This window comes from Seriola aureovittata, chromosome 1 (genome assembly GCF_021018895.1).
Source record: "Seriola aureovittata isolate HTS-2021-v1 ecotype China chromosome 1, ASM2101889v1, whole genome shotgun sequence".
Lineage (NCBI taxonomy): Eukaryota > Metazoa > Chordata > Actinopteri > Carangiformes > Carangidae > Seriola > Seriola aureovittata.
In genome coordinates, this window is record NC_079364.1 from 24,853,473 (window position 1) to 24,997,651 (window position 144,179).

Consider the following 144,179-nt stretch of genomic DNA (forward strand, 5'->3'; position numbering starts at 1 on the left):
GAAACAACTAAGGTTGAAACTGATACCATTCAACCTAATTAGGAAGATTTAGAAATTCAGACGTTTAGAGCTTCTGTATTTTAGTCATTTAGTTTAAACCTTCATCCAGGGTGACCCGCAAAAATTATGTTGAACAATTATATTCAGCATTTTGAATCTATTGATCTGAGTTAAGTGCAGTATTGAACAAGCTCCCTATTACATATTATTTGTTGAAAAAGTGCTTCACAGAAAAGATTATTAATTTCATTACTCGTTACATTACTTTCCTAATTCAGCACAGCTCCATCAAAGCTTGTCAAAACATCTCCAGAAACCATGTCCCATCTTCTATATTTAACATGAGAAGAAATAGCAAATGAGATATTGTCTCATAAACAAACCGTCAATAAAACTACTGGTTAGACAGGAGTTACAGAAAAAAGTCATCACATCATTGTTGTCCAGCACAGTTAATGTGAGCTGGAATCAGTGGGCGATTAGCTTATATTTGCCTGCTCTGAACATCAGATGTACACCTACTAGTACCTCTAAAGCTCACTCATTAACATTTATCTGTGTCTTTAAATTAATCTCATTTGCTTTGGAGTGAGGAAGGGCATTTCTCCCTGCTCAGATTATTTATGCTAAAATAGGCTAATTGCCTTCTGGCTCTAGCTTCATACAGAGTGGTACCAATCTTCTCATCTAATCATTTTCCAAAAAAAATGACAAACTATTCCTTTCAGGCCACCCATTAGTTGGTTACATTTGAGAATGATGGATGACAAGAGTACTAATTTTCTTTACATCAATTTAACAATTTAGTAACGGCTAATATCTGAACATTTGATCAACTGGCAACACAAAAACTTGATATAATGCTACAGGTAAATAATTTTAAACTGACCCTTCATGTTGCCATTGATCTCTTATAGTGTGAGTAGGTGAAAGGCAATGGAAAAGCCACATAATTTAAATCAGGATAAATTTCAAGCTATCAACAGCATAGTACACAGGCAAGACAGGATCATTTGACATTGCTTGATGGAAAGATGATTGAGAACATTACTCTTTAAAATTAGTATTTCTTCCCATCTTAACCACTAATAGAGGATGACAGTGATCTAATCCAGCGTCCTGATCAGGCTAATAAACACTAGAATCCAGTTAGTAATGAGGTCTCTCAAAAACACCATGATACCAGACTGAGTGATCTGCCCTCAGCTTTAGTTTGTATAAATGACCTAAATGCAAAAATGTAGAATAAAATGTGCACATCTCATCATGTTGAATGCAATTATTCTTAAAAAACTATTCACAGCCCAGCAGAGAGTGGATAACTACAAGTATAGCTCTCTTCACATCTAGCCAAACCTCAGAGACCATTTTTGCGTGGAAACAGACAAAGCCTGGTCATTGTCATGTTGTTCTGCTTGTTTTGGGGTTGAAGCAAAATTAGTTGCAACTGAGTTTGAGGTCCCAAGACAGCATGCTCCCACGATGTTTGAGCCACCATTTGTCATTATACAATTTGTCGGTACTGTTTTCAACAAACAGGAAGTCCCTTAAAACTAGCAGAGGGCCTGGCAAGGATGTGTTTCCTCCGACATGCTCATAGAAGAGAACTGATGGGATTGGACAGATTCAAGATGGTGCGGTTATATCTGGCGGCTGGGACTTTTCCCTCCCAGTTTTTCTGAGCAATGAGCCAGTACACTTAGACAGCCTGCCAGCCTTTATAGCGCGTGAGAGATCTATCCCACAAAAAACATTGCCATTCTTGTACTCTTTTTGCCTCTGGTTTTTCTCCTGAAACACAAGCACCCATGCGTTCCAATAACTGAAGCAGCATTTTGGTTTGCACTCCAAGATTTCCATTACTTCCCCTCCCAGTCTTCCAGTGGTTCCAGCTGGTGTTGTTGGATTGCATATTGCAGCATGATCCTTAGGGAAGGCATTGTTATGGAAGTTGGGTCTGCTGCACTAGAATCTATTCTAACTCCATTCAACAGCCTCCCTGTCTTAACACCACAGCTGTCAGCAATGTCACTACATGATGAGCCGTGACACCGCCGAATCTAGCAACGCTTTGTCACCCTGATACACTTAAGCATTGGTTACAGAGCTCCGGCTCGGCAAAGACATGCTGTCAAGTAAGGAAAGACCATTATCTGCAATAGACACAAAAGTACAGGGGATCCCTGCAGACATAGAGATGATTAAGGGCTAAGTGTCATTCTTCCTGTCTTGGCGTATTTTTTTAAGCGCTCTATCTCTTACTGTCCTTTTTACCGTGTGCCTTAGACTTATAGCGCTATCCCTCATGCTTGCTCTGAAGGGACATAGACCCTGACAACCATGCTGGGGTACTATCCTGAAGTATTGGCCTTGCTCATAGACCAGTTCTCCTTCGCAACAACTGAAGAGGGACAAAATATGAGAGTAAATTAATGTGAGGATTTAAATATGTGGAAGGCTATCAGTGATGAGCACAAGGACAGCTAAATGTGAGCAGGATTTGCAGTGATGGGAAAGTATTTCTGGAATGCATACACAAGAATCAGACTCCTGGTTCTGTGGGCCAAAATAATGTAGCTAAACCTCGTTGACATTTCTGGCTGTTGGTGTCTAATTTCCCAAATGACTATACTACTTGCATGCCACTAAAACTGCAAGATTTAGAGGTGTGATTCCCACTGGGGCCAGTCACACTCAACACTCAAAGTACTGTAGGGCAATCTGAATAAAAGTGTCTAATTTTCATGTATTTTTTTATATACTTTAAGTTTATCCAAGTTAGGATTACAATCTGGATACACACAGTTTCAGCAATCACACCTAGAAAACACTTAGTACTATAAACTGCAATTATCAATGGCTTTCATAAGAAACCTCAATGGTAGTTAAAGCAATAGTTAATAACTCTGTCACATCTATCTGGCAAATACACAGCCAGAAGCTGGTTAACTTAACTTAGCATAAAGACTGGAAAGTTGCAGAAATAGCTAGCCTTGCTGAGTTTGTAGGTAACGAAATACACTAAAGACTTACTAAACTTAGACTACAGGAGCTCGACTTAACCCCCGATCTCCATTTTGTTTACATCTGCTTCCTTGTTGGATCATGTTAGATTAGATCACGTGAGTAAGCAGTCTGACCCCAGACTAACTAGCTGCACCTTTAATGCTCACTAATTAACAAGCTATATTTTGTTTGTTTAAAAGAGCTATTTGTAAGTTTTGCTATTGCTACACAGCCAGCGTTAGCAATAACAGCTGTTTACTTACCAGTCTAGAAGAAACATTGTGAACTCTGCATCAAACTTTATTCCTTTACTGTCACCAGTAGTGGAAAGAAAGCCAATGTTGACTTTTGCCTCTATCACGTCTTTTCTTCTACTGAACTTAGCGGGCTCACTGTATCCTCCAATCTGCCCTGAAAACGTAGAGCTGCTTAGAGGTTGTATTATAACTTCTTGTCTTCTAAACGTTATGATGGCTGAAGCCCTTGTCAAGCGACAATCACCACCACTGCTCCTGGCAAGAGGTCACGTTCGGCGGCAGAGAAAACTTACAAATAGCCTCCTTAAGCTGTATAAAAGTTAGAGTGTAACTGAAGTAACTTCCTGGAGTCTCCACTTGTTGCCCAGCAACTGCTCTCAGCCAAAAAATACTGCAGTCTGCAGCACCGAACACTCTGTAAAATGGGCAGTTATAGTTTTACAATTTTTGTACAGAATAAATAAACAATATATGTATAATTTGTTAATTCATGAGCTTCAGAGCTGCTGTATTTGGTTACATTAAGAAAAACACTGGCTAGCTGTTTCACTGTTTCCAGTCTTTGTGCTAAGCTAAGCTAACCAGCTGCTCATGGTAGCCTATTTTATTTACAGCCACCAGAGGGTAACAACCTTCTCCTCCATTTCTCCACCATAAAGCAAACAAATGTTTTCCCCAAATGTTGAACTATTTAGTGAGAGTTACAATTTGCATAACTTGTTAATTTTGCCTTACCCAGTTTTTGCAGCAAGTTTTGTGCCCTGAATGTGAAATCTCTCAATAACAAGCCTGCATCCAGCCTCTAGGCTACCATGAACCCATCTAACAGCCTGAAGAGAGACAGACAGAAAATCAGGCTCCAATTTTATCACTCAGCATTTGTAAGAATCAGATCTGAGATACAGCAGTATCAATAAAGATCTCATTTCCAGTCTCACTCGAACAACTGCGCCTCTTTCAACCTACACTGTGGGTATCAATTGTGAACTGAATAATGAAAAGCAATTATGTTGCTAAACAAAGCCATGGCGCTAATAGGCTTTTGTTTTATTTTTATCCACAAAATGAAAATAGATTCTGCGGCTGTGTGTGGTTTTCTTTTTTGAGATCCTGTGGGTCATGCTCAGGACACACTCCTCCTAACACCAGTCTGCCTACAGCGTTAGTGTGATGGAGGTTCCAATCCAGTTGAATTAGACAGCAAGTCAGTATAAATGCGGGGGACAGTGGCAGACAATCTGGCTCAAACGAGGAAGAAACAGAAGTCGGCTGCTTAGACTGTGTCTTGATTAATTATTCAAGAACCAGATTCTCTATCCAATGACCCCGTTAAAGAAGCACAAATTATTTAGTAAGCTGCCACATCAGTGCTTGGTGTGAGGACATGAAGCATGGGCTCTCACTGAGGTATCATAGGAAGCATGTGAACCTCCGCTCAGGCTGCTTGCTGCCTGACACACGGCCTCATGGGTATTGATGGCTGTATCAGGGTACAGGAGTACGGTTTCTCTCACCGGTCACCCATCTAGCCTGTCTGCCGGGCCTGATAAGGAGGGTAAAATGTACGCCCTTGTTACCAACAGTGAATCATTCAGATGCAACAAATGAAGAGTGTCCTTCCAAAATCAGATACCTACCATGTTTGAAAATGACACCAACACCTTCAGATCACCTGATTGCACAGGGTTTAAAGAAATCTTCGTACTTCTTACAAGACATGAAGCAGCACCAGAGCTTGATGGGCAACATGGTAACATTTTTGCAGATCAGGTCCTCTATGAAATGAAACATGGAATATATTTAAGTACTTCTCCATAAGCAAGTATGACTAAAACTGGGCCCTTCTCCGGGTAACTGTCCTTTTTGGTTTCACCTACTCATATATCTGTAATGTACAACAATGAAACATGTTGATGTGTTTATGCTGCAGTGTCACCAAGACAAACTCTTGCACTTGGTGACATACAGTGAAATGAGACAACCATGTCTGACAGCGTGACTGTCACCCTGTTATTTTTGTTGCTCTTAAAAAAGCTATATACTTTCCACAGCCTCTCAAAATGTGTTATAATTTCAGAGCATGCCAGAGTGTGTGTGGGAGCAAGTGAGGGGGGGGGTGGGGGGGTGGATGAAGAGAGAGGGGACAGACTGTTTGCACACACATATGCAGGTGTATGTGTTTCTATACTGTGTATGTGATAGGGAGTTAGCCTTGATCTTGTTAGGGGTGATTGGGGTCTCTGTGGGACCTCACACACTGGGTTGTGGGTGTAATTGCCCCTGGCAGGCCGGCCTGTAACCATGTGGAGACTTAGGGAAGAGGAATGGGGTGGAGAGTACGGGGCCTTTGTTTGTGGCAGCCGCCACATGTCTGCCTGTGTGGCAGTGCTGAGCTCCCGGGTGTGGAGGCTTGGCTTCAGGGAGATGATTGTTATAGCACTGGTGTTGGCTTTAAAAATGCCTTTTTAATGGGAATGCATTTCACAGGCAAGAGCAGGGAGATCTGGGAAGCCAACATCACAGCGACGGGGTACAGAAGTTCAGCATGTGCTTGTGTCTGGAGATGGTTCATCAGTGGAAACAGCCTGCCATCTGCTGCTGAACCAAAGAATAGCAGACAGGCTCTTGTGTTTTTCAGAGGTTTGCTCTTCTGACACAAATGTTTTTTTTATGACAGACATATAAAATATGCATGTTAAAAAAATCCGGAAATGATAACACCTAAAATTATCCTAATCCCAAATGCACATATATTCACACACAGTAACATCTTTTATAGTTAAAATTCTTTTGGAGGTTATTATAATTGGGTCAAATCAACTTCACCGACCTCTTTTCCATAAATTCTTCCTTACTTATTTTCTTTCCACATTTATAATGCTACATGTAAACAAACATGATGCATATGTCATCAGTCGTGTAACTGTGGTTGTAAAGTAGCTTAATTAAAGATCCATTCAATACATGACCTTTTCCACTTACCTCAAGCACTTTCAACGCTTTTCCTTAATGAAGAAATGAATTATGCAGTAACCTAGGCTCAGCCAACAAAAGGCATTTGCTGCCTAAAGTGTTTGCCTAAATAGCAGTGAAGAGCAGGCCTACCTTTTAAGTGGATAAGGTACCTCTGTTCGGCTTGCGGTAAGTGTCTAGTTTAATTTAATTCAATAATCCTGATAAATGAAATAAATCCCTTTTGGGACATCCATTCCTTGAGTAGTGAGATAATATAAAATGAGGTTCACAGAGAAAAAATTAGGACATTATGGTTGATTGAGCTTTTACAAAAAGCAGAAATATTAATACAGAGATATTCTTTATGTTTATAATTTTGCAATAATGAATGAAGGCATCCATGTGGAAAACAATCAGCGCTCAAAATGGATGACAGTGATTGTGAGGCTTAGTGAAAGAATGCATTAGCATTTTCACACACTCCCAATGCAAATTGTTTCACTTAAACTTTTTAAATACCATTTTGTGTTCTGACTTAATTTTAATAAGTTTGCAGATAAGGAAGCATAAGCATGGACTTCAAAGGCAGATCGTGAGTCTCTGCAACACATTTATTCACTATTTGGTTCATGAGAGGAAATTGAAAAGAATGAAAGAACATGATCTTCTCTGAGAAATAATACATTTTGTGCTGAATTGAGATTATTTAAATATAATAAAAATATCCATATCAAACATTAATTTGAATTCAATATATATGCTTGTATAATTGAATGCACTACTCTGCACAAATTAAAATGGGTCTTTCTGCAAACTGGCGCTGCTTATATTGAAAATGTTTTACTTATACCCATGCAATTCTGCAGGGCTGAAACCTATTTAATAAATACATTTTGCACTGTATATATATTTGTTCTATTAAATGTCCAAATAAGTTTGTTTGTGTGTGACTCAGCTAAATGGCCACTGATTTTTAGACCCAGCTCATTCATATGAACATAAGTAGTTCTTCAGAACTTGTTTACTTTAATAAAAACTATGCCCTGTATTTTGATATAACAAATACAGGGCGAGTTTAAGTATTAATGGGCCTAAAGCTGTTAACACAGCACCATCAAATCTTATCTTAAGATCATTTTGTAAACGTCAGGACTTCAATTCATTAACTGTGTTCTAGTCAATGATCTCACTCTAAATAATGGACCTACTGTAAGTCTAATTCTGCTGTACCTGTGTATTACCAGACTAAGCCGTTTTATTTAACCACCCCCCTTCCTCCACAGACTTATCACTTGTTTCCTGCAACTGCAGCCTCTTGTAAGTCAAATTGATTGAGTCGTCCTTGAACATCTGTTGTTCAGCCAAGCCTCAAAGGTAATCCTGCTAATGGCCCTCTAAGCTATCCACATAAACACACACATAAATAAAAATGTTTCCAAAGAGATTTGGTCATTGACTTGCTGCTAATCAATTCTGCAGCCACATCTGTTGATGAAGGTTTGGGAAGTACAGAGCAAGATATATGTAGCGATCAATGCCTGGCACTAGGCTGGCTGGGCAATGAGTGACAGTCACAGCTCCACCGGGAGTCAACATTTACACACAGATGGACCGGGCCCGTCGGATGTCTTGGCAAAAGGCTGCTGTACACACATAAACACACACACACACTCAACAGTGAAACACTGACCGACAGAATGTTGTCCATCAACGACACAAGAGGGAAAATTACGGGCTTGTGTGAAGCCGAGTCAATAAAGTGAAGAAGTGGCATTCCATAATTTGAGCTGCTATGCTCTGGTGGAGACTGATATGACTACTGTTGGATGAATGCCACTTCAGAGAGCCAGTGTTTCAAGATTTTAGGGAAAAAAAGGGGAAAAAAGGCTTTTCAAATTTCTGACCATGAACATTTTTTACATTTTGTCACTGACTTAAAATAACTTTTGGGCTTTCTTACTATATCCACAGGATGTCCACCTTCAGTTTACCAAGAAGATAAATGACCATATCCAAAAGTGAGCAGCATTACGCTTAATGCTAAGCAAAGGCTGAACTCACACATTCACTACAATAAGAGCATCAAAAAGTTGCACTGTTAATCATCACAACCCCATCCTGCATTGGGAGCATTATGCTTGTGAGGTGTTGTCACGTGGAGAATGACAATCACATTGTTGCTGTTTTATTTCATCAAAATACTGTCCAGTTAGACTGAAGTAGCCAACAGCATGGCTTTTCTACTTTTGAACAAAGACAAACACAAGAGGACTGAAACATACCTGCTGCCTTCTCAACACGATACACATGGGAAGACGGTCGGAAATTCTCCTGAAACACCTGAGCTTACAGCAAGAGAAATATCTGCATATGACAGACCAAGCTGAGCTTTTTTGGATCACTCCTGCTGCCAAGCAATATTCATAAATTTAATTTCCAATCTGCTCTCCCTTTATTAGTTTGGGTGTTATTAAATGAGATTGCTTCATCTTAATATAATATATTTCCAGGGCCTGCGAATGTGGCTAGGAGCTGATATTCAAATTCAATAACATGGCCTGTACTTAGTGCATGGCACTAATAAATGTCAATGTATGATGCATATGAAGATGGGGCTCAGCGTGGAAGTCGCGGTGGGCAATAATAATGCTGTGAATGTCCTTCAGAGGTGAGACATACCCCTCTCCACCCTTGCACTCCACTGCTCATATGCCTGAAGAAGCCCAGGTGACCTACATACAGAGGCAGGATGCGAGTGCTGAAGAGAGGAGAGGCGGATGTTCATATTTCCCTGTGTGTTATTAACTAGACTCGACAAATCCCTGAAGAATGTATACACTAGCTTTGATACTGTGCGTCACAGAGGAGACTATGTAAATCACGACTATGTGACTGACCTTTAACCTGTCTGTTGGACACTGGAGGAGACAGTTCTGCTGGATCCATCTTTGAACAGACATCTGTACTGTTTGGTGTAAGAGAGAGATGAACAAATGACCAAGGAGCTACAGTACATAGTAGTAGATTGATTGCAGTGTCTCACCTCTTGGCCTCTGCAGGGTTAAAACTTGACGCCTCTTGCTTTTTCCTATTTTATCGCTGGAACCTGACAACTGCTCTTGCAAAGGTTGCAGCTTAGGAAGCTTAGCTGCAGCAATGAGTGACCTTTACTTTTATTATGAATATTTCTATTTCATCATTATTATAGAATGAAATCCATGCATATGATCAGCACAATGGATTTCTTTTTCATTAGTTGTGTAAAATGCCAGTCAGTGAATAGAGGGGCAGCCGGGGCTGCTTGCCAGATTACCCCCCCGGCTCCTCCACTGGAGGGATCTGACAATTGGAATTAATATGCGTGGAGCTTTCCCTCTCCATTTGTTGGCTGAGGTTTTCCAGGCAACTTTATCAGGGGTAACATTATCGAGAGCTTTGCCGAGAGCTTCTTCATCATGCTCACATCTGAGCCTGCCCAACACTTGTCACTGTCAATCACAAGGTGATAATACACAGATGATTCTCTCATTTGGTTTAATAAAATCTCCAGGCTTATTTGAACTGCAGTCATTACAGCAAATAATTGCTGCATTGAGGTTTTGGCCAGGCCATCGCCTCAGGGATAAGGAAAGACTATTGCTATATGAAAGATTTGCCTGATGTTTTTTTAACCTTTACTCCCTAGTTGTTCATATTTCTAAAATGAATATTACATTTGAATCTAGAGTTGGCTTTCTTTATTCAAACTAACATTGTTATTATATATTATCTGGACATGGAGTCATCTGTTTTCACTTTTTTATGTCTGTGCTGTCAAGACAGGTTTCACCAGGGGCTGCCAATTGTAATGCTTAACTGTCATTTTAACCAAATTGTAGATCTGTATCTGTGCGCCTAAAATTCTCTGAAGGAATGGACTGACAGAAGGGGACATATTTCATCTTCAATTTGAATTCTGGTGCCAGCCAAATGTGTGCAGCTGTACAATGCTGCTGAAACCACAAGATATGAATCTTTCAGAGAGGAACAATCAGACAATAAAATATATCATTACATCATTAATCTACATGGCAAAAATAAAAAAAGAATCTGATGCTGATATGATGCTCTAATGTGTGCACTGGAGTTGCTGTAGCGTGACTCACAGCTTCACTACGGTCACTGGGAAAACTGTCTCAGCACTTGTCAGCACAGATGGATTTCATTAATTTTTACTAATCATATATACATATCAGGCTTAGATACAGAATGTTCTTTGACTCCCTCCAAAACATCAAATTACTTGATAGAAAATTTCACTTTTAAAATTTAAAACTTAAAAGGAAAATCCAGCTCCAACGGTCACATATTCAATTAGTTAATCCAATCTCCCCACTTTAATTACATTCATTAGTATATTTGTTTGACCAAACAAGGTCACAATAGTTGACTAAATAAAGAATCAATGGCAAAGACAAAAAACTCATTATGAAAGCAGTGGTGTGGATATTTGCACCCTTGTTTGTGTCAGACAGTTTATCTCAATGTCGATGAAGGTAAAGCAGGCATAAACTTATTTGTTTTGAGGTGGTCTTTGATTTGTATGAGTCAAAAGAATGATGATGACCTTGCGTTGTTGGCTGCCCCAATAAAGAAGCAGGACACTAATTACCTTTGTCAGTGAAGTGTACTTGGGACAATATACAATCAGATAACAATAATGGAGTCAATAATTTGTATTTACTCTGAAACTTGGACAAAGTCATTTCTCCCAATTAATGCAATCACTGATGCATTAAATGAGTTTTTTTTTTCTCACCCAGAAAAATAATTAGGTGTAATTGTTTGGAAATCAATCAATCAAACAGAATGAACTGCCAATGAAGCGTGGTCAAAACTAAAGAAATGTGTGACACAGATGGCTTGGATGAGCCTTACCCTCAAGGGACTTTTGCTGTGCAGTACACCGAAACATTGAAATTAAGGCAATGGAAAAGTGCGTATCATGATTATCAAAAGTGCCTTCAAATACTTATAGTATTATAGTATATAGTATAAATCCAGCTCCTAAACTTTCTACACAAGAAGGTTAACATTAGATCCTTTGGCCCCACAGGTTTAACATGAAGTGTGTTTAATAACGTTTATTCAACCTTTACAGGTGATAAAAGGTGAGATATTTCAAACATTATATATTCACCATATCAGAGAAGGTTTTTAAAAGGAATGGGTTAATAAAAAATTTTGACAGTTTATTAGTTTTCAAACAGGGTTACGGTTAGGGTCAGATACACAGACTTTAAATTAGGCAACAACTTGATAGATGACAGGACGATCGTCAATAATAATCCCTCTTCACTATACACACACCCTTTAAGATGCCATAGTAGGAAACATACAGGTGTGATCAATGTAACAGTAATATGCGCATTCCATTTCAATTAGCCTGTTCCAAGGCACTTATATTTTGCATGCTGGTTCGCTCACTTATTAAGCATTCCAGTGAATGACTTCGTGGAAATGAGCCATTTCTTGTAAAATCACGATAGGACAGGGCCCTGTTAATAAAACTCTTATTTTATTCGTGAAACAGCGACAGGGCCGCTCTACTTAACTTTGTTTGACAGCAAAGTACAATTCCCTCAGCTACTTTTTTTCTCAGTACACTTTCTCTTTTACGTGACGGAAGCACCAGCAAATCAACTGCGAGGAGGTTTATCCCTTCGACCAATGAGAATCCGTACTCATACATTGAAACGCCCCTCATTAAGTTAGATTGAACTCCAGTTTCTGTGTCTGTCAAATTATTTAGCTAGCCAACGTTAGCTAGTTAGCCAGGATGACACCCAAAGGAATGGCGAGCAGCAGATACCAGTTTCCCTAAAAATTACAACGGGACACACGTTAACACCTCTGTTAAAGGGACATTTATAAGAACTCTAGCAAATACGGTGAGTCACACCACTAAGCTTGCTAACGTGCAAACGCTAAAATTAAAGGGATAATCATGTTGTTAGCAACACCAAAGGTAGCTTCTTAAGCTAATGCTATAGATGTCATATATTGAGTAAAAGAAGCAGGTGACACAGCGTCAGTGTGTGAACATTAATAGTAACTATTCTTACGCCTCGAGAGATTATATGGTCATATTTCCAACAGCCGGCTAAAATTACATCGGTTTTAACTACTTAACGTAGGTCCATAACGTTTGCTAAGTTAGCACTGTAACCAAGGGCTTCTGCGAATGACACGATAACTCGATATCTTGTCAGAAATACCACGACACTAGGAGCTAATTTTACTGAAATGAAAACACAGGTCCCTACTATCACCTTACAACATCCCGCATCGGCTAGACAATAGACTTTTTAAGTGACGACAACAACACAACAGCTAACGTTAGCATATTCCATTAAAAGGCTAAGTTAGCATGAAGCTAAACTACCCAAAATGCTCCCTCGTTATAGATAATTTTGGAAACTAACTAGCTGTTAACTTTTCACGCTTTGTTCTCTGTCAGCTTAATATTAAGATATTTTGATGAAGACTTTGAAGTTGCAACGATAAATAGCTATAGTCTAGTGTTGGCTAGATGGCATTAGCCCATCATTGGGTGCTTGATTGTACGTATGCTTACAAGTTGTTGATATGAACGTTCATTTGTTTCACGTGTGTTTTTTCTATCATAGCAGCGGATGGCCTGGACAGCAGTTGTCGTGAGACCTTCATAGAAAAGAAGAACACCCATCTGAACCTCTGAATGAGTAATGAACTTAAACCCCTTCTGGAGCATGTCTGCCAATACAAGTCGCAAGGTAAACACATTGAATTGCAACGTGCTGGCTACAGTAGAACTGAAAGGTTAGTCAGCATCCATTAAGCCCTGGGTGGGAGAGCATATGATATCAACCTTGAGATTGTGCACAAATACATCTAGGTCTGTGGAAGACTTTCCCTGAAATCTAATGCACATGGCAGTCATGTGCTTTATAGCACCGAACATGAGATCCTTTTGAAGTTCTTACTGTCCAATATTGGGGCTTAACATGTATATGACATGCCATAAACATTTAGCTTCATTTAAAAAAAACAAACAAAAAAAAAACAAAAGAAAAGGCAGTTGTGCTCACTGTTTTTAATTGTCCACCAAATTTAAACAGTTGTTAAGTAGTATGGTTAGGGTTAGGGAAGACCATATGTGGGCTGACTTTATTGGCAGAAGTAAGGATTCTTCAATGGTCTTGTAGCATTACGTGTAATGTTGTATGTTTGCTGAAATACCAGGGAAGTTGTGTGACTTATACCACAGAGTTGTAATTTTCTCTGCCAAAGAATCGGGTCAGTCTGTAAAAATGAAGATTGATTTGTCTGTGCTCATTAATCACAACTTTGTATTTGTACACATTTTCCTTGAATTCTCTAACTGGAATTGTTTATATTATAATATTTTGAAACAGAAACATTTTGAAAACATTCTGTAGTCAAGTCTGACTTCAGTGAATATACAGGCTAGGTCTGTTGTATTAACCTACTATTCACTGCTAGCATTCCTGGCATACTTGTAGAAGTCATCAACAGCATTCGTTGTGGTTTCCTGACACATTCCTGGCATCATCCTGCTGTGTGCTCAATGTGTACAGTGACAGTGTACTACAACTATTCTCATCATTCTCAGCAGCATCAGTAAGATAAAATGGTAACTGTACTTGAGGGAGCATGCTATTGTCTAGACACTGCTTCCTGATGGCAGGATTACTGCAAACCAGAACGGCAGTGCGACCTGAGAGGTTGGTCACGGCACACGATCACTACCTTGGCCAATTGCTCTCCTCTAGTGTGCCTAAAGGCTCATAAACAGTATCCCTCTCTCTAATATGACTGTCAAGACCTTCTTTCTATCTGCTTTTTCAAATAGCTTGAAATATTTACAGCTGATGTGTGAGATTTCTGTTACATTTCTCATACAAAACAGCAGAGACCTGACAACGAGGAACAGAGCGGGCACGGCGAGCAGAGGGCCAGCCCAGCCCGGCTGTCCTTTGGCAAAAAGCAGCTTCCGCCCATTCCTAAGAATGCAGCCCCCATTACCAAGCCTGTGTCACTGGGGACTCCAGCCCAGTCAGCCAATGGCACACATGCCTCCTATGGCCCGTTTTACCTGGAGTACTCTTTGCTGGCTGAGTTGTAAGTACTGGTCCAGTATGAGAAATCAAAGTCCAGTTGGTTTGGTTTTATTCCCCTGGCATTTTTCATGTTGTGTTATATGTTTATACTTTTAAAAATATGTTTATAGCATTTTCCTGTAAAACCAATATGCACAGTTGGTATCAGATTGGGTAAATTAAAATATCCCTTTACTGTAATTTATCCAAGAATAAAACATGCTGCATATATGTTTTCCTCCCTTTTTGTATTGATGTAACATATTGCCATGTGACCTGCAGCACACTAGTGATTAAGCAGAAACTCCCGGGAATTTATCTCCAACCATCCTACAAGTCGGCCCTAAGTAAGGACCCTCTCATGTACAAGCAGTTAATGTTTTACATTTGCATTAATCAAATGCCTACTATTGAAATGTTTAAATGTGAAGAATTTTATCTAAGATTTGAGCATTTTGTAAAGTGCAACATTGAATGAAATGCTTTATACAAAAAATAATTTTGCAAGCAAGTAAAGATTCTGACATATCATGTGTCCCTCTGTTTAGTGTGGTTTGGGGTCATATTCATCAGACATGGCTTGTACCAGGATGGAGTCTTCAAATTCACTGTGTATATTCCAGATAACTATCCGGATGGAGAGTGTCCTGTGAGTATTGTAATTTTGAAATGATTATTGGACTGTTTATTTAGTAGCTCTCCTGTCACCCAATCATGCAGTGTCTCTTGTTTATGGTCAGGGGTTTGTACGGTCATTGGCAACATAAAAAGACCTTGAAATTATTCTTTTTTTTTTTTTTTTTTTTTTTTTACAAGTCTGCAATTGTCTAGAAGAATTATGCATATTTTAAAATGTCTGGAACTGTCATGTAGGGTAATTCAAACTGTGATAATGGAAACTAAGCTTTGTGTTATAAAATACTGTTGAGGAAAAAAGTAGGAAAACCTTCAAACAAAAATTTCTTTCTTGTGCTTCATTTCAGAAATTAGTATTTGACATCCCAGTCTTCCATCCTCTTGTTGACCCTGTGTCTGGAGAGCTTGATGTCAGAAGAGCTTTCACGAAATGGAGGTCCGTTCTCTGCTTTTATGCTTGTGGAATTTACTCTTCCATTTTCTTCAAAGTGTGGTTTTCAGTTGCAAAAAATGCAAAGTAAAAACTAAATTATTATTTTTCATGCACCCTGAGCAAGTCCTGGCTGGTTGTTTCCCCATGGACTGTTTACTTGGCTGGACATTTGTCTGAAAGACTGTTTTCAAGAACAATGGAAAAATATTCAGTTTCAGTGTTTTAAATCGGTGACACCTGATTTACACCTGATTTACACCTGATCTTTTAAGTAGTGCTCAAGAAACACACCATGTTCCTGGCAAAAAGGTTTATTAATATTGCCAATCCCCTATGTTGTGTTCATTTAGACGAAATCACAACCACATCTGGCAAGTCCTGATGTATGCACGAACAATTTTCTACAAGATCAATACCACAGAACCACTCAACCCAGAGGCTGCTGTGCTGTAAGTGTCTTATCATCCTTTTTCGTTGTTTTTATCCTAATCTAAGAGTAAGAGTTTTTTTTTTTTTTTTTTTTTTTTTTTTTTTTTTACAGTCTGCACACAAACTTGTATTAACATGAATGCCATTTGATTATACAGGCCAGTAGTTCATTTTATCTTTGTCCATTACTATATATTTGTATATATTATTTTAACGCTAAAGAGAATCAAAATGCAAATCAAGACCTAATAACTTGGTCTTTTATCTGCTGATGTGACTGAGTGGGGGGAAAAAAATAGTGTGAAATCAGCATCTGGAAAGTATGTTACAAATGACCAACACTTACTGTATAATGTTTTACAAATTGTAAATTAGAACATGGAGTATTTCTTTGAAATACGGCTTCCTAAAGCAGGCGTTTTGACTTGTAACAGGAACTGCACAGGTGTAGCTAATACCACTAATGATCTCTTGTCTCCATTTTAAAGTATCCATGAGCCACCATACACAATAATAGGACATGAGAACTGGCCCTAAAAAATTTGAATTCAGCCATTATTAATGTTATCAATTGTGCCTGTGCTTTTTTTGCTACAGGTTAATGTGTCTGCTGTGAAAGCTGTGAAAAAGGCCTATTATTAATTCATTATGCAGTTGGACATGATTTTAGTAAAGGACAGAAAAGTTCAATGGAAAAAAGAACAATTCTTTTAGTTATTGGTTTGCCATTGAAACATTACTATTTACTATTATTCCTTTCAGATATGAAAAGGATGTGCAGTTGTTCAAAAGCAAAGTGGTGGACAGTGTGAAACTATGCAACAGTCATCTTTTTGACCAGCCCAAGATAGAGGATCCATACGCAATAAGGTTGGTAACCTGTCTCCATTTTTAACATTCCACAAACCTCAACACTAAAAAGAAAACACACCTTGTAATTCTGTGTGTATGTCCATATGTATGTGTGATGAAACTCTGAAGGGTAAAAAGATGATAATGTCTTTGACACTCACTTTGCCACTCTTATCTATTGGTTGCAGTTTTTCTCCATGGAACCCAGCTGTTCATGAGGAAGCAAAAGAACGGATGTTCACATACAAAGTAAGTTTTACAAACCACAAAAGTTTAATGTATTGTACTCAGACTGTAAGTGAGCAGTAGAGTTTAGTCTACTGCAGTTCTCCTCCCAGATTAAAACCCAAAGGGCTTGGTTAAGGTAGCATGAGTTATGAGTACCTTGATTGTTTGACCTCTTCCTCTTATGTAACTGCTAATTTGCTTTGTTGCCCTAGAGACGGCCTGACGATCACCACAAGGGAATGCAGGTTTCAGGGCTGTCTTGGGTGAAGCCTGGATCGACACAGCCCTTCAGCAAAGATGACAGTCCTCCCCAGAGCTGAACCTGCACTGTTGCGGCAGTGGCCACTAGAGGGAGGCACAAGCATTGGATGCCATGCCACTGGCAGGCCTCAGCTGTTTATGTGAACTGGATCCTTGAAACAGTTGGGAGAACTTAATATTAAATCTCCACGTTATTGCTCGGCTTTAAAAGCTTTGTAGGCATCTCCTCAAACAGCTTTAGAATAAGAAACAAAGTTTGTATCATATGTAAATCGAAGATGACAAATGGTTGTCTCGGCAACATCATTTAGGCTGTGATGCAATCAAAGAGCTTTCTCATTTAGATTTTTGGATCCATTCACATGTTGGGCTAGATGATAGCATACTGTCCCAAAAGGAGCTGAAAAGTATGAGCAAAGCAATTTGCCTTCATACGGTGAGTATAGTGGAACTACATGATCTGTACCACTTGCTGAAACTGGCTCAGGACTGTTTGTCAGACTTGGAATATTGTCAGTCACAGCTGTGTGAATGAAACATCCTAATTACCACCCCTCCCAACACCCAATTAGGCTGACATGATTTGTTTTATATTTGTTTCTTATTGGACATTGATTTCTTTTTAATTCTACTGTCTGTCTTCTATTGTCTTACATAGTCCCTAATATATATATATATATATATATATATATATATATATATATATATATATATATATATATATATATATATATATATATAAAGCAGAGCAGGCAAGTACAGTTTTAAATGAGATGCTAAATAAGTTCATTTATTTTAATGTCCGATTTTAAATCATTTGAATGTTTTATGTACCTTTGGCTATTGGTTATTAAAGGTTTGATGTGTAAATAATGGATGCTGTGCTAAGGTTTGGCTTTAGAAAACATGTCTACATCACTGCTTGGATTTTCTAAGTGAATGTTTAGGTTTACTTTCTTTCCAAATGTTATTTAAGCACCCTTACAAATCTTTACTTCGCAAGTCAAAGAAGTTACTGCAGGATTCCTAAATAGGGCTAAAAAAAATCATGTATTTTCATAAGCTTTAGTTATTAACTAGTTTCTGAGCAGCACAAAATGGAGATTAATTCAGCTACGAGAATGCCCCTGTTCTGTTGTACCAGACCAAAGTCACTTTATGTGCAACATCTTGACCTGTAGTGGGCTCTGGATTAATTGATAGTAATATTGCCCAGCTACTTTCAATATCATTACAGCAAGGATGAGGGAGAAGTGTGACATTTTTAAAAGGTGTGGGAACCTCAACTTATAACCTCTATATTATAATGGCTGATATGGTGCTGAAACCTGTTAGATCTATTTATAGCTGCTGTGAAAGGCAGGGATGTAATACAATCTCATTGTACTTCACACACTGCCATTTGGGCTGTCTGCATCTTCAAACATGAGTTTTTATGTGTTCTATATGGAACCATTCCTGCTCTGGTTTGTGAAAGAAATTGCTGCATAGATGATGAGATATAAATGCTTTTCTCTGAAATCAATAAAATGATAAAAGTCAAGCTATACATTGTATTCTTGTTTTTGAACTTGGTTTGCCATAAATGGTTTTACTGATTTGAAATACCAGTAATCCATGAAGCAAAGCACAATATTATGTAAAGGCCTTTCAGAAAAATAGTGGACTTGGTGTAAATTTTCATGTCTGTTTTTGAATATCTTTTTAATGATTGCTCTGTCAACAAGTGTCCACAAGCGTGATGCTAGACACTTAAGCAGTTGATTCAAATCTGCTTTTAATTATTATCAAGTTAGACCTGTAGGTGGAAATGAAGTGTCAGTCAACAAAAGGGTATGCTGGTAGCCAATAGTTATGCTCACTTAGGTTCCATATTATCCTACACAGACAACATCACAGAAAGATATTACATCTCAATCACTGGCTTATTTTCTATTATAGGAATATAAATTAATTGCGAATAGAGGGACATACCCTGAAGAGCCCTTGCATGGTACCTAGGGTCAATGACATAATTGGGACATTATAGTTTTATTATACACTTATTGAATAGATGTAGTACTTAGTACTTACACCAAAGTTTCTTACTACACTGAGGCTTTAATGTTGTCACTCACTTGTAAATCATTTTGGATAAAAGCATCTGCCAAATGAACAAATGTAAATGTATTATTCATGTGTGCCATAAGAGATTAAAAATGTCATAAATTTTTGTCTCTGACTGAGAGCAGTATATAGGACGATAGTTATGTAGTCCAAAATGGAATATCGTAATTTAAAGGCAGTATGTCCTTGAATCAGCCACCAGAGGTCGGTATGTACCCACAGTGAGGAATAGCACTCCCACTCATATCACGTTTGCATTGAGAAGAGACTCCGCTCCATGTGCTAAAGTAAAACCTCTCCGGATTGGCTCTGGCTTGAACGCGGCCATCTTATGCACTCTGTCAACATAGGGACTTTACAAATGAATACACGATTTAACCAGAAGCTTTCCGGCACTGAGTGGGGGCGACACTGTACCGAAAGTACTGATACAGTGACAACCGGTGTTTTATCTTGCACTGAAATGTGACATTGTGGCAAATTGTTAGTGGTCCAATCACAGAGGAGGTCACTAATATGCAAATGTGGTGTTATCACAGTCACGTCAGCACCAGCGGTAGAGCCGCTGTGCCGTGGTCGCCAGCAGGAGTACAACTAACAACACAGTCACAACTTCGCCGATAACACTCTCTCTACATTGACGCCCGGAGTTGCGCTTTAGGGTTCTTTTCAGGTAAGAAATAACACGTCTTTTGATGATTTTGAGGGATGATTTACACTCGAGGGGTTCCGTTTCATTGAGGATAGGAGCTGTCAAATTTCTGACAGTCAGTCAGTAAGGCTCGCCTCAGCTGTCTGATGACACACCGCCTTGCTGAGTGTGTATCTTCCCGGTTTATAGAAGACTTATCCTGCCATACTTGTTCGTATTTGTTTCCCGTAATTTGGCATATAAAAAAGCAAATGCCATCGTACTTTCTAACAGTTTGCCGGCTAAATGAAAACGTGCGCGACTCCAAAGTAGTCCTCCGTGGTTCTCGGCCATGGTGGTCCTGAACTGACAGCGACCGGCCGGGTTCAGTCAGCACCGTACTTGAATGTGGACGCGGTAACTGTTGGCAGTGCCAATACGTCCACTAATACGTCAGAAATGAAAACGAAAGTCGGTCGAGAAGAACGGAGTAGTCGTATTAACATGGACACCATCACTGTCGACCTCTCCATCCATCTCCGGCCTCTTCCCCCTCCTCCACCTCGTCCTCTTCTTCTTCAGTGAGGAAGCGTCACGACAGTGACGACACCTTTTGAATCCTGTGACTTCCAAAGTGGAGGTTTGGCTTGGGGCACATGTGACTTATCTCAATAACCCGGGGCTAACATTTTAAATTTAAACGCAAATGTCCCACGCGCATTCATTTTGTTGGCGAGTAGTTGTGCATTAAGTGGCGCAACACATTGCCGCCTCATCGGCTTATCAAACAGCGTGCTCGCAGGAGTTGAAGCCATTACATGGTGAAGATGAAAAGGATGCTGCTTACTTCAGTGGTGAGCCCGGGGTCTATTTCATCAAAGTAAGACTTCTTATCAAAAATGTGAAGACAAGACGGACGTGTTTCTCAGTTTTACATGGTACGATTGTAACCATGTAGCACCAGTTAAAACACTTTAAGAGTCTCCTACTAAATGAAATGCGCTTTCGGTCACAGCAACACTTGCTTACTTACGCCAACATGGCTAACTTTTCGCATTTTCGTCTACAGGTAATGTTTTAGCAAATTTATGTTTATTTTCGTTACTGCTGGTGGGTTTCGTGCTGTGTGGAGTGGCCATTTATGTGACATCAGTCCCAGCTGGCTTCAATGGCGACCTCCGGACACTTATGTGTACACAGTTCATGTTGATATCAGGCCCGAGTTGCACGTGCCTGGATGGTGCTTATAGCGTCACGATATTGAAGGAAACAGCTGGAAGTCGGCAGAGGCTGAGGGGTCTGGTGTGTGCTTTTGGACTACACAGGGGGGTTTGTTAGCAGGGGCTTGGCTAGCAGGCTCAGGAATATGCTGTATTGATTCAGAGCACATGGCAAATATGATATAATCGTGTATCATTTTTTAAACATATTACACTTTTACAGTTTACATATGGTAAATGCTGCATCACCACCAATTTACTGTTGTAAATCCAGCTTGAGTGGACTGTTTTCTTTACGTCAGCTTTCAACTTGTGTGCAGCTGTGCCTCAGACTTACTTTGAATGTCACCAACCAGAGAATATCTCTCAAATAAGTGTTGGAAATAATTTCAATCAAGACAAATTAGTTGAATTTTCATGACATACGTTTTTGTGTTCCCTAGATGAAAAGACAGAAATACATTGTCAGTTGCTTGGCACAAACCCCAAAAGTGTCAGCCCAAGTGATTATTGCAAGTAAGTATAAATATCTTCAGGAACCTGAGTACAGGGGAAAAAAAACTCTTTAGATAGGAAAGCCCTTTACTAGAGTTAGAGATGGTGTAATTATCACTTGATTATGATTGGTAGTTGTAATTTTCTATTGTTCTTAAATTGCTCAGATACTTGCCATTATGCACATTTTCCTCTAATGCACTATTGTGTGATTTCACATGCCTCCCATTTTGCTTGTTGACAGAGTGTGAGTGAAATCATCATTATGTTGCCTGTGAATATGGGCAAGCAGGAATGCCACATTGTAGGGCAGTCACATGATTCCCTAATAAACAGGATAGTAAACAAAGCATTGGGGTGAACGTGAAACTGGAAGCACAACCTTAACTGAAAACAGGAATGGTTTCATGCCTGTGTGGACAGATTTTTATTGGGACCTGTTGGTGGTGATTGTCAGGGAGAGTGATAATGAGTATAGTACATACCTGTTTGCATGACAGTGAGCTATAGCAGGAACTGGGTGCAGCGATGTTACAGCGTTCTACTTCTCTTTACTCAGTTTATGATTTAAGTTTGGTTGAGGCTTCATGTTTTTAATAACTTAAATTACTTTACTACATTAGGGATGAAGCACTGGAAATAAAACTTAATGCTGCAAATTAATTAATGTCAGGTGTGAACTAAGTGTCAAGCACAGTGCTTTGTCCCTGGTCCTTAGAGAATTTCTGGCCATCACTAAAAATGAGTTAGTGTAAATGATTAGATTAAAATAAAGAGAATATATTCTCAAAAGTCTAATAACACCTTAGCTCATGTAGAAAAGGCATGTGCTCTTTGACTTATTAGATATGTGATATGACATACCACAGGTTTGAAAAGAGACTCAAAAGCATTAATTATTTCACATGCTGTAGACTGCATGAATCTACTCACAACCTGCGAATCAACCACAGTATAACGGGTATGGAAACAGGACACCATGTTGACTCAGTGGTCAGCAGAAGGTTCTGGGATCTAACCTGCCAACACCTACTGGGGCCTTGGTGGGTTTCTTTTTGTGTCAGCCCTATGATTGACTGGCAACCTGTCCAGGATGTACCCTGCCCCTCACCCAATGTCAGCTGTGATAGGCTCCAGCCCCCGAAAACCTCACAAAGATAAACAGGTGTAGATAATGACTGAATGGAAATGAAAACAATGGAACCAATAGTGATACAGATGGATAATATTGGTGTATTTGTTTGGTATGGGCCAAACAGGCTACAGGCCGAATTTAATGATTACATTAATAACTTACTCTAAATTTTGAAAAGTTGGCAATTAGAATCATGTAGTCTCAATAACCTGCCCTTACCCACGAATCACATTTTAGTGTAACAGCTAAAGCATGGTGCTTATGTTTGTTAAATATGACAATCCTGACAATGTTTGAAATTTCAAATTCAAATGAATTCAGACTGTACAAATACATTAATGGTGAACCTCAAGTTGGGATTTGAGGATGTTTAGCCACTTCCATGAATTGGCCACAAGAAGTACAACATTTCTGACCACGTGTGAATTTCATTACGTGCTTTCATTGTTAGTCGTCGTTGATTTATTTGGCCCATGACTCAAAATCACAAATGCAGGAGTTTAGGCTGCTGTAGTTTTGGATACAAACACCACAAGCAACACCTAGTGTAAGAAGGAGAATAATACATAAAAACCCCCCCAAAAAAACACTTTCTAAATGATGTATCAATAGTTATTTCAAATGTGCTATGATCAGTGAAAACAATTTAAGTAACCCTACAAGTTAGACTGAGACACCAGGGAAATGTCTATGCTTATTTGTGTTTCTGTGTGCCTGTGTGCACAGCAAGTCAGCATATAATGACTGACCTGGGTTAGCTGCTGTCATCTTCCGCTGGTCTGTGGTTGCAGAACACACACACATGCACACACACTCAAAGGGCCTCATCTGCCTCTGTCCCTAGCTGTTGAAATTCTATCAGCTGTCTGCACCTCCCACACATTCTGCAGTGGCAGGGCAGGCAGCTTCATTGGTTGTGGGGGTGGGGGGTTGAGGTGCGTTTGTGTGTATGTGTGTGTTAAAGGGGAAGGGGTACAGGAAGAGGCACCTGCTGGTGGCTGGCGGTTGGTTTGCACCAGCTGCTTTGCTACACACATGAAAGGCAGTGCTGATAGATAATTGACAGTACCAAATTTCTCCCAGACCCTTCTGACCTAACCATTACCTGCCTTTTGAAAGCTTTTTTTTTTTTTTTTGACACTGTGTGGAATTTAATGCAATTCTATCAACCAACAACTATGTATCACTGATGAAGAAATGGATGATAAAAAAAGATATGGTGTGAAAGAAGTACTTGATAAATTGTCATATCAGCACAGACTGATAATGATTCATTTGTGTGTTTGTGTGGTGGAGTTTCTACCGGATTACCCTAATGAGTAGCTTGAAGTGTGTTTGCAAACTGATCTTCTAATCTTTATTTAGATGATACATCATGTACTCTTCATCTTCTGATATTGATGTTGTATTTAAATTTTTTTTCTTTGTTTTTGGACAGGGACACAATATAATGGACATGCTGTAGCTCTGTAGAAAGTGAGGCTCATTGGGACCAGCTTGGATCCAGTGGCGTTCCAAAGGTTCCAGTTACCCTCAAGGCTCTGCCATGGACTTCTTTGACGATCCCAGCCTCTTTGTTGGAGGTTTGGAAGGACTGGATGAGGATGAGTTTCCCTCAGCACCATCACTTGTGGATGAGCTAAACCTCAGTGCTGACTTTGAACCCCTCCAAGTGGAGCCTTTAGGCCCAGGGAAGCACCAAGACATAATGCCACCAGTTTCTACCCAACAAGTCATGCCCACTTACAGTCAGCAGATAGATCACTACATTGGCATTAAAGCACAGAATCCTACGGGGCAGGCATTTTCTGGTCCTGGGGGCACAGGTGGTGTAGGCAGTGGCATGATGCCAGAGCAACATGGCCAGTACCACAATGCCGCCATGAGCCAAGTACCTCAGTCCAATGGTCTGTTCTGTAACAGTAGCAGTCCAATGTGGGGCAACCAAGACCAGAATGGGAACATGTACCACCCCATAGCTCAACAACAGCAGCAACATCAGCGACAACAGCTTTGTCATCAGCAACAGCCACTGCACAACCAGCAACTTCATGTCAGACAACAACAAATACAACAGCAACAACACCACCCCTGTCATCGTCAACAACAGGAGCAGCAGCACAGAATGCGGCAGCAGCAGCAGCAGCTACAACAACAGCAAAGTCATCAGCAACAGCTGTTAAACCAGCGCCAGCACCAACAAATTAACACGCAGACTATGTCCCTGCAGCAACAGCAACATCACAATTTTTCATTTCACCAGGGAGGTCAGAGCCAACAGCCAGTTCATCATAGTCAGCAGCGGGTTCAGCACCAACTAACTGTAGGAGGACCAAGGTTCCAATCAAGGGCTTTGCCAAGTAAGTCTTATTTAGATAGTCAGAATGCTTCTTTGAGTGGGACTTGCTTACAACCACATCAGCAGCAGCATGGTAGGTACCAGTTGACCAGGGGAGGCCAAGCCTTCTCTGGATCAGGGCCAGAAGACCCTAACCTGCCCTTCTCCATACATTCATCATCTATGGTTCACTCCCTGCCCACATGCTCAGTCAGTTCTGCCACTGCTTACCAACAAGCTCAGTACCCTGCTTACCCTGGAGAGCCAGAAATACCCAGTCTCAATCAGCAGTCTTTGTCCTCAGCCTCAGTATCTGGGCCCACCGCCATTGCACCCCTCACTTCCACAGTGCCTGAGCTCTCAGGGCCATTATGTCAGTTTCCATCCACCAGTGTTATGAGTCAGCAGCACACAAGGATCCCAGTTAGCCAGGCAGAAGAATGTCCTTTTCGGGCCCTACGTTGTTCCAGAGAAACCCAGGTAAACTGCAGGTCATCTGAGATGTTTGGTGAGTCTATGAGCTGCTACCCCAGCATGACCAGCCAGCTGCCTTCTGAGCAGCCCCAGAGCTGCGGGGCCATCAACACTAATGGATACCAGGCTTTGGGAGATAGTCTCCTGACATCAGACGCTCAGGATGGAGACTTGGAGGGACTACAGCCCCCTGACCTCCTCCCTGACCTACTGCCCCAGCTGGAGGCTGCTCTCAGCCAACAGGATGACTCCAACTGTTCCTGGGCCAATTCCAGCATGGAGGGGGGACATGAGCACAGGAAACCACCACCTGTTGATTACAAGGAAGAGAAGGTAATACATTGTTACAAAAAAGTATTTGCTTCATTTTTTGGTTTTTAGTATTGCACAAGCATGGCTGAATATTTTAGCCATACTGTAGCAGAGTAACCCCTTGAATGTAATATGCTCTTTGTCCTGAGATTCTAATTTATATGAACAGTGTGCATGCTGTCATTCACCCCTATTTCTACTCAGTTTAGAATACTTAGGAGAAGAGAGGGGAGTGAAGGTTAATAAGTTGACATTAATTGAAGAAATTAGATGTTATAAGTGCTTAATGTTTGCTGTACTAACTGAACATTTCTTTGCTGACATTAAGAGAATTTATATGTTTTTCCCAGTATATCATGGCAGAGAATTCAGTTTCTCATGTAATGTTTAACTAACTATCCCAGATAGAGCATGTGCTTGTCTAGTAGGAGACCTGCAATCAGTGGTGGAGTGGGGGAAGGTGGAGAGGCGGTACCTAGAGCCATTTGAAAGCCCTCTGAAAATGATAATGGTCTGTCCAGCCTGGCCTGCTCAGTGCGCTGACAGCAGGTCAGGACTGATTAGGCTAAGAGTGGCAGGAGTGTCTTCAGGACTTAGCTGTAAGCATACTTAGGGCTATATCAAGATGTGGGTCAGGGCAAGCCAGAGGCACTTGCACACTGCCTCAATAGTGTGGGGGAGGTTGCACGCTGTTGTGGTAGCTGCCACAGTCTTCTGTGTGTCTGTGTGTGTATGAGTGCATGTGCACGTGTGAGAGAGTGGGCGGGTGGAAAAGAGCGTGGTGAAGGAGAGTGGTAAGCACTTGAGGGAGGGGGAGGGGGTTTGGGAGATGGAGAAAGCAGTAGTTCATGGAAAAAGGAGGGAAAGAGACAGAGAGGAAGAGCATGAGAGTGAGAAAAGAAGCGAAGGGGGAGGTTGCGAGAATGCATTAGCTGGCTGTAACAGGCTTCAGGCGGTTCCTGGACCTCAGTTGGCTGGTAACTTAGCAGCATCCACACAGCCTCCTGGCCCACGAGTGACACATGACCAGCAGCCAAAGCAGCAGACGTTTCATCGTGTTCTGCACACTCACATCCATGTGTTGCTTTTTGGTAACATTTGTGTTATATTTCAGCATTGTTATTACAGAAACAATGTATGGTAAACATTTATTTGCAAGCAGCCGAAACAGATTATCTCAAACTAGACACATGCACATGTTAATAATTCACACTTTTCTTCCATTAAAGCATGTATGTTTTTCATGTTTTCATGACATTACATTCTCTTACCAACCCTTTTCTAGTGTGTCCAACAGATTATCGACAATTTTACAGTAATAGTTTGAAACCAAACCTATGCCCATGAGCCAAAACACAACCTGTGTGTTGATTACTGCCTCAACTTTCCCCCAACAGGCAGCAGGTGACAACAAAACTGGTGGTCTGCCTAAACCAGAGCTCATCCACACAGGCTATTTGCCCATCTGCAAAGGTCCTTGATTGAATTGGGCTGTGAACCACAGCCATACGCATGAGCCTCTCCCTGTCTGTGTCAACATCCAGCCCTGTGTTGATGCTTACAGGCTGACTGTGCTATTCATGTGCACTGATGTGTGAAGAGCCTGCTGATAGTGTGTTTGCTGAACAGGCAAGGCATCAGGGGATAGCTGCCCACTCTTCACTCCCCCACAGTGAATGTGGCTAATTAGGATTTCCAATGGTTGTAATGGTCAGCTGCAGCTGTGATGAGCACCCGGGGTTCAAGATTGAATAGTTGTCCCAGGTTGCTGTATTCAGAGGTTAAATTGAGTAAAAATAATGTCTCGGGCCCTGTTGCAATGGATCTAAATTCAAATGAACAGATGTGTGTAGAACTCTCGTCTGTCCCATTAATCATTTCATCATTTCATTTCACTGTTATGGGTTTTCTCTGAGGAAGTAGTTCAAGCTTGCAGGCATCAAGCACTCCAGTGAGACCCATCTGAGCTGCATGCCACTCTGAAATGCTTACGTGTACTCATGTGAGTCAGCAGTCAGTCTTTTTGCTGTGACTAGTTAGGAGCGCAAGACTGACATCTTTGAGATCTCTCTGCATGTTAAAGTGGCAAACAAAATGGTTGTGTGATATAGATCAGCCAGAAATAGATTTTCCATCTTCTCATTTCATCTTGATCGTAAATAGTTTCTCAATTGGATTTCCAGAAAATGTACTGTATTATATTGTACATATTGCAGTTGTTTAATTATGGTTGTGCATAGTGGGATTTCAACCTTGGACATCCAATTGTAGTTTTTTATACTCTTGATCTTAATGTGTCTGAATATGGATTTGATAGACCGACATATGGTTACAGATTAAACTATTTCCCAAAGGCAAGAAGGAAACTGGTTTTTGAGATTTGTGGGGCAACATCAGCACATTCAAAACACCCCTTCCTAGTGTAGTCAAACTGAAAGAGGGTGTCTGCCACCCTGATTTCAGTCCCACCCTTTGGCACCAAAAGAGCCATCATCAATTCGCCATCAATCTGTGTCCTTTCTGTGCACACACAAAACAGGGTCAGCAGGAGAAATCGAGAAACCAGAGAACATGTTTAGATGAACTTCAACCGCTGATTACACTAAAGTCCGTGTTATGCAGCTGGTCTACAGTTACACGTCTTTACAACTGCTTCCAGTTTTTTTGACATGAGTGTATTAGTGATTTGATTCTGCAGATAAGTAAATTTAAAAACAGACTAGTCCTGGAAAAATTAACAGTTGTCAGTTTTTCGTAGTTGCTGTTTAGTCTCTCTTGGAATCTCTCGTGGAATCAGGTTTTTACCATGGGATGCCATATCAGTCTCACTGCATTTTAATCTATTCTGGCAGATCCGTAGCCCTTATTTCATTGTCATGATACTTGAATACTTAATGATCAGCTTTGCAAATTTTTGCCCTGTTCCTTAACTCTGCTGCTTGTAATTTTCATCAGATGAAAGTCTGATGGCCTGGACTGCTGTAGCCACTGCAGGCCCCCTGGTACTGACACTGACCAGGTGCCTCCTCTGTGCCTGCCTACATCGCTGGCTTAGATTCATTATCTGACTGGGTGTCGCTGCTCACCCCTCTCTACCCTGCCATGGCCCCAGAGCTGTGTTGCCAGCAAGCAAGTTAGGGTATATGTGTGCTTGCTGCGTCAGTGTGACATGCTAGCTTTGTTGCTTCCTGACCTCTGTGAAGTTTATATAACTCCTAGCCAACCAGCCGAACAGACTGTGCAGGCAATGCCATAATCAGCCCTGAAACCTGACACCATGCATCACCCCAGCACTCACCCCACCACCCACCATGCCCCACACACAAACACGCACACACGCACATTTTGAACACACACACACACATCTCTGGGAAACCTGCTGCTTCTGTGGTCACATGGTGATAGGCTGTCTCATTCACACACTTTCCCTGATTACCTCCCCCAACATCTATACACAACACCCCCCCACCCCCACTCTTGCCCCCGCCCTCTCTTGCTCGCTCTGTCAAGTGTTCTATGTGTTTGCATCCGGCCTCATTTGCCTGTCTGTTTTGGAGGCCTGCCAGATAAGGGCGGGACAGAGGATAACTAAGGGTCAGAGGTAAACAGGAAGTCAGGCGGTCTTTGCTGTGGGCGGAAGGGGAGGGCTCTGTGGAGAAGGAGGAGGAGGCGGGGGAGGAGCTGAGAGAGGAGAGGAGAGGGAGGAGGGAGTTTTACTTGGATTGACTGTGTCAGGAGCATGTGGGAACGCTGCCAGCCCAAACTGCACAGTAGGTCTGAATTTAAAGTATGCTCTTTTATTCTGTTTGTCTTCCTTTCCTTCTTTCTCTTGCCTCCTTCTCTATGGATTAAATGGCTTTGAGTATTTTTCAGGGGTGATGGATGGGTGAGTGTTTGCTCAGTGGTCAAATGTGGAGGGTTTTTTTGTGTGTGTTTGTGACTGGAATGTGAGCTTTTTTGGTTGTGACGTTTGGCAGCCTCCTTGAACTTGTGTTAACCTTTGACTGGCAGAGAGGGGGAAGCTGGGAGCTTAGACAACCACAGTGTCTATGAGCAGACAAAGACCTGAGTTTGAGGAAGACCACATGAAAACCACTTGTAAATTAGCCACAGTGTAGGGTGCAAGAGAGGAAATTGGAAAGGCATGAAATGGTAATGACCTCTTTGCCCTTGTGTTTATAACTGGCACAGTGGTTGTGGTAGGAGGAAGAGACTGTCTGTGAGAATCGTGTAATAAAACATCTTAATATCAAATAAAGTTTGAATAAAACTAGCTATAGTAAGGCTAGTTAAAGTTAGTGGGACTCCATTAGGTCTGTCCTTCTGTTCCAGCTGATACATGGTTGTCTTTGCTACAGTTTGACTTTGACAGAAGTTAATGTCGGTCATGCTGTCCACAGAGACGACGGTTGGCTGACTGGTTACTGATTTGTAAGTTCAGCAAACAGGTTTGTGTCATTAGGAAGTCATTAGCTAGTTGCCATGGACTCCAGTGTTGTAAGATGAGACTTTGTTTATTGAGTGTTATGTGTGTATTTTACAACACATGATTTCTGTTGACAGGACAATTGACTCAATTCTTGACTTCAATTCACTGTTCATTTTTGAAGAAGAAAGTTCATTGGTGAAACTGATACACCATTAATCTATCATTACTCATTGTGTATTGAGACAAGCTACAGTATCGCCATACAGGTTCACAAAAAGGTAACTTCTAAATAAACAAGGATAAAAAAAATTATTTTGGTTGTAGAGGTTCAAAAATATTTTGTGGTTGACAAAATTTCTTGAATGGCATGTAAGGATATATTTTAATTTACCCAGTGCTTAAAAAGTAGTTTACAAATTTCTTTCTTGTGTTTTCCATTGTAAGATATTGCAAAAATGGTTCTCATACAGTCTCATACAGTGTTATAACCATCTTGGTATTCCTGATAATGTCCAGGTTTCCTTGACTTGGGGGAGTAAAATGTGGCTAGACTCCTAAACATTAGCAGTATTAGCACACACCACCAGCTTTACCAAAACCAGTGTAGTCCCTTTTACCTTGATTCAGCTTTTTACTATGCAAACATGTTTATAGTTCAAAGTGTCTCCACTTTGCTGTGTGGAAAATTATTCATACGAGTGAAAGATTTAGATGATTGTTTGAGATGGCAATTGTATGAAACTAATTTACCTTTGTACCCTTAGTGAGAAAGAACATGTAGTCGTTTTTGAAAGCCGACAGATTTTTTATGTTTTTCTTTTTAACCTAATTTTTTGCAAAATGAACAGTCACCTTAACAGGAAATAACAGGAAACTGATACAAGACTCTTTAGATGTAGATACAACAAATCAGATACAAACCAAAAGAATCCATAATATGCTCTGTGTCGCTATCAATTGTATATAATTGTTGGTTTAGCAGACAATTTTGAAACGCCTCATCTGTTTAGTGTCCAAACTGCCAGTCAAACTTACATTTTAATTGATGTATAACTGAAAAATGTCATTGTTTGAAATCAGCTTTAACAGCCTGGGTGTGATTTCAAAGATATAAAAAAAGAAAAAATAGTTTTTTGTGTTGAAAAAAAATGCATGCCCCTAAAACCTTTTAATGGTGTGCGACCGAATGGTTGTATTTTTCAAAATAAAATGGGTTCTATATTTTTGTACTTAAGGTGCAGTGCTGAAGTTGTGAAGTTTTAAAATGTATGGAAATACACTAAAATATAACTTTAAACAAATGCTGGCACAAACGTTATTCTTCTCACACCCACCGGCGGTTTTCTCTTCCTTCTCCTGCAATCATCCATTAACATGAAATGTTAGTGACCTAAATGGTTTCCTGGAGAACTGAGACTATAAGTATGGGTAAAAATGGTCAGTTTAAAAAAGAGAGACAGGTTTCTACAGTGCCATGTATATCTGCGGTTTGATACAGCCACTGGTCTTTTTGTCTTCATCCATTGACTTTTATTGACAGAAATTAACAGGATTATTTTCTGGTCATGCTTTTAAGTGCAGTTGCTTTGTGAACATTAACTTTTCTTTGTTTTTCATCAAGTCATATCCTTGTCATCACTTGCTGCTCTTTGTCTGCTCTCTCTCACAGCCAGGCAGTCACTCTGATTGTCACTACTTTTCATTTATTTTATCATATTTACAGCCACAATTGGATAAAATGCTGAAGATACTGAAACAATCCAGCCTGCCTCTGACAGCTTGCTTTTTAACATCAAACTGTCGTAGACTACAGTGTCTGATATAATCAAATTCTGACACTGAACTTTTCATAATAATCTAACTCCTTGCACATGTTTTGCCCATGTTTTTCAGCAAAATGGTAAAGCCTGCATAATCTGATTTCTGTTTCATCGATGCAGCTTTGCTTCAGAGTCACACAACTCAACCCTTGTGGATTTTCTGCATGTATTTGATCATATACTTATAAATGAATATACTTAAATGGTCGAGGTGATCCAGTAAATAATCTTCTCTTTTGTGGTGGAAGACAGTCTGTGTGCCTGGCCTTTACCATTCCAGCAGAGACTGACTCCACAGACACCTGCCTCGAACTAAGCAGGAGGTAGAATTCAGAGGAGGGAAAAAAATCCCTATACTTCATCAATTCCTGAAGGCTGCAGGTCGACTACACACCCGCTCTGTCTTGCTTGTGCGCGGATGTACGTAGCTGCCTCTGTGTGTGTTCCTCTTTACACAGGCATTGGCCCTACTCTCCCTTTGCACTGCTTCAATAATGAAGGAGTTGTAAAGGTCTGGCAGTAAGCCCCTTGCTGAATTCCCCTCTACCTCATCCCTCCCTCTCTGTCTCTGTCTAGCTCTCTCTCTCTTTCACATCCTGAGGGACCTCCTCTCAGCTCCACTCTTCGGTTTGCACCGATGTTCCCATTAATGAATGGCATCATCCGGCTTGTTTTGCACAGTTCAGCTTCACTTCACTGCCTGGTGCCTGACTTGCTGTGCCATCTCTGATTCAGAGAGCAACTCAGAACAACCACTGTTAAAAAACAGGCTTAAAGAAGAAGCTTCACAATTTTGTTTGTGATGCATCATGTAAAATACATGAAAACCTTTTGCGGTTCAATATGCAAATCATATTTCATTCCTCTGGGGAACATGAATTATACAGCACCTGCAAAACTGCCATTTCTTTGGAAGCCACCTGTGCTGCTTTCAAGTCCAAGTTACTGGAGCCTCACTTTAAAGGAACAAACAAATACTGTTGAATACGGTATCTTTTGATTTGTACAGATCTGTGGTTGTGGAGACCCCATAGTTATTTTAAAGGATAATTTCAGTTTATTACAACATGGAGCAGTTTATAAAATCATCATAATTTACTGGATTCTGGTTCAGCTTTAACTGACACTCAGGTAACAGCTGTCAGTGTGTGATAGCTGTACAGATTTTGCATTTGTATTAAGTGTGCTAATATTTTATCTAACCTAAAAGAGACCTGCTTTTTGAGTGTTAAAGTGTGTTTGGATAGGAAAGGATCCACAATGGCGCTGCTGGTATATAAAATCTGGGAGTCAGCTATTAATTGTGAAGGGTGTCCCTCTGTGGATGGATGGATGGCCTCTTGCTTTCACTTTGGCTCATGCTCGCTAGTGCATGCACACAGTGCTAGCCCTTAAAATATCATCTTAAATCTTGCTTAGCGACTGCCCTCTGAGAGGGCAGATGCCCTAGTTAGAATCACTGCCTGCTCTTCTCAGTTATTGGGCCTGATTGACACAGAGCCAATCTTAGATTATACTCTGTATTCTGCACAACTCTCAAACCCAAGTCAAAACTGTTAGTTGAAAATAAGATTTGAAAGGCCTCCACAAATTTAGTGAATGCCAGTTTTAGAAGGCTACCATTCATATATCTGATATTTTCTTCATATATCTGAAATTTTACACTTGAATTCAGTGATTTCATAAACACCACTTAGTGGCAGCACATATGGATTTGGCAGTTGAAATGGTCAGTAATATTCAGCAAAGGTGATGCTTCTGTTTGTTCACTTAGCAGCCAGTTGAGGAGAAGCAACAATTTGAAATGTTAACTCATGATACAAACTGGTTCTCAGGTGCTGAGTACACATTTTCATCATCTGGAAATCTGAGAAACATGATGAGTAACTTGTTAGCTCTACAGGTTTTGTACTGTCATTGACAGTATGTGAAATAACTTAAACAGTCCCAAATGCTGGTTAATATTAATATCACTGCTTGTCACATTATTGTGGGTTGTTCATACTCCAGTCAACTTCCCTTTTGTATTTTCAGGTGGCTTTCAGTGAAATTTAGAAAACTACTCTGGTATATTTTAATAAACTGATTCAGATATGACAGTCACCTCACAGAAAGATGATGGCAGACTGCTTTTCTCTTTACCTTGCATTCTTGCTGCCTGTCCTCACAGTCACCCCCTAGTGTTCAGATCTGTCCAAACCAGATTAGGACCAGGTCCAACATGCTGTTCCTATAACACTTCACATGGACCTGTTTGCACTCAAAAATCTTTTTATCAGCAGCAAGAGTGAATGTCTGTGCTGAACTTCAATTCAAGTCATTTAGCTGACTGCATAATAGTGAGCTAATAGGCTGTCTTTGTTAAAGGCTGTTGGAAGGGAGTTGCATGGGAATGCAAAAGGGCTACTGTAGCAACGCATGTCCCTGCTATAGCTGGACCAGAGAGTTAATTTTATCTAGTGCATTAATTGCTGTATTGGCTCAGAATTAACCTGGTGTAAAGATTAGTGTGAGTACACAGGCACACACACCCACACACAAGGAATTGAAAACTGCTAGCATTGTTGTATCGTCTGGGGCCAGTACAGTTATCAGACTTGACTAAACTTTGCGCAAACTGCTGACTAGGCACCTTTGAGCATGGCAGCAGGGGAGTAAATCCCCACTTGTGTGATAGTGGCCAACAATAGAGGATGGAGGGTAGCACCCCGGAGCAAAGTATTGTTTCTGTATGACTTTATATCCACCGTGATAAATAAATGTGAAGAAATTATAAAAACGCAATTTTTCTTACAATGATACTGCAGCTGAAGTGTTCACTCTTTGTACTGTGAGCTTGTGCTCCCCTGTTTCTCACTGCTTCTGTCTGGCTCAGTACGGCTGTCTGGTCACAGTAGAGCAGGCCAGACTGTAGTAACAACACTCTGTTAGAACACTGTTAGACTTCCAGCAGCTCCTCTAGAGGGCACCATGCTCAGCCTTGCTACTGTTACTCTCAGCCCTGAATAAAAGATCATTAATGCATGGTGCTGTATTTAATCGGTTGAGGAAGCATTGCTGTGCATCATGTCTCCTTTCATTTATCAACCCTGCTGCTGCCTCACACTCCAGTGTGGCTGCAAACTGGCCTGTAGCTGTAGGCCTAATTAGACAAGCCTAATCTTTTTTTTTTTTTTTTTTTTTTTTGGCAACTAAACTTAACAATCGGTTTCATTAATGAAGCCATAAGTAGGAGATCTGTGATGTTTTTATTTCTTTGAGAAACACTATGGACCAAGGCTATTTTCAGTGATCACAGAGAGAGAAGGAAGTATGGAAAGTGTAGCAAAGGTTCAGCTGAGTTTGGGGGTGAAAATGACATTGTTTATCAAGCATTGTTTTTGTTGGTTAGATATATTATTAGAGTTGTAGAAATTAGCTGTTTCTCATGTAAACACTTTGATCACAAATGTTTTGCTTCAGTACTGATTTTTTATATTGGATTGTTTGGGCCACTCATGCAAATATATCTGACAACATCTGAATATTTTATTTTCGTATTTAGAATTTCCACCTTTCAGGAGTCTGCATGGAACTGCATTTTATCATTTATATCCATTTTAAAGATTTCCTCCCAGAATAAATTACTTTGCTGATCAGTTGTTAATTTGTGAGTGTTACACTGTGTTGAAACAGCCTCTCAAGTGGTGGATGAGAGCACTATTGTGTTGAAAGACTTCTTATTATGCTACAACTGATGCCTCCGAGAAGATGGCGTCATTGTAGGAGATCTTAGTCAATTAATTAATTAGTAAAATGACCATGTGTTTCTGACGATTTTGATTATCAATTATGAAGGTTTGGATTTTTTTGTATCCCTTTCTTATCATTGTTAATTGAAACCACTTGGGATTATTAGTCACTGATCAAGCTGAAGAAGTCCAACTTCTGGTTGCCTATATGAATTACTGTTGACATTAGAAAAGCAAGCCCTGTATGTCAGATAATTCAAACTAAAATGTCATCAGCCAAAGAAAAGTAACAAGATTTGATAGAAAAAATTAATGAAACATCCATTATAGTTTCACATGACTTTGTGTGTATTTAATGGCTCGCTCAAGGATACTACAACAGGTTGGTGTGTGCGCTAATGTTCTAAAACTGGACAGATATTCCCTAACAACTATGTTGAACCACCAGTGCAAGCAGCATTATGTATATCAGGTATGTCATGTGATATCAAGTAGTATTTTTCACTTTTTTGCTAAGCATTTAAAAGTTGAAAGCTTAAATAACCAATAACCAGACCTGTGCATCATCTACAGTGGCATAAGAGCATACTAGATAAAAAAAAAAAACTTCATTTTTTTCAGCCAGTGCACCATGGATAATGTTGCCATTAACACTGGGTGACATTAGATTCCAGTTAGCTATGGATTTCATCTCTGTATGAGAGAAATAGCTTGCTGTGGACTCTGAAGCACCACTAGCCATCTTTTCATTTCCAGTCAGTGCATTGCTAGTTCTCAGCTCTCATTTCCCTAATGTTGAGTTAGTGGAGACTCTCACGGTGGTACAGGCAAGAAATGAGAGCAGTGGTGCACTAATACAGGCCCTTTGATGAGGAAGTAATGGAGTGTTCAGAGACAGACACCTGTGCCTCTGCAGCCACCCTACCTCTCCCCACACACACACACATTTTTTTTCACTTGCTTCCTTTCACCAGCTCTGCTGCTCCCCTCCCCTTCCTCTACTCCCCTCCCCTCCTCTTCCTATCCCCTCCCTCATCTGTCCTTAAAGGAAGCCACTCCCCTTCATACAGATCTGCCCGGCTTGTTTGCATATTAACCGTTTAGTTGCCAAGGAGCTGTGGCTTCATGCCATGTGACCGTTGAAGCATGTGCATGTTATTCTCTAGTGCTCTTCTCTTCCTTTGCTTCTCGTTTCTCACACAAACAAACATTTTTCTGTAGAAATAACGTTTTTTTCATTACTAACTGCCATTTATGGTAACTAAGTCTTTGACTAAATAACTAACTAGCTAAGATATTATTCAGACATTGTCACCTCTTGCCTGTTTTACCGATCAAATAGCCTGTTAACTATTGTAGTGATTTATCTACATTGTAGATGGCAATTGTTACATGATGTTTCCTTAAGCAAAATTAATTTTTCCACCTGAGCAGTGTAAAGGTCATTTTGTCTTGTTGCAAATGAAAGAGGTTGAATCATTATGTACATCTACACCAGATGCAGTAATGAAGGACACCATTTTGTTTTCATTTTGACTGTTTGTGACTGATATGTAGAGACTATTTTGAGACTATTTTAGTTAATTTGTTTTAAGAGTTTTAACACCCATTGCACTGTCGATGTGTGAGTAGTCAAAGCTCACCCCCAGGCCCCTGTACCCTGGTGGGCATTATCTGACGGTGGATTTTTGGAGAGGACGCTGTTGCTCAGCTCCCACTACGCATGTGGTCTGCTTTAAAGTCCAAACTCCAAGGCCTGTCCTGGCAGGTGGATCTGATGCCTGCTGCTGCACATACTTGGAAAGGACAGCCATTGTTATGCCTACACAGCAATCATCTGTGTTATTGTGGGAGATATAAAGCTGTAAAATGTAAAACTACAAAAACCACAGTGATAAAGTGAGACAATTTCCAGTACAACTGTCATTCTTGGGTGTAGGCAGTGCTCATTTCTCTGATGTTATAAGCCACAACCCCTACACACACATGCACACACCACATGCACATTTTGAGTAAGGCTGTCCACACCATTGAAGATGGTCAATTGCATAGAAGTTTTATTTAGGTTATTTGTACAACATACAATGTAAAGCCATATTGTGTTGTAGCCCATACACGTTCACTTTGGTTTCACATCATACTTGAATAAACTCATAACAAATAGTGTAGTTTGGTTTGGGGCTACAATTTGATAAGCTATACAAAAATAAGCAATACAAAATTACATTTTATGGGACATGTATGACCCAAAACCTCAAAGTCCTGTCTGGAGGTCAGGCTCTTTTCATAGAAGCACATGGAGAACATTTCATATTTACCCAATAACAGAGTGCCTTGGAGATATTTGCTTTTTAAGATTTTTGTTTTGCTTCTTAAGATATTGCGTCAGATCCCAGACGTTGTCTTGCTGTGTGTGTTGTGCTATATTTACTAATTTCTTTAAATAAACAGCCTGTAGTCAGCATTACCTGTCAGGAGACATATTGACACATTGTGTTCTAAAAAGTGTTAATCTTTTCAATTGAATTTGATCGTTACCTGTCCCAACTCAAAATGATGAATTCTAGCCCTATATTGATAAACACATCCACTGTGTTAGGACCACATGGTGTTAAAAGCATACTTCCAGTGCTAGTCCACAGGTAGGCCTATGTGGGTCTTAGTCCTGGTTGAACTGGCAATTCATAAATGCCTGTGTGTGTGTGTGTGTGTGTGTGTGCAGCTGTATGAAAAGTGAACAGGGTGTTTGAGAAGAAGCCTGTTCAGCTGTTTTCTCACAGTAAATAAAGATTTAAAAGCTGCTGGGGTAACTGTCAGTAACTCAGGCCTGGCCCAGTAGTGCAGTGCACTGTACCTGGCTCTAAGCCAGCCGTGTATCTCTGCATAATTCCCAATACCATGTGCCAGCCGATGCACATGGCCTCTGTATCCTGCTGACAGGAGTCCCCTGAAAGGCCAACTCGTTCCTCCAAGATCTGTTCTGGCGCACGGGAAGAGCTGCATGTGTTGGACACATCCCAGTTTCCCCTCTTGGAATTTGTTTTCCAGAAGTCATAGCTGGGTGACCAGGACTTGACCTCACAAGTGCTTGAATTCACCACTCTAGTCTAGTGCAGTGAAGGCTGCATGTGTCTGGTAGGGTTAGGGAGTAGAAAGTCTGCTATACGCTGCTGTGTTGATTTCTTCATGTCTTCAACTTTGTGAGCTGTTTGTATAAGGAATACATTTTTAGCCTTTGGGATTTTGTTTATCTGTTTGTTCATCTAGCTCTCTTGGATGATGCTGTTCCATAAATAAATCAGCACCTCACTGGCAGTAACCTACATGAGGACAAAAAAAGCTGCGATGTTGACAATCTTTGGTGTGGGAGAAATCCAGTACTTTGGGGGTTAAGTTGTGAAAGTTAATGTAATAACTGCTAGCACCATCTGCTGGCCTACTTCCTTACAAAGAGAGAGAGAGTGAGAGAGCGAGTGAGTGAGCGAGAGAGAGAGAGAGAAAAACGAGTCTGGGTTTTAACGACATCTCTAATATTCATGCTGATGCATTTTGCTGCTTTGTGCTTTCATTTTCCACCGCTCTGCCTGCCAGAATCTCGAGCTCGCCATACACGCCCCAGCCAGGGAGAGGGGAGGGCAGCGAGGGAGAACGAGGAAAAAGACAAGTGGGAAAAAGGAGGAAAAAACAACCGGCCAAACAAGCGAGCAAGCTAACACAAAAGCGTTTTTGTGTGTAATAAAAGGAGTAACCTACCTTATCCCAGCTGGTGAAGAAGACGAAGAGGAGCGCACAGAGGGAAACGGCAGAGCGTAAAGATCAAGAAAGAACGAGAAATAAGAGGGAGAAGGCTCAGAAAGTCATAGAGAGCGCACACGAAAGGCAGGCGGAAAGAGGAATCAATGAGAGGGGAGGAGAGAGGAGGCAGGGGAAGGCAACTCTGACACACACACAGAGAGTGAGGGAGACTTGGGTGAAGCCGGACGACAGCAAAGCAGCACGCAGCAGCAGAATGAGAGCTTCCTGGACTGCCACGCACCTCCTCTACCGCCCACAACGCTGCTCCCTCATCACCCTGTGAAGAGACAAACGAGGGTGAGAGAGAGAGAGCTCCCATGCGCTCCTCTTGAGCCCTGCCCGCTGGGGGAGGAGGAGACGAACAGCTCCAGCGCTCCACACTGCCTGAGGAGAAGAGCTGACCGGGGAGGAGGAGGGGAGGCAAACGAGGAGAGAGGGAGGGGAGGGGGGGACACACAGCTCAAGGAAGAGTGAGAGAAAACGACTGTTGAAAGGGAAAGAGTGAGTGTGTTTGTAAGAGAAAGCGTGAGCGAGCAACGGAGAGAGAAAAAACCCGGCGAAAGGGCAAGGCTTTTGTTAGCCGGTTGGAGAGGGGGAGGAAAGAGGAAGAAAAAAAAAACACCATGTCTACAGTGAAGAGGCCAAGAGGAAGGGTAAGTGAGCTGCTCTGAGAGCTGGGAGGGAGGAGGGACAAGGGGGAGGAGGAGGAGGGGCCGGCAGGAACTGAACAACCTCTTCTGCTACTGGCTCATGCTGCACTGCCGCCATCTTGAACTCATTGCTGCTTTTTTTTTTCCTCCCCTCCGTACTCATTTGCTTTGCTGTGTTAGACCTTACTAAGGCACACTAGATTTACAGTGTTTTCTTTTCCCCACCCCCACTGTCTATTCACTCCATAAAACGCTTTCCCATCCTCCTGTGAAACTCTCTGCAAGCTGCCCTGCGCTGTAGTTTATGTACAGTATATGGTGTGTGTGTGTGTGTGTGTGTGTGAGTGTGTGTGTCCTCCATGAGTTGAGCCTGTCAGTCACCAGAGAGCTCACTACATGTGGAAATGAGGGGGTGAGAGAGAGGGAAAGCTGGCCGGCCCGAATGGAGCTTATTCTACCTTTTCATGGGCTGTAATGGTCCCCACCGTTTTCATGGGACTACGTGCTGCTAGAGAGATTGAAATCACTGCAGTGCTGGCAGGCTGTAATTTCAGTTATTTATAGATGTATTACACAGCTGCAGTGCTCTCACTTTTGGTGCATTTTATCTTTTTTGTCCCTCTCGCTCTCTCTCTCTCACTCTCTCTCTCACACTCCCTTTCTCTGATAGACGCCTGTTTTAATTTTTTTTTCTTCCTCATGCTACCTCTTTCATGTGCCCTCATGTTCTTCCGCTCTTAAGCATTACTTTCAACCCCTCCCCCTCTTTCTTTTTCTTTTTCTTTTTTCTTTTACCATTAACATGAATGAGAACATTCTAGCATGATCCAGTAAATTTCTTCCTAATAGCCTCAGCAGCGTTGCACACGTGAAAATCATAATGCAGCTCTTGTGTGTGTGTGTGTGTGTGTGTGTGTGTGTGTGTGTGTGTGTGTGTGTGTGTGTTGTGTGTGTGTGTGTTTGTGTGTGTGTTTGTGTGTGTTTTCTCCCCTTCCTTCCAAATGAATTGCTGATTATTCAACTCCCTGCCCCCACTTTGTTGGTGAGGTTCAAGCTAATTCTCTTTATTTAGCTAGAAAAAAAAGCAACCAGCCGCGCCTGGGCCATGTAGGCATACGCAACACATTTTTAGATTAGGTCATCCATTTATGGGTTCCCTCTCCGCTGGGCTCAAGGCCCACCACAAGGCGCTTGTGTAGGCATAACCGCAGTCACGCCATCTATTATTCACATATTATCATGTATCAGGCAGGCTGGATTATTTATGTCTGCAAGGCTCACTGTAACCTGCTACACTGAGCCAGTGTTTACACTACCTTTTGAATAACCTGCTCCACCTAAAACAATTTAATTTGTATCAGGCTCAGATCAGAGTTTTCATGTCACATGGTTTCAGAGTTTCATACTCTTCTCCACCCGATCTAAATGAATTCTTGGAGGAAACACTGACCTTTCTCATGCTGAGGGTCTCCTGGTCGAGTTAGAAAGGAGGCTGAGAGTTGAAGTGAGCATCATGCAGAGCGAGACGGGTCCACTCCCCTCTCCTGGCATCTGAGATGGGGACATCAACAGGCTCTGCTGTCTAAGTGGCTCACACGGCCTTCACAAGGTTATGTTTTTCTGAATGAGCCAGTGATAGTTGCAGCGGTCACGTCGCAGTATCACAGTATATTTTATTTTCATAAATGGGTTGTTGTAGAATTTTATTTCTTTTAAGCCCACGTTTTGTATTTGATTATTATATTCACACTCTGCTTATTGTTCAGTGAAATGGAAGTGAAACAGTGAAGCGACGATTTGCTTGTTTGGTCACATGTTATCTGAGCAGTATGACACTGTAATGGCTTCATATGTTCATAGCAGCCATAAATAGTAATCTTGTTATTTATGGCAGTTTATTCTAACTTAATTACACGTTACAAAATGTAAAGACAGGTGAACACTAAAACACCAACCTTAGAAGTTGAATGCATTTAATGCAAAACCTGGCTTAAAGTAGCTTGGTGGTTGAAGTCTGTACCTGTACATGTGGCACCTTATTGGCTGAAAAATTATGACGGATTTTCTTTTGTTTGTTTGTTTTCCTTTTTTCGTGAAAGAATCTGCTAAACTTGTGTTCGAACAACATCGGCTCTCCTTTAAAGGTCAAATGTCAACTTTATATCATATTCTGTGTTGCTAGGTCCTTCTGTTGCACAGCGTCCAAGTATGAGTTTAAAATAAAATTTCTCCCTCTCTCTTAGCCCCGAAAGAACGCTAATGGTCCCGGTAGCCAGGTGCGGGTCCTCAGTCCCCCAGTGAAAAGCAGCTCATCGTCCTCCTCCTCTTCCTCATCGTCTTCGTCTTCATCCAGCTCCTCATCGGAGAAGAGGACGCCGCGGAGGACGCATCATCAGATGGATTCAACTCCACAGGACAAGCAGGAGAAGGCCAATAGGATAATATCAGAGGCTATTGCAAAGGCCCGGCAGCGTGGGGAGAAGAACATCCCCCGGGTCATGAGCCCCGAGAGCTTCCCCAGCTCTTCCTCACAGTACAAGGCCCACCGTGACCGCGAGCACAAAGGAAACAGAAAGGCACGGCCCAAAGAGAAGGCTTGTAGGAAAGCCTGCATTGTACCCTCCTCCAAGCCCAAGCAGAAAGCCAAGATTGGGTATGTAGTAACAACCATTACTGCTATCTGTAAACCATTGAAATGCACCATCAGCTGTTAAAAAATAATCCAGTAAGTAGAACTTTGGTCTCATTACTTTCAGTTCAGCCTGAGTCTAAACCACTGCCACACAAATGCATGTTACAGGTGCCTGAAGATCAATGTGATCTCTTAATGTGTTAAACAGACAAAAGATACAAAAGTCTTATATGACATCTCACATTTAAGAAGCTGTAACCAGCAAATGATAAAATTAGTTAATTGATCATCAAAATTAGAATTAATTACTTTGTGTACATCAAATAAATCATTTAGGCATTATTCACTGCTATTTTGTCAGTACTGGAAAAAAAAAAAGGTTTAATGGTTCGTAATTTTTCATTTACAGACACCTAGCGACAAATATATTAACTTTTTAAATGAACCTTAGCTGCTTTACAAAGAAGAGAGTTGCCAATACTACGCCATGAATGAGAGGCACACCTCTCTGCGCCTTCTCTGTTCAGTGAGTGGCAGAGTGGCAGAGCAGCAGTTTGTTACCCAGGCGAAGGCTGTGCGCTGTGTGAGAGACAAAATAATACGATATTCTCTTGCTTTTAACTTAAGATTTTTGCAGTGCAGAGCAGCAGCTTAGAAATGGCTTTGAAGGGACTGATGGTTAACATGTAGTCTTAATGGACCATGTTTCAGTCACTATTTCATACTTGATCCATTGTCTGACAACAGAAAAAGAAAAACATGTAAATAACAACAGCTTTGTTGGAAATTTGGCTGTATTAGAATACTTTATATGTGAACAAAGAGAATAGGAAAGAAGCAAACAGGTAAATGGCTGAAACCAGCTGACACTAGGCTAATGCGACGCAATTAATAATTAGCGTGTTACGTCATCTAATGACATTTAATGACTTTTTGAGTAGGCTTGAGCTACTTTCCATTGACAGTAGTTGTTTACAGCTGTTCCTCAACAGTTTTAAATGTGTCCTCAATTTTGCAAATTGACCATATACGGTTCAGCCATATACTAGGTGTTCATATAGTCTTGTTCTAGTTGATGTGCATAACCTAGGGCAAACTGATAAATGTCACAAAGTACCGGCCGAACAAGATATGCAGATATGCAGTGTTAACACAATGGTCTGTTTCACTTGCTCTGATTGAGGAGGAAAAAACTAACAAATAACATGAAACCTGATGTCATCGAGCCTCAGGGACTTAAAGGGATAGTTGAGATTCTTTGTGACATAAGATGGTATGGTGTTGGTGTTTTAAATGTTTATTTCAAGAGGTCACATTTGCTGCTGTTCATTTATGTCTGCCGAATCACTAGTTTAACTCTCTCCACATGACCTACAGATAGCACTATTTAAAAAGAAAAAAAAAAAAAAAAAATTGGGAACATCTCATGAGGAAAAATTTATTACGTTAAGAGTCCAAATTGGAGTCCATTGCGTTTGAGATGATACTCAGCTCGATTACTTGATGATTAAGATAATATTGTTAGGAGGATGCTCATCTTAACAGTGCACACATTTCAGTATGTGTGGATCGAATACTAACACTTGATGTCTGTACTTGCCTTGGACTTCCCCTCAAATTAGGAATGGTTGTCTCTATGAATATATAGTGTTACAACTTTTCTTTGTATTTGTGACTATATAGAGTATTTTATGATTTAGCCTGCTCATGTGCTGGTGGATTTTGCTGGTGCATTTTTACTAGCGTACATTTTCTGCCTGGGGTTGCCAAGATGGAAGCTCAAAGTTCAACAGAATTTACTGCATGCCATAACAATAAACCAGGCTCAGTCATCAGCATAGACATGGGAGGAGCAAACAAAGGCTGCATTTACATGTGAGACAGTACTGCCTAGTATATTCAGGCAAGTAGTGCTGATGTATAGATACCATAATCCGCCTCCCATCCCCCTGTTTAACTGCTATACGCAGTGTGCAGCTATAAGCCACACCCAACACAAGCTATTGAAATATCAGCTGGTGCAGATGTGAGGGCCGAGGCAGGGAGCTGAAGGAAAAGGGGAATGTTTAAATATGGAAATGTCAGCTTGTGCAACGGAGGGAAAAAACAAACAACTTATGGCATTAGTTTGAACCATCGTTGAGAACGCCTGTATTTTTGAGACCTAGTGTGAGAATGACTGACAATGGTCAACAATAATATCTGGCTGGCAGCTGCGTTGATTAATAATTAGATGAGCTAGGCAGAGGGAGAAAAGCTGTAGCAGATAATGGATTGTGTGTGTGTGTGTGTGTGTGTGTGTGTGTGTGAGTGTGAGTGTGTGTGTGTGATAATGACAAAGTTGTGGCAATGCTGATGTTTGGGAGAATAGTGAGTTGTTGGAGGCATCAGTCATGGTGATACAGTCCCAGCAGCTTTCCGGCTTTAGCTGGATGTACTTGTCTGGTGATGCTCACAGTAAGTCAGTTGCTTGGTCAACTAAAGGACTGCTGATCTGGTGGTGTTACTGAACAAGCTCCGTTTTTATCATGAAATTAAATAAACATTTGATCATGTAATTTAACTTTGCAGCAGAACACTTTTTAGATCAGGAAACTTAACTTGGTTATTCAGTGCAGACCATAGACTGTATATAAAAAGGTGCAGGCCCAGATCCTTTATCCTCCTAACTGCCTTGTATCCGTGGAGACACTTGATGAAACCATCAGCATTTAATCAAATGCAGTCAAAGACTTGTTAATCATGAAGAGCAGTTGACAAGTTGTCTGCAGTCCTTCATGCAAATGTGTCACTGGTAACGGTCTTTGTTGTTATGAGGTAATGAGCTGTGTAACCCATTTTTATTCAGTGTAACCATACTTGGCCTACATGCAAAAAAAGCATCAGATCAGGATGCATGCAGCATAGCCCGCTTATGTAGCCTAATATTGTTTCAGTCATCCTTTTATAACACTCATTGCATCATGTACTCCGGCCGTTTTAAAATGTCAGGTCAGATGACGAACTGGCACAATCTTAGACAAAATTCTATACAGGCCAAAACCTTTCATACTTCTTTGAAAGCTTTGTTTTCTTTTTAAAAAGCTTTTGTTTTTGTTTACTCTAAGTTTTTCAACACAGTTGAATGCTCTCAGTCTGTAGAGTTAGTGGTAGGCAAGACTTTTAGAGCTCAATTACTGGCCCCAATTTTACCATGACTATTATTTCAAGATCATTAGGAATATGCGCTGGCCTGCACAAAACAGGGCACCTCGCCATAGACAGTCTGTCCACATTATCTTGAATGAACCTCAGTCCAGTCAGAATTGTCTCAGCTATACCAAATATACTTGATTTTTGTCAAAAGAAATCAGAACAGATCTAAATGTCACCCTGTTCCTTGTCGTGCCTGAATGGTGTGATTCTAATTTTCTCTTGTTATATATGTGTGATGCAATCCTTTAGGATGTGGCCGCAGTCATCATTTACACTCGTAGCTCCTACTCCGTGCTCCCCTTCCTGTTTTAATTGAGAAAAGAAGTTCAGATATATAGGCCCTCGGTGCAAATGTGGCAATGACGTATAGTTCTGTCTGTATATGACAAGAGGCTTGTGGGAGTGTGTGAATATTTCATCTGAGGTGTGAAGATTCATAGCTGGCATGCTAATGGAGCATTTACTTTTCTACTAATTAGAAGTTGCACAATAGAGAGCAGACAATTTGGAGCAGATTTTCTGAAGAGCTGTACTTAGTGATGAAGATTGAGGTCTCACTAAGCAACATCAATTTGACTCGATGACCATGATGATGTGAAAAAATATTCCACTGGAATGTCCATTTCCCTTTCATTATGTTGTGCAGTAAATTATCAGTTATAACAAATTACATTTAACAAAAACCTACTTCTGTTTTGTCCTTTAAAGGACAGGGACATTTACTAAATCCAGTTTCACTAATGCTATATACACACCAAATGACCTTCACAGTCATACTGTTCACTCTACACAACTTGTTGTCTTGTAATTTGTAATCCTGAAATCGTTGTGGCTTGACCACTACATGATCTCCCACCAGGAGGAATTCCCCACGAGTCTGTCTGGTCTAACTATGATTGGTCACGAAAACACGCAGGACACAGGTGACATGGGAAATGACATGATACCTTGCACGAGGCAGGATTTTTTTTTTTCCCAAATTGATGCTGTACCACTCCTCCCCCGGGTTTCCCCTCTCCCTGTGTCTTGCGCTCTCATTAGCTGTAGCTCGTCACTGCACTCATTGCAAGTCACAACTGGGTCACAACACTTTTCACACTACTGGATTTGGACTCCTTGATAGGTCGAGTTATTTAGCCTGCTAGATATCTTTCAGGTGTCTGCATTGCATCGGCGAGTCTCTCAGAAGTGCCAATTTGCCTCTGATGTGTGGATTTTCTCAGCAATCTCCAAAAACTGTCGCTGTGTCTAAAATCAGGGCTACAATCGTGTAGTGATAACTTAGCATAAGGCAGTCAGGCAGGTCTGGGCCATGAATCATGAGAAGTCAGACTATGATCAGTCACAGGCTCATGGCACTGTAATGTAAATATAAAAACTGAAAACATAAACACTCCCATATTGGTCTGAACACCAGATGACCTGATTATACTCCCTCTTTTTCAACACTTTCTTTTTTGTTTAAACAGCTAAGATTATAAAGTTAAAACTTTAATAAAACAAAGTAAGCAGATGTACCATTTTAACAACAATAAAATAAAAATACAGTACAACAATAACTCCAGTAGGTAAAACTGAGCCGATTAGACACTCAAGTGCACACACCATTTATCAGTATGACATCTCACTCTGGGACTGAATACGTGTGGACACAAGACAGATAGGAGGAAGCACACAGGCCTATCAGAACAAACAGCTAGCTGTAATACAACACTGACTTAGTTGTAACAGGTGTAATATGGTAACACGTCTCATTTCAGCTCACCAGCTCTCCAAATGAGAGTAGCCGCTGTTGTGAATTTGTAATAATTCTAATGACAATTTGTAATGAGTCCAAAAAGATTTGAGCCAGTGTACTTGCATCAAGGCTATGAGAGTGCTGCAATGTTTTATTCTTCGAACGCTATCTTGGACTGCACCTCCATGTTCTGTTTACCTGTCAAGGCCCTTGCGTCACTTACTTCAGTACTGATGTCCGGGAGTAAACGCAAAGTTCACAAAATCTGTTGTCTGCTGTTGGCTTATACCTCACTGTATTTGGCTTGAACCACAAAATACAGTAAGACCTAGTGTTTGCTAGTCTGCATAAATGTAGCAGACATTTCCACATAGCTACAGTGAGAGATAGTTGTTCTGCTGCTAATGTGGGGTGATGGAGGCGTATCTAATGACAAGAAGCTCCAGTGAGAGATTCATACAGGAGGAGAGTCCTGTTCATAAGCATGCACCACCCAGGATCTCCCCATAAAATATTAATGCATCTCGGCTGCAGAGGTACTAACCTTCCGCTAAAGTCATTACTTCAGCCTCCACTCTGTCAAGGGTGTGTGCAGGCTTTTGTTCAGAAAGCCTGAGGTTATGTGTGTATTTGGAATTCAGTGTATGTTCACACTCCCATTGCATCTGACCGTTTTTAAGTAGGGAATACAGCATGAGATAAGACTATTATACTAATTGTCTGCGTGCATAAGCCTATGATTCTCTGTGACCACTATACTGGGTTTCTGTTAGTCAGTTCAATGTAATTGCGAGTGAGTGGCTTCTGCATTGCTTTGGTAGTTTACTCTTCATCATATGGAAAATCAGTCTGACTGATGAGAAACATGCATGAAAGCAGCTGATTAAAACGTGGATACACCAGGCGCTGTGACAGGTGGAGTAGCAACATGACACAAATCCAAGAAAAAATGTTATGTATTTATCACTGATCTTCTTTTTCTTGGCTATTAATGTGTTTAAATATCAAGTGATCTGTGTGCCTTTTAGGAAAATACAACTACTTAAGAAATATCATTACTATTAATTAAAGTCAGCTATTGTGGAATTACAGAAAACGTATTTAAAAGTCATTGAATTTGTGTTGACAACAAGCTTTATCATTAAATTGTCTATAATTTCTAAAGAAAACTTATCAAAGCTCAAAAATAAACTGCAAGAATATAATAGTCTAGTAATAATAGTCTTCAGACAAATAAAAACACATGAACATGGAAGCTGCTTCCCTATTCCTGCTGGAAGGGGAAATAACCCTGGGAATCACTCAACATCATCTGTTAAAGAAAGGATGTGAATGTCTCTCTACAGCTTCACATTCACTCATTTTCGTTTATGTAGTTTAACATCCCCTGTGCACAAAAATCATAATCATATGTGAAATATAGTGTTTATTTATATTTATTATATAGTAGATTATTATATGGTGGTTTGAAAACTATGAGATCTGTGCTATACTACAGGCCTTTTTCATAGCAGACTTTTTGACATAGTAGGAAACGCTAAGGTGTTACTACTCTTTATTAAATGAAACAAAGGCACTGGTAGATTTGAGGTTATTGTGTCTTAAAATATTTGCGAAGAAAACCTATGCTTGGGTGAGGCAAGGGTTATTTTACAGGCCAGGCTTGGCTGATCACAGCTCTCTGCAGGCTGGAATTAGCTTTTCTAGGCAGCCTACCTACTGAAAAATAACCTCATATAATCATCAGATGAAAGCGCTGTGCCGCTCATTCCCTTTTTTTTTTTTTTTTTTTTTTGTTTCTCCATCCCCCTCCTCCCTTTACATTTTTCCCCTAATATAAATTTGGTTCTTCCAGCTCGCTCAAAGCTGTGCATCCGATGTTTCCTGTGAGGAGGCATGTTCTAAATATGCTGATAGTACAAAGCAGCAGGGTAGCATGAAAATATCAAACAAAATGGTGCTCGTGAGATCAATTACATGATAGAAAATGGAGGTTTAAGTCTACTGTATATGCTGCAGCATATAGCTGTTCATATTTCACTGCTTGCCTGCTAGCTGTCTAATCTCTTTTCCTTCACTTTTTCATTAGGAAAAGCTAAAGCTGTTTTTTAATTGAGTGTTTTCCTAGTTAATCCCTTGCAGGGTGCGTACGTGTGCATGTTCACATGTGTGCTTGCGTGTGATATATAAACATGTTGTGTTGTATGTCTTTGTGTTGAAAGTCGTGTGTGTGTGTGTGTGTGTGTGTGCGTGCGTGCGCGCGAGTGTATGTTGCCCATTTTTAAAATGTTTGAGGATTAAAGCAGCATTCCCCTGTGTGGCCATGTGCGCTGTGTTGCACATGTCTTTGAGAGGGGGCTCAATAGTGCTGCTACTACCGTTTCCAGTTGTGTGCTGTGTGGCACTGAGATTATAGCCTTCCATTCATAAGAACGGGGATTTCCTGACAAGGACCGGCTCTACTGTCTCAATAAGCCCCTCAGGATGAGAAACACACACCAGCGCGCACACACCAGCGCTTAGCACCAGTTTTGACGATGACTCAGTCACACACAATCAAAATTCCTTAGGTAGACTGACTTAAAGGTGATGAAGGCCCCTCTGAGATGCTAAAGCACCACACTGCAGCCTTGGCCCACAAAGCACTATCATATCTTGATTCTATTAAAATCAAAGCCTCACACATTCTCACCCAGTGGTGGCATGCCAAGTAGGGCAGGACAACACTGGGGGGACAAGGGATGGAGGTTATTTGGCACAATAGGAGGATGGAAGCCAAGTAAGCCTATCACTCTAAGGAAAATGCTTGTGGTAGCCTATCATCGGGGATCGATTTGTAATGTCAGATCAGGGGCAGCTGTAGTCTAATTAGAGATGCAAGATTATGCCTGGAGGATGGCCTCTTTAAATCATGGTGGGCAGGCAAATAAATCACTTTATCCTCCATCAGTAACAAACATTAAGAGCAGCACATCCCATCAAGATGGAAACGCATCGAAATGTTCAAATATGAAACAATGTCGAGTAGGAGATGATGCAGTTGTGAAATTAGAGAAGACAGGCGTCTTGTGAGGAAATGGTATCAGGAGGAGAGAGAGGGGAAAGATGATATTTACTGTGATATCTGTTACAACAGAGATTTTATTGACACAATAAGATGTTAATTTTGTGTCTCCATCAAGGCACTTTACTCAGGAAATAATTTTAATAATGGCAATGTAAAAAATGTAACAGAAAATTAAATGAAATATATTTTGAACATACAAACAGGCTTTAAAATGAAATGTTTGTTTTATTTTTGGTATCAAAATGAATAAATGCAAATCAAGCACTGCTTAACTACTGTCAACACGCCAATTTACTTGTGTCATTTACTCTTTTAATTATAGAAAAGCAATCATTTTGTTGCTTTGTAAAATCAGAAAAAGCAAAGCAGTTATTCAGCCCCAATCAGTCAAAAAAAATCTTTTTTTTTTGATCATTTAATATCTGGTTAGTGATTCCACAAGGTGTCATTTTTTTACATACAAGATATGTCAACCAAGTGAAAGACAACCTGAAGAAATATTTAAATGACACCTAACATGCACCAGTGGTGGTGTTAAGAACTGCATAAATTATTGTGGGGTATTAGTTCTTGTTTGCTAATTAGATCCCCAGCACACAGCTGAATTTTAGTCGCTTAGTATTTGGACAATCACTTGCTTATCCAGACCTGTATATTTTATATTTTTACATTTTTTAAATGAAGAAGATGGCAATCATTTTTATTTTCTTTTTTTTTTTTTTTTTTTTTTTTTTTTTTTTTTTTTTTACACTTAATCTCTGCATTGCTCACTAATTACAAATGATTTAGTGATTACAGTTCGGTTCGTCTTGTATTCTTTTGGTTCAACAAAAATTACATGGCAGTTGTTTCCAAAGCTCCTTGCCAAATGCTTTGGCATTTACTAGTGTGTTTTGACGTACATGTAACCCAACCAGTTTTAAAGCATGCATGGATAAAATGACTGGCCTGATGAGAAGCTTAAATTGAACACCATGGGGTATGTTCTGAGTGGGGACAGTGTGAAGTAAAATGTTGAGTGTATATTTCTTTGTCACAATATATTGGAAGACATTTGAGGTCCTGAATACTTTGCAATTAATCCAAGATCAACTCTTAGTATACTGTACTAAAGTACTATAGTTGAGATGGTTTCTATATTGATGCTTACTGAGTCATTCAGTCATTCAGTTTGTAGTAGTATATATAGTATATGCAGCCTTCCTCTGCAGTATAGAAAATACTGTAAAGCAAACATTTTCGTCTGTTTTTCCAGTTTTTCTTCAAAACATATTAGACTTGGAGAAAATCTGCCTATCAGCTTTGCCAGACTGTTTGCCACTTTTCAAATGCTTAAGTCAGAGTTCAGTGGATAGGATTTCTATGGCATTTACTGCCTGTGCAAAAGCTCTGTTCTGAGTTGTTCACATCAGGGACACTTGACTGTGACCCTGAAGAGTAAAACTGGCTGCTTTAATACCTCTTTTTCTCAGTAAGAGGTTGATTTGAAAGTCTGCGTTCCCTCCCTGTCATTTGAACTAATATATTTCAACTTATGGGGAGGCTATCCAGTCAAGGGGAGCGTGTGCGTTAGCACTGGTGTTACTAAACCCCTGGGTGGTCCTGTGTATCAGCAACGAAAGGCTGGAACATGCTGTAACCATCACTAAGATGTGGTTTCTGGTGTGTGTGTGTGTGTGTGTGTGTGTGTGTGTGTGTGTGTGTGTGTGTGTGTGTGTGTGTGTGTGTGTGTGTGTGTGTGTGTGTGTGTGTGTGTGTGTGTGTGTGTGTGTGTGTGTGTGTGTGTGTGTGTGTGTGTGTGTGTGTGTGTGTGTGTGTGTGGAGGAGTTCCTTTTCATCATGTTAAGCTTTAACTATGCCACGTTGTTCTAGTAAACTCCAGTTGCAGTAGTTGGTAGTAGGAAGGAGCCACCTCACCATCAGTATTCTCTGTCTGTACAGGCTCAATTGATGATTTCACAGCCCTCAAGTATCTCGTTTCACAGTTCAGGTTTTCCCATATGTGGATCAGAGAGATACTTTAGCCCTGTTACTTGCTGTTAGCTGCTGAGCTGCTGCCTGGTGATGTGACACTGTTGTTCAGCAAGGCCTGTATCCCAGCCAGCTTCTGTTTGGTCGAGGAAGAACATTGTGTTCTGTCCCATTCAGTTGCTTTATAATATTTTCTCTATTCTTCTGGGTGTCACAGCTGGTTAATTTTTTTTTTCATTGTGTCACTCTGACTTGGCACATTTCTCAACCATTCATTGCGACAGTGGACATTTTCATAGGAAGTGATGTCACCCTGAACATTACCGCCCACATGGTCAAATACACTCCCCAGGACATGTTGCATGGCAACCATGAAGTGTCATTGTCAAGAGGATTTGTGAAATGTAATATCATCCAGAGGGGGCAGGGACATCAGAAAGAAGGGACAGCTCTTTAGCACAGTGCTGCCTGGAGAACCTGCTGTTTCCTAATTTACAGTCAGATAATACAATAGGTGTGTGTATGAGCGTTTGAGTCCTAAATGTCTTTAATACAGATTACCACTTCAGCTCCATGGGCTTGATATGTATTTCTTTTCCCCAGTTTGGCCTTTTGCAACCCCGGTTGGCCAGGTGTTGTTGCTAATGTGGTAACGTAAGAATGTCTAACCATTTTAAGGGATACAGCAAACTGGTCTAATTGTGTTCCTGTTGTTCTTATTGTGTGCATCTGTTTTTCTGATATACCTAAGCCATTTGTCCTGTGCACCAGTCATATTCTGTATTCTGGTATGATGAGTTGCTTGTCATATACACAATGTCTGTGCTGGTATTATCTATAACCGCTTCCGCGTCATTCATGCAGACAGAGATATTGACACTCTCCAATCAACGCCAACACCAACTGAGTTGACAAGAACAGAACAGAGGTCTTGAAGTTGGACTGAAGCTGGATTTAAGAATATTTCCTACAGTTTAGTGACTGTTGGGTTGTTGTTGTTGTATGAACATTTATAAGATGGAGACGGGTAAAGAAGAGAACGTCTCAGTCACACGTCTCCTTTTGTCACAATCTGTTGATGTCTGAATATGCCAGTTCATTAAGGACATAAACCAGGATGAAATTAGGAAAGGGGAATGGTCGATTAAAAATAGGCAGTGTTGCATGGTTGATTTGTTTACTTGCATGTTGTTCAGCAGGCTGGTCTCCTGGCTTGTGGGCCCACTTGGTGTCTGAAGAGCTGACTTACTGTACTGTCTAACAGAATGAGGCTAACAGGAGAAGGTATTGCTAGCATGGGAATTTTTTCACACGCAGTATGAGTCTCTAATGTAATCTCATATGAACAAGCCCACAGGGACATCCTCCTCACTAGAGACATACCTGCTCATGCACCAGTCTGTCTGATTAAGCCTGTGATTGTGTGTGTTTGGAGCACAGAGCATGTTTGCCTTTGTGGGAAGGTGGGGGTGGATTTGTTATGTGTATGTAAGCGTGTGCGAAGAGAGAGAGAGGGAGAGGGAGAGTGGGGGAAGATGCTGTTGTATGTCCATTTAATAGCAGTGCTTTTATTTTTATATTTTCCCATTAACATCTCACCAAGATGGCGATTTGACGCCTGTGGCTTCCAAGAGATAATACGCATGGAGAGGCGCAAAATACGAAGTGTGTGCATATGTGGTGAGAGAATATATGGGGAAAGGTCACAGAAATAATATGTGCGTGTGTGAAATGTCTATGTGTGAAAGAGAGAAGAGCGAGTTAGAGTACGAAGCACTGGTGAAAAGTAGAAGCTTGTGTCTGTTCATTGTAAAATTGGCTTCCATCTGGGCTCCTAATATCATAACGTCCAGTCTGTCTTGATACTACAGTTCTATTAGGCTCTGTTGAGAATTTCAATGTTCAAAAAACTATCCATGGTAATGAAAAGAGGAAAATATTTGCCAAATTATGACTAAATGATGTTGGTTTGAATCTGCAGACTAGCTGGGAGGCTTAAGCAAGGCGCTGAATTCCTTATAATATAAACTCAGGCAGCTCCCATTGTAAGCATGTTAATACACGTAAGGATTTCCTACCATCACCTCTGCTGTTGTTGTATGTTGGGGTTAAAAACCACATGCTGACAGCTATACAGAGAGGCATTTTCACAGAATTTAGGCTACTGCTGCAAATGGAGCTATTGTTTACGGACTGCAGTGCAGCAGAAGTTAATCTATGAGCACTTGTTTTACTCCATCTTGGATACTGGTGCAAACCTGCAGGGGGTTACGGTTTGTAAGTGTAGTCAACAATTAAATGAACAAATGGTTTTGGATATCAATTTTATTTTCTGCAAGACAACTTTGACGACATAATGCTTATCAGTTTGTCTGCTGTGATATCTCGGTTTGAGCGTCATTGTAATGTCTGTGTGTGTCTTGTAAAATCCATTAAAGACAGCCTGTCACCCATGCAGTTTCTTATCCACCCACAAAAAAGCTGTTTAAAAAAAAAAAAAAGGTTCTTCCAAAGTTACTGCAAGTTAAATACCCTGTCTAGGCCTCCATGCCTCACCTGATCTGTACATGCAGATTTACTGAAAAAATGAAAAAGTTCATTTTGCTCATGACACTGACACAGTAAACACATGGCTATACAGTGTTTTATAGGCCCACGTATACATGTGTATGAATCCAGTTGTTGTGTAATTCTTTTAAAACTTTTAGATATATACTGAGATATATATAGATATACTTTTGTGAAATTCATAAACACTTAAATACACCAAGATTTTGAAAATATTTGTGAATTGATTTCATTCATGTACATTTCAAGCTCTTAAGGACTATCCCTGTCTATGCAGTTATTCACTAGGTACTTCTGGGTTGTATGTGTAATGCAGTAAACAAAGCAATAAACATTACTCTGTTTTCAGGAACAGGTTTTCATTACTCTGGGCTTCATCTCATCGTACTCACAGTGCTTCTTTTTCTCTCCTTCAGGAAAATTGTCATCAAGATTGGAAAGAAGAAAAAGCGAAAGCCAGAGTCCTCAGAGGAGTCGGATGATGACCCTCCCCCTCGACACACTTCTAAAGATGCCGACTCTGTAAGATCCATCAACTCACACTCACAAATAAAGACATATAAACATATATAGACTTACATATATAGTACAAGTTGCTATTTTAACTTGAGTTATAGGGCTTGGGAGCTGTATTACATCTCACTTCAGCAAATTATTATTAGAACCCTGAACTGTGAGATAACACAGGATTTTAGGTAGGCACTCCCCACATTATTCAGATGTGGTGTTAGTGTTATTACTTGTGGTGTCACACTGCTGCTGAAAGAAAATAAAGGGGGAATCTGGCTCTGCTTCTAATACAATTCTGACACAAGGCAGTGAGTGAAGTGGTGTCCTCGACCTGACTGTTCACACTGCTGCCGAGCCTCGAGGAAGGCTTCACAGCTTTACTTTGAGCCTGGGAGGATTGACTCCATGGTTCATGTAGAGTTCGTGCAGTGGGTGGCTATTGCAACTACATATTCTTATCTGTGTCAATGGAGACAACTGACAGCAGAGAGGCATTATCTGGGTCAAAGCATCAACAATAGCACCTTCCTGTGCGCGTGCATATGCACACACCCAAATATAAATGACACTAATGACAAGTTAAATTAGATGTTGAGCATCACCTATTTTTTTTCATTTGAAAGGAAACCTCTTTGCAACAGCAGCCAGGATTTTTGTTTTTAGTTTTTTGTTTGTTTGTGTTTTTTACTTTGATGAAAATTAAATTATGATATTGTTTTATATTTATCCTGAGTAATGATGTGACTTTGTCTCCTCCTTCGACCCACCACCTCTCTCTCCTTTTTCTCCTTTTTGCGTCCTATCCGGACTACTGCCTATCATATAATTACCCTTGTTAAACGGTGCCCCTGGCCTTAATTAAAACAGTCTGTTGATGACTCATTTAGGATGATCGCGTGGAAGAAGTCAAAGTAGCGTGGCCGACAGCTAGAAAAGAAGCATGGCCTCCTCAGGGGTTCAGCCCTGTTGTCGAGACGTATGGCAGGTTTGACTTCCCAGCTTCTGGTCAGCTTGGGTTTGGGGATGTGAGGGTATATCTCCACGGGGATATTATACTCCACACCTAATTAACTTTGGCTCAGTGGCATTTATTCCTAATTAACTACATATTATCATTAGGAGGGGCTTGTGTATTGATGCAGGATACAGCAGCCCACGCATATGATAATTATAAAGGCTTGACAGGAAGGAACAGAAGCTGGATTTAAAAACACTTGTTTTTCTCTGAGTCACAGAGCAGAATGTTTTTCAATATTTATTACTTGCTTCACTGAAATTTAACAAGGGCATTCACAGGTTATGTTTGTTCGTGATCTTTAGGATGGGAAAACCCATATCATCAATCTCAATATGGGTTTATTTTGAATCTTAAATGTTTTTGTCATTCATGTTTTTCATCCATTGCAAAAAATATAACATGAGCCTGTTAAAGGAGAAACAAGTCTCACATGAATAATGGCGCACCTGCCATTATTCATAACTGAGGAAACAATGAGTACGATGTGGTTTTTACAGTGTGGTTTACTGCAAAGCTCTGGTAACTTCACTGACACACAAGTGTAAAGTAGTAACTTTGAGGCTAAGGGTGTCTTTCCACAATCACCCAGAGAAGGTAACAAACCTTTCCTCCTAAACTAAAGTTATTTTTCATTCATGAAACAGATGTATGAAGTAAACCAGATCAGCTGAATGTTTTTGTAAATGATCTTCTCCGTCCTTGTTTTGCTTTTCTAGAAGAGGAGATCGAATCGACAGGTGAAGAGAAAGAAATACGCTGAGGAGCTGGAGGCTAGGTTGTCAGATGAGGAAGTCAAGGTTATTGTCAAAGCCAAGAAAACCAGCACGGCAGCATCCAAGGAGCCAGCTCTTCAACTCTTTGTTGTAAGGAGTTCTACATAGCACATAGCTCAGAAGTCGAGTTTAATTTCATTCTTTTTTTTTTTCTTTTTTCTTTTTTTTTTGATAACATGAAAAATACAGCTGCAAAGTAAAGCCAAATTAATTTCACTGCTGATAAATCTTACAATTTAGAGTATGAGAGGATTTTTTTTTATGGCAGTGATGTGCATAAAAATGGAAAAGAGCACATTTTTGTAGAACATCAACAGGACTACAGTGAAGTGCAGCGCAGCCAGTTCTTTGCACTACCACATTGTGACATACAAACCAGGACCCCTGCAGTATGCCTGTACAAAGAGGGAAGATACATATTCAGTGGCCATTTTGAATAATTTAGATGCAACGGTAGAGAGATTAGCAGAGGAGCATCATGAAGGCAGCCAAAAACATTTTTCTTGCAATGTCTGGTCCACATGTTTCATCCTGGTTTCTGGCTTATAACTTGAGTCGTGCATCACAAATTTATCAGAGGGCTCAACAATCTGTACAATGTATGACAGCCTCTTACATTAGACATTGATTAGAAGAAAACACTCAACAAAAAAAAAAAAAGAAATTAACAGAGAAAAAAAATAAAAACCTCAGGAAGAGCACATTCATATGCAGACTGTTTTTCTTACTACATGCTATTTCTTTAATCACACACTATGATGTCTGGTTTTTGCATCAAGAGTCCTTTGGCTGATGCAAACATTTGCTTTGAAACCTATGAACACACTTGACTTTAAATGTTTCATGTTCACTGCATTTGCAGGAAAATCCCAGTGAGGAGGACGCTGCTGTTGTTGACAAAATCATGTCTTCTCGTATTGTTAAGAAGGAGGTAATAATCATTTGCTATTGTGATTTTTATATTTTTCCTAATTTTTAGTGATTGTAAGAGATTCAGTAAATTTCTGCATGGTTATGGTGTTTCCATTGCGATTATTTTTCTTGATGGTGAGATCTGAATTATTTTTTATATTTACCATAAATAATGTTGTCAGCACAACATTATTTTACTTGATATTTGGTATCTTTTATCAACACATTAATCATGTGTGCAGCTTTGATCCTGGATGAAATTACTTTATAATATAGCATAAATCAGCCAAATAAGAAAATAACTCAGTTTGAAGTTTGTCTCTAATTATATATTTGTCATTTTAACCCTCCCTATAGGTATCTCCAGGAGTGGTGGTCGAAGTGGAAGAGTTTTTTGTAAAGTACAAAAACTAGTAAGTGATGTCAGCACTGTTTTTATGCATTACATCATAAACCATAACAAAGAAAATTATAGGTAGATTTTGGATCATTCATAGCTAGTTATGGAGATTGAATGACACTATATTTATGAAATATAAGTCATACGTGGCCTATAATCATCCCTACATAAGTAAGTCTTCAATCTCCTAATGGACACAGATCCCGATAACACTTAACTTCCTACATTAAAACAAAAATTAGACGCCCTCAGAACAGATGCCATGAAGGCTTTGTGAAAGGATGCTGAATACGGACTACTTGATTACACAAACATACAAGCCTGCCAGGCAGCCTTGGGACAGCTTTCAGTATTGCCATGTACGTTATCATAAAATTTTGAGACAGTGATTTAATTTCTCTACTATGTACTCAGGGACATTATTAAAAATTCTAGCTCCTTCCCACAGCAAATTATCAGTCAGAGAGTTTTGGAAATTAGGATTCATGAACCACAGGTTTACTACCTCAGCCTCCCAGAGAAATAATTTCTTTTCACATGACAGATCATCTGTCATCAGCCAGATTGCATTCATTACATTTTCAGCCTAATGATGAAAAGGGTGAATATATGAATTTCACATTTGAAATTTTCTAAAGCACAATGACTGAGGAGTCATGTTTGTGCAAATAGATTGTCAGTTAAAGGGTCTGTGACCACATCTACAAACTGTGATCACACCTGCTGGTCTCAGTGGTTGCCTCAAATGCTGTTTAGAAGGTGTTTTTCAGGGTTTCTCACCTTGATCTCATTGTGCGTGTGCGTGTGCGTGTGCGTGTGTGTGTGTGTGTGTGTGTGTGTGTGTGTGTCAGCTCCTACCTACACTGTGAGTGGGCCACAGAGCAACAGCTGGAGAAGGACAAGAGGATTCAGCAGAAGATCAAACGCTTCAAGATGAAACAAGCACAGAGGGCACTCTTCTTTGCAGATGTAAGGCTGCGTGACTGTTTGTGTGTGTGGACATACTGTATACTGTCTTTGTGTATGCACATATTTGAGCATTGGGAATGAGCAGGTGTGTGTTTTCACAATATGGTGTCTTCTTGAATGTGTGTGTTTAGCGTACATGCATATAGATATTGTGCATGTGGATGTTTAAGATACTTTTTGTGTATTGTTTGTGTGGGCAGGCACATCTGTGTGCATACATTTGAATCTCTTTACTCACTCAGTTTATACAGTAGTGATGCTTGTCTCAGATTCCAGATGGTGAGTGGGCTCTCAGGTTTATTCTCTCGCTTTCTCTCTCCCTTTCTTTCCCTCTTGTCTTTTTTTCTTTCTCTCAGATGGAAGAGGACCCCTTTAACCCTGACTATGTTGAGGTAGATAGAGTGCTGGAGGTGTCGTATTGTGAGGACAAGGACACAGGAGAGGTAAAGCAAATGTTCTTTCATTTGGTAATCATATCTGTGAGCAGCGTGCGTGTATTTATTTGTGTCCGCATGCCTGAACACGTTTTACTTTTTCAGTTTTTTGTGGTTTTGTTCCTTTCAATATATTCTCTACTCTAGCAATGTCTTTGTATCTCAGAAGTGCCCAAGGCCATCCTAATGGGCATCCTCGCAGCCTTTGTTAATATTATAAAAGCAGAGTTTGACCTCGCTCTAGTCTTTTCCAGTGTTAATTCTTCTCTGCCTCCTGCAGGAGGTGGTGTACTACCTGGTGAAGTGGTGCTCTCTGCCTTATGAGGACAGCACCTGGGAGCTGAAGGACGACGTAGATCAGAGCAAGATTGAAGAGTTTGAGCAGCTGCAGGCAGCCAAGCCAGACTCACGCAGGGTGGTAAGCAATGCCCACCCACATTCCTCACTTATCACTGTACTTCCATTTTCCTCCATTGCTCTCATACTGTATGTATATTTATTCATGACATTTTGAAGTGCTAATAAGCGACTTCCCCTTTTGTAAAAAAAAAAAAAAAAAAAAAAGAAAGAAATCTGTTGTTTTTGTGTAATGATACAGATCTGTGGTAGAGGAATCTGTGGTGAGAATGTGTAGACTTCACCCCCTGTTATGTATGGTGAAATTAATAGTCATCATTAGTCAAACATTGAACCACTGTAAAATAGTCACACACCTCACTCATACACCAAACGCAAACACCTACTGTCAGTCACTTTAAGAGCAATATGTATCCATGTATCTCCCCTCTGTATTTCTTTACTTGTACATTTAACAACATCATCACTCACTGTCCTGTTTCATGTCACTTTTCCAGAGATCGTTCAGTGTATATTACTGCTTTTCATTATGTATAGAGAAGATTTTTTTAATTCCTTAGAAATATGTTCATCTACAATATAAATGTATAGTTAATTATAATATATAATATATAATATAAACTCTGCCTGTAAATTTGTCACTTAGGAGCGGCCCCCAGCCAATCTGTGGAAGAAGAGGGAGCAGTCGAGGGAATACAGGAATGGCAACAGCCTCAGGGACTACCAGCTAGAGGGAGTCAACTGGCTCCTCTTCAACTGGTACAACAGGTTGGTTATAAGTAGTGTATTTACAGCACATACCTTCACATATGTACAGCCTTTATACACTGAAAAATCCATGTGTGCCCCTGGAGTGAATCAGTATGTTGGTTATCCGTCTACAACCTTGATCTGGACCAGGGCATGTTGCAGTTTTTAGTCATTAGACTTATAACACAACCAAACACACTGCACAATATATACAGTTCTGGGTAGCTATTGGCTACTGTTCTGCAATGCTATTTCATACCAGTACTCTGTAAACACAGCCGTACATGATTGAACAGATTGAACAAGACAAGAACAAACTTGCATAATGAACTTGTATAATAAAACTGATAAAATAGCACTTGTAATTGATCAAATGACTAATGGAATCAGTGCATTATGAAAGTTTAATGCAGTAAGGGCAAATAATGTTACATATATTTCTATCAAAATGTCATAAATTATTATAATTTTTAAACCTATGCCTTGGGACAGGGACATGCTGCCACTATATGTAGATAAGCTAGCCTCAATAGTTTCACTATACATGTTAAGTATTTCTATATTTGCCTTTAAAGCTTCAGTGATCCCATGCTGATTGAATACTACAGTATGTGTATTGATTCAGAGATTTGACATAGGCATTTTGTATTTTGAGAGGAATCTTCTCTGTGTGTGGGGATTGCAGATAATGAATAATGAATCATGTTTCCTGGTGTGTGTGTGTGTGTGTGTGTGTGTGTGGGGGGGGGGGGGGGGGTGTGGGGGGGTGTGGGTGTGTGTGAGAGTGTATGGACCATGCTGTGATTTGGCTGCATTCACATTTGGTTCAGCCTGCACGGAGAGTCAAATTTCCTGTCAAAGTGCACAATGCTGCAACAACAATTGCTTTTCTTTGCCCATGAAACACTGAAGGAAATGCTGCACAGTACATCTGGAGTACACAGTGTCAGTGTGCTTGCATTAACTCTGGGAATTGGCTTTGTTATGTGTGAGCATGCAGGAGTTTGTGTATGCCCACGCAGAAAGATTCATCAAAAGTAGAGAGCTGCTTAAGAGGCCGGTGGGAATATCTGCACGTTGCAATTAGCATCAAGACATAATACCCCCACCCACTGGACAGCTGAATAAATGGTTTGCCGGAGTACACCACGCAGCAGAGGCAGTTGCATTTGCCATTATGTTGTATCTCATCGCTTTGCTCTGTTATTATTGCTGATGATGTCGTTTTCTCCTCCGTTGTTTTCTGTTTATTCTTTTAGTACCATGGGATTTTTAGCATTTTCCTTGATTCCCTTCCTTTCTTCTTAGTCTATTTCTTCATCTTCACCATGCTGTTTTCTTTATCCCACCACACATTTTTCTGTGTACTTTGAACCACTTAAAGATTTGTTACTTGCAACAGAAATGCTCCTGATAAATACACAACACTTTTTTTGTCAGACTTAAAACATCCGCATCCCCTCATATACTATATGCTGTACACACCAGGGATATAATCTTTAAATTGTTTAAAGGTTCATCACTTTTTCCTGCACTTTTGCCGTAGCTTTCTCCTGCTGTTTTTTATTATACTTCACTTTTTCTCTTCTAAATCTTGTTCTATCCTCCTGACAGACGGAACTGCATCTTGGCAGACGAGATGGGCCTGGGAAAGACCATCCAGTCCATCACATTCCTCGAGGAGATCCATCGTGTGGGCATCAAGGCGCCATACCTCATTATTGCTCCGCTCTCCACCATTGCCAACTGGGAGCGCGAGTTCCGTACTTGGACCCATCTCAATGTCATCGTCTACCATGGAAGCATGGTCAGCAGGCAGATGCTCCACCAGTACGAGATGTATTTCAGGGATGCACAGGTAAATGGGCACCAAGCACAGAGATCTTTTCATCTATAACGTTAACATGGAGGTGTTCGGTTGAGTACAATCCCACAAGAGGTCAGTTTCCAGCCATGAGAATCAGTTTATTCACTAATTTGGAGGCATTTCCCCAGTTCATCTGAGTGTAAATTTATATCTGCTGGGTGTTGCAAAAGCCAGTACAGGCCCTCACGCTTATTGCACAGGAGTAGTGCAGCACACACAGTAAATTAAATAGCATTCTTAGCATTGGAAAGAAAATTACAATCCAACACCAATAGCAAGCTTCTGTCCTGTGTTATACTGGCAAGGTTTACTCTCAAGGCTGAAGACGCATGTCTTTTTGTATCAAGTTAATTTATTTTTTATGAAATCATATATTCCTACCATTAAGAGCTTATTATATCAATTTAAGTAAGAGTTAATGTTTGTTTCTCCAGTGTGATCGAAATCTTATGAGCCTAATGAAGGAGGTTTCAGGAGACATTAGATGTGTTAAGCAGATGTATTTATTGCTGCTTGATACATCAAGGAGACAGGCAGTGGACAATTACACACATTACCAAGTTAACTAATATAATGCCATCCCAAATTTGAAGCTGTCCCTTAGACAGAGTGTATATAAACCCACAGGTTCCCTCATGGCTCAAGCTTGTATGTTGCCAAGTATATTACCAAGTAAGGCTATTCCATATCGCTCACATACATGTGTGAAAGTTCTTCTGGATAACTAAATCTAAACATGATCCCATGTCGTACCTAATTCATGTTGAGGGCCTTCCTTGACTTTTGTCTTAATAAGGACGATGCATGCTATCTGTCCCTGGGACTCTAAGGCTCTCCCCTGAATGTTTACACACCTCCCTTACACTTGCTTTCAATAAGGGGCCCTGCTGTAACTTTGGTTACAATGGTTACTGCCGATGGGGAGTGGAGCAGCTGTGCCCTCACCGAGCCAGAGATGGACAGTGAACTACGGTGACCTGTGACTGACCTTGTGTATAGACACTTACTGAACAAAAGAATACAGACTAAGTGAAAAAGAATAGACTTAAAGGAAGAAATCCCCTCACACCCAGAAGTAGGCATCTAAATACATGTATATTTCTTGTCAAATGCAAGTATATTGTTCAAATATGCATTATATTCATTGTAAGCTGAAAAATGTAGTGATAGCCGTGTATGTATTCTATGTTTTTGATCATCAAGCATTGAGGAGAAAGGCAAGAACCTGTTGTGGATCCACAGCCGAGCACACACCCTGTCTCACATATCTAACACCAATGGAATCATGAGGATTGAGAGGCCCTTTAGTCATCCTGACATACCTAATCTTTCCCTTTTTTAAACACAGTTGAGCAGAAAGCAACATCACTGTGCTTACTTTTTAGGGTGAATAGCAGTGATTCACTTCGATTAAAATAATCACAGTGCTTTTTAGAAAACAGCAGCACTGTGTCAGCAACATGAAGTCCTGTGAGTAATCTAATGATATGTTTCAAAACGGGACGCCTGCATACAACAATGGCAATCGGGTATTGAAAAGCCAGGAAGAACGTGATTATCATGTGTAACACAAAAGCCCAGATGCACTGAGACTCTGTAACTAATGCAATAGACTCACTCACCACAATGATTCAGAAGCAAAACTCCCCTAGAGAAAGAGGAAAGCAGGCAGCAGTTGAAGGATAACGAATGCAGTGTGATGACCCAGGCAAAAGTTTTCACTAGACAAAAGGTCTATTGCTGTTTGTAGAACATTATTGCTGAGATTTAGGAAATCTGACTTGATTCTGTCATTCACTCATGTTGCACTCAATAAATTATGTGAAAATAATGTTTAAATCAAATTCAGCTGTTCATGAAGCCCTTGGCACATAGGATAGCATTTTCATGAATAAGTGGTTCATAGTACTAATGTAGCATATAACAAGATTCAGAGAAGGACAATAAGTAGACTAGTAGGCAGTTACTGAGCCTTGAGCTCGGAGGCTTTCTGTGGTTGGCAGGCCACGTGATGTGTCACAACAGGCACTTAGGAGCTCTTAGTATTCAAACGAACTGTAGGAGGAATTAAGACGAGCGAGAGCAGAACAGAGCGGTGCCGCCACCAGGCTGTCTCCCAGGCAGCCTGTGATGTCATAGCAGCCCCCAAGGGGAGCTCTCTGTCAGTGCTGCTCAGGCATATCAGAGAGAGAGGCTCCTCTACAGCAGTCTGTTGGCTGGCTGGCTGTGGGAGGAGGTTACTGGATAACTGAGTATCCCTTGAGGACTGTTGTCAAGGCAATAGATACAAATGATGAGGCGTGGTGAAGCAAAGCCTCCCCAGACAGAAAAACAAACAAATAAACAGCATAAAGACTCACCAGCGGGTGCACACTCATGTCCTAGTCGTCCTGTAGATTTGCCTCCCAACCAAGAGGTGTGTGAAATCTAAAAATAGAGTAGGCCATGTGTTTGCTGTCAACAGCATAAGGCTGCAAATTAGTAGGTTTCTAATGTCAACAGGTAAGAAGAACACCTCCAAGGGTGTGCTGGATAACTACCTGAATTATGTATATGTAACACTATTTAACATTTACTTAGTCTTTATATTCTCTCTGAAAACAGTTAATTTTAACGACACAACATATTCTGCATTATTCAAATTAATAAAACAAATGTAATGTGTTTTTACATACCTTACATACTGTCATTTCTTGAGCATGGTGACACAAATGTCATGTCTGAAAATTGTTTCAGAAATCCTAATAATGCTTGTCCCACATCTCTCCACTCTCTGTCTTCAGGGCCGTGCGATGCGAGGGGCCTACAGGTTCCAGGCTGTTATCACGACGTTTGAGATGATCCTGGGAGGCTGTCCCGAACTCAACGCCATAGATTGGCGCTGTGTTATTATCGATGAGGCCCACCGTCTCAAGAACAAGAACTGCAAGCTACTGGAGGGCTTCAAGCTTATGAGCCTGGTACATAAACCATCAACTTAGAGGGAGAAACAAGAATTATATGTTTCACTCAGTAGTTTAAAAACAAATTTAACCTATTGACTTGAAATCTATTCTCAAAACACTGTGTTTAGCTTTTCCTATTGTTCTCTACCATTAAATGTCATTAAATAAATTAAAAATATTGTAACCTTCTCCTCTCGTTCCTCTTGTCCTCCTTTAGGAGCACAAGGTCCTACTGACAGGCACGCCGCTACAGAACACAGTGGAGGAGCTATTCAGCCTGCTTCACTTCCTGGAGCCTGCACGCTTCCCTTCAGAAAACACCTTCATGCAGGAATTTGGAGACCTCAAGACAGAGGAGCAGGTGACCTTACAGATACATAGAGATTATGTCTAGTATCAGAATTAATGTTGCATAAAAGATATCACAATGAACCTACAGTAGTACACTTAAAGACAGGAATATACATGTCACATGATCAGGTTATAAAATATAGTTTGAGGCTCTGGTGCCATTTATGGCACCTAAATATTTATAGTTGTTAAAAGGAAATGCCATTTTTAGTGTTATTATTAATTATTGTTAATTATTTGAAAGGACAGCAAAATTGTTGTTGCTTATTTCCACAATGCACATCCAAAAAGATCCTATTGGTACAGGTGGAACCCTTGAAGTCAAGCTTTTTCTAACTAGGCCACAGTGACATTTTGTACAACACTCACAGACACACACACACACGACATATGGTGGATAATGAAAATAGATAATGGGGTTTTATGCTGCTCATTGTTGGACTATATATTGACACAATTGTTCACAAGAATAAAAGCTTTTACCTTTCCTTCTACATGTTGCAGTTTGGTATTTCATTATTAGCCAGCAGCGCTTAAGAGATGCTCGGGAAAAGACCACTGAAACATGTTTGAAGTGTGGCGCTCATAGTGAAAGCTAAAATATGTGGGACAGCCACAGTTCAACACTGGATACTAAAGTGGACGCTCTTAGTGCCAGTGTGAATGTGAAATCATTTTAATAGTAAAATTTGCTGGTGCTGTTAAGAGGTACTTCATCAGCACATAGGATAACTGATGATAGAGGACCTGTAAGTGTGATTTAAAAAAAAAAAAAAAAAAAAAAAAAAAGAAAAGATCAGTGGTTGGGGACAGCTGGCTCACTGCTGGGGGTTTAGTATTAACTAAGCTTTGTTGAGGTACTGAAGCAGAAACTCATGATTTGGGGAGAAAAAACACAGGGAAAGAAAAAAAAGTCTGAACTTTAACATAAAAATTCCAGATATTAACTCTACAGTCAGCTGTTAATAGTATACAGAATATGATGTAGCCTTTGATATAAAATGATAGAAATACTAGCATTGACTTGCTAATGGAACAGTATCCCACAGCAGTTACTGAATGTAATCCTCCTCATATTTGTGGTCCACAGGTGCAGAAGCTTCAGGGTATCCTGAAGCCCATGATGCTGCGCCGGTTGAAGGAGGACGTGGAGAAGAAATTGGCTCCTAAAGAAGAGACCATCATTGAGGTTGAGCTCACCAACATTCAGAAGAAATACTACCGCGCCATCCTAGAGAAAAACTTCTCTTTCCTAGCTAAAGGAGCTGGCCAGGCAAATATGCCCAATCTGGTCAACACCATGATGGAACTGAGAAAGTGCTGCAACCACCCCTACCTCATTAAAGGTAGGACAGTCCCTTATTAAGGTTAAATACTGATCAACATAGTTGAATATAGTCGAAATGTATTGCTGAGATCTGGGAAGGCATAGCTGCAGAAAGTCTGCAATATACACAATTTCCAGTTTAGTGTTCCATAGCAGATTTAGATGCACACTATAATTTGATACCTCAAGAGATTGTTACAGACTCTGCATACTGATAACATTGCCCTGAGAAAGTACATGGAAGTCTCATCAGATTTCTTTGGTGTTTGCATTAGCAATCAGTCTGTCCAGTGTTTTTGCTTGTGTTCCCTTTTAAGTAAACTACAGTGTCAGTATCAAATGCAGGGTCCCTTAGATAACACATTGTCTGAATGTTGTACTATAAAAGTTACACAGGCATTTAGAAGTTAACATTCAGAGATGGGATAATCATTTGTTTCAGTTTTTTGCGCACCCATTCTTCATGAATGGACATTAAGGGCAATAAAATCTTGTCCTTGTCGGGGAAAAACAAGAGAAGCATGAGACATTCCTGATCTGTGTTTTTGCTATGTTAGGGGCAGAAGAGAAGATCCTGGAAGACTTCAAGGAAGTATATAGCCCCACTGCCATGGACTTTCACCTGCAGGCCATGGTGCAGTCTGCAGGGAAGCTGGTCCTTATTGACAAACTTCTTCCTAAGATGAAGGCTGGAGGGCACAAGGTGCTCATCTTCTCCCAAATGGTGCGCTGCCTGGACATCTTGGAAGACTACCTCATTCAGAGAAGGTAAGGGTGACAGATGATGAAGGATTTTTTATTTACTGTTAATATTTTGAGGATGTCACACGTTTAAAAAAAAAAAAAAAAAAAAGTTCATGCATTGCAGTTAAGAAAAGTCAGCAATAAAGATGTATTCTGTCAGCCTCAGTGTACATCATATTCAACACAGGAATGACTTCAGTGGTGGAAAAATGGTGAAATTTTTTAATTGCAAAGTCTGTAGTAACACTGTTCACTAAATGGGTGGAATTTCTGCTGCTTTGTGTCATAGTGCACGTAGGAGGGAAAATCAGCTTGTGCATAAGCTTTGTAACAGAAGGTTTTTTTTCTTATTCTTCTTATGACACTTTTCATTGTTAAGTAAGTGCTGCTGCTGCTGCTCAAAAATATTAAGTCACTCTTACTCTCTCGCTTTATTAGATTCTTTATGATTCAAACAAAGTACCAAATTACAGACAGGATTCAGAACAGATTACTGGGAACATGTGGTAGCAGATCATCTGGAAACTTAAATGGTTGCAAATGGCAAGGAACAGTACACCACAACTTCTATAGTATTTCTTTAGTGGTATGTTTTAGCTTGTAATACATGACAGCCAGTGGTCATTGAGAGCAGCTGGCAGAAGCATAAGCAAGTAGAGTTATGGAGCCCCGTGATTCATCACAACAAATGAGTCAGAAAAACCATTTTCTCCATTTTCTACATACATTATCCTGTTCAGGGTGTCAGAGGGCTAGAAATACTCCAGCATGCATTGGTCAATAGGTAGTGTGAGCACATGCAACATACAGGGAAAATGAATAAACAATACAGGCAAATGTATGTTCACATCAACAAATGCAGGTAATTCAAAGTGTCCAGTTCCCCTAACCTGTGTCTTCTCACTTTCTCTTTCTTGTCTTTCGCTTTGTCTGTCGCATTTTGTTGTATGCCCAAACAGATCTCACAAAATCACACCATTTGGCAAAATATTAAAAAAGAGACTGTCAAATCTTTTTACAGATAATAAGCATGCTATTTTAATCCTTTTTTCAGTATTCTAAGTCCATAACATCTCATCTCAACTGGGTTGTTTCGGTTTTAAAGTAAAAAAAAAACCAGCTGTCTAACAAATATGTCAGAGGATTTTCATATTTTTGAAAGGCAGAATGCGTCTCTTTCCTGCTTCTGTGCTAAAGGACTGATTTTTAGATCTGCAATGGGAGTGCATGAAAAGGGAACCCACAGAGCACAGGAGCAGCTGAAAAAGATGATGGACAATGATGTGGACTTGCATCATGGCCATAAAGATACCATGTACAACTGAATGCTCTACCAAAATACAACCGTGCTTTGAGAATCAAATTATCAGCTGTCACCTTGCCTTCCTCTGTTTGTCTGGTTCTATCTGTGTCAGCAATGTCTTGGGTAATACCCAAATGTCCCATTAAAAACCTGAAATGGAGTAATAGGGAACATTCAGCTAGACAAACATGGGGTGTTCAGTTTAGAATTGGATTGGATGATTTAGGGGATTAGTAGTTTGGGTTTCTCGTTCTCATCTTTGTCTTCAGTTTTATTCTCAAATCTCCCCAGCGTCAGTCCTCTGTCTTTTCTATTTTACCTCTGTCCTTTTGTTTCTCTCTCTCTCTCTCTCTCTCTCTCGCTCTCTTGCTCTCTCTCTCTCTCTTCCTCTCTTCCTTTTGGCTTCCTACCAGCAGGAGCAAACCCTTAACTATTGTAAACATGTGAGGCGCTGCACAGCACAGACCTCAGACAGGGTTCAGCAGCAGGTTACAGAAGCCCTCAGGGCTCCACCACATTAGACAAGTCGGAGTTTCTGTGAGGTTTCTCCAGAGTGGAACTGGATTTCCCTGGGGAGGGCCGGGGGTCAGATTGTGGGAGGGGGGTGAGAATGGACACAAGGATGAAAGAGCATAACCACTCCTTGTAGGAACAATTTTATCTCTGTGGATGCTGTTTTCCAGGTGTAGATGGCAAAGAAAATAAAGAAAGAGTTTTGGGTGAATTTAAAGGCCCAGTCCATCAGTATAATGGCTGTTTTTGAGATACAGTAGGTTAAAATAGTAATTAAAAGTTGAATTCATTAAATCAGACTCCTCAGGAAAAGATAGACATAAAAAAGGTCATGTTTAAAGGTTAAATAATTACATTTAGGTGTCTTACAGAATATGTTGCATTCAATCATTGTGATATACATGCATCATGGGTACTTTTTTGTTGTTGTTTTGTAGGTACTTGTATGAGCGGATAGATGGACGTGTCCGCGGGAATCTGCGGCAGGCTGCCATTGACCGCTTCAGTAAGCCCGACTCAGACCGCTTCGTTTTTCTTCTGTGTACGAGAGCCGGTGGCCTCGGAATCAACCTCACAGCAGCAGACACCTGCATCATCTTTGACTCTGACTGGAACCCACAGAACGACCTGCAGGTACGACACACACACACACACACACATATATACACACACACACTTATCAGTAAATGCAAATTACTGCTGTGGATTTATGTCATTGTGTTTTTAGTGCAATTTACTCAGGTCTTTGTCCATCACAGGCCCAGGCTCGCTGCCATCGGATCGGTCAGAACAAGGCAGTGAAGGTGTACCGACTGATCACCAGGAACTCGTACGAGCGGGAAATGTTTGATCGTGCCAGTCTCAAGCTGGGCCTGGACAAAGCAGTGTTGCAGAGCATGAGTGGCCGAGATAACAGCCTGGGAGGAGGCGCCGGGGGAGGGGTAAGTTTGAGAATTGTCCAAATGATTTGGAACAGAAATGGGAATTTTAATCACTAAGTCATTTAAATTATGCTCAGTTAATTTTCAAAAAGAGATGTTTGTTTTCAGACAGTGCTTGTGATGAATATAATCCATTTCACAAGTTGACCTGACAACACATGAAATTTTTCTATTCCATCATTAAATTATTGCACAAAGGAGCAGGAAACAGGAAAAGCCTGGTGTGGCTCTGGGATAATCATTTACACAATTTTTTTTTTATTGTGACAAAACTTTCTGTGACCCACATTTTGTTATCCTGTATCTTGACTCTAGAAACTGTGATAATCAGACAAGCAAATCAACCTGTTTCTTATACTCACTAACTCAAACTCTCCTGTGAAGTGAGTAAATGAAGTTGTAAAAATAAGACAAAAGATAAAAGTCAACAGTTTCTGATATCCTTGGTCCCGATTGACATCAGAGGAACACTGTAACAGATGGCAGACAAAAACAGGATGCCAAGCAAAGAAAGGTAAAGACCGGTAAAAACCCCAAACTTGGAGCTCACTTTTAAAATTTCCATTTGAAGTGTACCCAATCCTATTAGAGTCTAATCTCTTTGTGAGGGAGTGTGTCAACAGTGTGTAGGTGGATGTTAAGCTGTGTTTGGTATCCTTTTGAGAATTATCTGAACTATAAGGAGGTTGAGCTATTAGCTGGTTTCCACATCTGGTGTGGCTGAACATATTTGCATACAGCTGCTGAGGTTAGATACACGGCTGCTGATGTTATGATTTTCATGATCCAATGTGTGTGTGAATTTAGCAGGCTATTTATGTAAACACTGAAGATTTGTAGGTCTTTGTTTGCTTGTGTCACACAGCATGTAGTATTATGCTCCATACTGCTTTTATTTTATAATCTGTTTGGCCAATAACATTTATTTTTCATTTGTTGGATATAGTTTCTTGACTTAAACTGTCTGCCCTCGTTTCTCCTGACCTCCTAGGCGGTGCAGCAGCAGCAGCTGTCTAAGAAGGAGATTGAAGATCTGTTGCGACGTGGTGCTTACGGGGCCATCATGGATGAGGAGGATGAAGGGGCCAAATTCTGTGAGGAGGACATAGATCAGATCCTCCAACGCAGGACAAAGACCATCACCATTGAGTCTGAGGGACGAGGCTCCACCTTTGCTAAGGTGAATGAAATATTTAAATACAACTGTTTTAACATAATATCTAATGTTAACTGTTTATATCTGGTCCTCACTATATATTTACGGACAACTTGATATACATTTAACACATTACAGATCACTGGCTGCTGTTGATTTTCAACCAGGAGCAGTTCCTGGTACAGGCACACAGGGAATGGCAAATCTGATTATGGTTTAATATGATTTTGATGTCTGCTTTCAGGCCAGTTTTGTGGCGTCCGGAAACCGCACAGACATTGCTCTGGATGACCCCAACTTCTGGGACAAGTGGGCCAAAAAGGCTGACATTGATATGGACATGGTCAATGGCAGAGTAAGTACTGTCACCACAAACGCTGCAATCCACAGAACAAAGGACAGTTAGGACATTGGTCACAAAGATGTACTCCATCTCAAGACTTGTACTAGGGTTTTAAATCTCCAGTATGGGATCTGAAAGCCCTTTGCTGAAATCTTATTTTCCCTTCATTTCCTCTCTACAGAACAGTTTGGTGATTGACACTCCTCGTGTCAGAAAACAGACGAGGCCGTTCAGTGCCACCAAGGATGAGCTGGCAGAGCTTTCAGAGGGTGAGAGCGAGAATGATGAGACCAAACCTAAGCTCAGGCGAAACCACGACCGCCTCAACAACTATGGACGCACAGAGTGCTTCAGGGTAGAGAAGAACCTGCTTGTATATGGGTAAGATGGTTTTAAAATGTGTAAGTATTGATGATTGACATTATCACAGGTAGCACAGAAAACCTACTGTGAACTGTGTAATAGAATACAGGAAAGAAAAATGTTCTACAGTCTTTCTTTGTGTCTCAAAATCTCCAATACAAGTTACATACAAATGAACACAGCAAATGACTGTAATTATAGAAAAAATATATTGTTCCACAATAAAAGTGTCCAAATAGTAAACGTTAAAAAAGGTGTTACTTTGAGTCTGAGCCCATTTCTCCTAAATTTGGCATTTGTGATCCAGGTGGGGTCGTTGGAAGGATATTCTCAACCATGGGCGTTTTAAGAAGCAGCTCACAGAGTGGGATGTAGAGTCAATCTGCAGGGCCCTGCTGTCCTACTGCCTGGTCCATTATCGTGGAGATGACAAAATCAAAAGCTTCATGTGGGACCTGATTGCCCCTACTGAGGACGGACGCACCAAGGAGCTTCAGAATCACCTGGGTGAGTCTTGGGACTTGAAGTTTTATTTTACTGCCTTTTTTTTTTTTTTCAACAGATAATGGTACATAGATAGGTTGGGCCAAGTGGGATTTAGGAAATTATCACATTTCCACCTATGACTTTTGACCTCTCCTCTTCCACTAGGTTTGTCTGCCCCAGTCCCTCGGGGCAGAAAGGGTAAGAAGATGAAGACACAGTCCAGCTCTTTTGACATCCACAAAGCTGAGTGGCTCAGGAAACACAACCCAGAGCACATGCTTCAGGATGATGGCTACAAGAAACACCTCAAACACCACTGCAACAAGTACGTGTTTTTTTTAGGCTACTTTGTTAACATTGTACACAGCATTTTAGGGATTCAGCTGACACTTTCAATTTTTCTACATCACTGAAGTATAAGAAACAGCTGTTTAGAAAACTCCAGTACAAACCATCTACAATAGTGTATCAGATCAAAGTGACAGTTAGAATATCTTGTATTTTTTTAGCATTTAACTTACTTACAGTGCACATGGTGGTCTGTGGTTTGGGTGAGACTGTGTGTGTTCTTGTATCTGTGTTTAAACCTTTATGCTGCAGCTGGCAGGTGGTCATTATTCTTATCTGGCACATATTGTATCAGTTTATTTTGAATAGAATGAATTAAGTGTATCAAAATGCAATTTGTACATGACTTAAATTTTAACTGTGGCACCTCCAAACCACAGTAATTAGGAGGTACTAAAACATCTATGGCAGTTGATAGTTAACTGATTCATTACCGGACATGCATCACTTCGAGACCAGCTGACTGATACAAATCTTAATGAGACTTCAGCTCAGCTAATGGCCGTCATAGATCTCTTTTATTTACAGACACAGGGAAAAAGATGGCTGCTATCAAAACATGGGCCGCAGAGAAATAAAGCCAAATAGATGGCTGCTTCTTTTTAAAAGGGGGGCTTGTGTCCATAGGGCTTTGGACGCAGAGCACTGCAGCTTCCATAGAAAGTTCCCCATTGTTTCCTGGTGCAGTAGTGCTGAATCCAGGGATTGTCTGATATGTGACACGCCGGGCAAATGGGGACACACAGTCAGCAGGGTTTGCTGACTTATGCGTTTTCACTCTGAGGACCTGGAATGTGTCTGGTGGGGCAGGGGGTGGGGGGTGGGGTGGGCTTGGGGGGGTGGGGGTTGGTGTTCGCTGGCTTCCTTAACAGAACTGTAAATGTAGGGCAGAGCTTCTTCACAGGAATGGAAACTGTAGGAAGTTGTGGGAAATTATACTGATAGTGACCAAAAGGCTTGAGAAGTGTGAAATGTCAGAAATTCTGATCGTCATGGATCATCATGGTGTTGATTTCTTGTTGTACAAGCAATTTGCCTTTGCTTTTTACAGTATCAGTATCAGCAGTCCCTTTCCTGCATACTGTAGTAAATATGTGAGACTGTAATGAATAAATATGCTTTTGCAGGATACAGTTTTGAGAAGGCACATAAAAATGACATGGTGTATGAGTGTGTTGAATCAGAATTACATTTGTGGCTTAGTATCTTCCTGCTACGCTGGTTTTTGATGGATTGTTTTCTGTGACCAGACCATGAGGGATTTTTTGCATGCCACTTGTGTTACGCGTACTTGGCTTATTTGCCTCTTGAAGACTGCGTATGACTGACTGTTCTGAGATCCTCTGCAGCCTCTCCAAGTGAACCACATCACACACACACAGACACTGACTAACAAAGGCTTGGAAGGAGAGTGATGAAGGGCTGTGCTGACAGGCAGAGGAAGTAGCAGCTGCTCCTGGGCGGGTCCAGGCCCACAGGAGGGTGGAGGAGGGAGAGGGAGGAAGTTCAAGATTGTGATTTACCAGCGCTACAAGTCCAGACTGGTCACCACAGACATCCATCACTCGAATAGACAGACAGACAGACCTCAGAGCCCTGCAGTTTTTCCTGGTCCTGTTGGTGAATCAGGGAATGATACGGGGGCTCATTTATAACAATATTCAGCTGAGTTACACCAGAAGAAAAGATCGAATGCCTGGTACTCTATATTTAAGAGTACCAGTCCATTTTTTTCCAGTGCTCTTGAAAGAAGAGCTGCATTGTAGAGAAGCCTTGACAGGAGAGTTCACCGATCCACATAAAGTGATGGATGAATATAGTAGTCTTGGTAAGTGGCTGCACATACAAAGAAGTATAGGGCGTCACTGTTTACCTAGAGAGGTAATTTTTTAGCCTCCTGGTTCTTATTCTTATGTATGAAGCTTGCGTTCAGACATCAGTAGTCTGGCGACAGGTAATGGACAATTGCGCTCTGTGATTTGACAATTTACAGGTAAATTAATCATTTTTCATATCTAATTTCCATTAATTTTTTTTGAAAAAGTCATGTCTTAATATGGGGCTTTATTCATCTGGATGTGTCAATCTGCATGTTTCTTAAATTCCCCTGCTCATTTGACAGTGTCACATATCCTTGGAGATATAACCATTCTGTAAAGTATAATTGTAGGACAGCTAATAACTCCAGAGCAATAGCAGTACTCCACAGAGAATTTGCTTTCATGCCAGAAATCCTTAAACCTCTACGCCACATTTTTCCAACAGCAGACATTACACGGTGGAATTTAAAATCATTCCTGTGTTTATACAAAATGATTACACAGAACGCTTTCTACATTAAGCAAAATCTCAAGGCGTACCAGGCGTTACAGCCTGGCACACCAGCACACCACAGTTCCCACCACTTCACTGTGTCTCCGCTCAAAGCCTACTGGCTGTGATGTGTGATCATGCATCACAGAGCTAATGTCTCCCCTGTGAGTCAGCCCCTCTCTACCTTCCCAGCCTTCATCTACTGCCAGAGCACGACCGTATGACGACTGTAGAGAGACTCATGTCTGTTCATTCAGTCCTAAGAGCCTAGCTGTGGAGCTGCTCATTACTCGCTGAGAGATCTGTACAATAATGTCAACTTCAGTGAGTGTCTAGTGTGTGTCCTGTTCTGTGGATGGGCTGCACAACCAATGATTTATAGCCATACACAGTGTACTGTATGTATGGACTGTATGAGTGTATGCCGTTGCTGGAGTGTACAGTAGTTAAATGAGAGGTCTATACAGTACAGTCTTAGGATTAGAACTGAATTGTCACACATTTCACTCATTTGGAGTGTGCTCAACAGGTTGTTGCCTGTGTGTTTGTGTGTGTTTGTGTGTGTGTGTGTGTGTGTGTGTGTGTATATGTATGTGGGGGGGGGGAGTTCTGCTCGCTCAGCGTTTGTGCGTGGTCAGGGCTTTGTTGTGACCACTGGGTTTTCTCTGTGCAGGGTGCTGCTCAGGGTCAGAATGCTCTACTACCTGAAACAAGAGGTGATAGGAAACCAGGCCCAGAATGTGCTAGACGGCGTGGACTCCAGGTGAGCTCAACTTTGACCTATTCAGTTACCTTACTTTACATACACCTTCTCCCTTGTGCTCTATCGTTAACGTTTTTCTACAACTTTCACTTCTTGGGGCACTTGAAACACAAACATTTAATTAAACAAATTTCCCAGAACACAGTTGATAGTACCTGACACTCTGCCGAGTATGGTTGTAGAATTCCTGAACTGTTCAGATAATGCAATAGCTGGATTCATGATATTCACAGCTTAAATACACCAGTATAGACCCAGGCAGACTTGTATAATAGCAACAGTTTCCATATTGAGGTGAAATAGCTGCCTTTATCATTTTTTCCTGGAGTGGCAACTGTGGTCATTAGCATATGGTATCAACCTGTTGAAGGAAGAAACAGCTGATCAGCGGAATGAATAAGACGGTTGTAGAGCTCCACCTGCTGGTGAAAGATAGACCTTTTTATCCTGTCTTCTACAGTACAACACTATCGATTAATTAACACCACAGTTAACGAGGAAATATCCATACAAAGTTTTTTTTATTATTGTTTTACAGTTTTCATTGTGTTAATTCACAATAAAATCCCCTCCATAAGTGTTTGTAGAAATAGCAAATTGATACAGTAAATGGGAGCAGGTCAGAAAAATTTGATTTTTTTTTTTTAATAAGAAAATGTATTTTAAAAGACTTGTACGATATTAACCTGTCCCAAACAAAAGCAGATTAAACTTCTGCAGAGCTCTGAGTCAGAGGACATTCAGCACTACTCGCCACAGGTCATTTGCATAGATTTACCTCATTGTGTGTCACAGTGTTGCAATAGAGGAACTCAAAGCGAGGTCAGATTGTTGGATGTCTCTAAATCAAGGAAATCAATAAAAGTTTATATATCTGTCCAAATCTCCTCCTCTTCAGTGAGATAAAGATTTGGGTGCCGGAGCCAGACCACTCCGAGCTGCCAGCCTTGTGGTGGGATGCCATCTCCGACAAGTGTCTATTGCTGGGTGTATATAAGCATGGTAAGAAACCTCAGCTTTTGCTCTGACTTGTTTTATACAATTTGGTAAGAAGTGCTCTCAAGTTGAAATGGAACTCAACTAACCTGTACTGAACTGTTGGAGTGTCTGAGGTCACTGTCTATACCTGACATCAAACATTAACCAGCTTCTGTGTGACAGCCACAGTGTTGAAGTTTAGTGACTGTGATTATTTTAAAAAGCAAAATAATTGTTATAACTGATAATTCTGGTGCCACTGTTGTATACCAGATACGAGATACCAAGTGATTGTGGGAAATCAACCAGCTTGTGTTTATTGCCTGGTCCATATCTAAGAGTTTCCATGCATTATCCTTTGCTAACTTTGCTGTTTGCTTATCCTCCTGTACACTCCCAGGTTATGAGAAGTACAACACTATTCGTGCAGATCCTACCCTGTGCTTCCTAGACCGTGTGGGACGACCAGATGAGAAGGCCATTGCTGCTGAACAGAGAGGCAATGATTTTATGGATGGGTGGGTACATCACATCAGTCCTGTGCCTGAAAATTTTTTTTTGCCTTTTTGTTTTAACATATTTGGATAAAGTTTAGATTTTTCAAAAATTGCCTCAGCTAAGTTGTCTACTGCAGAAATTATACAAACTTAACCTGTGTGTGTTTGTAGGGATGTGGATGATCCAGAATACAAGCCCGCTCCAGCACTGTTGAAGGACGATATGGAGGTAAGGCCACAAGAACCAAAGTTGTTCATCTAATAAGGCCTATTTAATACTTTGAATATTCCCTCTGTATTTCAGTTAGTTTGTTATTCATCATCAAATCTAATGCAGTCTATTCACCTCATATTTTTTGATTAAATACTGTATGATGTCGTGGCTACATCCTCCCATAATCGCACTCTGTCTTCTCACACAGGATGATGCCTCTTCTCCTGGAGACTTGGTTGTCACTGACAATGCTGGAGGTGAGTATTAGACACTTGTAATCCACAGCGGATTATCATTATCATGATGACTATAAATACAGGCTTCCCACGGGCCAGATAAATCTGGAAAAGTCCTGAAATTTGAAGGATGATTTAAAATGATTACTTTTCAAGGTAATTAATCAGCAGAAATTCAACATGTTGTGATGGCAGAAAGGCATAGAAATCTGTAAGTACTCTGTTCAGTTTATTTATCTGTAGTTGAATGTGTACCGTATATTACTCCGATTCAGATGCAGTTCAAGTGACAGAGGGTGAAACTGCCTACTGGCCGTCCCCCTCAGTGTTGACTGCCAGGCTGAGGCGTCTGATCACAGCCTCCCAGCGCTACACCAAGAGCCGGCAGATCCTCCACATTCACCAGACTCAGTCTCAGTCCCAGCAGACCATGGTACTGTCTACTCCGCTCTGCCCACTGCCCCCCACACTCAACGACACCCTCAACCCCAAGATGGCTGCTAAGATTGAACGCCAACAAAGGTCAGAACAGAGCAAATCAATAGAATAAAATAGAAATGGATAAAACAGTGATAAAATTTAACTCTGACGCTTGGATCAGTAATTGTGAAAAGATTGTTGTCAGAATATATCATTCTAACATATATTATTGTCTATGTAAACCGTTGTTACAGTGTGAATGTTTTTTAATTCTTAGATGGACCAGACGAGAAGAAGCTGACTTCTATCGGGTGGTCTCCACTTTCGGCGTTGTTTTTGATCCAAACCTTGGCCAGTTCGACTGGACCAAGTTCAGGGCCATGGCTCGGCTGCACAAGAAGACTGACGAGAGCCTGCAGAAATACCTGTGTGCTTTCACCGCCATGTGCCGACGGGTGTGCCGCCTGCCTCCCAAAGAGGGAGGTAAGAATCATTCTGGCTTATTCACACATGAACACGCACATGCAGTGAAACCATTAGTCTTTATATACACCTGAAGTGAAGAGGTCTACGCACTCATAGAGAGAAGATATCAACATTTTGGTTTTGATGTTGAACAGCTGTCCACAGAAAGTCTTGCTATATAATGGCAATGCATGATAACACATAATTCATTACTAACATTATGCTTGTCAAATTCTTTTTTTCTGCTTTTTTTTCCACTAACAAATAAATTATATATGAAAACTTTGAATGTTAGCCATGGTATGATATGATATGGTGCTATCAGAGCATGGTGTATTATGCTTTGCCCGATGGCCTGATGTCACACAAATACTTTACTCAAGACGTTGTCATTAACATTGCATCAGGTGGTGTATATACTACATTTATACTTGGCTGTAAATGGTTTTACTCTGCAGAGAGGTCAGTAGCACCCTGGAAAACAGGCTTGCTCAGCAGTCCTGAGGTAGAGGGATTGATAAGGTTAATCATTTGTAGAAAGACAAATAGTGTCATGTTTAAACTCCTGGCACAAACAGGTCTTTGGGTTCTACCTGTAAAGGAGCCTTTATTTCCTCTCACACAGTCTCTCACACCTGCTTCTTCTTCTTTGTTCCAGACTCTGCGGTTGACCCGTCTCTGACCATCCAGCCCATCACAGAGGAGCGAGCGTCTCGTACCCTGTACAGAGTAGAGCTGCTTCGCCAGGTGAGGGAACAAGTCCTTCGACATTCGTTACTCTATGAGCGCCTGTCGTTGTGCCAGATGAGCTCTGACTTACCTGTCTGGTGGGAAGCCGGTACCCATGACCATGACCTGCTAATTGGTGCCGCCAAGCATGGTGTCAGCCGCACAGATTACCACATTCTGAGAGACCCTGAGCTCAGCTTCATGGCTGCCCAGCGCAACTACAGCCAAACAAAAGCTGCACAGCAGCAATCACGCTGCACATCCACCCCACTCCTACACCCTCCGCACCAGGCCACGGGCTCAGTGTTGACAGGCTCTCCGCTGCCTCCGGCAGCCCAGAGAGACACAGAGCCCTTTGGGGTTGTGCCCAAAGTGGAACCAGCCTCTGAGGGGGAGGAGAGCAGGGAGAAACAGGGCGAGAGCTGGAGCCCTCCTCGAGCACCAGCTACTCCCACAGGTCTGGAACAGAAGCCTGTTTCTGAGACACGGGACAGTGAGAGGCAGATGGTGGCAGCACGAACCAAACCACTCACACCCAACTCCTCTGAGAGGAAACCCAAGAAGGCCAGCAAGAGGGGCCGCAGGGAGGCCAGGCGTGGCTCAGAGTCTAACTCAGATGGCTCCTCTTCAAGCTCATCATCGCGGTCCTCCTCCTCTTCGTCATCTTCCTCTTCTTCCTCATCACATTCCGGGTCCAGCTCCTCCTCCTCTTCTTCGTCTTGCTCCTCTGGCTCTTCATCGTCGTCGTCCTCCTCCTCATCATCTTCTGACGACAGCGAAAGTGAGGGAGAGGAAGGGAAGAAGAAAGGTGAGTACTTAATGTGTAGGAGACAAAAACTTTTAGTATTTTCAAAAGTTTTGTTCAGGTCAGTCACATTTCAATGCATTAAAAACCAGCTAGGTTGTTGGAAAAAATCTACAGCTCTGTGGCTCTTTGGATTTTTAGGGCCGTGTTAATACTGAATAACCATGTTAAAATGTATCTGAGGAGGAGTCTTTAATGTCCGTCTCTGTGTGCTGTCACGTTGGCAGTGCCTGCAGCAACAAGTGTAAAGGGCTTCGATGAGGACAGTGTGGCATCTCTGAGCACTACACAGGATGAAACACAAGACACCCATGTCGCTGAGAACGGCATCACCAACAACTCCTCGCATCCTTTACAGGGAGGAGGATACATGCTCGCTGCATCCTACTGGCCAAAGGTGAATTACTGCACATCTGTTCTATCCAATCCATCAATGCCAAATGAGTCTCATCAACGCCAATGTTCCTGTAGCTATTCAGTAGTATTTTATCATCAAATATAACAAATATTTGTCTATGTCTATTAGTTTCCATGATTTTAAGTTAAGAAAAAAAAATCTGAAAACTTGCAGCATGGTTGTGGGCAACAGGGAAATCTTGAGTTTGAACGTGCTGGTCATCTGTGCTGTTGTTTGTTTAGGATCGCGTGATTATCAACCGCCTGGACAGTATCTGCCAGGCAGTGCTAAAGGGCAAGTGGCCAGGAACACGTCGGGTCTACGAACCTGGAGGTGCAGTGGCCTCCTTCTACACCACCAAGCTGCTGGACAATGCCAACAGCCTGTGCGAGGACCCCTCTGCCTCACCACAGGGGTCAAAGGTGACCAAGCATGTTGCAGAAAACAAGGAGTTCTCAGTAAAACTCAACGATGTATGTTGATTTCTCCCTTCCTCCCCTCCTCCCTCTGCTTCGCCCTAATCGTAGGATCCTACCACTTCTGCTGCCATGACCGGTGTTAGCTGCCGTGTTCAGCATGTTTCTCTGGTTTTCTTCCGTCTTTCCTTTGGGTATGATTAGTGGTTTTGACTGCCTGGCAGGAGAAGAGATTAATTTAATAGCAGCCTTTCTCTCTTTTCCCACACACTCTATTTGAATTGGGCTCTGAGGCCGTGATTACATCAGGACAAATCACTCAGTCATGAGAATATAATAAGGTTCAGTTTGAAGACTCTCTAGACTGGAGGGGTCTTGCTTATAATCTAACTGAAATGTAGACCATGGCTGTGGGTGTTCTCTAATGTGCTTCTAGGCAATGTGGCAATTAACTTGGCAGGCTTGAGGCTCACTTCAGTTTATTCCTTGCTTCTGTGTTGCTTTTTGATAAGTCTATTTTTCCAAATTTTTTTACTATCACAGATCCTCCAAACACCTGCTGCTTGTTTCCTTTAAAATCTGGACTTTATATGCTGACAGCAGCTATCTCTTCGGCATGGCTTCCCAGTACACTCCAAACTATGAACAGACTTTACCCACTGCCCTGCTAGCCACTACTCACTGTGTGTCCATTTGTTCCAATACTACTAACAAGAAAATACCTGAACAATATTTGCTGTTGTTATAAGAATTTCTTACAAATGAGATGATCATTTATTATCTAAATTTAAATTACTTTATGATCCTTTAATTACGTAAAAAGGCAGAGAAAGCTTCCATGTGTCTTAAACAATCTGGGAAGGAACAAAAAAAATTAAGTGTAACCTTTCTCCTTGTTTATAAATCTGTATGTTTGCCTCTTGACTATTTTTCTGCACTTGTCTCACACTCTTTTGCGTCTCTCTATAGCAGGAGGGAGGTCTGAAGCTGACCTTCCAGAAACAGGGTCTTCCTCTGAAGAGGCCCCTGGAATCTGAAGAGGGCCCCCAGGCCCAGCAGCAGTACCTGGCCCGGCTTCATGAGCTGCAGAGCGCCTCGGACACAGGCCTGACTGATATCACCAAGCCTCAGTGCAGCTTTCAGACTGGTATGTTTATTCAAAATGCAGTGATACCATAAGACCTGTGCATACAGTATATTTTGAGATTAAGCTATCCTGTTTTCCTTTACCACCACTAGATGGCAGCAAAGTGTAGTTTTGGTGACTAAAGGACGGCATTAGTCCTCTTCCCTTTTTTACAGAATAGAAAATGTGTGTATTCAGTCTAAATCATTGAGCCTTTGATCTTTTAAACAGTAAAAAAAAAAAGCCCAATTTCAGTGTGAGAGTGGACGTGGCTGAAATTTAAGACCGTTTCCAGATGTGTCTTCAAGCTTCATTTCATTTAAATGAGGCTTCATGTGTGACACAGTAGTTCACAGTTAACAGCTGGTTCCTCTGATATGCCTCCAGGTCTTACTGGTCAGATGAGGTTGAATGGAGTAGTGGATGGCCAACCGGTGATTAAGAAGCGAAGGGGAAGGAGGAAGAACGTAGAGGGGATGGACCTGCTCTTTATGAACAGGAGTAGAGTCCCTGCAGTTCCTGATCAGGTAAGCAGATTTCTTTTGTTTCTTGTTTTTGCAAAGACAGGAGCATGTGGCATAATACAGGTTTATGGATCCTAGAAAATAAGAGATAGAAGCACAAAGGAAAGATCTAGAGCTATATATGTCCATAATGTTTCATTTTCCAATTGTGTATTTAATAGGAAGTAATAGTATTCTAAATGTTAAACGCTGCTCTGTGTCCTTGTATATCCAGGTGCCTCCAGGGTGGGGTGGTATTGGCCAGGTGGGTGTGGCTGCAGCCTCTGCACCAGGCTACAGCCAGAGCTCAGCTCAGGTCCCGGCAGACACAGAGAGCAGGGTCCCAGTCATCAACCTCAAAGACGGCACCCGGCTTGCTGGGGATGACGCCCCTAGGAGGAAAGATCTAGAACAGTGGCTAAAAGAGCATCCAGGCTTTGTAGCAGACACAGGAGCCTTCATCCCCGTGAGTCCTTTTTTCCTGTCTTCTCATCATAAGTTATTAATAAAAAAAAAAAATTAAAAAAAGGTGCATGTTTAACCAAAAAAAAACTTTTGAATTTTTTATTAAAGATTTGTTTATAGATACATATTTAGATTTCATGGAATAAATATGCTGTACATTTATAGAGAAGTGTTTGTATGCAGGTGTTAAACAGATATGCAGAACTAGTAAACTAATAACTAGTTTTTGCAGAAAATTCCCTGCCGTTAGACATTTTCTTTTGACATAAGTATTTTTCCATTCCATATTCAGGGTGTAAATAAGATGCAAATGCAGTTCCACTTCCAGGATGGTCGGCCAAAGCAGAAGAGGCACCGCTGTAGGAACCCCAACAAGATCGATGTCAACAGCCTGACAGGAGAGGAGAGGGTCCAAATCATCAACAGGAGAAATGCACGCAAGGTGTGTTTGTGTTTCAGTGTGCTATTAAAATGCTATATATTGAGGAGACACAAAAATTGTTCTTTCCTCAAAATGTGAAAATTTAAAATCAGAATCATCCTCTCAAAAGCAGCCTTTAATGGCTCATAAACTTGCTTTCAAAAATGTGTACCTCTGTTTTTAATGATTGGACAATACATGCTGTAGCTCTCACATCCAAATGTTGGACATGTCTTACTATAATAATAATCTGATACTCGACATGCATGTATGTACAGTACTTGCTGAAAAATGTCATGCATAAATAACATTTAACTATATTTTAATCTTCAGTTGGGTTGATAGAGTGTAATTTATGCAGCTGAGGTAACTGTGTGTGTAACTGTTGGGATCATGTTGCCCGTCATCTTTTCTGCAGGTTGGTGGAGCCTTTGCTCCTCCTCTGAAGGATCTGTGCCGGTTCCTTCAGGAGAACCCAGAGTACGGCGTCCCACCTGAATGGGCGGATGTGGTCAAACAGTCGGTGAGTCATAAAGTAACGGATGAATCACATCAAAACTGTGACAGGAACATGTCACATCAAGGAAGGCCATTTTAACAGTGTCGATAACACACTCGGGTTATTAGGTATATTTGGTTATTAGGTGCTCGTAGCTAAAACAAATGTAATTTAATATCCTACTTGATGAGGGTTATAACCTGTTTAAGAGAGGTGTTGATTCAACTACATGATCATTTTGGAGTTTGTGGTGCTGTTGAACAGAATTGGGTTAAACTGAGGTGTTTCTAATATTTTGTATATCAAAGAGGGAATTTTCAACAAAAACTGAACATTATAACCTGATCATGAATGTAGAATTAGTATTAGATTGCATTTGTTTTAGGTAGGTGTACTTAATAAACTAGCAGTGAATATGTATACCAATGAGCCAAAGCATTATGACCATTCACAGATTAAGCAAATAATGTTGATTATTTTGAATCAATGGCACATATCAATGTCTGGAATATAGTAGACAGCAGGTTAACAATCACTACTTATAGTCAACATGTTGGATGTGGGGGAAATGGGTAGGTGTAAAAACCTGAGCAACTTTGACAAGGGCCAAATTATTGTGGCAATATGACCTCACCGAAATTGGAAGTTTTGTTTGGTGCTCCCGATCAGCAGTGGTGAGTACCTACTGACAGTGGTCCAAGGAGGGGCAAACCACAAATGAAGGCTATCCCATCTGGGCCGAGCTGACAGGCTACTACACCTCAAGTCACAGGAAGTTTTAATGATGGTTACAGGAGGAATGTTTCACAACACACATCCCTGCTTATGCGGCTACATAGCCACAGACCGATTAGAGTGGCCATGATGATCATGTTTTGACTCATCAGTGTATGTTTACCCCACTGTTATTACATGCACTGTGATATGTTTCATGAATAATCTTTGGCTATGCTGTGTAAAACTGCTAACGCTGTGTTTACGTCCTATGTTTCATCCAGGGTTACCTCCCAGAGAGTATGTTTGACAGGATCCTGACTGGACCCATCGTTCCTGAGGAGGTGAGTAGGCGTGGACGTCGACCTAAGAATCCTCTGGCCAAGGCGGCAGCGGCGGCGGCAGCGGCAGCACCCAACACAGCAGCCTCTGCCCTCGGTCTGAACCCCCTGCTGGCCAACGGCCTCCTCTCTGGAATGGACCTCACCAGCCTGCAGGCCTTCCAGCAAAACCTCCAGAGCTTACAGTCCCTGCAGCTCACCGCAGGCCTGATGGGGCTGCCGTCCGATGCTAGCAACCTGGCTGCAAGCAACCTAGCTGCCATGTTTCCCATGATGCTGTCTGGTATGGCTGGATTGCCAAACCTTCTTGGCATGAGCAGCTTGCTTGGGAAGCCTGCTCAGGAGGGCACAGGAAGCTCGGAGGAAAAGACAAAGGGAACCACCAGCGGTGCAACAGGAGAGCCGTCTGCCTCTAAAGCCCCTTCTCACACCTCAGACACCAAAGGAGAAAGGACAGAGGGCTCGAACGCGACTCCTTCCTCAACTTCCAGCTCCAGTTCCTCTGCCACCGCCCCACAAAGTGCTTCAGCTGCCTCTGCAGCCTCCAGTCACCCACTGTCTCTTAACCCCTTGTTACTCTCCAGTATGCTTTACCCAGGGATGCTTCTCACTCCAGGCCTTAACCTTCCTGTGTCTGCCACACAGCCGCAGAGCTCAAACAGTGACCCCACCCTTCCTCCTGCTCCTCTTCCTCCTCAGCCTGCAGCCTCCAAGTCATCGCCAAGGGAGACAGAGCAGCCAGCAGCAGAGAAGGACGGAGAGGAGGAGGATGAGGCGTTAGAAGAGGCTTTGGACGAAGAAGAAGAAGAGGAGGAAGAGTCAGCAGAACAAAAAGAGAACAGTGGTCCTGAAGGTTCGGGGAAAGCCGAGTCATCTTCATCAGAGTCTGGGAGCTCTTCCTCATCCTCAGATGATTCAGACTCCAGTGATGAGGACTGAGCCTATGAATATATAATTATAAATTTATTTATGTATTGCCTAGAAATGTATACATATATTCACATATATATGGATTTTCCAGCACTTATGTTGCGATCGATTTCTTTACATGTAAATACAAGAACTAACTAAAATGTTGTGTAATAAAGACGACAAAAACCTCAAAAAAAGAAAAAAAGAAAAAACTGACTTAAAAGGAACTGAAATAAAATTTCAGTGTTTGTTCACAAGGTACAGTCTTGTTTTGAGACATTTTGCATGTCAGACTTTAGTAGATTTCTGAACTCTGTGAACTTGTACCACACGATTATGTACAATTGCAACAAAAAAGGCATTATTGTAATTATGTCAGGATTTAATTTTATTAAAAAAGTGAAACTACATCAACATGCTCGTTGAGCTGTACTATTAATATATTTTGATTGTTGGGGGTTGGGGGAATGACACTTGACAAACACTTTGGTTTCTCTTGTAAATATTCAGTACTTTTACAGGTTCGTTGACACTTATGCTTTGCAGATCATACGTTGGATATGTCAGCAATAACTTGGGCAGCTAATGAATGTCACTGAAGCTGTAGATTCTCTGTCTGCCATGTTCCACCCTAGTGCACAACTCACGCAGCCTCACCTACCTGTCACTTGGTTCATTTCCTACATTTGTTCCTCATCCATTTTGGAGACAGAATTATCTGAAGCCCCTTCTTTAATATCGCTTCATTTTGGGGGAAATCTGTATAAGTATTATTTTATTCAATCAAGAACATAAGCTTAAATCCTTCAAAATGGATCATTATTTAATTCTGTGATATGTTTTGAGGTTTCATCTTTCACATGGATATCTTCATTTTCACCATCACCTTACAAACATGTTCCAACATGTCCAAGGCGCACTTTAGCTACCCACAGTAGGCATACATGTTCACTTGCACGTCTGTTGATTTTATTTTTATTTTTTTTCCAGTGTCAGAGTCTAACAAACTCTTTGAGCTGTGGGAACAGAAAAACAACCTTTTACTGTGTGCCAAAAACTGCCCTTTGACCCTCTGAGGTCCTGACAGAGTTTTGTGGTCTCTGTTTAGTAGAGAAGTTCAGGATTCTTGACGACATGGATATTATTACTACAGCCCCGGCGTATTTGACTGCATCTTACCTCAACTGTGCTCAATGGATTGGCTTCACTGTGCAAATGTACATGTGCATGGGTGTGTTTTCGTGCTGTCCATGTACACAGTGTCCTTGTCTGCTGGAATGTGTGTGTCAGAGGCCTTTTTCTTTTTTCTTTTTTTTTTTACTTAGAGCTTCCACTGTGTTTTGTTTGGCTGGGCTGCTCCTCTCACCTGGTATCTACTGCTTCCATAACTTCCCAATCTGAATGTTGTGCATTGAGGAGGGGGGCCTTGTAAGCTATGACTAGTGGAAACCACATTACAAGTGTTTTTGACCTTTTGAACACCACTCATTACAAATTTGGAGGAAATTTTCATGTTGCATGACCACCTGTCTACCAAAGTCTTACAGAAGTTACACGGCACAAGCACAAAATAGTTCAAGTCCTGGCTAAGATTGTAGTAATTGTCATCGTCTTTGAGTATTAAATTTTACACAGTGCCAGATGGGCTAGCTTTAGGAAGGGCTCAATAATAGCAGCTTGTGTCGCTGGAAGTTTGCAGCGTTGTGTGTATTTCACTTCGTCCTCGACTCTGTTCTGCTGATGAATGGAGCTTCAGCTAGATGTAGAAGTGCCCTTATCCTGTACCTCACTCTCTCATTCAACTTCTGTCTGACAAAGCAACCTGCTCAGATTCCTGCTCCATGCTCGTGCATTTTGTTCATCATCGCTGTACATGTTCATTTTAAGCTGTAACACTGGAGTTCACTCAAGCCGAAGTACCTTTTGTAATTTTCTCGAGCACAACAGTGCTTGCTCTAGGACTGCTGTTACACAGTGGACTGTTAGATACACATTTCAAAAATAATTTCTGAGGTGAGGTCTTTGTTTGGACGGGGGGGGGGGGGCAGAGCGCTCCTCCTGTGCTGGAGAAACCCACTGAAATAACTCAGTCTGTTTAGTTCTTACGTATTGCTGTAGCATTGTTCTTTGGTAGGTTAAACCATGAACAACCCCACGGTCTGAACACAAAGACTTAAGACATGTCTGAGTTCTGATGTTGCTTTAAATTGGTTTTCTTGTATGCCTGTTATATATATATATATAGACCTCATCATGGGTTTGCTTGCAATGCAATTGCATTTTTGTTTTGATTTTTTTTATTATATTACTACTAACAGTACGGTATTTTTCTATGTCTGAGCAATGAACTTAAACATGCCACTGTCATTTTGTATATCTGCACCTCTGCTCTCTTTAAACTTGTAGTGCCCTTATGCAAACACCCAGCCATTGCTACTTCTGCTGTAGGTGACTGAACTAATGAATTTTGCTACTTTTTGTTGCCCCACAGTGATGGGTTGATGGGTTGATGACTGTGCTGAGCCTCTTTAGGACACAAATGGCAAAAATGGTAGACATAAGATTGGGGTTTTTGCTTTACTATTGCTATTCTCTTTTTTTTTCCCTCAGTTGTACTGTACAAGGACTCCCAAAGCACTGCTAGTGCAAGAGAAGCAGTGTTAAACCTGCGACACACACACACACACACACACACACACACACCTACACACACACAATGACCAATATGCAAGAGGAATGACAAAACACACTACTGCTGTACAGGGAGGTTTTCGTTCAGTTTTCATACATGTAATCACTGAGATGACAAAACTAGCATCATTGGTTTTGTATTTTTATTTCAAGCTTGATAATATCCTAAATGTCACCCTGGTCAGTTTTTGTCTTGTTTTTTTTCTTTCATTGGAAAAGTTGTAATATTTGCAAGTTGTGGTCTGTGTAGTCAAAATAATTCTTTATGTAGTGCAGGAAAACGCGTCTTAAAAGTCATTTGTAATTTATTGGATTACTTTCTATGAAGTTCTATAGAGGAAATTGAGGTTTAATTATTTTTATTAAACATATTCTTCTGACTATCCATAAAGTGTGCCTTTGCCTGTTGCTTTGTCTGGGGAACTTATTCAAGACATCATCAATACCAGGAACTTTCTGGCACTTTTTCTCCTCTGAACAGCTGAACACTTTCCTCACATCTGTACACTTATTGTTCTACTCAAAGTGACATTGTTCAGGTCAGGGAACAAACCTTTCTTCTTATAGTGGCACAAAATAAACTGTATCCGCTTCATTCTAGCCAATTGAACCCTTTACTGTAGCAATTCTTTTCTCCTTCCTCCCTACTTTTCTTAGTTAAGATAGTCCCTTTTTAATCAAAGTGCTAAAGTTACAAACCGGACGACACTATTTACTAATATGAAATAAATATTCAAAGTACAAGTAGTGACATGAAGCACTGTAGGGTTCTTTCAGTGCTACTTAGAGCCACTGTAACTGCACATCGACCACATAAGTACTACATGAAAAAAACTTTTTCTTGACAAATGTTGTTTATCCACTAACTCTTAAATGTGTCTAGAGTCACATCAGTGGTTAATGTTAACACATTGTTTGCACAGTATGTTGGCAGCTTCTTATTACAGTGCTGGATAAAGGATCTGTTGAACTTTTTTCCAGTTTTCTTTGCCAGCATTCTCAGGTTGGTAAGCTTGTGCTTGAAAAATCCAGTGTCTTGTAAGAAGTCAGTACATTAACAGTTATAAAGTTAAAACAAAGGGTTAACAGGTTTGTCCTCTCTACTGTAAGTCCTCCATTCCTCCTCTGGGTGGCACTTAGAGTAAGTCACCACCACTGCTCAGTGCTTATCATAGCAACCAGACACAGATGACAAGTTGGGGCTTGTCTGCTGACAGAGGCCAATGGGCTGAACTTCCTCAAGCTGCAGAGCAGCAGGTTGCCCGTACTAAACCATGCTGCACCTCTCCACTGCTACCAGCCGGACATCAGAGAAACACACGGGGGACTCTTAGACCAGCAGACCCTTAGTCTGGCTCCTGAAACCTCATCATAACCCGGTAAGTAACCTGTTCATGAGTTGCTACAGGCAGTCAAACGTTTAACATAGACGAAATGACATGCAATACAACTGCCATGAAATGTCAGCTGACAGTTCCAATCAAAACGTAACACTGACATCATCTACTTCTGTATAAGCTTTGACTAAAAGCTGCAGGACAGACAGACCCTCCAAATTCAGTAGGTGACTATGTTAAATAGCTCGATTGGCAAGGACTCGATGCACTGAACAATAAAGTTTATTGATGATCAAAAACAAAATGAATCCATAAATCGTCACTTTGTCACTTGTTTACCACGTGTCTGAAAGTGAAAGTAAGGCCTAGTTTGATTTAACTTGTCAGCGAAGGCCAGTCTGGAGGAAACAGGAAATGGGTGTGACCCAAATAAATTGGAGACAGATTAAACATTTTTTATAATGCATATTGATTTGTGATTTGTTACAAAGTTTCCAGCCAAATCAAAATACCAAACACACATAATATATATCTATATATATATATATATATATATGTATATGTATATAAAAATATATATAATGCACTGACAAGTTGTTTTATATGTGTCATCAAAGACAAAAGACGGAGTGAGATAGTCAATGAAGCATAACAGATTTAGGCAAGTCAGAAAATAAATGTTTTAGTCCAGTTTATAACTTTCCTCTACTGCTGACAGACTTTCCTGTGTCCTCCACTTTCCGGCACTCATTTGTAACGGCACATAGTATCGATCTGGTGTCAAAGGAGGATAAACACTTCAGACTTTTTAGTGCATGGGCAGGGCCTGGAGGTACAACAGGCTACAGTATGATTCATTTGTACGAGGAGCTGCATGCAAACTGATACTTCCAAGTTCCTGTTTCTCAGTATTAGTTGTAGGTGTTGTCTTACTTCAGCGAAATGTTTGGTCTCACACCTGCAGCTGTGGAAATGAGTCGGAGAGAATAAGTACAAGTTTTTCTTGTCATTTACCCTACAGTTCTCCCTCCACACGGACCATACTGTAGACAGACCAGACACTGGTTACTTTAAGTCTGTTAGAGGTATCTTTTATAAATGTACCAGTCCTGCTTCTCTCTCTCCGCTTTGTTTCTTATTTTAGTGACTAAGCTGACTCTTGCAGTGGAAAAACCTGGCGTTAGACCAACAGCTGAAGAACCTATGACCTCATTTGAACCCAAAATGATTTAAACAATGAAATGGAATGGAGAGATAAAAGAATCTAGATAAATGAGCTGCAATAATGATCAATAAATAATGATCAATAAATAATGCCATTAACAGTTTTATCGAGATCAGCACCAGATAAAAAAAGCCCTTATCTTGGAAATGTTTCAAGATAAATGAATGATTTGGGATTAAACCTCTCAATTGAGCATTAAAACAAATGTCAGAAAAAAATTATGGGCAACTATTTTGATAACTGATTAACAGTTTGAGTAAGAAATAATAATACCGAACATTACCTAACACCAGCTGTTCTGTGGGGATTTTCAGCTTTTCTGTGTTCTAAATAATAAATAATAGAATATCTATATTTCAGACTGTAGGTCAGTGTAGTATTTTCTGACAATTTATAAATCAAATGATATATCTCTTTATCAAGAAGATATTTTTGATAATGATATAATATCCTCTGAGTTTTGAATACAACAGAGTAGAGATGTGTGTATTTAGAGTGTTTCAGCTCTGAGGCCACTTTTTCCCTCGACATAAATGCTAATTCCTGAAGTGTGTTGTTGGTGAGAATCCCAGCCTGTGTGTGAGTGGACTGGGGCATGTTTACAGTTAAAATAAAAAAAGTCAGGTCAGCTGTTTAAAATAGACAGCTAAACTGACTAACTTTTCCAACATATCCTAAAGAAAGAAAATAACTGGCAGGCTCAGACATTTGGAAATATCTTCTTTTTTTTTTTTTTTAAAGAAGAAGTCTGAAGACGTGATGGACTGGCAATTATCAGGTTAACCGTCACAAAATAAGTTCAAGTTCATTTGCCACAAAGCCATGCTGTTTCTCTGAAATGGTGTCCAACCCCATATAGACTTACAAGATATTACAGGGATTAGTGGCAAAAACTATAAAAATAAAACACACATTGTAAACCAAAATGAATTATGATAAAGACACACAATCACTGTTCAATCCTTCCCCACCTTCTGTATCATACTTCTATCTGCTTCCTTTTTACAATCTGTCAACTTCTGTTTTTGTTCTCTGTATCTCTCTCTCTCTCACACACACACACATCTCTCTCTCTCTCTCTCTCTCACATACTCTCACACACACACACACACACACGCACACACACGCACACACACGCACGCACACACACGCACACACCTATCACCACGTCATCTGCATACACTGTAGACAGAGGTCTGTCTGCCTCAGTGAGGATAGTTACCCAGAATGATAAACGGCACATGTGGGAATCATTAGAGGAACAGAGTTTCCATTCAGGCAGGAGAGTGAACACACACACTGATTGAAGTGGTTGAGGTAGAGCAGGGTCCTCTACCAGTGGATGAAGGAGTGTTAAAATCTTTTGCTTAAGTAATAGTACCAACAGGCCTACAACATTGTAAAAATACCCTGTTGTAACACTTGTAACACTGTAAAAGTGTTACAACAGGGTAAGAGAGATGACGCATGACCTCTGTGTCTACATCACACGCAATCATTTTTCATACAATCTGGTACAAAAACTCCATAAATGGAAGCTGGAAAAGAACATAACTCAGTCAGTTCAGCCTAAAATGATCTCACTTGCTGTTGTCCTCTTAATGCTGTTGTTGAGTCCGTGGACTGGAACGTGCACTGTCACGATAGGCTTAGTCTTTGTTTAATTATTCTCGTTGCTTGCCACAGAAACAAATGTTCTCTGGCATCTAAAATATTCCTCTTGTTGCACGCTCAACATGACAGCTCAGTCAACAGTCACCATTTTCTAACTGACTAAACAGTAAACTTTAGAAATGTATAAGTGGCCTGCCAGGGTGATGCTGTAGTCCATGTTTGTGAAGTTAACAGTAGCTAGTAGCATCTTTTAACAGTTACATTTTTTTTTTCATTTTCTACCCAAACTCCAGGCTAGAAGGAATAGTTTTACATTTTGAGAAAAATGTTTCCTCACTTTCTTTTTGAGTTTGATCAGAAGATTGATGCCCCTCTTATTTCTTTACACTAGATGTAAAGCTACAGCTAGCAGGGGGTTAGCTGCAATGACAAGCTCGATCTGTAGCATACTTTTAAAAGGAAACTCAAGACCTATCTTTTCAATCTGGCACAGCCTAGCTCTGTCCAAAGCCCAAAGACATACCTGCTAACACCTCTAATCTATATTAAATAACAAGTTTTTTTTTTTTTACGTATGCAAACAGGAATGTAAAAAACATGAAAGTGGTATCTCTTCTAGCCCAGGGAAGTAAGAAAATAAGTGTATCTCCCAAAATTTCAAGCTATGGGAAGGTTTTTCAGAAAACTATGAGTGATATCACAGACACCACCTTCATGTCTTTTACAGTCTGTGGTTTTGGTGCAGGAAACTGTTTTTAGAGGCAGTTCATTTAATAAGCATGACTGTTTTCATTTGGCCTAGTTTCTTATAAAGTGGTATTAGACTGAATGAAAATAAGACATTTATATCCAACCATTTATCCATTTATTTCTCTATTTTTATGAATAATTTAAGTCGTTTAATGACTTAAGTTATTGATTGTACTGTCCTGCAGTGTTTTCTGTGCCCTGATCGTCTCTTAGTGTTTCCTATCTAGGTGTCCATTCCTGCTCTGACTCTCATCCTGGGCAAGTGTGAAGGTCACCATGGCAACCGAGCCTCAGGGCAAACCGCAAAAGCCAAGGTTTGGCCCGAGTGACCGCCTGATCACTATGTTCAGGTTAGTGCTACAGACTCACAGTATTACTCATACCGTGGCCATTTTGTTTGTCTTATCTGTACAGATTATGTTATTATACAGCAAAAACTGGCTCACACACACTATAACTGTTTATTACAATAAACTGCAACAGTTTTGAGATATTTTATCAGTGTCACATCGTCTTTGTTGAGAGCACTGTCTCTGTAGTATTACTGCAATATTACTCTACCTAATTCTTACATGCTTGCAAGGTTTTGTCACTTACCATAAAAAGGGCTACTCACCGTTTTGAACATCTGGTGTGTTATTGGTAAAGGGTACAAAGGGTGGGGTTTGCATAGAGACAAAGTTCTGTTTCACTATGTGTAAACATTTAGTTGAGGTTTTGGTGCACTTTAAATTCTTTGAGTTCATGGCCTTGTATTTCCTTTTCAAGCGTTTTCCAACAAACAACTCCAGTACATTTTTTTATCCTGGTCCCATTCCTGCTTTGATTCCTCTGATTCAGGGCCTGCTCCAGAGATCCAACCGAGGCAGTTAAAGCGAGACTAAAACGTATGCTGCACATGTTTCTGCTACACCACTGGGGCAATGTGGGAAATGAGACCAAAGGTATGTGAAGATATTCAATGATTTAACAATTGGAAGAGGAGAAAGTCACTTAAATGTTGGAGGTGGATGCATTATGAAGCCACTCCACTTCATGGAAACCGTGTTACCTTATGTTCAATATTTCTGGAGGACAGAGGTTAATGGCCATCACAGTATTACTAGTTTATAGCCTAGATTTTTATCATGGGCAATGGCAAGATTGCCCAGATAGATACGCAACAGACCACATTTATGACCAGAATATTCACTTGTACTATCAGAAGCAACAATGTGCCTTTGAGCAAGTCAAGAAACCCCTGTCTACTCACATACAGAGCCTTATATCCCCTCGTGATTAGAGAGCAGGTTATTTTATAGCAATAGGTATCAAACTTGTGACTGACACATGTCACTTATAATCCATGTGATATTGTTCACAGAGATGGCAGTAAAGTGTTGCTGTGAGGCCTCGGTCTGGTATTACAAGATCCTGGAGAAGTTGGTCAGTCAAGAGAGGAAAAGGCTGGCAGTCAGTGACATCTCAGTGAGTGTACTGCCCTCCTGTGGCCACATCTTGAATTGCTGTTGAGGTTTTGTTCCCACCAGGGGCACCATATGAACAATCACAAAGTGGTACAGCATGCGTCACTACATGTTTATATACCTCTTGAGCCTTTTTAAAATCAAAGTTTTGATCTCTATTGATTGTTTTTTACATTTTTGTTTTGAAGTAAAACACCTGTGATGTGCATGTGTTTGCTGCAGGGCATCTTGGAGATTGATCTGATCCAGTGCTGTCTGGTGGCCTGTTGTCTAGAGATTAGCATCTGCTCCAACCGTCTACCATGTGATTTCCCTCTGCTCCTTCAGATCTTAAAGATGGAACCATACCACTTCTGGAGGGTGTGTTTCCCAGCTTGTTAACTTGATTTATATTGTATGCATACAGTTTGTGTATACCTGTATGTGTGCACATGTTTAGAGAGTAGAGAGTGGCAGTCCCACACCTTTTTGCAGATAGTTTAGCATCTGATCTGGGATTTGAATCAGCGACAAAAAAAAGAGTGACAGCCATGCCCCCGCTGACTTTGACAGTTGCTTTCCTGTGCTGTGACAGGTGATTGAGCTGGTTCTGCGTGCTGATGCGGGATTGCCTCACACTGTTGTCAGACACCTCGCCCAAATGGAACACAAAGTTCTGGAGAGCTTGGCCTGGACCAGCAACTCACCGCTGTGGGAGGAAATCAGAGCCAACGAGGGCCATCTGCCTACCTGCCAACAGGTTGGCAAGAGCACACAAAAACTCTTTACCTGGCATCAGGGGGTTATTTAAGATTTTATACTCAAGGTTCTCTCAAGGTGACATTAATTTCTGAGTAAGATTAAATTACAAATATGATTACATTTTTTCTTTCGTTGGAACAGTATGACTGTGGATCATTATCAACACATCAAAAGTGCTACCGTATTTCTTTACATTTGCTCATTTGGTAGATGCTTTTATCCAAAGCAACTTACAAGTGAGGGACAAACACAACACAAAAGCTTCAGTGCCATAGTAGACCTTGGTGTAAATACTAAGTACTACGTCTATTCAATAAGCTGAAGTGCAAGAAGATCAGGTATAGAAGTGCATTGAAAGTGCATAGTAAGTGCTTGTCAGGCAGGTTAGGGTGTTAGAGGTGTTAGGAGAGGAAGTGCTCTCAGAAGACGAGTCATCAAGAGATTCTTTAAGATACAGAGGGGCGCCTCTGCTCTGATAGCGTTTAGTAGCTGGTTCCACCATCGCGGGGAACCACAAGCGAGAAAAGCCTGGACTGTTCAGACTGAGACTGCCTTGTGTGCAGGGAGGTCAATACCAGGCGACAGTCCTTGGAGGAGCATAAGCCTGTATGACGGAGTTCAAGTAGATGGGTTCAGGCCTAGAAGTCAGTCTGACGGTAAGCAATAGTGCCTTGAATTTGATTCGGGAAACCATAGGCAGTCAGTTGAGGTCAATGCCCTTTTAGGCTGATCAAAGACCAGACACACTGCCGCATTCTGGACCATCTGCAGTAGCAGTAGTTGAAGCACACATATGTGGCTTTAATGTGAGCTTTGTGTCATATGTAGGTGACGCCTCCTGCATGGCTTGAGGATCCAAAGAAAAAAGACTTGCAACCTGACCCAAACCTACCAGGAGGTATAAACCGTGTATTAAATGTCTTCTTTCATTACATTATTGTTGTAATTCTATCACATTTAACACACTATTAATACATTTCTCAATTTATTACACTCTTTAATTGCAAATTGGTTACAGTATTCTGACTATCGATTGACTGATCAGTTCTGTTCTTGACAGTGGATGTCATTTTGAAAGCTGACCTTTCTGCCGGCACTGACCAACAGAGTTCCCCATCAGCTGTAAACAGGCCCCAGGGGAGCAGCTCCCTCCATCTGTTTGCTCGCAAGGTCAGTTGATCTACCACACCAAAACAGGCCGTTAGTGTGTAAAATGATATTCTGTTCCATGGCTCCAAATAACAGTTACCATATGTTTCTTGTGGTGATGTTTTCTTTTTGCCTCAGGTTTACAGCTTGATGGGCAGACGTCTCAGGGAGCTGTGCTCCACACTGGACATTTCTGATGAGCTGCGGTTGAAGATCTGGACCTGTTTTGAGTACTCCCTGGTCCACTGCACCCACCTCATGGTAGACCGTCACCTGGACCAAATGCTCATGTGTGCCATCTACATTATGGCTAAGGTGGGCTTTAATATATCTAAGGGAGGTCTCAGCATTTATAATGATCATAAACATTGGGTATATATGCAGGGATTTCCTTTGCAAGTGTCTGTGTTTAGGGGCTATTATGAGGGCAAGAAATATATATTTTTTTAAAAAGAACCAAACAAGTTTTTAAAGGTTAACCTAGTTTACAATACACTTTGAAATTTGTCTGACTGTTGTGGTATGCTGTCCTGATGTGGTAAATTTCACCTGCATGAACCCATGCAGATGTTTTTGGCAAGGCAGACAATGTTGGTGTTGATCATGTGACAACGGGTTGGAAATACAACAAAAAATATAATAGGCTTGTTGTAATTCAGTAACTTCACATTCTCACATACCTACTGCATATTTCTTTTCATTGATGATGCAATAATGTTGATTTATTAATATCTCCACTGTCAAAATAAGGAGCACAGTGAAAACACCAATTACTTTCTCTTTTATTTGTTCTGCTATTACACTGTCACCCGTTACAGTGTGTTCAGTACTGATCAATGTCATTATCTCACTGTAAGAACTGACTTGGTTGACTTTGTATTATTAAACATATTGTATTAGTATTAAAGGACATCTTAAAGAGACTCGCAATATAACAATAACAATTATATTGTTATATTATAACAATATAAAATATCAGATGCAGCACGTTTTCCTTTAATAACAACCTACAAACATAATCAATGATTAACTTATGGTTATTTGCTTTTACAGATTACCAAGGTGGAGATACCCTTTAAGCGCATAATGAAATGCTACAAGTCTCAGCCACACACCAGTAAAAGTGTAAGTGTTTTTTCTAGGTTATTCCTGTTATCTCTTAAGTATACAAGTGGATCAGCTCTGAATTAACAAAATATAGGATACGACTGTTAGAACTGCATCCCAAGCCATGTGACAATCAGTCTCGTAATCAGATGTAAACAGTAGACAAATCTGTTGAGTGTGTTTGAGGTTGTGTTGTGTGTTATGGCTACATTAGTTATATTCATGTACAGACTGTTTCTGTCCTCAGGTCTGCAAAAACGTGCTGATTTCAGGAAGAGACATGGAAAATGCTCCCACTGAAAACAACAGTAAGATGCCCTTTAGTAAAAAAAAATTGAATAAATGCATGTGGAAGTAACTATGGAATTAGCACATCCTCCGATTACCAAGAGATAAACCAGTCAGCAAGGTTGACATGAGATAGTAAAATACAGTATGGTACAGGGCAATCGGAATTACACAGATTTACAAATACACGTCAACATAAATATAATAAATATACTGTAATTGTGCCTGTTTATTTAGCCTTTGAGTTACTAATGGATTGTTTTACTTGAGATTTCTAATAGGGCATAAACAATGCTAATTTGGTAACAGATAAGACTTGCTTTGACTTTGTTATTGCAGTGACATAGATCCGCCCTGTTTGCCCAAATGAAACACTTAGTCTTTCACTGCCACAGGAAAACAAGTTGATTAATTAAACCCGTGATTAAAGCACAAATTGCCTCATAAACATCAGCAAATCCTGCTGTACATCAGAGGCTTGACTCACCAACATCAATAGCATTTTGTGCATATTTCTTGGCACATTGATTAAAAATGCTAATTTTCCTTTATCTATGTCGCCACCATGTTACCTTTAACTGAACCTCCTCTTTATACAGCAAATCTATGGTCAGCCATAAGTCATGTATTAGGTAGCCGGAGAGCAATTCTTCATTGCATACAAAAATGGGACACATAAAGTAACCACAATAATTTAAAACATATTACTTACATGATATCAGTAATGATGTAATTTCAAGATTAGGAGTGATTTATTTTATTAAATATATGATTGCTTACAGATTATGGAGACCACAGCAACAGCATCCCAACTCCCAACACACCGTCAACACATTATCCAGGACCCTCTGAGGAGCAGAGGGGCAATCTTATCTACTTTTACAACCAGGTCTACACGACCAAGATGCAGCATTTCGCCAAGCAGTTTGCCCCGACCTCTGAGGTAAATGAACCATTTCAGCTGACCAAACAGAACAAGAGGAGAAGGTCACAAGCTGAGGTCCCAAAATGTTGTAATATACTGTAATACTTTATCTCTTAAGACTGGATTTTCTAACACAAGCTGTGTGACTTTTTTGCAGGGTGATACTCCTCCTTTGTCTCCATACCCCCAACCGATGAAAGCATCTCCTAACAGACACCAGTTGTGCAGAAGCCCCTCCATCTATCTTTCCCCATTCAACCCTGAAACCATCTCACCTCGCACAACCGGGCTGTGCTACTATTTCAACTCAAGTCCTCCGGAGGTCTGTCTAAGGATATGTTTGTCATTGTTATCTTGAAATTATATCACTCTGTGCGCGATTGTGACTGAAGATTTCCCTCCTGTTTTCACAGCGTCTGCGTGAGATCAACAACATGATCAAAACAGGCAGGTCACCCAACAGGCGAGGGTATGTGGTATCACTGAGCGAGGAGGAGGAGGAGGAAGGAGAAGATGGCCCTTCAGCAAAAAGGCTTCGTTTGGATGATCAGTCGGCCTGGCAGAGACGATTGAGGAACGTGGTGAACGATCGTGTCACGACAAGGAACCAGGACCAGCCATCTCCAGTTAAAAAACCTAACCTGCACTAAAGCAGAGAGGAGCATGAAGTCTCTCTCTGCTCCTGTTTCTGAAACTGTAACAACAGTGTCAGGAGTCAGAGGAAAAGCACCGAGCAGCTTTGTCTGCCTATCTGTTAAGAATTCCTTGGGGCCAAGTTCTTTGTCAGCTCAAAGTGTTGTCTGCAGTCTGAGCTAAAATTACACCTTTTTTGCTCTGCACTATTTTTGACACCAACGATACCGTCAAGGTGTCCTTGACTAAGGCACTTAACCTCCAGCTCATTGGCCAATGGTAGAAGATTGTGGTCGTACAGGGCAGCTCCCAGGTGGAGGTGTACGGTGTTGTGTGAATTTGAAGTGGGACATGGCTGCAAAGTGCTCAGTTGACTTTCTGTTGGTAAATAAAAAGGGGGCAGTTAAAACTGCTTTCTTGAATATTTTTAAAAAATTTAAAGAGCTGGTGAAATAGTGAAACATGATTTTTTTAGTTCCTCACAGGAATAAAGTTTGAGTGTTAGCATTAAAACTATTCAGACAGATTTGTGAAACTAAAATAGATCTGTTTGACTAATGCCTTCACACCCCATCATCTCAGCCAGCTAGTACTGTTTTTAACTGTTTCACTGTTTTCATCAGCCTATCAGTCAAAAAAATTGTAGTGGACATTTATTAAAGTGCCATTTTCATGTTCATCTGTTGAACAGACTCTATATTATGTTATTATTAAACATGTGTGTATATACAAGCACTATTTGTGACATCACAACTTGTTTGGAAGCCAATCATGGTCCAGTATTAAACTTAAACAAGTGTTATTGATATGGAAATACATATATTTTTTTTTGTGCATATTCATATATTCTGGACTTTTCTAACTAGATAATTAAAGATAGGAGTGTGTCAATGTTCAATGAAATATATTTTATATGTCTGGGATCTAATAAACTGGAAAAAACAACTGTCCAGTGTAATAAGTCTTGTAAGAGTTGAAACTGTACAATGGCAGTCAGAAAAAAATATCCAGGGCTCTCTGATTATATATGTGAAACTAAAAATCCTTTATTTATATATGGACACACCAATAAGTTTCAACTCACAGAGTCCTCATCAGGGCATGTCTGGTATCTTTTTAAAAGAAGGGAAAGTGAAATACTTTCCATGTATTCTTAAAAGAGTCACCGTGAACAATTTTATTAAAGCAATCAGTGACAAATAAAAGAAAATGGTCTTCTTTAAAATTATTATTAATTAGCAACCCCTGAATTCTAAGTTCATAATTCAGAATATCTTCAAAATTGATGCAAATGAACACATTTTCTAATATAATAACCAGAATACAAATGTACACAAAATGTACCCCAGACACACTTATTGGAATGAAAATAGTTCCACGAAAAAAAAAACAAGATAAGACTCACTTTTGTTTAAGTCTCAGTCTTCACATGGCTTGAATTGAGCAGTGAATGATGGTTTTACAGCATAAAAAAGGATGTGACACTAAGAAGAAACTCAATGACAGAAGTCTGCGATTGAGGAAAAAACAGCCACAGCTGGTTCATGAGAAATGAAATGAAACCCATAAGGAAAAGAGCAGCCTTCCTACAGTAAAACATGGTACAGGTTCTATCATGCTGTGGTGCTGATTTGCTGCTGAATGATGAAATCAGAGGATTACCAAGACATTTTAGAGTGAAATGTGTCACCCAATGTCAGAAAACTAGGTTTGAGGCGAACGTCTTGGGTCTTTCAGCAGAACAACGGCCCAAAGCACGCAGCAGCCCAAAAGAATGGTTGAAAAGGAAAAGATGTTTTAAACTGGCCACTAATGAGTCCTGACCTAAATCACACCTTTGGGGAGAGCTGAAATCTGCCATTGCTAAAAGGACTCCTGCAAACTTAAAAGAGCATGAACATATAGCAATGGAAGAGAAACTACCAGCAGATAGGTGTAAGAAGCTTGTAGATGGCTTCATGAAACGCTGCAACCAAATATTAATGAATGATGTCCCAAAATTGTGTCCGTATGCGTTTGTATTTCTATTATTTCACATTATGAAAGTGTTTTTCTTTTGTTCTTTTAATATTCTGGTACAAAATTTATAGATAGATATTCTGAATTATGCACTTGAAGTTGAAGGGTGACAATAATTTTGACCAGGACAAAATTATTCCTGTCTGTTTAACATTCTTCATTAAATCATTCTCTGTATTCTGTTGAATTTCCTCTTACATGGAAGTTTCTCCCATTTCCACACAGGATCTGTGCAGCTCAGGCAGTGACCATCGGGTTCTTGGAAACATCTCAGAGATGATCAAGAGAAATGGAAAGCACCTGAGCTGAATTTCAGCTATCATAGCAAAGGGTCTGAATACTTATGTCACTTTGATATTTAATGTTTTGGTTTTATAAAAATTTGACAGTAATTTTCTGAATAAATAGTAGTTGCATTCTTCTTTCTCATTCCACCCTCATACAAAGCTGTGTATCTACCAAATACAGTTTTTGTTTCCCATTTACTGTACGTTAAGACTCAGTAGGTCTGTAAATAAGAATCTGCTGACTCAAGGTGACTGCTCATAAATAAATTCCTCTGACTGAATGGTAACCATGGCTGCCATGTGATTGACACACAATCCCCTTCAGTGTTTATCAGTAACCATGTTTTAGCATGCTACTGAGTTAATTCTCAACCAGTGTTGCTTAGTGAGGTAATTACAAAAAGGACGACCGGCTGACAAAGGCTCGTAAAATAAAACCAACAGTCAGGTGCCCTAACTCAGGAGGAGGTCTCAAGGTTGCCATAGAGAACAAAGGCACCTGAGCCAAAAACACTCAAACAGGTTTTAAGGTTTTGACCAGTGTTTTAAGACTTTATACGCCTCTTGACTCCCATCAGCTGAACATCACACTGCACTCTGTAGATTTTGCCAAATCATGGGTTGTAACACGAGCCGAAGCACCACGGTGATGGATCCTTCTGAAAAGCCCGAGGAAAGGCCAAAGACAGCCACCTCCACCAAGGAGGCACCTGCAGAGGAAACCGATGGAAAAACAGACAAAGACAAGGACGAAACAACAGAGAGTTCCAGCTGAGTGCCATCAACACCTCATCCCAAACTCTTCTCAAAGTAAGACATATGATAAATTACATAAAAACAATTCGTTTTTACAAAAAATAAAAATACTATTCACAATCTGTGAATCACAATCTGCATGAAAAATGTTTTCCAATTTTACTTCAATCACTCGACTATGCCCTCTCGTTCTGCTTTCAAATCTATGAAACAAGGATATAGCACCTCCCCATAAAGCAAGCAATTTATGACCATCGCATTGGGGTCACTTTGATACAATCACCTCTATAACTTGACCGCTACGTCTCTCTGAGGCTATCTGACATGACAAATGAGTTGTGTGGTGACTGAGATGGGCTCTGTGTGTCTGTGTCGCAGTGTGTACAGATTGGCCTGTCCGGGGTGAAGGAGGGCCTGTCAGCAGGAGGAGGCGACGCTGCACTACTGTCCATCAACCTCTGTGTCATCTGGGCCAACCACACACACACACACACACACACACCACACACACACACACACACACACACACACCACACACACACACACACACACACACACACACACACACACACACACACACACACACACACACACACACACACACACACACACACACACACACACACAGCTCTTATGTTCACATTCGAGAAACTATTTTGTGATAAATATACAGATTGAAACACTGCGTTGTGCTCTGTGTACCTGAGTTGCCTTTATATTCTTTTTTTAGCCCTCATTTAGATCTTTGCACAGCCCCCTGCGGCGTCCTTTGCATCACCTTTGTTTGTTTTTCACAGCCGTTATATGTTCATTCTCCTCTCCTCCTCCTCTGAAGTGCTCATACACCTCTGGTCAGGGCTGATAGTTACAACACACTCTTTCAAATGCTTCCAATTCTGCTGCAGGCTAAAGCAGCAAGCCTTTAAGATAGTCAGCTTATGTTTCAGCTGTGGGTACCTCGCAGCTCTCCAACTAGATAGCATGCTCTGCATATCAGAGGACTGTTACTGCTGTTCATTTGGACAGTCGGAGACAGTGAGTGCTTTATACAGCGAATCATGAAATGCTGCCAAGGGTTGTGAAAATGTTCCAGCACTTTCCAGTCTTTTCCACCAGGGGGCATTGGCAGCCACCGACACAGTTCACTCTGCTGCCACCAGGGAGCAGAAGTGATCTTTCCACATTTGCTCTGAGACATCTGAGGCTGGCTCCATTTGCTGAAGACATTTAATCTGAAATATAGGTTGTAAGTTTATTACCAGCTAGTGAATGGAGCTGGAATGGAATAGCCATTTCACAAAGTATATCAAAAATACCCATCTCAGAGGCAGCGGGAAATTACATGAAAATATTACCATTATACAAATGGAAAGTGTGATTGAATAATGTGCTAGAGAAGATAAATGAAAAGCACTTTGTTGGAAAACGTGGTACTAAATAGGTTTTTAATTTCAGTAGTGGGATAAAAGAAGCGCATTTTTTAGCCCATTTCACTGCCAATTGATCAGTGGTTCCACACCTGCAGATAGAGAGGGGGCCTTATCGTCTCATTATCATTTAATTAATATGCATGCACACATGCCAATTATCTTTCCTCTGCCATTTAGCAGAAATGAGACATTGATGTTTTAATGGTACCGGAATGGATAACTCCGCTGTTGCTTTAAAGACAAGGCAGGCACATTGATTGACATAGCCGGGAAATGTTAAGAGAGACAATTGAATTAAAAGCAACCTGAAACACTTGATTATTATATTAATACTTCTCAGCAGCTCAGCCATTTGCTGTCCTTTTGCAGGGACTGTAATCCTGTGATCTGGCAGAGTTTTTTGATTAACTCTCTTGTGCAAGATACAAAAAGGGCAAGGCTTATGGTGCAGTATATGTATATGTATATATATATATATATATATATATATATCTACCAATGAGAATCCATTATGGAAACATTTTATTTGAAGGACATGCAGAATAGCAAGCTATTACATTTTTCCACTGTGCCACGACTATTAAAGGACCCAAGGCCACACCAAGTGAAGCAAACCCAGGATGAAAGTTATATTAATCAATATTCGGTTTACTGTACTGTGTGCGCTGAATTTATGTTCATGAGTCACAGGCCAGTGTTATGAGCCAGTGAAATAGGCAATATTATGGAAGGAAGCACTATTGACATTTTTCATTTGTGTATAAATGCTCCTGGTTGCACATAATGCCCAAGGCTGTTTTTTGAGCCCAATGCCACAATGCTATAATGTTAGAGTGATTAGGTATGATCAAAAAAAAGAGATAGAGCTCTCCCAGCTACATCCAAACCTAGGATCTATGACTTTTCCACACACAAAACATCACAGAGGACAAACTTTGTGCCACTGGAGGCAGCTGCTCACAGGATTGTGCCCGAAAAAAGAGGGCAAACAGAAAATGAGAAGGGCAACTAAAAAAAACTCTCTGGGGTGTAATCTCCTTACTCAGTAATGGACCATTTATATGACATGTATAATGGGCTGCCACAAATATTCACAAGTAGTGGTCTTATTTTCAGCCAGCCTCTCTTTAAAGATGTGTTCTTCACAGGGTATCTTTTGTGAATATATGATCAGAGGCACGACAGCCCCGGTCTTTAATCTTACACTGGCCTTGAAGAATGTCACTGATTCCAACCACCATGCTCCCTCCCCTCCTCCTTCTCCTCTACCACCACCACCACCGCCACCACCACCATCACAACTGCAGGCTCCAGAGAGCGTCCTATTATTCACACTGCAGAGCAGTAACACATCTGTTTTGTTGTTTAGAGGGCTATGGGCTTCTTTATTTTGTGTAAAAAAACATTAAAAAAATCACTAGATATCCATAAAAACAATCGTCTGACTCTGAAGCACCACTAGTCAAGTCAATGCCATATGTAAAGGTATAAAAAATTAAATGAGAATGATCATAATCACTTAGTACAATAATGAGACATGACACTGATTTTGAAGAAACTAGTTTCAAGACAGATATCTCAGGATGACATTCAGAAGCAAGTTAAGTAAGTGCTCCAACTCCTGTTGTTGTTGCCTTCACTTCCAGCCTACACCAGAAATGGGAATGTGTCACATGCAGGTTTACATCTGTGACCACTTTAGTAAATATCTGGCCAGTTTTACCATTTCACGTACAAGGCTAAGAACAACGAGGGCGGGAATAAAATGAAAGGTGTTTTTCCACGGCAGTGGACTGATCCTTATGAAGCAACGCTAGCTAGATGGGTTCTTCCAGTGATTTACTACAGTGATAACAGTCCTGCACTGGTCAGAATATGTAGATACAACTCTGTGCAAACATTTAAGGCACTAAAAGTGTGGATACTCTCAAAAATAATGTCATGAATATATTTAATTTATCAAATAACCTCATACATGGTGCAGTAAACCAGAAAAAAACCTTAAGCAAATCAATATTTGGTGTGACCACCCCTTAAAACAACTCTAGTTCTTCAACGTACATGTGTGTTTTCAAGGTGCTTGGCAGGTAGGATGTTCCAAGCATCTTGTAGAAGTCCTTGTCTCTGAAGATTGGTCTTTATGACTCTGGCTGTATGTTTGAGTCCTTGCCATGCTGCAGAATGAATTGGGAACTGATCGGACGCCTACATGATGATATTGTGTGATGGATAAGAATCTAAAAGTCTAGTATAAAGTGTTTCATAGATCATAACAGCATTTGTCTAACTGTGACACTTGCTCATTTTCATACAATCTCATACTTGTGAAAAGCTATATAAATTAGCATTCAGACCAACAAAGCAAAAAACAGCTAATTTAGTCCAAACTTTGAGAAATTTATAGTAAGCTATGTGAGCTGAACAGATGCTCAGACAACAGTTACTAAAGCTGGTGATAGCAGCCGGAAGATAAGAGACAAAACCTTAATTGGAACAAATCAAAAATGGGCAGGCTGAGTCATCATGTCACTTAAAGAGAAAAAAGTCCAAGAGGAAACACTGATGGTAATTCATCCGTTTTTTTTTAAGAATAGCAATTCTACAATCATTGTTATTTCTTTTGTTCTATACTATTTTTTATGATTTGAGGAGCTGCTTAATGGAGCACACATCAAAAAGGTAATCTCCTTGAACTATGGGGGAAATGTCCCTGGAGCAAAGCTGCTCACAATCTATCTACCCACTGCTTCCAAGAGGATTCACTTGAAGTCGACCGCAAATGAATACAGGGACTGAAATATCTTACCATTAAGTTTTTTGTCAAATGTCATAGCAATGAAAAGTCTGTAGGACACTGCAAATAGATTATGAATGAGTGGAAAACCCTATAAAGTCCTGAAGGCAAATAAGATTTAGCTGAAGATAAAGGTCAGGGCGCTGGAGGAGAGATACAGGGAGGCATGTGGACAAGGATGACTTGATTATCCTGGATGGGAGCACAAAGAGACATGTCCTTTTGCAACAGGGTTAGAAGAAATACCATCTTCTAATAACAGGAGCAAAAGTGCCAGCTATAAATGCTCAAATCATAGAAGTAAATGAATTCCTAAACCAAGAAATCTGATGGCGTAAAACGCACAGATGATCGAGACTTATTTCAGAAATTAATATTTATCTTTTGTAATTGTCCGTATTATTTTTTTAAATAACATTAGCTGAAATTACAAGTATCCCTGGGGTCTAAGTGTGATTAAGTGGATAACCAAAGACTTATGAGTCTTTTGAATTGTAACAATGTACTTTAATTTTGAGCAAATCAGTAACCAGTATTCATCTTTACATTATAGATAAATGTTTGAGGAGTCAACCCAGTTTGTACTGTGTCTGCACCAGATGTGTTCCACAGCGAGATGAGAGTGACTGTGGTACCCAACCGAGTCATTACTGTAGGTTTAACTCACTGCAGTAAAATGCACACGCTTAGTGACAACTGCAACTTTTCTATATGGCTGTGTGGCACGAATGTGTGCATGTGTGCATGGTTCATGTAGAGTAACGCCTTTCAAAGAAAATGGTGAAAAATAGGAAACTGTTCTCTAAATGTCATTCATTCAGCTCGGGTGTCGGGGTGACCTTCAGTAGAATCAGTTCTTCCTATTGTGAACGTAGACGACTAGGCTCTGTAAAATATCAAATTTGATAAGAAAAAAAGTCGGTGTGAAAGAAAAAGGTGTGATGGTAGCCACTGTATGGCCAGTGTGGGTTCAGACATGACTGTTATCTACATGGAAGGATACTAGTGTGTATTATATGTGTTGCTGTGTTTAGTTCATTAGATAACCTTTGCGAATACAGTGATAACCAATACACAACACAGATTTTGTTTCAATTTGATGGTTTAGCTTCAACTACAATATAGCTCACTTAGCTGTAGTGTAAATATCTTTGCCATTGTGAAATTGTTTGGACCGACTGTTCACTAAAGCCCTCTCTCAATTGTCCAATCATATATTATGGCCATACCTAAGCACAGCAGCCCTGCACAACTTTGGGCATAGGACAGGACTGGTGTCTTTTTTAAATCATCTTTGAAAAACCAAAATCACAAGAGAAAAAGTGTAAGGGATAGATGAAACAGCAGGTGTGTCTGCTCTTACTGTATGTAAGCTACAAATGTTAGCATGTACGGCTAACTGGCCCTGATCGTATCAGTCCCAAAATCCTGAAGTCCTGTGCCACCCAGCAGTCTGGTATCCTGCAACATATCTTCAACCTGAGTCTGAGGCAGGAGAGGATACTGTTGCTATGGAAGACATCTCGCTTGGTACCCAAGAGAGCCACCCCATGTGGCTACAATGACATCAGACCAGTTGCCCCAAGGTCACGAGTCATGACGATACTGGAAAGACTAGTTCTGGGGCGCCTTTCGAACTGGATGGTCCAATGTATGCAGCAAGACACTGGTGACCTTCTACCAGTCTGTGGTAGCGAGTGCCATGTACTGTGCTGTGGTCTGCTGGGGGAGCAGCATCTGTGCCAGAGATGCCAGCAGGATCAATAAACTCATTCACAAGGCAGGGACCATCATCAGAATCTGGAGGTCACTGAACAAGCTGATCTCCATCATGAACAATCCATCCCAGCCCCTCCACGGCACACTGCAGACACAGCAGAGCTCATTTCCTAACTGAATCATTCAGCTCCGCTGTCACAAAGAACATTTCAGGAAATGATTCCAATCGTTCACCGCAACATTGTACAACAGCTCACCTCTGTGACAGGTGAACACACTGCTGCACTACCATCTACATGTAGGCTACATATTGTCTATATCATATTTTATGTATTATACACTGACATCATGCACAGCTCTTATTGAACTCCAACCTTTCTTAAAATTGCTCATCGTATTTTTGATCTGTATTCTATTGTTTCTTATCTGTGCTCTGCCAGAGGACACTGTGTTCTCTACCTGCACACCATTGTTTTATCTGCACACTGTTGTTTCTCTTACTTATTCATGGCTAATGCTGTTTTTGATGTATATATTGTATATTTTTATTCAATACCTGGCTCTACAGGTCCGTAGTTCTGCAGTTGCAGTATCTATCTATCTATGTATCTACAGCATATTATCAGCAAACTACATTTGTTTCTGGGGTCACAGTTTGTTAGAGAAAGCCTTGTTTAGGACTGAAACATCCACTGTGTGGGAGCTACGCAGATGTTACTATTAAAAAGTTAGGAGTAACTATAGCAACTCTGTTCTGCTCTTTTATTTGGTTTTGGGAAGTTTACACCCCAGCAACCTTGGCCAAGCTCGTTATGTGAGCTAGTACTACCATACCTAAAGTCATCATCCTTAAATCCATTCCTCTTGTAAAAGTGAAACATACTGTGTGAAAATGCAATAAAGCATAAATCTAACCTCTGTGTTGCATGACCAAATGTGTATTTCTATAGTAAGCTTTTTCTACCTCTGTCTGAGATCAAGGACCCAGTGAAGAATTTGTGTAGTAACTCTGACACCACTAACAGGCCTGGTGTCGCCAGCATAAAACTAAATTAACATGGCAAGTGCTGCTGCTGCTGAAGGACCTTCTTAACATGTTTTAGATGAAAATGAAAAAAGCAAAAGTGCCGTTTGGAATGATTTTGCATTATGATTTTACCTGGCTAGCGGCACACTTTAACATTAGCCGTTTAACTATTAGCAATTAGCCGATAGCCACATTAGCCGTCTGTTAAGTTATCATTAAGCTAGCGGCTATGGCTAATAATAAAACAACAACCAACGTTAATGTGGGAGTTAGGCAGCAAACGTTATCAGTCCTGCCTGTCTATAACGTTAATAGACAGTGGTAATATAACAGGATAACACAATTATCTGTATCTGAAAAGTGTTATACTTCTCTTAAAGTCCCAGATTGAACCTGAGAAAAGTGAACCAGCAACTACACAGAAACAGCAGCAGCAACCCTACCAACTCTATTTGATCAGCAACGAAAATATGGTGCCAAGTCACCAGACGCACAAAATAAACAGGGCTGAGTCTGAATACATTTGCGTGTCTTATTTTTTTATATATATATATATATATATATATATATATATATATATATATATATATAAAGGGTTATATAAAAAGGGTTAGGGTCACTTTTTCTCCCTATGGTATCAAAAATGGTATCGAGTATCGAGTATTTTCCTGGGTGTCGGTATTGAGTTTGAAATTCTAGTATCGTGACAACCCTAGAACCAACTCTAGAACTGTTGTCCTGCAGGTGAACCTGACTTCTAACCTCCCTGGCAAGAGAAAAGATAAGTTCCTCCTGAGGATACATAAGAAATCATATGTATTTTATGTATGCCAGATATCAAAAGGAATGTGAAGCAGATATATGTACAGCTGAACATGTGCTTGTTTGGTTTGCCAGGTTTTTCTGCTTTGGTGTATTCAACATTTAACATCACTCGAAACGAATCCATTAGGATAAGAAAGGGTTATTATCACAATCATTTTCCCCCAACCGTTTGCTCGAGCCTTAGTGTTCACCATGACAACAGGCCTAATACCCCTGAACATTACTAAACCATCTGTAGAAGGGTTGCTTAACGCACATCAAATAACAGTAATAGTCTGTTAATGGCATTATTGCCCACTGTGTCATCATACCACAGTCCTGCATGCCCCGCGGGAAAAGAGAGAAATCTGTTCTATTGTTCCAAGTTAAAAGTCTCATGGCCGAAATATTATTTTCTATTTGTCTACCATTCTATCTGTCTACATTTGTTTGTTTGGAATGATCATTACGTCTAGAGCAAAAATGCTCTAAGGGCTTATGGTGAATGGATGCCTTTAGGCCAGTGTGTTTGTTTGTCTGCTGATTGTTAATAACAGGCTCTCCTCTCCTATCCCTGATTGGGCCATGAGGAATGTGACCTCATCTCTGGGAAAAATAATTAGGCCAGCCGTCCAGGGCATTCTGGGAACCCCCCTCTGTCTCTTACAGAAGCAACATTGCACAAAGACAGTCCTCTGTTCTAGATATTAGCACCACCTTCATGTTTCTGTACAGGCTCTGGCTAATAAACGTATTGTGGGTGCTAAATAGAACCAAGTATGTGGCCTGTAAAAGAGCAGCTGCAATGAAGAGAAAGATTAGCCAGGAGAACGGCAGGTTTCAGACTGAATGCAAATGCTGATTAGAGGTTTCACAGAAATAAAGTCTACATGTCAGGTTTGATCTCTTTGCAGCTCATAAAAGTGTGTCTCATTGTTGCACCATGCTATTAGTGTCCTGCTGCTGAATGACTGACTCAGGTCAAAGAGAGGAAGGAACATTTGTATTTGATCACGAACAAAACAAAAGAACGCTTTGAATTCGCAATACATAAGCTTCTACATGGCAAAGATTTCCATTATTACACTGCAGATATCATTACTGGATAATAATGAGATATGTGCAGCTGTTGTTTTTCATAGTGTGCCATTATGTCACATAATGACATTCTATACTGTGCCTCCTTTAGGTCTATTTAACTTATTATACATTCATGTGCACAAAAAAAAAAAAAGACATGCCTCTTCAGAACAGTCCGTTACTAGAACACCTTTGATATTGCTTTTGCAGTTGAACAATTTGCTTAGGATGTAAACACAGATAAGGGTTTCTGTTACGACAAATGAATGGCACAGAGACGGCATATTTGATGTTGCCTGCTTTCATCTCGCGCCCGTTTCATGATGAGATATACATCTCTGCCTTTTTTGCATACAAGCCAAATGAATCCTAATGGTCATTTGGAGGCTACGTTAGTCTTTTAATTAGCTGGAAAGCCTTTAGCCAAACTACTCTCATCCCTTTACCATCCTTCAATCTCTACATGCGAGCTGTTAGGGGAGCTTGGTGTAAATGGTGTAATTGCCAAGGTCCTTGAAGCTATCCTCTGTGAGGCTGCTACAATGATAGCTTGTGTGTTTGGAACAGTGTGAGAATACCCGTTTGTGTCTGTATGTATAAGCTGTCCGTTTGCATGTACGTATGTCTGCGCCCATGTGCACAATCATGCCAATGTGCATGTCTTTGTGCACAGATGCACTTCTCTGTGTGTGTGTGTGTGTGTGTGTGTGTGTGTGTGTGTGTGTGTGTGTGTGTGTGTGGGCACATTTGTTAACACGGGTCCTGTTTCTGTCATCATGTGACCACAGAAAATCATCAGGTATGAGTTCCAATATACAGTTGTAACTGATGATATAATAACTTTAATAGTTTTAATGATCAGTTTAATGACTTAATCAGCATGTATTTGTGTGTGTGTGTGTGTGTGTGTGTGTGTGTGTGTGTGTGTGTGTGTGTGTGTACGAAAATGTTTGTCACATTGTTTTCTCCATTTCTGGATGTCCACCAAATGTTCACCCCAGTGGCTGCTAAATCTTTGTGTGAATGCACCCACAGATATACCCGTGTGTGTGCAGAAAGTTCCTCTCTGTATGCGTGTGTATATGTAGCATCTGTTCATTGTTGGCTGAGTGGTGCAGTGTGTGCCGGCGCTCAGGTGCAGCTGCTCTGGTCTCCTGTTGCTGTGATCTCTGAGCTGAGAGGCATTATTAGCAGCCTGCAGCTCTCGTACCCTTTTCCACCCTAATTACATACCCATCATTAAAATGCTAATTCATACTGTTAAAAGGGGCAATTAAAAGGGTAATTAAAAAGGCTTTGTTCCACCAGTCTACCTGTGTGAACAGTCTGACCATTGCTGGCCCTCTTCTGATCTTTACCATTTCCATAATGCCTGAGGTCTAATCCCCTTATCCAGGTTCAACTGGGTGTCACCGGCTACTAGTGGAGGCGGATTTGAAAGCTAACAGATTACAGTGTAAAGGATTCACGGTTCAAAAAAAAAAAAAAAGGATCCACTACACTCAGATAAAGAAAAGGCATTGACTTTAAGCAAAAATGCAAAATGGATCTTATACATTTACAGAAATATTTGAAAAGCATTGACCCACAGCAAACAATTCAATAGAAACACAGTGAAAAGTGAAAAGTGAAAAGTAAATCAGCACATTTTACAGTTTTTTTAATAATCTAAACCGTGCGACAAGTCATTTATTTTAAACAATACTGAAACTAATCTTCCCCTGCTCTTATCCTAAGCATCCTATTTCAATTCTCTCTTTTTCTATTTTGTTCCTTATATTTTTCCTGTAATTAGGCGCAAACAATGTCTTTATTCCTCTAACACGCTTTCAAAATGAAATTAACCCCGTTTCTAAAACTAAATAAAAACTACAAAAAACAACTACAAAAAATGTTACCTTCTGTTATATTTTGTGAAGCACAAAAATGCTATCTGAAGTAAAGCTGCCAACCATAAGTTTTTTCTGCAACAAATAATTTCTGGGACGTGGGTTTATTATAAAACTAGAATGAGTCATCCAGCAAATCATTTTATCCACCCGCAACATTCAGAGCCAGAAATATCTGATTCAAACTGGAACACACATATTGAGCACGGCTGTTTCTTTGGTGAGACATTGGTAAGACAGAGTGTAGCTAACTGTGGCACATACTAATGCCAATAATTGCTGTTTTGTACATAATGAAATCTGACAATATTAGCTTTTTACCCACATGGGATTTTTCCTATCCTGTTACTCTCTATGTTTTCATACGATATCAAACACAATGGGACCTGCTGAATAAGTAGTGCAGTGTTTATCTATTATAAAGCAGTTCACTGCAGATACAGCCAGTGTTAATGGAAGTTAGCACAGATGGAACCCTCTAAAAATGAGAAATGATGGATTCGCTCCAGCTTGCCGATGCTGCGGGCGCTATTTGGTTTCAGGGCCGGTGAAGTGTCAGTGGTTTAATTTTATAGTGCGTAGTTTTCCCTGATTTCCCCCCGGAACAGAGCACTGCTGGAGAATGCGGAACATCTGCCGCCACTCAGAAAGAGATACATATAAAAACCATCATTCCTATCAGTGCTAGTTGCAGCCGAGTCAAGGAAGAGAGCCAAGCACACATTAGAATAGCTGTCTTTTCCCTGTCTCATGTTAGCTCCTGGGGATTGGCAGTCAGAAACCTATTAAATTATCCTGTGTAGCTACAGCATTTGTAGCATTTCAAATATGAGCCCTGAGGCCGAGCTGGCTAAAGGTACAGTATCAAACACTGTGAAGAAAGTCTGCAAACTATCGCATGATGCTATTATTGAATCAGAGATAAAGTAACACTATTATCCCACATGAATGTTTCATAGAGCACAGCACTCCGTCTTTGTGGGAGCTCAAACATGTTTTAATATTGTATCACAGGGTAAACACTTCATTGTCAAATTTACCCTCCTTAAGATCATAAATAAGAATCAAAATAACTTAAATGGCCAAGAAAATGAAATGGAAAAGCATTTAAATTGCCATGATTTAGTTTTATAAGAAAGACAGACAGATGATTCCACTTTTAAAAAAGTCAGCTTTACAATCGTTAAAGAAGAAATACAGTCGCAGTAACAGTCTGTTTCCCTTATGTTTTTATTTAATCATGTTCTATGTCTAAAGTTAAGTTAGCTAGTTGCCACTTACAATTGTTAAAGGTCAATCTAACTGATAACGTTATTAGGAAACACAAAAAAAAGTTCACTATGAAGGTTCAGTGTGATGCAGTCATGTTCCTCCTAAGTGTAAAGCAGCTGTATTTGAACATTATTTGCAGGAGTTACGCAGAGACACAGTTTTTATAATCATGTACATTACTTGATAAAATGGACTTGAGGATGCAATAAAAAAAAAAAACCCAATTCAAAAATAAAATAACTGACTCAATAAACAACTTTAATCATGTCTTCTCTGTTGCTGTGCGGCTTTATTGTATCATGATTGTATTTTTTGATAGTTTTGCCTGCCTCTCTGTTTGTTATTTATCCAGTGTGTGTGTTTTTCATTGAGGATATGTAGTTCTACTTGCAAGAAGAATTGAAGTAATTTAGTCTGTCATGTCTGCTTTCATTTCTGGCAAATCAGACAGAGGAGCCTGCGAGTCATTAGATGAGAATGAAGCAATAGACTGTGAAATGTAATGTATACAGAGAGAGGAAAGCAAACAATGACCTTCACAGGGAAAACAGAATGAAAATGAAGGTTAGCATGGCTGTGTGGAACATCTTTTCTGGATTAGTAAACACTTGTCAATGCCCAGGGAATGACTACCAAAATACCATGTGGTCATCTTGTTGGTTGCTGCTGTTTTTACTTGAGTTTGAGTCCGATTATTTGTGAGGAAATTTACTTGTATGACTTTATTTGTATAGAACAACTAAAATTAAGAATTACAGAGGTAGTAATCGGCTTTACAAAACGTTAAACGGATGAGATTTTTGCTTAAGACCTTTGTACAAAAAAGGTGAAACCTTTAACTTCAACACTAGTGTAACAACCACTGTTTTAGCAGAGGGGTTTGACCAGGCCAGCCTTCTTTTTGTCACTGCCACTGTCTTATTATTAGAGCTGTGTTTCTTTTCCATTTTTCCCCATCCCCATGTATACACTGTACATGAGGGGGCCAGAATAACAGGGGCAAGTCTCACTAGCAAGGCAAAACTACACTACCACTAACTACTCCATCAAAATGAACTTAGTTGAGTCAAGACCTCTCTGATGGTACAAAATAAGCTTCACAATGGCACAGATCTGTTGTATTGGATTAGACTGCACAGGTGTAAGTAACTATACTGCTACCAAGAGTTATTGCTTCCAAAAATGAAAATAGACACGCACAGTTCTTATTTAAAGCGGCTATAATCAATATTTTTGTACTGACAAAGGATCACAGGATTATGTGTATGTGGGTTACTCACTGCTGAACCCACAGACAATTATGACCCAAAATCCTGCAGCTCCCCTCAGCTCTGTGTCTTAGCATCTTTCAGCTGATTGTTTTGGTTGCTGTTTTGGTTCTGAAACTACTAGCTGGTGAACAGGAGTGAAAGAAAAAGAGAGTTAACACTGGATTTACATTCATCAGGTGGTCAGAAACATAACTCTAAAAAATGCTATTTTTGCTCCGTATCTCTTGTTGTAAATAGGTTATTACTTGCTAAGAAGTTTTTTAAAGTAATAATAACAACAATATCAGTGTTGTGTTGACAGTTTGTTTCTGCTGCCCCCTAGAGGCCAAAAAAATCTGTTTTTTGCAGGGTTAACTCACGTACAATAAAAAAGAAAAATTGCTGCAGTTGTAATAATATATTTACGTATTTAAAGGGTTAAGGTCAGACGACACAAACATAGGAATGGATAAATATTAATCTGTTGGATAAAAGTGAAGGAGCTGAGGAGTCAGCTCACAAGCTGTGCCAAAGACATACCAGCAAAGAGACCCAGCCATGTACTTCATATTAGTGAAAAATGACTGGGTAAATTGCGTTACATAGCTTAAGTAAATACTAATTAATCTACAAAGATGTCTTTGTGGTTCTAGTAGCTGACAGTATGCAGGCATGTATTAATAACAAAAATATAGAGTAAATAAAAGCAGTGAAAGCAGTGAGTAACCAATTTGCTTCTTTTTGCCCAGAGAGTAAGTGGCTCTGGGAAATTTCTGCATAAATAAAACTCCAGTCTCTCTCTGCCAGGCCACTGTTTTACTTTCTTGTCTTCTCTGTCAGTTTGGTTTGTAGTAACCTTTATATCTCCCTTTAAGCAGGTCCATGTGTTTGTCTGTTTGTCTGATCATCGATTTCATCTTTTTTTAGCTGGGTTTAGTTCGCTGTGCACCTGGACCCCTTGTCTGACTCACACTTTGCCAAACATTGTGCCCCATGGAATCATGGGATATTTGAGATGGGGTTGGCATTGTGGAGCACCCCCCCCCCCCCCCCCCCCTTTCTGGCTCATGGTTGTGGACAAATGTAATTTGGACCAAACTCGTCCCCACTTGTTAAAAAAAAATCGGCTCTACTGGAGGTCCAGAGATGCGTTTGCAAATGTCAAATTGGTCATGGTGCAGATTGGGAGAGGAAAAGGAAAAACAAATAGACAGCTGGTTCCAATTATGGTTTTACTAGGCGCTGATGGGCCAGTAATTACAGGATTAGAGATGTGTAACTGCACACAGCTTTGGGTGCTGCTCTCCAAGTTTGGAGAGGCACAGAGACTAGACTGGGCTAAAGCCAGAACAGCTCAAACAGTGATGTTTGCACATTACAGCAGCAAAAGCCCTGTACGTCACTCATTGTATCCATTGGCCAGAGATCTGCTGAGGCTGCGGCTGTGACATTTGAGGTTCTCTCCTTGAGGGTTCATTCCAAGCTACAAAAAGATCATCTTAAGCCTTAAAGTCTTTCCCCTTCTTGGCCAAGACATTTTATCCTTGAAACGGCTTTCAGTGCAGCAGGATTGTTTTTAAGAGTTTTGTTAAATGATAATAAAGAAAAACAGTAACATGGGTGTCATGGTATGATGATCATTAATGAACAGTTATCAAGTCTTTCCAAAAAAACTCAATCAAGGTTGTTCCATGTTGTATCAAAACCAAATGTTAGTCCACAGTGTGTTTGAATTGTTCTAAGAACACACTTGAGTTTACCTGAACACTTCATGTACAGTAAACACATCTGGCCATCACATCTCACCTGTTTGACCCTGTTCATTAAACCCCATTCCTCCACCAACTTCTACCTGTTCCTGTTCCATTTTCCTAAACTCTCATCCTGCAACCTGCCCTGTAGGTACTAAAGAAAAAAGGAAAAGCAAAGGCCTGTTCACAGACAACAGGCCAAACCATTCTCTCATACACCTCAAGGCTCAGAGATCCTCATCCCACAACATCCAGTTGAGCCAGTCTAAAAAGCACGCCATCTCTATTTACAACAGCGATATATCATCACATGAGGTGTGATCCTTTATTATTAGTTATTAATGGCTGTGTTCACATCATTCCTCGCTTCACAGTTTCTGTGACATGAAGCCATTTTAATAGTCAGAGTGTTCATTTTAACAGCATGCAGCATCTTTAAGGTAGAAGTAAGACTTCTGTTTGGTAGTGGAAAGCGCAACCTGCTGTATAACACAGACGGAAGATACAGAACATGTCAGAGCGGGAAAATAACTGAAGGTACATTGCATTGAAGTAAGCAAAACCAGAGCTGTGGCGACAGTGAGGGCAATGTAATGCAGTCAGAGTGGGAGCTTTAAACCTGACAAGTTTTTTTCTCTCTAGTCCTAATGGATAAGAAGGATGACCAGAGTTGTGGACGGGCCAGCCTGAGGTGTCTTAATAAATTGTAGAAAGAGGACTGAGATGTCTGTAGGTCTCTTCTCTTCTAATGGGGGCTGGAGAAGCACTGGTCTGTGTCAGCAGTGGTAGCTCTGGAATGGTTTGACTGCCCAGTGTCGTGTAAAGTTAACAATGCCAGATGCAGGATATGGGTATGGAGCCCCCATCAACCAACAATCAGCTGAGTTGTCACCGAGGAAGGTCTCAGTGTTTAATTGCTCAACCCTGCTATGTGTTCACCGCTATTAGTGATGTTTAAAAATTGACTGAGTTGAGGATGATCCACGTGCAAGACATTTACAGCTCTCCCTAACCCAATTAATCAATTATTCAATTAACAGAAAACACAAAATATTTTTCAAGCAACAATTGCACACATTTGCTGGTCCCAGCTTTATTCATATGTGAGGATTTAATAATTTCCTTTTTCATATATTGCAAATGCTGGCATGTCTTCAGGTTTTGAAATGTTGGGCTCTAGGAAACTAGTGGTGGGCCATTTCTGACATTTTAAAATCAATGCAATGAACTGATTACTCGATTAAATAATTGGCATATTAACCAATAATGAAAACAGTCATTAGATGTAGTCTTGAATAGTATTTACTAACATAGGATCAGTTTCTAAGGATGAGTATTTGTGTACATGTGCCTGTTTAGGTTTGCTTGTGAAGCATGTGTTAATACTGTATGTATCCGTTATGTTTGTATTTATGCTTGCATGTAAGTCTGCATGGATTTTTAATGTGCGTTAATGCACATCTGATGATGTTTCTTTCAATTATTAACCCATAACAGCCATGATAAAAGTAAGTATGCAGCAGTTAGGATTGAATGTATCCTTATGTGTCTTGCAGATCTGGAGAACAGGGTGGCCTTGACCATCTCCCTGCTCACACAGATAGGGAGCAGACAAGACAGTGAGAGTAAGGACACAAACAAATCTCCAGCCTTTTCAAGGCCCCAGGCTGAGCCTTGTGGCCCCGGGGACCATTAGACCATGCTGTCCCTCTGGATCATCTCAGGGTGTGTCCTGCTGTGTGCCACAGCTCAGCCTCCAAGCAAAGGGAGAGCTGCAGAGGAGCATATGTTGGATGTGACACATGGTTGCACTGACACACATGTGCGTAGCCATGCATTTATACAAACAGCAACCCCCTATCTCCCTAACCACAGACACACACACACACACACACACACACACACACACACACACACACACACACACACTAAACCACCTGGAAATAACCACTAACACACATACTTGCATGTGAGCACACCAACATAAAAAACACTGCTACCAACCTATATGTGCACACATGCTCACACGCAGCAGACTTGCATGCTCCCATCTCGATCTCCAGTTAAACAAATCCCTGTTTCCCCAGCAGCACAAATTCTCCCAGCCCCAGCCCCCCCCCCCCCCCCCCCCCCTTGCAGAGGGTGAAATACCATAGCAACCAGCTGAATTACATCCAGCATAATATGTATTAGATTTGATGGAGTCAAAGCGCTGGCCACAATCTAATTAAAGCTAATGTGTTTATATTTGTGTTGTTGCCTGCTGATTGCAGTCTCAGTGGACTGGAGTAGGGCTAACGCTGACATGATGAGGCCACTGTTTTGGCTGCTCAGACTTTCCCTGTAATTGAGGCCGCTGAGTTAGCTTGCACTAATTGGTTGGCTTTTGGTTCTTCTTGTAAAACAGACGGTGTATAAATATAAAGGCCTGTGTCCACCAGATGTGTGTTTGATCCAGTATTTGACATGCATATGTTGGAGCTGACATGGAGTCATTTTATTCAGTGCTGCTGTGTCCACCAGGCATGGATATGGCATGACAGCCAGACAGGAGCCTCACAGCCATTCCTTATCCACATCTGGTTTAGTTATTTTCTGAGTACACTTGTGCCTAGTGTGGCAATAAACTGAAGATCTGTATTGCATTATATGGACTATAGTATGTACAAGGATCAAAAAAAAAAAAAAATTGGAATACTGAGTGATCACTTTATTTCACCACAATTTCTGTTTGATTGAAACCCATCTAGGAGGTATTTATTTGTTCAGCTAGGACAGCCTGATCTACTGTATACTTTGTTATTGGTAGAGCGGAAATGACTAGTTGATAAATCAACTGACAGAAATTTTATTCAAAGCAGTTTAGAGAACTGATTCATCTTTTAACTTGTTTTTTTTAAGTGTTTGGAAAAGACACAGTGTGGTTTTATTGATTTTGTACATTGTGTGAACTAGATATTTTAATCTCCCCTCCTGCACAGCCGCAACCTGCAACTTTTATGCTTCCACTGTAAAGATCAATTGAACGGCCACAAATTGCTGCTCACTGCTGAATGTAAACACTGAACCTGAACTATCTGTTTTGTCCAGTGGCAATTCTAGTAGAGTTTGTTAAAACAAATACAGCTGAAAAACAGAAAAGAAAATGTAGCTTAAGCTGTTTGCAGACAATAAAATGGTCTGTCAGTTGTGCTGTGAAGTTCAGTTTTATGTCACAGCAGTCTCAAGACAACATGTAAAACACTACTCCAATAACATTACAAAACAAGCTCACTACAGTTTGTAAAGGATGTTTTGACAGGAGCCATGTGGGAAATCTGCCGGTGGAATTTCTCAGACTACAGGACAACCAACCAAATTTTCTGACATGCCAAGAACTGAACTGATCATCCTAAAGCCGGATTGTTGATCGTTCAGGCAATTAATCACACGATATGGCCCCACCCCATCCCACCCCACCTGCTCGCATTGCACATCAAACAACAACTGATCAGGTAGACATTTATCTCCATTTTCAAAATGTATCAATTTTCACTATTTTCTGATATTTTATTCACTACAGAGAAATCCGCTAACAAAACAATCATTCAATCTATATCTTTCATCTATCTATCTATCTATCTATCTATCTATCTATCTATCTATCTATCACACATTGCTATGCGCCCTTCATTCAAAATTTTAATGTGTAGCTGTGTGTAATTTGTAAAGGAGCAACTGATTTATTAAGGTGTTTGAATGTTTTTTTTTTTTTTTTTTCAAACCACAGTTCATTTCTACTCCAATTCATATCTTAGAAAAATCACCTTAAGAGACGTATGGTGTATCCTCTCTGCAGTGTAAACATGATAACTCACGCTGTGACACTGAGATTTTCATATCATGATGAAGCAGAGTCAATCTGCAGCAGAGTGTAGTATTGGATAGAGTCACACACTCCTCTCAGCCTTGTAAAGTACAGAGTGCCCGGCTCTCGCAAGGTAACCGTCTTTCTTGGCCGTCCATCTCATTCACTTGTAAAACATAGCTATACTTTATAGGCTTGTTACTGCCACAGGGTTACTCTTTTATTTATTAGCCTGTCCACGGTGAATGGATGTGTTTCTGTCTGTGATGTGAACCTCTTGAAGTGAGCCTGATTCCTGTGTTGCTTCTATCAGGCTTGGACAGGAATGCTAATGCTATCAGACAATCAGTCCCCTGCCTGTGGGTGGATAAGACGTGTGTGTGTGTGTGTGTGTGTGTGTGTGTGTGTGTGTGTGTGTGTGTGTGTGTGTGTGTGTGTGTGTGTGTGTGCATTTGTGTTTGCATCCATGTTAGAGATATGTGATTAAGACTAAACTCTGGCATGAAAATTATTCCCTTATGCATCCTTGATTGTTAAATAGTCACATAACAGATACAAAAAAAAAAGCAGCACAGGTTTTACTTTTAACCCAGAGCAGATTTTCCACCTTTACATATCTGTTCAAACTGTCTCACTGACGGAGCTGATTATTATATTTTTCCAGACGGGGTTGGGGCACTGCCACGTACGGTGACTCGATGCATCTTGGACCACTGAGCCTCCGTGCATTGAACTCTGAGATAAATGATAAAAGGGAGCTAATCTTCAATGGCATGCCATCATAGCTCATTTCCATAGCAGCCTCTCTCATTGTAGCAGGATCAAGTCTGAACTGGCACAGAACAGTTGTTTCCATTTGATATGCCCCTCTGCCCACTGCACCATAATGGCTGCCCTGCAATAAGGATATACTTTTTGATTGCCAGTGAATATCCTGCAGCAATTCAACGCTTTTCCTCTCTGACGGTGTGTGTGGAGTCCATTCTGTTTCTGCAGCTGAGTTCATCTCGATTTGGACAGGGAGGCAGAGGATGGAGGGGAGAAGAAAAGAGAAGAGATTTTAGTGCACTCTCTGTTCTCCGCGATAATGAATGCTTTGTCAGGGAGAATCCATCAACGGTCACTGTGGGGGGAGGAAATGTCAGGGAAAGTTATGGTTTGTTGGCTTTTAACCCACGTGGCCCAGCCCCGCAAAGTAATTGAAGTACAGAAAATGTCATGCTGTTGCACTTCATCTATTTGTATAGCTGTCTCACAGGATAAATAGAAATATTGCTGTGGCAACACACTGAACAACAAGCATAGTGTCTGTTTAGATCTGCAAAGTGTGGGAGGAAGGTTGATGTACCGTACAATACACATCGCACATCCCCAATGTTGCAAAAAGAGAATCTCTATCGATTCTTCTTCTTCTACTATTTGTGTGCTTTTTATGCTCTTGTGCCTCTTTCAGAAATGGCTGCTGCTTCTTTTGTCAATTTGATATTGTGGAGACCTGAGTGAAAAATCAGGGCTTGATGATTGCAGGCTTTTTGAAAGTACTTGGGTATCTGTGTGATATGGACAGGAAAGGGATGAGTAGTTCACAAGGCATGAAAGAAGGAAATCTGTGTATGCTGTGTGCACACCCTCTCCCAGGTGTTTCTCTGTGACAAAGGAAAGACATGATGCTAAAACAGATAATCTTTCTGGCAGGGGCTGTGACAATTATTGGCTCCTCACTCGATTTCAGAAAACATTTCATTGCAGACGTTTTATCTCTCAACTGTAAAATTTAACACTATCTGACTGAATGCTATTATGAGCAATTTTTATATATACCTAAAATATAAAGTTTTATCAACCAAGTATTTAACTCAAAGTAAGTGTGCCATTTAATTTCACCCTGTTGCCAGTTTAATTATATTCATCATGATCTTAACCCATAACAGTGTACGCATCCATGTCTCACTAAAAGCCGTTGGAAGACGGAGTGGATACATTGCAGCCAGGTCTAATTGGAGCTAGGGCTTGTCTCTGTTGTTTAGTGATCCATGGATGGACCCTTCCCTCCAGTTAGGAGGTATCCAGGTTTGAATGACACCTCCACGTTAGCGAAAGCTGCACAACCTCAAACTGATCAACCTCTTTAACTGTTGAAGCATGGATCCTCGAGCAGCCTTCCCTTCCCTTGCCTTCCTCATTCCAAGTCTGAGGCCAGAAATAACTGTCAGCATTGGCTCAACTTGGCTCCTGCAGTCCACACTCTCCGTCCATCACTGAGGGGTCGACATTCTTTATGTGAGTAATGGGAGAATGTGAGGCTTTATCTCCCATCCATCCAGCATATTGTTTGACAACCCTGCCCCAACAATGTAAACGCTGTGAGTCAGAGTTCACCAAGGTCATGTGTGGTTTTTACTGACCCAGAGAAAAGAAGAGAAAGAAGTAGGAGGAATATTTTTTGCTGGGGTTTTAAATTGAGGGAGACTGAAACCAACGTAGCGGTTTACAAACAGCTGCTTTTTTCTCTTGGAATCGACCTATCATAGACATCATATGATCGCAGCACTGAGCAGCTGATTTTTTTTTTTTTTTTTGAGTGTTTTGATTCTGGCACTGTATGTTGAGCAGCGCACAATAATTTGATTCAAATGTTATGATTGGAAGGATGGAAAAAAAAAAAAAAAAAAAAATCTGCAATCTTCAGTAATTGTTCCCCGGGATGAAATTGATTCACACCCAACCGAGCATGAAATAACATTGGCAGATGACACTGCTGTAACTGTGCCTGAAACACAACACGATTCTAATAGGAATAATCAGCACCTTTTTGTAGAGCAGACACACAGACATCCATACTTTTAGCCCATCAGTTGATCCAGACTGTTTTACCAGTTGGGTGTTACAGTATGAATGAATCCCTGAAAAGAGCTTAAAGAAAAACTTATAATTCTGGCCATAGACACAGCACATTTGTGAGGATACCAGTGTCATGCTTTTACATAACAATTATTGTCAAAGCAATTTTCATAGTATTAGTGGGATATTATAGTAAGACCTTTGAGCTACAAAATGGTCACAGTGGAGAAAACAAGAATATGATGAAGGACAGGTTCACACTTTACCAAGTCTGTCATAAAACAATTTACATACCCACTTACACCAAAACAGTTATTGGTATCTGTAATAATTCCTCCTGTCCACAGTGGCTGTAAAAAGATCTATTCCTAATAAAATGTCAATGTAACAAATGGTAGAAAAAAGACACAATTGTGAGGCATTCTTAAATTCAACCGAAGCTACAACGGCTTTAGCAGTCAACCAAATCAAATGGGGCTGTCGTCTTAAATTCCCTCTGTGTTTTCCTGTGTTAGTGTTTCCTTGCACGTCTGCAAGACAGCAACACAGAGCGAACTGTGAACTGAAAAGACTTTGGCTTCAAATTCATTATTTTCCAAAAGTCTTCATTCAAGCTCTAAGTGTGCTGTTCTAAGTAACATTAATAGAAACTATTATAACTTATTACTTAGAGAGGTTTCTTAGAGGTTGCTATTTTTTTTGGATGAAAGAAGATGCCACGTCAGCCACCACACTGCGAAACATTAGCTGGATGTGCTCCGATAATTTCTGACCGGGCTGCATAGTTTGCATTGTTTCGTTTGTAGTTTTGTTACATTGAATCAACAAAGATTTTTTCCCCAAAACACAAAAGTAAGACTGAAGTTAATGCAACTTTATAAAAGTAACATTAACTTCATAATCCAATCCATTTTTAAGACTTGTCAAAATTGTATTTAAGACATTTTAATGTATTTTAAGGCCTAAAATTCAGATGACTTAAGAGTCTCTCTCTCTCTCTCTCTCTCTCTCTCTCTCTCTCTCTCTCTCTCTCTCTCTCTCTCTCTCTCTCTCTCTCTCTCTCTCTCTCTCTCTCTCTCTCTCTCTCTCTCTCTCTCTCTCTCTCTCTCTCTCTCTCTCTCTCTCTCTCTCTCTCTCTCTCTCTCTCCTCTCTCTCTCTCTCTCTCTCTCTCTCTCTCTCTCTCCTCTCTCTCTCTCTCTCTCTCTCTCTCTCTCTCTCTCTCTCTCTCTCTCTCTCTCTCTCTCTCTCTCTCTCTCTCTCTCTCTCTCTCTCGATAATTTGACTATTTAGACAATTTAGCAACTGTATCATGAGCATTTCAAGCCAAATAATAATAATTTATTATTCCCATTTGGAACAAGAAAAGTAACTTTTTGCAACATGCCTCATATCATCCAAATGCCATTAAAAAATATTGATATCTGAGCAGCAATTGCATGTGATACCAGAGGACTCATTCCTAACGCTCATCTCTGACACCACCATAGTAACAGGCCAAAGAGTTTCTATCACCCAGGTAAAATAATAATTTCTTATGACAAACACAACATTTTATTTTTAACTGTTAATTGAGATACCTGAAAGGCTATAATCACCTTTGTCTAGTCCCCTCAGGAATTACAAACACTACGCTCCCAGCAGGATGAAGAATATCACCAGTCCCTATTAGCATCTATCTATCTCATCTAACTACATAGGGGTGAATAATATATAATGAAAGTACCTACAAAAGGTATGTGCTCGGGTGGGTACGTTCGTTTAAGTGTACCTGGTATACCTGATGGGAAAAAAATGGTCAGACAACAACATCGACCTGGATGTCAAAGGATTTATTCCAAATTAATATGTCTGTTTACAATCCCAGTGCAAATTGCAAAATCAATATAAATTGGCACTGTTTAAGTCCAGCAACTAGATGCATGAATAAAGCCACAAGCAGGTTTTCAGCACCGTGGTCACATCTGACTATCGAGTGTAGTTCATAGAGCACTGTTTTGTCACAATTGTCAGAGCAGCAGTTGAGGTTAAAAATCAGACGGACAGTTGTGTCCATCAATGTCAACATGAATCGCAAAGCTCTAGAAAGGTTGGATAACAAATAAGAAAATCATTTCTTGAAAATTATAATATATAATGGACAGCAGTATGGAAACAATATAGCTGCAAACTTCAGTTTTTAGTCTGGTAATTAACTTTATAAAAGGTGCATGTTCCCATCAATGTGCCTCAAACTGTTAGGGCACGGTGCATGATAAACCCTTCTTGCAACTGTCGGGCTCCATCTCCCTGCAGCGGCGGTGGGATTTATCCTCATCATATCTCACACACCATGTACCATATAACAGTCATACCCTGTGCATGCAACAGGGCTCATCATCTGAAATAGACTTTCGAAAAGATAAAAATTACCATGATGATCACAAAACAATGACACACAAATGTGAATTACTACACAAAAAGATAAAGACCACCAATTACCTAACTCCCAGAATTAAGATACTGGCACTGAAGTCGGCACACATGCTGTTCCAGTTCGCCTATCTATCTATTGCAGACAGCAAATACACCCATCAACTTTGACCTCTAGTACAGAAATTATTAGGAGTGTCCCAGTATTTCAGCCATTTTTCTTTTTAAATTACCGGTATATGACTTTGCTTAATCAGAAATTGAATATGTTCTCTGGTAACATCAATATCTGGTCTGGCTCTTCTTCCTACAAAAAAGAAAAGGAGAACTGTTTTTATGTGATTCTCCAGTTAAGCAGCAACCATTTATAGGGGTTATTTATTTACAGTATTTATGAGCATACAAACTCTTATACATCATATACATCAACGTGAGTGTTGATATTCTGCCTTTAGTTATATGAGAAACGTAAAAATTTAAAACCTTTGTGAAAGGGGAAAATAGACAGAATTGATCAGTATCATCATGATTTTCTTGATGGTTTTAGTTGATCACTTATTTTTGTGACTATTTGTTACAGAAGTATATAATACTACTACTATACTACTATAATACTAAAACTATTACTGACACAAATGAATGAATTTAAACAACTATTGCTATTTGTGTGGGGATACTACAGTTTTGTTTTCAATAGGCCACATGGCTTCAACATTACAAACAAAATGTATATGCATGTAATGTATATGATTTGAATGCCGTGATAAACAGACTCACCTGAACCGATGCGCCGTAGGAGAAACTTCGACTGCCTGGAAATTAGCGGTTGTTTACATTCTCAGTTCAGCCAAACTGCTTTTCAGTTTTCAGAGATAATAAATGTTCAAATCTCTCAATATTTTTACCACAGTTGTCAAAGGAACGACCTCCACCTCTCTCCACAAATTCCCTGATTATATTATGCTATAACAGAGTTAACAGTGGTTCTTTTGAATGTTGCCAATGTCATGACTGCTTTCTTTCTTTCTTGTCTTGTGCTGAGGTAAACAATGTAACGTCTGGATATCTGAAATGATGACGACAAAAAAAAAGGGAGATTTTTAACTAGTAATTCTGGATATCTAAAAAGATAATAATAAATGCCAAAATGGCAAGTAACAAAACGGTTGTTGATATCTGAAATGTTTTCCCTTGTAAGAATTACACTGCATGTAATTAAAGTATCTGAAATTGAAAGCCCAGTACACATGAATTGCAGAAGTAATGTAATTTGTATTAGGAAGAATGATGTTGAATATCTGAAATGACAATAGTCCATATCTGAAATGTTCATTTTGACTAGGAAGGATTGAAGCAAGCACAACTGCAATACATACCCAGTGTAGATATTAAATGTTAAAATGGCCACTTAAGACTTTTTAAGGATTTTTAGATATCTTAAATTGAATTTCAGAAATAAAGCTTTAGATATCTTGAAGTACAATTTCTACTCACAAGAATTTCATTGCAGATATCTTTAATTACCATTCTGACTAGTGAGAATACAGTTTGACGAGGAGAAATGCTATTACGCATATCTAAAATGTAATTAGTGTGTTTCACTCAAACATTTGGTTTCCACAGCTTTTCAGATCTTAAATGTTCTTTACCTTTGTTATCATGCATAGCGTGCAGTCGGCCTGAGCTTATGTGAGTGGTTTCTCACAGTTTTCTCATGTTTCACAGTACAGTCAGGAAGTAACAATTTCAGGTGAACATAAAAAAAAAAAAAAAAGTTACTTAGAGTTTTGACATGTGCAATGTTTCACAAAAGGGCCCAGCTTTAATTATTACAATCTTATTCCACTGTACTTTGTCTATATTTAGAATCTATCATTATGCTAAACAGGCTGCGCAGCCACAGCACATAACTTTTTAATAATGTACAAGTAATTTGTTTGGAAGTGGAGAAGTGGTATAGAAGATGGATGGATGGATGGATGGGTAGTACCCTGAAGCACTGACACACCAAAGCTATGAGCACCACTCTTACTATGTAATGCACATCATGAATACTTACAGCATTGCCAGTTTTACCTACAGATATCAACTTTTCTGACTTATGGTCATTACATTTAGAAATTATGCTGTTGAGTTTGGCCCAAGGCGGTGGGTACCTTCTCCCCACTCTGCTGCACAGCACTGTTAGCCCAGTGGCTCTCTCGAGGCTTGGGGCTGATCAGTAAACAGACTGACCTGATTCTGACGCCCTGCCTCCAGCTATTCAGCCCTGAATCATTGAGCACAGAGCCCCTCTCTTTAGTCAACAGCCACTACATGGTCTTGGTATTTAGCTGGCCACTCCCCCCTCTATTTTTCTTCTGTTCAACCAACTGCCATAGCAGACATAAATGTTTTTTTGGAACAGGAGACTGCGAGTTGGTGTATATTAAGCAAGCAGAGATTACTATACCACTTCAGTAAAAATCAATGGCCCCAATTGACTTTTCCTAGAAAAAAACGGTCTCCGTATATACTGTAATTGCAGTGGTGTAAACACATGTAAACACAGCTTGTATCAGTGGTAACTGCCCCACAGGAAAGAAGACCCCATGCAGAAAACCCAGTACCAGGGTCTACCCATTGAACTATAAAGAACCAAAAAATGCACTCACATTCACTGAGATTAATGATTTAAGATTATCTTCTCCATCTAGCTCATATTGACTTAGTTAATGTGCACACAGCGCGATACACCATATCTCTATCACCCTGTCGTCAGAATAGGCTCAGTCCCATGAGCAGTCGGTGCAGCGTCTCCATTGTCTCTCCTGGAAATTAGTGGGGGAGGGAATTAAAGAACAAGGTTAATTAAGAAAGAGCTTAAATCACAGCTGCTAATCACTGCAACTTACACACTGAGAGCAGTATCTACATTCATTTTTGTTGAGAGCGGGGGAACCGAGATGCGGTCCTACAGAAAAGCTTTGGAAACAATAGGTGAGAGGCTCATTAAACTGCTGACAGTACCTTAATTCTCTCTCTGTAGCCGGCAACACACGCAAATGAAGTGAGGGAGACGGTTCCTCTGCAAAGTTACTCTTCATAGTTTAATTAGAGGTCACCATGTGTGATGATTATGCATCAGCACTGTTATGGTTAGCGCGGGGAGCGCACTGACGGGACTCACGAAGGTACATGAGTAGAGTTAGGCAGATCTCCTATCTGGATGTGTGTAATGGATTTAACTATAACTATATCGAAGTTCATATTCTGCACATGCAATAATCCCACTACTTTCCATGGATATTTGTGCATATGCTGGTATTTCTGGCTCCTTTAAACTCCCTGACCTCTTATTTGAGGCAAAAAAATCACGTGGATTATATGTGACATGTTTACAGTGAGATAAAATGATAGTTACAATGAGAGCAAGTCACATGTGATTTAAAGTAAGTATTTCTACCGGTCTGAGAGGGTTAAACCGACCTTTAACATATATAACAGTGACATCTTTATTGTTATTACTGCATGCTGCTTTTGTTAAAAGTTCCATGTATATGTGTACAGTATGTGTGTCTAATGGCACCGAGTGTGTGTTTGTGTGTGTGTGTGTGTGTGTGTGTGTGTGTGTGTGTGTGTGTGTGTGTAAGACACCTGACTTTCCGTAGGCTGAGCAAACTGTACCTCACCTCATCTGGATCTCATTGCTGCCAGTTTTCAAGAAAAGCCATCACGCTGCAACAATACGCAGGTGGGAACCGAGGAATGCTTGGGAACAAAACCTGCAGCTTCATTCCCCTCCGTTCTCCACACTGGGAGGGTTGGGGCTGTACCAGCTGCTCAAGAAACCCCCATTGTGGGAAAGTCTCTCCCCGGCTAATGGAACACAAACACCTCGGAGAGTGGTAGAGATAGCATGAAAACGATTAAAGCGTGACCCAGATTCTGTTGTGTCTCTGGCCTTTCACTGCAGTTGACAAATACAGGAGGGGACCTTGCTAATGAAAACACTGAAGAAACACTGGATGCTAATGAAGACAAACAACCTCATCCCAAGGTGCAGCTGGCACAGGGTTTGACATGATGGGAGAAGGAAGGTGCTCGTCAATAGACCTATTAAATTAAACTGATCTGCCTTGTTTTTGCCAAGAGAAAACAAAAAAAATGTGATAATAGTAATAATTTTAAATGCTCTTAACCTATTTGAAATTCTATTCAGTGGTTGAGCTTTGGTTTCCAGAGTAAAGCTTTAAATTATCTTTTACTTTTACTGATAATGCAATTTCTTTAAAAGGCTTTTATGGCATTTCTATGTATTCATTAGTGTCAAGGCTTAAAATGACATTGATTCCAATAATACATGCAATACAATTCAGAGTCGATACGAGAGCCATATTTTATTACATGGCATAACCTGTTTGCCACACTGTCATGCTGATCCTATCTATGTCTCCAGTAATTACAGCTCAGTGCTTGCAGAGCTCACTCCTTCTCGATCTTTGTCTCCGTCAGTATCTGTTTGTCTTTCGGGAGATACGTAGCAAAAAGGAATCTTTTTTTTCCAAACCCTTTACTTTAATCTCAAGCTTTTGCTCCAGCTGAGCTCTGAGCGGTTGAACACTCCTAATTGACCTGGAGTTGAGTGCTAATAGCCCAATAACACAGTGTATGTTGCACGTTGTGCACCCTTGTGCAACTCACATTCTCCACTGTTTTAAGAGTTGACAAAGACAGAGAATAAAATATGAAAAGAGTGGTGGGACTCTAGGGAGAGACGCTTACATCCCAGCGGGGAAGTCAACCCACGCCTTTAGTTGCAAACCTGCCCCTGTACTCTAGTGAGTTAACATCTATGAAGGGCATGAATGATACACAGCTGATCAGGCTTTCTGCTGTATGGACAGTTGAGCCCCAAGCTTTGCTGTACTAAAAGGTAAACATTGTTGTATGTAGCATTTAGCATCAAAATACAGATAAGGAATCCTTGCTACTATCTTCATTCAACCCCACTCCGCTGGTATATACAGTTTATCCCTCCGGAGACTTACTTTCTTTTAAATACTCATCTCTTTAAAGATGTCAGTCCCTCTCCTTTGATTCATGTCTCACCCTATCTGTATGATCTTTGCTCAGTCACAGGAATACTAGAAAAGCACTTTGGCTTTGCAAAAATGCACTTGATGCTTGCAAATGGATGTAATCTTCGTGATCTTGGCGATGAAGCTGACTGGACTCGGTAAGTTCTCCAGTGAAAACTGTGAAAGGTAAATGCCTACAATGTGAAGGTAAATTGGATCCATTCCTGGTATGTGCACATCAAGGTACACTGGCAGAGGAATCTCAGTCATGAGGGATTCATTTAACAAATATTCCAGCATCCAAGCAAAGAATCTAGGAGCCCATTCCACTGTGTTTCTACCAGCCCCTGATGCCATACGTGCCTGGAATGAACAATAGTGTACTTCCACATGCTGCCAGTAGGGGGCACTGACATAATACAGGACCCTGCCAATCTGTTATGCCTGGCTGGCCCACAGAGATGTTTGCAGTAATTTAGTTCCACTGCCAATATATAAATAGGAATTCTGCTGTTAGCACAAAAGAGCGGAGGGGAAAAACATACTGCCGAATGAATGCGAATTGCTCCCCTGCTCCCATTTCAACATCAAAGTAATCAAGGAAAACAAGCTTTTTTAATCGAAAGTATGCAATTAGAATAAAGCAGAACTGTCCTGGCTGTGCACACTGCCAGAATGAAGAGATTAAATGGGTAAGGAGAGAGGGGGAAGCACAATTAGTGAGGCAGCAGCTATCGGACTGCAGTCAAAACAGATAATGTAACACCTTTCATTTCTGTCCTATACTGTTAGGCCAAAGAAGCTTCAAGGGCAGAGGAAATGCCAGTCATTAGAGACAGCACAGAGATCGCTTTGTAGAGGCAGAAACTTCAAGAAAAAAAACACATGTTTTTGTTGCACTTACAACTCTTAGACACCTGAGATTATACAAAGACCTCATTTTACTCCATGATCACCGAGTTTCCACTGCCACCAAGAGGAATTACACAGATGAAATGAGAATAAGCATGTATGTAAACAGAGGATGGTAAATAGCATGTTTCAATGCAGCACTAACTTGTTTCTGGAGCATTAATGCACTTTACAACCTCTCTCTCTCTCTCTCTTTCTCACACACACCAGCACACACACACTCGACACCGCTATGTATAGGCATACCCCATGCTGACCTATCCTATGCAGTGTCAAAACAATGATAAACATTTGGCTGCTATAGGAGTGCTCTGGAAACCAGCCAAGCTGAATGGGCTGTTTTGTTTCACTGAACAATAGCTCTGCTAAAAGTACTTAACAGCTGTGCTATGCTCCGGGTTCCCCACAGACCCACAACAGTAGAACATACAAGGAAGTGTTGCTTTGTGCAGTTGTTCATTTCTTTATCCAACTGGGAGCTACAGCATGCTGAAAGATTTTCAAAATATAGTGTTCTGAATGAAGAGGAGGGCCAACAATCGTCACTTCTAGCATGTGCTGTATCTTTTTTAACTATTATCAACTGAAATTATTATGCTTTTTAAAAGATATTTCATTATGGAAGAGTCACAAAAATCACTGTGATGGGTTTTTCCAATGGTTATATAGTATTCTGAAATCGAGTACCTTATTTCAGTCAGTAAATGCTGCCTATCGCGTCGCTTCATTAGCGGAAAGCGTCTCTCTCGGCCTCATGTTTCTCAACCTTTTAGCATTCTCTTAGAACTATACCTCTTATCCTTTCATCTCCGTCAGGCCTGCACACAGTCAGAGTCAGAAATACATCACTATACATGAACAATATGTACATGTTTTAGATCTCTTTCCTTTCTGTAGCTCTGGGTGCTCACGTGTTTTGTAGTTGCCTTTCTACTCAATCCTCCTCTTTTTTCGTAAAAAATGAAAATCGGCAGAAACCATAATGTCACCAGATAACAAAACCTATGATAGAATCACACCCTGGACAGCTGAACACAATAAGTTAAGGTAGACCAGTCGTTGGAGCGTGCTCTGTGTTCATGTCAACTTCACTCACCACAGGAACGGACCTAACAGCTGTCATTTTAGATCGATCTCCCCCTGAAGCCCCGTGTAATAAACACTTGAGAGAATGTCTGGCTTGGTGATGTGTGGGTATAATGAGGCTCTGTCACATGACTGACAAGTAATGTTCCTGTCTATTCTTCTTCTGATTCAGATTATCCCTAAAGAAACCACGTCCATCTTACGGTCCACAAAGCGGCCATTACTGTTGAGATTTATTCTGAAAATTAGAAAAGTATTGTGTCTTTGGAAGTTAATGTTGTCTGGATTGCTCTGGCCTTCAAATTAAATACACTGAGTCTCCAGTATCTATTTCCTTATTTGATGCCATTAATTTTTCTACAGTATGAAAACAAACTTCCATCGACTTAAAGGCTGCCAAGATAATTTATCATGGTAAATATGATGCCTTAATTTGGTTAAGTGCCTGTTTTTGTATTTGGTTAAGTGTCTGTTTTGCTGTGTTTTCTTTGTGGCTGAGTTATGTGTTTTCATCTCAGTGCCCACATTATTTTATGCTGTACTTACTGTCAATCACCTGACACCCACAAGAAGAAATGGAAGTCTCTGCCAGAAAATAATACCTCAAACAATAACAATAATAATACTTCAACATGTCACCTTGCAAACTTGTCACATTCGTGTCTGCTTATTCAGACAGTTTTTTTTCTTAAGGGAGACAGCAGTTAATTTCCAGTTTCACAAAACAAAGTTTGTCTTTTAAAATAACAATAAATGAACAAATGTGGCAGGCATTGGGAATGATTGCAGGAAATAGAAAACTAGATAGAGACAGCAGCAAATGGGCTATGACAATATGCAGGTGTGTAACGAGAAGCACCACAAACACTATGGTTGCAGCTATAGTGTTCATCACATTCAGTCACACAATTGCTCACACTTGTCTTGTATACATACATACACATATATACACACACACACACACACACACACACACACACACACACACACAAATGCTCATACACACGAATCCATCTACCTGCACACTCTGCCAGCCACCTGTCATATCTATTGATGGGTGGAGTACTTAGCCCCAGGCTGAAAGTGTTGGGTTCATCCTTCAGCCCCCTTCTTTGTATGCGAAAAGTCCTCCCACACCCCCTCCCCTCATTTAAAGAGAGGTTTAACAAGCAGCTACACTACTTGTAATTAATTTGACTCGCATAATTAGCTTTATGGCTCTGTGTATTTAAATCATTACGTCATGCAGCCTGCATGAACTGCTTTGTTAAGCCCCCATGCATCCTGTTTTAAAGCTACAAGAAAATAAAATGTTGAATTTTAAATGAGCAAATCGTTCGTGTTGGTGGTCTTAGCATCAAGTTGAGAAATTTCATTAACCCCCTCATCAAGGTTCCTCTAATATTTCTTCTCCTTCAGTTTTGTTTCCTTTGTTCCACAGCTTGTCCTCAGCCACATCTGGAAAAGTTTCTAAATATTGACGACTCTTGTATCCAGGCTGGCAGTGACATTGTCTTTAATGTGTGATTGACAGCTACATGAATTATTTTGTTAGACTTGAGAGAATGGTGATGTGCTGATAGAGCTGTGCTGTTGAGTGGCACAGTAAGAGGAATATTTTGTTCCACTATGCCAGACATGAATTGAGCTGTGATTAGTGTCCTCCTGCAGACAGAAACACAACCGAGTTTGGATGATCAGGGAACATCAAATCCAAGTGAAAGTCTATGTTTAAACAGATCTGCTACTTAAAAAAAATAAATAAATAAATAAATAATGTTTTTTAAAAAAGCTGGTTGTATTGGGCCGACCTATGATCATTAATCATTAACCTGCTTACAGCACTGTTTATTTAACTCTTCACAGAGTTAATAGGTGACTGCTGTGCACCAGTATTGACCCACTGCTGAATGGAACCCCAAACCTAGAGCAAGGCAGTTAGAAGACTAAAATGAATAAATATTGATTGGTAACAGTAAGTGGTAAACTGCTTTGACTTACTATGTAGTCTGCTAACAGTAAGTAGTCACATCAGTTGTTGTAATATAAAGAGTTACTTTAGTTACAAAAAGTTACTTTTTGAGATTATTTTCTTTGTACACAGTACATCAAATGTATACCCGATGTAAATGTAATGCATCGCATTGATTTTGAGATGTGCAGCAGTTACCCTACACCACTAGACCTTATGCATCTACATGCAGGAAACCAACTGCTTTGGATGCATCAAACTCTGCACACGAGTCTGTTCGCTAGTGGAACGCTGGCTGTCACTGGTAGGACATTGTTTCTTGTCTCAGAGAGTCAGAAACATAGAAAGAACAGACGATGCGACTGCTGTGGGGCCCATGATGTAAGAGGGCCCTGCTCCCATCATGAACTTGTGTCATATCCCAGAGCAGGTCCTGTGTCACCTAGCTTATAAATAGGTTTACTTTGGATCACATCATTTCTACAGTACCTGAGGTGATGCAAACACTTTCTCCGTGCACCTACTTATTATTTATTTCTTATGTAATTCATATTATATGACTAGATAATAAAATGAATTGTGTATTTAATTTTATTTTCTCTAATTCCATTTCTAATTCTCTAGCACAAAGCACAGTCCAAAAATGTAAATGGATTTCTGTTAGAACCACTGCTACTCAAATTAAATAACCTTGTTTAATGTAATGTAAATAGGAGAAAATCATATTAAATCAGTCAATGGCTCCAGCTGTGCTCTTTAACTTTTAATGCAAGGTAAATCTTTAGTGCACACCTTGACATGCCCTTATGCTCTGCAGTAAATGTGTACAACTGTGAAGCGGGCCAGAGCATGAAAAACAGGATACCTGTCCAGTCAATAAACAAACCGTTCAGTTGATGTGATGCTTTTTTTTTTTTTTTTCCCCCCCAACAATGATTTCAAAGCAAATGAAAGTCTTGTAATGGAGCGATATTTCTCATATATACAGCACATGACTGAGAATAAGTAATGAGGTTAAAAAGAGGAAGCAGAAACACCAATAAGCGTCTAAAAACATAGTGACCACAGAACGATGCCAACTCCTGCTCCTCCTTTATTGTATGCACCAGTCGTCGCTTTCTCTCCCAGAGAAGGGAGACCTCATTAAGGCAGGTTAAGGCAACCCGCTAATGGTTCCTCTCAGTGCTAATAACACAGGGTCACCTGATATTACACACTACTTTGTTCCATTCATCCCGCCATTTATCATGTATTATTAACAGCCAGGTATCATGAAATCACTGCTATAATCATAATGATGTTCCCATGGCCTAGGTTAAGATAGGCAACACTCAGTGTGTTAGCAGATGACTTATTATGGGCAGGGAGAGTAGGCACTGCCTCCACCTGATGAATATTTCACTGCAAACTGAGTTAGATGCAATAACAAATCAGTGTCAAGCTGTGTTGGACTTTTTTGGTACGAGTTGTGTGCAGAACGAACTACATCGCAGTGTGAACAATATGCTGCAGTTTTCGTGTTAAATATTGCCCCATGTATGAAATAAGAAATGGGATGTATATGTATTTTCACATATTCAGCAAACAATGTTATTCAGTCACTTGTAATGAGCAGCACTGAAATCATGTCAAATTCTGACAAGCCAACTCTCTGTACAATTGTACAAAATATCTAGATGACAGATGTAATAAATATTTCCATAGAGTATTGATGCAGAAAATAATAGAGACCTAGCTGCCTCCCAAGCCAATTCAGTTGATGCTTTTCATCTTTATTTCAGAACCACATGCAATATTTGTTTAAGTAAGGCAAAGGTTGTTTTTTTCCCCAAATGTGCTGCTTTCAGAATTCTTATTCCTCAGACTTCCAGATATTTTGAGGCCAGAGGCCAACACTCAGTAGCTTTTCAGCATCTGTTTAGAAAACGAAGCATGCTGTTAAATCACATGCAGACCCTTTCTAGACTTTGGGAATCTTGCCTCGGTCATTGTAATGGGCAACGTTGCATTGCCAAGCAGGCAAGCTGATGTGATTTAGCATAATTTGAATAATGCCATTCATGGAAATGTGCAAGGGTGATGAAATTTTAATGGAGCTTGGGATAACACAACTGCTCCTCAATTACAATAGCTTTCTCCAAGACTCTGAGGCCTCAATCGTAACATGGCTTATTTCATTACTGTACTATCAATGTTTTTATTGGACTCACTTAATTACTATGGATATCTCTATTGTTGCAGAGTAAGAAAAATCTGCAAAGCCTCTCTTTCTCCTCACTGAGAGCCTGTTCTGCAAGCTCATCTTGTTTGCTCACACTGGGCACAGAGGGATGCTGTTGGTTTATCCTGCTGTTTATAATCCTGGAAATCATTTCAGCATCAACGGCTGCATGGATGACTTGTATATTTAATATGAAAACTCTGCACAGTAAAAAATTTTGATCATAAAGGTGGGTTGTGGTAAAGTCAATAAGAGCTGGTTCTACAATGTAGAATCAAAATACCCAGCAGGATTTAGTCTGCGCCCATGATACTGCTTGAGCAATTATTGGGTGAGAATGTCATTATTTCTATGCACATTCTCCAACTGCAAACCATATAAACTTGGATGTTTATTGGATTTAATCATTTTCAGGCGATACGCATTTGTGTAATGAGGGAGGGTGTGGCTGCATGTGATGAACACCTCATGTATAGGTGTGCAGAATTATTAGGCAGCTTCATCACCTCAGGTAATGAAGATAAAAAAAAGAGCTCCAGACACCGAAAAGTCAAAAAGGTGTAAAATGCCTTTCAAGGTGGATCCAACACTCTTGAAATAGCTAGACTATTGATACATGATCACCAGACAAAAAAACATTTTGTTGTGAATAGTCACAAAAGACACATGGAGAGAAGAATTAAACATGAAGCTACGAGGAACCTGTTAACCTCCAGCAGCACCATATTCCACAACAGCAACCCACCTGGAACATCCAAAGTGTCAAGTGCTTAGAGGGATGGCGATGGCAAGGAAGGCTGAAACACAACTACCACTGAGTATGATTCACAAGTTGAAGTGTCTAGATTGAGCCAACAAATACTATCAGACAGATTTTTCAGTTTTCTGGACAGATGAAATGAGAGTGACTCTTGATGGCCCAGCTGGATGGGCCTGTGGTTTGATCACTAATGGACACGAGACACCACTTCGAGTCAGGTGTCAACAGGGTGGAGAAGGAGCTCTGGTGTGGGCTGCTATCATTAAGGATGAGCTCGTTAGACTTTTTTCAGGTTGAAGATGGACCAAAAATCAACAGAATATTTTCAGTGCCCATCACCAGATGTGGAATTATGGTTGAATTAAGTAACGGGGCACTTTCAGATTGGTCTAAAACATGTCCCAGCGGTTGATGATGATACCAACAAAGCAGGATGAGCTGATGTGTTTTTTTACTAGACTGTCTCTTAATGTAACCAGGGAAATAGTTAATGATATTTCCTGTTCTTGCTTTTAAGATGTTATGGGTGCAATACAGCCACTGTCTTATAACAGTATCAGCTTCTTGATGCTAATAACAATTATCAATAGTCTTGTTATTAGACTCCAGTGTTTGATTCACTACTCTGTCTTATTTGACTCCAATAATCCCCTCACGTCTCTAACCTTGCCTGTGGCTGTGTGGCAGTGAAAATGTGATGCTAAATGTTTGGTATCAAGCTCATACCTACTTTAACCCCATCATCTGTCCAATCAGAGAACGCAGGCCACGAAGGCTCATCTCTCCCTTTGTCCTCACTTCCTTAGAGATTACAAACACCAATTAGACTGCTGTTTCCTGACATTCTCCCATCAAAGCTGCGAAGCGGTGGGTTTTATTTTTCACATCAAAGGGTACTATTCTTTTGTTTCTCCTTTCAAATCAACATCTACCCTGAGGATGTGTGAGTTTGCTCTCTCATTTTCCCTTTTCTACCCAGAGTCAAAATCTTCTCTGAACCCAGCCATAATGGAAATGGCAATGCAAACCAAAGACAACAAGGAGAACGTTCCCAGTAGCACTCCAGAGAGATCAATTTGTTTATTGTCTTTCCTTCATCTTTCTCTTTTTTTCCTTTTCTGTATCATTGCTTATTATTCCAACACAATGTGTGAGAAGTGGAAAATCTAATGGCATCACCTAGTAGTTTTATAAAGGGAATCACAGCCTCTATAGCCATTTATTGGGAGTGAAGGTTTAAAAATGTATGATACATGTGCATTATGTATAATAATGTTTTAAATATAAGATCTCCTTTGTTCCTTCAAGACTTTTGTCTGTATGGTCCTGATTTATCAGTAAAGCCTGACAGATTCTGGATTTTTGGGGCTGATGCCGATGCCAATTTTACGGAGTAAAAAATTCAGATATTGATATACATCATGTCCACTACAAATGGACCAAGAACCTATAACAACCTATAGCATATATACATATGTTCTCTCTACAAAGGGATGTATTCTGTACCCTATCAAACTTGCTATGAAATTCATCCCACAACTTTGTTGCAAACGATTATTTCAATGGATTGAACTTCAATCACAAACATGTTTTCTTGCTTATCAAAGCATGCCATCTTTAACAATATTTCGCTGTTAATGTACAACTGTCACAAACAGCCCCAGACAGCAAAAATAAATCTTGCCCATACTTGTGCCACATGTTTGTTTTCTTCTGGCCCAGTATACGCCCCGTGCCAGAGCCCAAAACTGGCCCATATACAGCATGAAAGTCAGATTGTACTTCCATTTCTGGACCAATTCTTGTGCACACAGAAAACCTTCAGGCTGTCAGCCAATAACAGAGGATGACAGCTGGAGTCAGACCAGATATGAACAGCACCTCTACATTCAGAGAACACTTTCAGTGTATCTGTTGGAAAACAAAACTTTGAAATGTTAACTTTTGTAAATGCCATGACAGGAATAGTTTGGCTTGTATACAAGTAACGTTACTCTTAGTTACACTCCTATTAATCATATAACACATCAGAATGGGCTTAGATGCTCATACATTAGCTTGAGAGCGCACCATGTAGCTACTCTAATAGATTGTCAGTTGAGTGGAAGCTAATCTGGCAAATGAGTATGATGAGCATGAATGACATGGCAGTTGTCACAGGAGAATAAAAGATGGAAAAGTTGTTTATTTACTTTCAACCACTGCATCTCACTGACTACGGTCCTGTTTAGACCTGGCTTTAACATCCGTTTTGGGTGATCTGATCACAAGTGGACAGCTGTAAGTACAGTTGTGAACGCACCCAACGCGGATTGAGGACACATTTGAGATCCACCCACTTAGACCACATTTGGAGGTGGTCTGGGACACATGTGGCCAATTTCTTTTAGCTGTGTGAATGCAAACGTGTCCTGGGCCACATTAAAGGACTCGACTAAGAAAATACGTTGATGTCAATATTTTACGTCAACGAATCGCTTCCCATACATTGATTTATTTGTGGTGGCCAGTCACTATTAACCACCATATATTTCTTTTCTAAATCATCTATGGTCACACTGCTTCTCTGTCCTCTGGCCTGCTCTGTCTGCTCTCCGGGAGAGGCGTGTCTGCAGGTACACAGCGCACAGACGCACACACAGACACACACAAAACAAATAGCATGACAGAGGCTGCATGGACACAGAACCAGGTGAAGTAAAGATAACTGAAGATTACTGGAGTTGATGACAACTATGTCTGAACTTTACATTACTGTAAGTGCAATAAAAAGTAAAAAAAACTTTATCCAACCACCTGTTCAACAAGCAACAGAAAATCCTGTTCTGAATTTAATCTTTTTAAAAAAGAACCAGTAATATTCTGAGCTGGATCAATAAGTATATGGATAAGATGATAAAATCAGCTGGTTAATGTCTGATTTTGGGAGGATTAGCACATCACAGTTCAAATCCCTTCACAATAAGGCTCCTTTAACCAGTGTTATTTTGTGATTATTATTTTTCATGGCCCACAAGTGAGATCAGACACACAAACGTGAAGGATTACTTCATTTATAAGCGTTGTCTGTTCATTAGCTTTCTAATATCTTTTGTCCTTGTAGCTGATAATTTACACTGAATGAGTGTTTGAGAAGATGTCTAACCCAGAATCTGGTCTTATTGATCATGCCAGATTTTCTGGAGGAAAATTAATCGTTGAGATTAATCAGCTCTTCGATAAAATAGTCAATAGATTAATTGCTAGAAAAATAGTCGTTAGTGGCAGCCCTAAATCTGATATGTTACTGGTAAACTATAGCTGGCTAGCTACATCGCTAAGATAGCAAACAGATGTGATAAGCATGACAGTTATGACAGTTGTCAGGCACAGGGTTATGTTAGAGTTATGCTGACGAGGAAAAATGATGGGGCCATTGTTCGTTAACTTTCCAGCAATATATCTCGAACTAGTTAAGAACTTACCATGAAGACACTGCTTGACTTCTGCTCAGTTTTACTCACTATACAACATGTGCTGCAGACAGTGCTGAGAGTA

General features: G+C 40.5%; 3 protein-coding genes across 11 annotated transcripts; all 3 read left to right on the plus strand.

Moving 5' to 3' along the window:
* Positions 1-11,989: 11,989 nt before the first annotated feature.
* Positions 11,990-18,741, plus strand: aktip (akt interacting protein). 3 transcript variants are annotated; one of them, XM_056381069.1, is made up of 10 exons: positions 11,990-12,148; positions 12,887-13,012; positions 14,170-14,381; positions 14,642-14,706; positions 14,908-15,008; positions 15,343-15,431; positions 15,779-15,877; positions 16,620-16,727; positions 16,898-16,958; positions 17,150-18,741. In XM_056381069.1, exons 2-10 carry the CDS (start codon positions 12,965-12,967, stop codon positions 17,255-17,257), a joined length of 891 nt encoding a protein of 296 aa, XP_056237044.1. In that variant the 5' UTR covers positions 11,990-12,148; positions 12,887-12,964; the 3' UTR covers positions 17,258-18,741. The 3 variants fall into 3 exon arrangements, with proteins under 3 accessions (XP_056237044.1, XP_056237062.1, XP_056237052.1); XM_056381087.1 differs by having other exon boundaries at positions 14,173-14,381; XM_056381077.1 differs by having other exon boundaries at positions 11,992-12,148; positions 12,890-13,012.
* Positions 18,742-19,873: 1,132 nt separating this feature from the next.
* Positions 19,874-87,939, plus strand: chd9 (chromodomain helicase DNA binding protein 9). 6 transcript variants are annotated; one of them, XM_056380597.1, is made up of 39 exons: positions 19,874-19,977; positions 24,224-25,930; positions 42,578-42,987; positions 55,922-56,027; positions 57,750-57,896; positions 58,669-58,737; positions 59,076-59,131; positions 59,970-60,087; positions 60,444-60,530; positions 60,802-60,939; positions 61,525-61,646; positions 63,243-63,486; positions 66,279-66,455; positions 66,658-66,801; positions 67,882-68,137; positions 68,676-68,886; positions 71,116-71,311; positions 71,437-71,619; positions 72,611-72,799; positions 73,020-73,130; positions 73,300-73,499; positions 73,789-73,988; positions 74,133-74,292; positions 77,302-77,391; positions 78,290-78,393; positions 78,770-78,887; positions 79,038-79,095; positions 79,289-79,337; positions 79,592-79,838; positions 80,014-80,219; positions 80,860-81,738; positions 81,963-82,132; positions 82,375-82,605; positions 83,518-83,695; positions 84,062-84,201; positions 84,413-84,643; positions 84,935-85,084; positions 85,482-85,586; positions 86,561-87,939. In XM_056380597.1, exons 2-39 carry the CDS (start codon positions 24,332-24,334, stop codon positions 87,554-87,556), a joined length of 9,075 nt encoding a protein of 3,024 aa, XP_056236572.1. In that variant the 5' UTR covers positions 19,874-19,977; positions 24,224-24,331; the 3' UTR covers positions 87,557-87,939. The 6 variants fall into 6 exon arrangements, with proteins under 6 accessions (XP_056236572.1, XP_056236591.1, XP_056236598.1 ...); XM_056380616.1 differs by lacking the exon at positions 19,874-19,977 and adding an exon at positions 20,600-20,815 and having other exon boundaries at positions 82,375-82,554; XM_056380623.1 differs by lacking the exon at positions 19,874-19,977 and adding an exon at positions 20,600-20,815 and having other exon boundaries at positions 82,375-82,554; positions 83,521-83,695.
* A 3,468-nt stretch (positions 87,940-91,407) lies between these two features.
* LOC130164076 (retinoblastoma-like protein 2) lies at positions 91,408-102,400 on the plus strand. Of its 2 annotated transcripts, none has more exons than XM_056369713.1 (14): positions 91,408-91,599; positions 95,360-95,496; positions 95,987-96,090; positions 96,510-96,613; positions 96,835-96,972; positions 97,187-97,351; positions 98,182-98,251; positions 98,414-98,523; positions 98,641-98,817; positions 99,556-99,627; positions 99,857-99,917; positions 100,680-100,840; positions 100,980-101,144; positions 101,236-102,400. In XM_056369713.1, exons 2-14 carry the CDS (start codon positions 95,423-95,425, stop codon positions 101,470-101,472), a joined length of 1,638 nt encoding a protein of 545 aa, XP_056225688.1. In that variant the 5' UTR covers positions 91,408-91,599; positions 95,360-95,422; the 3' UTR covers positions 101,473-102,400. The 2 variants fall into 2 exon arrangements, with proteins under 2 accessions (XP_056225688.1, XP_056224902.1); XM_056368927.1 differs by having other exon boundaries at positions 95,374-95,496.
* Positions 102,401-144,179: the final 41,779 nt, after the last annotated feature.

Coding starts and splice junctions, on each gene's coding strand:
- chd9 (XM_056380597.1), top strand. CDS start 24,332: ATGGACTTCTTTGACGATCCCAGCCTCTTTGTTGGAGGTTTGGAAGGA. Junction 25,931..42,577: donor TTGATTACAAGGAAGAGAAG/GTAATACATTGT, acceptor CCTCTCTCTTAG/CCCCGAAAGAACGCTAATGG. Junction 60,088..60,443: donor GGGCACTCTTCTTTGCAGAT/GTAAGGCTGCGT, acceptor TCTTTCTCTCAG/ATGGAAGAGGACCCCTTTAA.
- aktip (XM_056381069.1), top strand. CDS start 12,965: ATGAACTTAAACCCCTTCTGGAGCATGTCTGCCAATACAAGTCGCAAG. Junction 14,707..14,907: donor ATCCTACAAGTCGGCCCTAA/GTAAGGACCCTC, acceptor CCCTCTGTTTAG/TGTGGTTTGGGGTCATATTC. Junction 16,728..16,897: donor GAGGATCCATACGCAATAAG/GTTGGTAACCTG, acceptor TATTGGTTGCAG/TTTTTCTCCATGGAACCCAG.
- LOC130164076 (XM_056369713.1), top strand. CDS start 95,423: ATGGCAACCGAGCCTCAGGGCAAACCGCAAAAGCCAAGGTTTGGCCCG. Junction 96,614..96,834: donor TGGCAGTCAGTGACATCTCA/GTGAGTGTACTG, acceptor TGTTTGCTGCAG/GGCATCTTGGAGATTGATCT. Junction 98,252..98,413: donor TGACCCAAACCTACCAGGAG/GTATAAACCGTG, acceptor TGTTCTTGACAG/TGGATGTCATTTTGAAAGCT.